We start from the raw sequence: 144,179 nt of genomic DNA, 5'->3' as shown, positions 1-144,179 counted from the left end.
TCTAAAGAAATCATCTTGCCTAGAGGCTACTGAAGCAGCTAATTTCAGTTCTTTTTAATATGATTTTTATTTTAATACAATAATTATGATGTATGGATCTTTTAATGTATTTTTTATATATAGCTAGGTCACCATGTAATAGACTGTTAGTTCACCATCAAAATCACAGACTGTAAAGTACAAATTAGCAAAAAAATTAGAGAAAATTATAATTATGTAAATATTGAGGTCTGCAGAAAACAAACCAGGAGGAATAAGAACAATGTCTTTCATATTTCCTCCTAAGGTAACAGTCAATTTAGGATTAAGTTCCACCATTTATCTGATTAACAGTTTAACTGGCTGGTGAGGCATTTCTTAGGAAATGTTTGTGCATATATGGGGTTTTTTATCAAAAAAACATTTCGTCTCTTGAATGCAGTTTATTTTAAAAAAAGGTTTTTTCTGATTTCTTATTGAGAAAGCCAGATTTTTTTCTTTCTGAGTAAATTCAACCAAATTCAAATATTTCCCTCTGTGAACTGCGTGATGATTGATTTTTTTATTTTATTTTTTTTTTTTTTTTTTCCAAGACAGCTCCTCAGCAAACTGCATCTGTCAAGCTGCATACTGGGATGAGCAGTTCAGGTGATTTATGGCCTCTCTGTGTGAGATCCTGCCTGGGATAGACTGTGACACTCTGGTGGAGTCATTTGATGGAGTAGATGACTCATGTTATTACCTCACTGAAGCCTCGGTCCATCTCTCAGGGACTTCTTGCACGTGGTTCTCAGAGATCCCCATCTGGAGTTGCTGATTCCTTGTAGACAGTCACAAGAGGGTATTTGGGGGCTAGAGAGAATCTATTCTCATATTCCCTGCCAACGAACTTTGTTGTTTTCCAAGTGGTCTCTTCCCTCCATGCCAGTTCTACCCAGCAGAGTTTCACTAAATCCTAAATTAAAGGGAAATCTGGTATCCCAGACAATCCTATGTAGAAGCTGCAGCAACATTCATCAAAGAGTTTGTGATCCATTGTCCAAGATTAACAAATTTAAGCCCAAAATTAATAAATCAATGAGTATCTCTGAGAAGGGAAAAGTAGTTAAAAAGTCTTTGAATTTGGGAGAGGTAATGGGGGAGTTAAAGGTGTCACAAGGTAAAGGGTACAGACTGGACATTCACAAACATGGGAAGTAACACAAAAAAAAGTTCAGTTTATGTGAGGCTGACTTCCTCAGACAGCACCTTTGGGGTTTTCCTTTCTGCTTTATTCTTTCCCCGATTGCCATATGAGGATCCTTATCTGCACTTTACTTTGTGAGAGAAGTGTGCCCTGAAACAGATGATGCCTCCATCCCTGATTTTTGCACATATCTTTGTATTGAATTCTGCATAATCCAGACCCCACATTTCAGTAATCCATGAAGTCTTGGATATGTTGGGAAGGGACTGATGAAGGTTTTTAGCCCAAATGAAGCAGAGCTGTCCCCAACACTAGCTCAGGCTGTAGCTGCTTACCCTGGGGGTGTCCAGAGCTCAGGAATAACCAGGGCCCAGAGGACTGAGCTGTACCTGCACTCTCACACAGGATCTGCCTGCTCACTTTCCTTCCCCTTTTAAACAGCTCGTGCTTTCCTGGTGCTGTCCCTTTAAAAGCAGTTTGAAGCCAAATATCAGTGAAAGGATGCTGGCAGCACCTTTTAATGAAAGGCAAATCCCACTTACCACTTTTGATTTCGTTTTAGTAACATTAATCATGATGAATTCGTTCAGCATGTCGCATGACTGCTGTGTGTAATTTCTTAGGAATTCCATTTTCATTTAACATTAATTAAAGAACACTTATTATAGTGTTACCAAAAATTAATTCCCGGTCTGAGGCCCTGCCTGCCAAGTTTCAACCTTCAGCAAATTATTATGGGTGAGTTATAGACCCTGGGAAAATGAGGTCTATGATGGAATATTAACCATGGTGATGCATTCCTCAGCACAGGGTGATGCTCAGGGACGTGCTGATCCTCCAAAATAATGCACTCCATGATCCTGCTCCTGCCTGGCCCTTTAAGAGAGTTGTTGGAGCACACAGAAATTACAGATCCTTACCAAGCTTGTTTAATCCAATATGGCTTGTGAGACACTCCATCCTTCTTGCTTAGGGTCTGTTTGATTATGATACACTGATCCGACTCAGGATATTACTTCTTTGGCAATTCAGCTTCCTGCTGCTGAAGCTGCACAGACACCGTGGCAATATTTTTGATACAGCCCAGCAGAGCTAAGTGTCGTTCATTAAAAGAAGATTTATCCACATGCATCTGTCTTGAGTCTGTCATATTCTCCCTAAAGAGGCTCAGGCATTTAATACATCTCTTTTTTTTTCCCCATCTGTGACATTCACCATGGAATATATAATCTTAGTTTTCCCATATTTTCAGCACCAAGATAGCAGTTTTGTATATCTTAAAGGATTTTGCTGTATCCTGTTTTCGCAAGAAACCCTAGAGAGACCATGAATTATATAACAGACCTTCCAGGAGGAGAGAAGTTTGGGTATTGTTTTTTCTTTTTCTTTTTCTTGTTGTTTTATGCAAGTTCACACACCATTATTTGGTCCCTTGTTCTGGCATCTTCCCTAAAAAATCCCAAAAATCCCAAAACCTTCCTGCTGAGAAAATTTTTAAAAATTCTGAGTGATTTTTGCCAAGAATGAGATCATGAGATGGCTTTTTTTCTTTTTTCTTTTTGTTTTGTTTTATTTTGTTTTTGTTTTTACACTGAAGAGGGAAATAAATGCACAGGAAAGCCATACAAGTGACCGGCATGAGAAGAATGTCTGTGCTTTTCTTTCTGGTCCATTATTTAATATTCATCTTTGTGAAAGTTTTTCCCCAAAAGTGGCGTCTACAGAACTTCATTTCCCTAAACAATGCTGAATTTCACAGGTATTTCAAAGCTAAGGTGTGTCTACAAAAAGTGGCAGAGGAGTCCAGTGCTGCCCACACAACTGGGCAAGCAAATACCATGGTGGCTGTTCCCAGACATGGGAGAAAAGAAAAAAACAAACAAACAAAAAAAAATAAAAATAAAAATAAAAAAAAATCAGAAAATCCTCCCAAACTAAACAAAATAAAAGGTACCCAACACAATCACAACCAACCTTCACTTCTGTCCCATGTATCAGATTCCTGGGATTTAAAATGGGATGGGGCCCTGCCTATTTCATCAATGAGGGATCCTCCCAGCTCATCACCCCATTTCCTAATAAATCAGAGGAACTCTGACCATTCAGCTACTGACCAACAGAATCAATGAGCAGCTGCTAAAAATGTCTCCTGTGCCTGAGAATATTTGGTCGTGTGTAGGAAATGAGAAGAAAGAATCTTCCACAGATACTGAAAGGTTTGATTTGCAGCCTTGGAAGAAGCTTGGATTAATGTAAAAATAAAAGTACATAGACATTAAGCAGAACAATTATGAACTTACATTTCTGTAGTTGTAAGTAAGAATAGGCTTTAAGTAAGAAACAGTATTGAGTAAGATAGTAAAAGGTTTTATAGTGTAGTAAGGTCAATGCATAAAGTAAGCTAAGAGTTTAGATGCTACAATAGAAGCATATGTGTGTATGTGCAGCAGTAGCCCATTGGATAAAAGTACACACAGTGCAGCAGAATTAAGTAAAGGTGACAGGCTAGGAAAAAAAAAGAAACTTCGTGGCAACTTTCCATTGGGTTAGAGTGTTATCTATTGCCTTGTAACAAAGAAATTTGTGATTACTTTGATCTAGGGGAGACTTCTTGCTCCTCTAAAATCTCATGGTTTTTGAGGCTGATGTTTATCAGAATAATAAATCATTTTTAGCCCAACAGTAGTCCCATCCCTTCATTAAGGCATCAGTAGTCCTGCACCTTCTCCAGGCCAGAAACTGGTGCCCTGTCCAGAGGGGAAGCCAAAGATTTAGGGAGCTCAGCCTTGACTTGGTGCTCATTTCAGGGAATTATCCTTGTAGCACTTCAACGTCTAACCTAAGCCATTCTTTTCACCCTAACCCTTAGGGACTCAACATCCAGGACCCTTTTCCATTATGTATTTATCTCTCACACAAACAGACTCAATTACACAACCTCAGTCTGTGTTTGCTGGGTGGAAAGGGTGGTCTCAAGGCTGTACTGGCAGTGTGCTATAGCACTGGGTATATAATAACAGCATTAAAAAAAAAAAAAAAGAAGAAAAAAAAGAACTTTTCCAAGCACTAGGGCTTGTTTCCAAACTCCAAAAATCGTTCACCACAGAGGGCTCTGCAAAACTTCTGATGGAAGCTTCCCAGGGGTCGTGGGCACTCTCTTGCTGCCCGAGGCCTCAAAGCCACCACCAGGAAACAGCATTGTTACATCAATAACTACTCAGAGTTTGAAATTTAAGAAATCTGTCCATGTCTGCAATGCTGCAGTGAGAGATGTCTGTGCCAGGAAAACATCTCCAGGAGCCTTTTGCTCCTCATCCAGGACCATCCTGAGCAGTGACCCAGCAAGGGCTGATCACTGCTTTGGGGCTGACACTGGGCTTGTCCTGAGGGAGTGACAGCAGCACACTTGATATGAAACGGGAATCTCCAGTAATGAGATTCTGGCACAGCTTCTTCCCTCAGGCACTTCTCCCAAGCATCCCTCAGAGTATCTGATTTTCCCTCTGCTTGGTGCCTGTAGATCACACACCAGCACATTTTGTACTCAGCCAGGGACTGGGCAGAAGCGTGACCTGCTCAAAGTAACATCATCCTAACAACAGCCCATTGTCCAAAAAATCACTCCTTGAAAACTTTCAGCTGCAGCTTACGAAAGAACAAAAGGTCTTAAACCACTGCAAGAGAAGCAGATCTCATGACATGAGCTGGAATACAAGGAATCATGAATACAATCAGTGAATCAGGAATAGAAGCTGCTTGCATGCAGTGATAAAGGCAGAAAAGGATAAGGGTAGAGACTGTGATTACCTGAAAATACCAAAAACTGGCATGACCCTAGTCAGGAATTAATTATTAACTACTAAACTATTTGGTCCTTTACACACATTTGCTTTTTCTACTTGAAAAAAAAAATGAAGAGAAAGTTTACCGAGACACAAGGAAATAGCTCCAAGGTACAAACCCAACTTCTCTCAAACCTTAATGCTGCTACCATTCAATCTTCTGCCAGAATACATGAGAAAAACATGCATTAAGGGACTTCTTTGTCTTTTCTTGCAGGGTGACATCCATCACATTCAAGCAGCAACTTGCAGCAGTTTTCTCTAAACCTCATTTTGTGAATAAGTGCTGCAGGTGGAGATCAAAGCACACCTCAGTGGGTGCTGGGTCATGCACAGACACAAATCTGAGAGGGGAGAGGTCTTCCCAACATTTACAGGCAAGAGTTTCTGATGTACTTTGCACAGACTTCCTCTAAACCTTGCCAAACTCTGCCAACACATGACTCTGGTATGAGTAAAAGACTCAAGCAAGAAAGGTTTCTATCACCAGTAGGAAATGTGTCCCCACCTGATGACTCACCCCAGTAACATTTTCAGCAAGGACATGAGTTTCATCTCATTGGTGACAATAATTCTGTGATTGTGTTTCACTCCACTATTTAATTTGAGCCCACTTTAGGTTTCTGAGCAAGCACCTGATAAATGTCCTTTTTAAAGGACCCCTATAAACAGATGCCTTATTGTTCACGGTATCTCCAAAAATAAGTATGCTCACAGCAAGGTTATCAATGTATGAAAAATAAAATGCTATGATATAGTCAGAGTCATTTTGGTTGGAAAAGACCTCCAAAATCATCAAGTTCAACAATTAACCCAGCACTGCCACACCCACATTCCCAAATACCACATCTGCAGGGCTTTTAATTCCCTCCAGGGATGGGGATTCCACCGCTGCCCTGGGCAGCCTGTGCCAATGCCTGATAACCCCTTTCAGGGGAAAAAAAAATAATATCCGATATAAACCTCCAAGACTGTTTCCTCTTTGTTGTACTGTATTTTTACCTGCTAAGTTGGAGTTCTCTGTGAGCCCATGGTGTCTTATGGTACCAAAATAAAGATATAACAAACAGCAGCTTTTGGGAAATAGACAATAGAGAAACCAAGATGTCCATTTAATCTCTGCTGCACGCAATATTTCATTATCTCATTGTGGACTTCTTTAATTTTATTAATTGCATGGTAAACAAAATTTTAAAACCCTCAAAGACCAGAGTGTGGTATGCAAAACATCAAACCTGATCCCAGCATCTGAGGTCAAACAGGCAAAGGGTGTGGATTCCACTTGGGATTGTGCCTGGATTTCCTTCCACCTCTGTAGCTTATAGTCAGTGAAAAAGCAGCACTAAATTCAAGAGGAATTGCTCTTACTAAACTCAAGATGAATCCTGCAGGCTGCTTGCACAAAGTGAAAAATATCTGATGAGACAACTTTTCCTTTGACTGAACTTTTTGTGTTTGTTGGTTTTGGTTTTTTTTCTTTTACTTTCTTGGGAAGGAGGCAAGTTATCACCTGCCAGGGCAGCAAAGGGCAGGCAAGTAGATGTGCCTGCACTGATACATTTTCCACACTTTAATTTTTGTCTGGTCATAAAACTGTATTTTAAAGGATTGTTTTGTGTTAGTTTCCCAGGCTTTGGAAAGATAAAGGAGACTTGGCTTAACAGGTCATTCCATCCACATCCAGCTAATTCTGCAGATGATATTGATCTCATTCAAGTATATCACTAAGGAAATACCACTGCAGCTCCTGATTTTGCCTCCATTTTCCTAGCTGTCCTGGGAAATGAGGATTAATCTCAGTTCTGACGGTGCCTTATGATCTGTGCTTCAGTAGGCTCTGCTCAAATCTCATCTTCTTCGCACCCAGGCTTTGCAGAGTCTCTCCAAAGCTTTTAGTGGCCATCCAGGCTTCATCCACTCTCAAAGCTGCTGCTTCAGGGAGTGTGACACTGAAGGATATGAGCAATTTGGATTTGTAATACATTAATCTCAGAGTCTGCATTCATTTCAAGGCATGGATCAGGTTTTCATTTTCAGAAATACCCTTCACTTGAAGAAAGGATGTAAGAACATGCTGATATTATGCCTCTCTGTTGCATACAGTTCTCCATGAAATCTCACTGTTGAGACACAATTCTGTTTCTAAGACAAGTGCCAGAAGAGTTGAAGCTAATTAGCTACTGAGATGTCATTTTACCTTGAGGTTCCAATGTAACGAAATCGATTGCCTCGTTGCTCAATTTTATGGGAAATACTGTGAAATCATTATCTATGTTTACCTGGAAGCACTGTCACTTTATAGGGTTTTATACACTTGAATATTCCAGTGAACTCAAAAGGTTTATCAGACAACAGCTGTTTTACAGGATAAAATCCTATTTTATTCACAAAAAAACCCCCAAACAAACAAAAAAAAACCCCCACAAATTAATAAATCACAGCAAACCAGATGTTACTGTGTGCTACTGTGTGCTATTGTGCTACTAAAAATAGTAAATTTGGCTCATTTTATTTTAAAATCTGAGAGCTTTTGCACAAAAGCTGAAGAAAATGTAGTGTCTAATGAACGCTGAATTTCCATTTCTCTGACATTTCGCTATAAGCATTAACTTGTTGTGGAGACATTTCCTAATTTCCTTCAAAAATCCTAGTTTCCGAGTCTACAGATTCACAAGTGCCCCCTTTGGCTGAAGATCAGAGAGCTGCCTATGTCCCCTGGGTCACCTAAAAGCCACTTTTTTTTTTTTTTCTGTAGTTCAGATTTGGTGCCAAACCCAGAGCTCCTGAGCTGGGGTCTCTGGTCAGTGGAAACTCTGAGTCCAGGCTCCCTCCTCCCCAGGGGGCTGGTGAGGACTGGTTGAACTGGTTAAACAATAGCTATGCATAATTAGTCAAAATTGAGGTGACAAAACAGAAGTGCTTAAGGTTGGGAGATGAAAAATAATTAATTTTTTTTTTTTTTCCCCTTCCCACACTTCAGAGCTGCTTTGGAAACTCTGCTTCAGCTTGCAGGTGGGATCCTTCAGTATTGCAAGCTCTGACTGGTGGCTGCTGCCCTGCCTACCCTGAAAATACACAGAAGCTGCCATAAAATCCAGAGATGTAGAAACACATTCTTTCTTCTCATTCCCTCAGATATAATGACTGCTGAATCCGTGAAGGAAGGACCTTGTAGGTAATGGGTTTTCCAAAACAGAGCTGAAAAAAAACTATGAGCTGAAGATTTGGTCAGATAGAACATTTTTATGAGGAAGATTGCTTTTCACAAAATTTCCATTATGAAGTTTCTTTGGCCTCAGATTGGTTTTCCAGTCCAAACCCAGGGGAAAGGATCCACTCTGAAAAATCTTGTTAGAATAACATTCCCTTCTGAATATACCTATAGATCAAAATTTCATTTCAATACATTTTGGAAAAAATGCCATGATCACAGAGGAATTATCTGCCTCCCATTTAGGATTTTGGCTTCTACTGCTCTCCACCTGGTGGAGGCAGTTCTGCCACAAGGTTACTCTACCCAACAAACATCCTCAGATATTGATATTCCAACCAATATCACGAGAAAAGCTGTGAATCCTCTGAGCCAGTGCTTTGAATTGGCTTGATTCACTATCACAGATATTGGGAAGCTCTGACTTACAACCTCTCCCTTCATATGTGAGCAGTGGGAATTATTTTCTTGCATGGAGCCAAGCCTAAGTGAATAAAAAGATGTAATACTTGGAATGTATGTACAACACTTGGTGTGTTTGGAAGCACAGTGGTTGTTTTCCAAAGGTAAACTTCAGTATCTGGTCACCAACTGCTAAGAAATTCATTGAAGTAAAAAATGTTTATCTTCAACAAAAGTTCTACAGCTGATTCAATTTCCCAGGATTCCCCAAAATAACTTCACCCTCCAGATTTCCTATTGCATATATACAAACATTTCTGTCTGCTTTGGCATTGACTTTAAGGTTTAATAGTTCCCACCTTTTCCCACGTGGCTCCCTTAATAAAACACTTTTTGTGTGTTTCTAAAATGAAGAGATGACTTGGGAATTAGGGTTATTTGAGAATTGTCAGTTTTCATACACCACACTGCACTGGGCAGTGACACATCACTGGTTTCACCCCTCCATCATTTGTTAGTTTGGCTTTCATTTCCATTTAAAATAGAGATATTTTGGTAGTAAAAGAAGAAAATGAGGAGCTTGCTTCCATAAGAGGTTTTTAAAAACCTAAGCATTGTGAAGCATCACTCAATTGAAATTCTGCTAAGATATCCGAAATTACAACGTTTCCATGCATTAATCTTTCAAGGGGGTGTTCAGCATCTATCAAAATTCCTTCTATAAACAGGATTAACATTTTTTGGTTTTAATTTGTTTACCATTTCAGGTAATGATACGTGACTTGCTCTGTAACGTGCAGGGAAGTCTGGTGAATGTTAAGGTTGTTTGGCAGAGGGGAAGTGACTGCACCATTAACACTGTGCAGGAGTGAGTGGTGATAAACCCTGGCACAGCAGCAGAGGGAAAGGCCAGGCAGAGTGACACGAGGACTCGTGAAGTGAATTCTGCAGTAGGAGGCAGAAGGAACTCAAAACATCGCCAGCTCAAATCAACCCTGTCCTCTGCAAGCTGCAAAGTTCAAGAGTGAATATACTGGGGACTGAAGTGAGACAAGAGGTTTTCTTCTGCTACATTTTTTAATAAAAATTTAAGCGTGTCAGCTCCACTTTAAGTATGCCTCACAATAGAATTAAAGCTGCAATCAGTTCAGAGAAGTCCAGTTGTAGCTACCATCTTGAATTTATCTTTCAAGAATTTCCTCTGTTATTATCTCACCACTCTGGCAGTTTAATTGGGGCTGAATGTCAGCTCACTGTTAACCTAGAGAAACAAGAATGCACCAGATATTTCCTCAGATTCTGATGGGCTGCTCATGTTTTTAACTTTAGGCTCCATAAGTTATGTAAAGTTCTACATGGTGTTCATGCTGCCATGTGCTGTTCATGCTGAATTGTGGCTGTCATTCCCCTTTTAGCATGAAATATGAGCCGGTTAATAGATTTACCTTATTTCCCTTCGAGATCAAAAGTCAGAAAGGACTGAAAGAAAAGAAGTTCTACCTATGAGTGATGAAATATCAAAGAAAATATTGGTATCTAAGAATGTATTCATAAATTAAGCCATTTTTGAGCTTTCATTAAGGAAATATTAAGTTCCAATAGATACTGAACTGCCATGCGCATGAATTCCATCCATCCTAATCTATCCATCTATTCCAAGTAATAGCTTGCATCCCATCACATATAAAATAAACTTTTGCTAATGAGTTCAAGGGAATAGAAATATTTGCTTTGGCAACCTGGATATTTATATTTCACAGACCTAGCCCATTCTGACATAATCAGCAGCAGGATAGCACATTAACCTTTCCTCGGTGTTCCTAACTCAGCAAGTTTGATGGCCAAGCACGAAGTCAAGTAGTCCAGATAATTATGTAGGAAAACAAGAATGAAAGTCCTGAGACAATAATGTGAGATTCTAACCCATGCAAAGACAGGTTAAATACAGATTATATTTGAACTAGAAATGCACTGGCCTAGGTTGAATTTTTTCTCCTATCTCAATGATTACTGTAGTTGTTTGTTCAAGCAATGGCTGATTAAGTTTTCATGCCAGTGCATTACAACAGAAAATTAGGATTAATGTAATCAATGGCAAATAAATGACCCACTGGTGGTACCAATGATGCAGAAGAGTTTGGTGGCATGTAGATAATGTTTATAGACATCAGCACAGCATCTCTCTACCTGAACTTGGTACTTCCTCATGAAGCATTTATTTTCTGTGGCACCTCCTCTCTCTTTTTGACTTGTTACCACTTTTTCAAGACTGCACCAAAGAAATACCTGTCATACATGGAAATACTGTAATTGTGTCTCTTTGAAACCTCTTCTTTGTACAGTCCTCATCCAGGGTCTGTCACAAATTGAAAAGGATTTCACACTCAAATCTCTGTGGTATCTTTAAAGAGAGATAAAATAGCAAGTATATAAAACATCAAGACAGTTCCCTTAGAGCATCAAAAGAAATTATTCCACAGAGAGGACAGCATTAACATAAGCTGAGATAGGGTCTTCAGCTACTCCTTCTTTACTTTGTGAATTAGTCTTGGGGATTTTTTTTTTTACTGCTGGTTTTCATTGGGGGTTTTCTGAAGTTATTTTCAGCAGCTGGTTGTCAAAACTTTTTCTGGAAAGCATTGCTGATATAAACAGACTACTGATCATCATGCAGTAGCCCTGCATTTAATTAAACTTACATTGTGTCTTCACATTAAGGAATTTTTTTAGCCGTTGAAATGTGCATATAAAGCCAAACTCTTGATTTGTTGGAAATGCCTCTTTGGGAAGAAGGTGATGATTCAAAATGCCATATTTCAAAGAGCTGCCACACAAGTAAATACAGAGCTTACCTCCCCTGGGAAAGACCATATAATGGATTTAAAAGATGAACAAAATCCCAGTGTTTATTCATTCTAGTGGATAAAAAGAGCAAACTCACTGGCTTATCACAATGGTCAATTGTACAAGAAGCTGAAACAGGCCATTTCTGACAGCCAGTGAAAAGTTACATTTGTGCCCATTAAAAAAAAAAAAAAAACAGAAACAAAAACCAAAAACCAACCAAACCACTCATGTTGTATTTCAGAATGAAAAGCCAATAGAAGTCCCCAGCCAAGCTTTTTTATCACTGAACTATCTTGATTTATACTTTGTTTGAAGTTCTCAAAATGAAACTTTCAGTCTCTAGCTCACTGAAAATAGCCTTGCTGTAGCTGGTTTGGGAGGCAGCTGAGGCAGGTAAGGTTGGAGCATTCAGCCCTTAGGAGAACAGCTGAGGCGTTTCTTTTTTGTTCTTTAGAAAGCAATCTTCTACACACTCAAGTCTGCAAACTCTTAGGAATAAATAATCCATCTGAAGCTGTTTTGTGAGATGCATTTGCAGAACCTGAGCTTTTTCTGAGAAAACTCAATGTTGCTAATGCAAAAATGTGCCCTCTCTGCACATATTTCAGTTTGAATACCTGTAGTTCCCTATTAGCAGTTGAACCACTGAGAGATGCTGTGAGACCCTTATAATAAAACAGTCTCTTTTCCCCTCCATTTTTTTTTCTTTTTAATAAGAAATTAGGTGAAACTCTGTCAGGACTGGTTTCCAGTAGCTGACTGCTCTGGGACCAATTGCCCTCTCCAGGTTTCCACTTACCTATTCAGATTCTGAGAGTTTTCACATCAGAAAATCTGTTACCTATATAGGTAGGTACAGCATTGCTAGTTCAAATATGATTTATGGACTGGGATCTGAACTCAGACAAGGCCAACAAACACTCTCAGACCTGGCTGTCAGTTTCTGAGCTACACATAAAGACATTTCTGACCCTCTGTGCAGAAAAGCAGTCAACATAATATTATAATGACCTGAGGTCAGCTTTGTTGGGGTTCACATATATATAATTTTGGAGTCAGATCTATTTTTCTGCAGCCACTAATGTGTTAAGGGAATATTTCCTTTTTATCTTACTAATAAACAGTTTAGTTTACCATTTTCTATGCTTTACCCAGTTAGCTTAGAACATTATTTCTTCACCCAACAGCAATGTGGAGTCAGAAGATAAAAGTGGAAAAGCTGCAGTCTGTTGGATCCCTCCACGCGCACAGGTCCTGAAATTCCTCATTGTCCTCAACCTTTCTTACACTCAGCTTTGGAAGCTTCAGAAGAGACCCACGGGACTATTACACTCAGAATTTCACACAGCAGAAAATGAGAAGGAAAGAAGATAGAGACATCAGAATTAAAGATTGAATGTTGAAGGGATTCTGTTCAGAAATTTGGCTTATTTTAAGCCTTAGTACTGACATTGTTAGACCAAAAAAAAAATAAAAAAAAAATCAGCTGCTGAAAGTCCTTTAAGCCTCAGAACTGGGATAAATGACATTTCTGCTATGCTGCAAACTGCACCAGAAAAGGAGAACATTGACTTGCTTTGAGTGTATTCTAAGTTAAAAGTCATAAGGAAACTATTGTGCTTGTGCTCTGCAGAACAAAGTACATGTTGTAGAGTATATTCCTCAATAATTCAACCTTTAAAAAGTATGGTGTTTCAAGCCTTAAAATAACAAAAGCTACACTCTTGCAGAGGTTATACCACATGGGGGTGTTCATTTCCCTTTGTCTTAGCTGCATAAACTCAAAATCAACCCTATACAGTAAATGATGTCTGCCCTATTGTCTTGTATAAACACTCTTTTGTTTTTCTTCAGTGCAAAGCTGTGTTTAAAGAAAGCTCTGTACGAATTCCAATAAAGAAACCAGTGTAAGAAAAGTGGGTCCGTGGAACGACTCAGAACAGCTCTACTGTTGCCTCGCCTGGTGCTGAAAAGCCTGCAAAGTCAGATAATATTTTATTTGGAGCTGAAATGAACTGTTGTGAACTCTGACAAAGCAGCACTTCAAAGCATTCTGAGCATACTGCCACCAGCATAAAGAAATTTATCGTGACTCAGAGCCTGACTCTGACCCTCCTTGCACCGTCTTTGCTCTGCTGCCTTCCACTGGATGGAAGAGCAGGAGAAAGTCATTCAGCCCTCTGTTGTCTCTGATTTAGAGAAACATGCCAAAAATAAAGATGGGAATCATACTCAACACACCTATTTTAATCCCAAGAAAAAGCGGCTCAGAAAAACCTCAGCCAAAACTCTGGGCATCATCATGGGTGGCCCACGTGGGACTCAAGAGAACTGATGAAAAGTAAGATGTCAGATTTGGTGATATTGCTGATTCTTTAGAAATTCAAACTTTCTGAGACTGGAATACAGCCCACATCATTATATTATTTTTACTGAGCCATAGAAATGCATCAACGTGGCTAAATTATAATATAAACCACAGTAAAATTATTTGAAGGCTTTAAGAAAAGATACATATTTTTATAACCTCAAGCCCATTCTGGATTGTATGGAGACTGGTGTGTAGCAATTTGACATTATTACGATGATAATTTATTAATGATCTGTATATTTCAGTGCCCCTCTGGCTCTCCTGAGACAACATCAAGACTTCTCTCTGCTCTGCATTTCACAGACATAAAGAATGGACTTTTTTGTCCTCATAAATCAGCAGAATAATGCAATTGCTGAATGCACATAAAGGCCAGAACACAAGAGGATTGTTATAAAGCAGGGTATAAATTGTATTGCCAGTTTTCCCTAAATGTTCCCTTTTTGGAGCTTTACAGGTTTTGGGTTTTTTTTAATCTATACTGTGCATAGATATGGTCAGACATGAAAAACGGTTGAAAACTTGTTAAATCCCTTGATCACACATGAGTGAGTGAATAGCAAATATAGTGTAGCCACCAAGAAAAATTCAAAGGACTTCGAATCTTTAGATCTGATGTGTAATTCAGCTGACACATGGCACGTGAAATTTAACGTAAAGTAATGCAAATTGGTTGCAGAAAAGCAGTTCAGAAGTAAAAAGCGAAAGGGAAAAAAGCACAGAGGGGCTTAATAACAACGGGCACCCAATAAAACAATCATAGGACCTGGCCTGCTGCCAGCACAGCACAAATATTCACATCCCTGGAGCTGATGGAGCAAAAACCCCACCAACACCCCACAGGGGAGCAGGGTTAATCTCAGCAATAGCTATGATGTCATCAAAAGCTATTATTTCGTTCCCATTTTTATAAAAAATTTAAAATTGAGCACAGTCAGGAGAGGTTACACAGTGAAACTGCTCTCTCTGTACTAACGTGTGCCAGTGGTGTGGTGGCTGGAATGCAGATCTAGGTGAAAACAGGGTGGATTTTTTTGGGATTTATCAGCACTGTGGACTTTTCAATATTATAGTTTTGGGGTGCTAAGAGGACTCTCTCCACAGTGGGGGATCACACATCAGCCCTGCCCAGAGCACCACCACACAGCCTGTGTTCTGTGTGTGCATTCTGAGGTACCTGCCCTGGCCAGTGTTACCTCCCTAGTCCAAAACCTGGCAGGATTAGAGAAATATGGGAAATGTGAAATTTTGGGGCTATAAATAGTGAATTGCTGAAGTCATTCTTTAAAGATCCTTTGAATTTTATTTTTTTTTTTGCTGTTTTTATCACTTCCAACTCCCTTCAAATTCATATTATGTGTCTCTAATGAGGTTGCATTAAACACTATAGTATCTTTGCTATTTTTTGAAGTTTCTTAGACAAAACACTTTTTCATTTCTCATTATCCCACTATCTCTGAGTGTGCAGAAACACAAATTGGGATGCCAAAACCAGCAAAATTCTCACATTTGTACATGCAAGACAAGAGAAGTGCTTAACCCTGCCTCTCTGCAATTGGAGCTTTGCAGAACCATGCTGCCTTGATAGTTTAAAACTTCCTTTCATTGACCACCATAATGTGCTTTTGCAAATCTCTTGATGAATCCCAGGTTAGTTGAACTGTTCAATTACAGCTTTATCCTAATCCTACTTGCTAAGCATTAATGCCAGCAACCTCCCACATCCTAATCCTGTCCCACTTGACACTGACCCACGCTCAGTCCCACATGGAGTGTGTGTTAGCACAAAGCCATGCAAACAACATATTAATCAGGAATGCAACAAGAAAAGGAAAGAAATAAAGCAGGGGAGAGTTTTTCAGCAAAAAGGCACCACTGGCTCCACACACAGACTTGGCAAATGCAGATTTAAACACATCTTAAAAACAACATAAATACATACACGAATGTGCTGAATGGTTACAAATCTTGTAGCTAAGCTCTTAGAAGGTCTCTTGATGATGATTTAAAAGAAGAGAAAAATCCAGTCTGAGGTCAGATTGAAACTATTAGAATTAGATACAGTCTTAGAAAATGGAAAGACTTTTATGTGTGATAGGCTCCCATCGTCTATAATTCACTGCAGACTGGGAAAGTGATTCCTTCAGATCTGCTGCTGACAGCTTAATATTCCCAATGATAATGTTGTCAGGTGATAACACAGAGCCAGCCTACACACTTTGATCTGGATGGAAAGTTTGCTTTAACTGCAACATTCAGAGACATTCTGCTTGGAAAAAAAAGAGCTGAGCTGAGCTGAAAGATTACCTGAAAAGCATCTAATTGTGGTCAAGTTAGAAATGCATCAGCCTTGAATAGGTCTAAGTTGCTTTCCCTGAACAAACCCTGAACAGCGACCAAAATTCTCTCTCCAAAAACATTACTGAGGCAGACAAAGGCACACAAGAGCAATCTTAAAGAACCTCATACCCAGTTTTTAAAGTGAGTGTGCTGTCAAATGTATTCTCTCAAATTTCAGGAACATGAATATATGGCTTGTAGAAACTCCTGCTTAAAATGTCTCTCCACATCTTTCCGTCGCTAACCACAAGACCAACGAAATTCCTGTAGGTTTCAACATCCATACAGCTAAATATGCTTTCAATTATTTTCCTGGCACAGTTAAAGAAGAATTTCAAGAGTGTAAGGCCTTTATGTCAGGATAGTAAAACTGTGTCTTTTAGAATGCTATTGATGCTGTCCTGCTCATGCCCAACTCTGTAACTGCACCAGTGGAAGGCTGGACTGTCCCTGTGGGTACCTGAGCAGGAGGGAAGAGCTGAGCTGCACTCCCCACCACACTTAGGGATTAAGGACAATTATTCCCTGCCTATGGGCAAAAAGGGCACAGAGGATAGAGAAGAGTAAAGTGCTGCAAGGACATGATTCTCCTCCTCACCTACTTACCAGCCTTTGGAAAAGGTAGAAGCACAACTGTAGCATGACTGGTAGGAAAGGTGCAATTTCTCCATCTTCCAAGAAGCTCTAAATTTTAGGAGGAAAGGCCAAATAGGGATGACCTCAAGAGCGGGCCGTTTGCATGTTCAAAAGTTCTCTTGTCATTCAGAAAATCCTTAAAGGCTTTCAGTGCAGATAAACTGATTCATGTTGCATTTGAATCCATGCCATAATTGATCTGTCCCTGTTTTCCATATCATGTTTCTGTTTCCAGTGTAAGGAGCATTCTGCTTGAGGGTTTGCTCCGAGAACAAGAACCTTATCACTGCGGCCTTCTAAAGTATCACATGCTGAAACTGAGAGATTTGAGGTGGCAAGCAATGTGGCACTAATGGCTAAAATCCACCAACACAAGCTGGAAATGAGATCTGAAAAATAACCCAACTGTTTTGGAGATTATTATGCGTCAGAAATCACGGAATAATTTGAAAATTGCTTTCAGGTATTATGTTTAGTAAAATTGCCTTCCTACCCTGGCTGAATTGCAGAGTTATTATCACCTACCACACGTACCAGATAAGCTGTAGCATTTGTAACCTGAGCATTATTCATATCATAAGGGTTTCATTAAGAGTTTCCATGTGATACTCCAGTATTTATGTGTACACACACGTGCCCCACTGCTCTGTGTGTGCATCATCAAATTACTTTCCTTCTAATTGCAAAATTCAGGCTGCCTTTGTGCTTAATACAGGCATTGTGGAGTGGGGGGAAAGAGCAGCACAGGAATACGAGAAACTGGATTTCACGAAATTCAAAGTACTACTGTCAGTGTGCATTAAATGCACATAACAGAGTGTTCAGTTAATTGGGAAAAAAAAAAAACCCAAAAACACAAGCAACAATGTCTTTAAAAAAAAATAAAATATCAGTACGTGACCTAAGCACAATGAACCACTTAATAGCATAGGAGCTTGAACTTCATCAGGGGGAAATGCAACAGCAGCCCATTCAGTTATCAGACCCTGGTTCTGGAATGAGAGACAGATATTGGAACAATTTTTCATTAAATTGTGAATTATTAATTTTAATCCTAATACATAAAGTGAATGTTTCATCTTGGAAATCTGGACTCGAACAAGAAATGTTGTCAAAGGATTGCATCTTCATTCCCCCAGGCAGAAAGAAGAAAGCCTTGCTGAGCTAAGCAGGGTGACACCAGGACTTTCTCCTCACTGACCCCATGGGATTCATTTCCAGGGCAGTTTCAGGAATAAGCCAGTTGAGTGCTGTCTTATCCTCCTCTATACAATGGTTTAAAGCCTCTGACTTGAACATACCTCCACAGGCAGCAGGATTCTCCCTGAAAGTGCAGAGTCCCCACAAGAAAAGCAGAGACGGTGCAAGCTGTCAGCAAGTCTGTGTGGAGACCCTCTTTGAATGAGACGTTCAATCCCCCTCAGATTCCCACTAAACCTGCTGGCCACCTCTAGGGTTTTCTCTGGACTTACACTTTCTTTTTTCTCTTGTCACCTATGCAGGGGTTTTAAGTTTTGGAAACTACTCTATTTTTTCCAATTTGACCCAACTGTGGCCTGAAGGTGGTTGAGTACATATTATTATCAGCCACTGGGGAGTACTGCAGCAAAGGCTACAAAGATAGAGCTATCAAGTCCACGTGAGCTCAGTAAAAACATGTTTCTTTCATGAAGAGATGACAAAAGACCTGTGGAATAAGGGTAGGTCATGCATCACCACAAAAGTACACATGAAAGTTGTCCCTTGCACAGTTCTCCCCTTTGTCAGTTCATTATTTACCACACATACACCTTTTGTCACTACCTATGTCACTACCACTAGCCTGTTTATGTTAATAAAAAGCAGACTGACAAAAAACTGCTCTCATATACATGGAGAAAATATTCTCTGATTTCGGAGTGGTCCTAAAGGCTACTAAATAAACACTGTGTTTGGTTTCAATATTTACATGTGGACATCTGCTGCTCCAGGTTTTCTACATCCTTTTAAAAGGATTTTTCCACATGCTCTTCTCTTAAATTTTCTCGTGTACAATGAACTTTTCCAAGGCCAGGTTAAATCCCACCTTAACTCACCAGATAAGATGGAATCTGTGCCTTCTGAGCACCAGCAGCTCTCACCCTCTGTTGCTGGGTGCTAAAAGTGCACTAAAACAAATTTAAACAATAAACCACTCTAGACAGTAAGGAATAAAAGTTTTCCTGCCTTCTCTCACACCTTTTACTACTCTTTCTATATATTATAGACGCTATACTGCTAAGAATCATGGAGAAGGCATTTCCATTTGTGCAGGTATATAATGTACAAAATATGTTAAGTGAGTGATGGAAATGGTGGAAGATTTGACACTTTACACAGTTCTCAATATATAAATTATATTTACTTGCCCGTATTTATTTAGCATTGCTTGTTAATTCATTAATTCCTCTTACTTCTTGTCTTTGCACCTTCTTCCACAATGTAAATCTGACATCTCTTCCTACCGCCCCTGCATTTTTTTTCTTTAAACTTCCAAGCTTACGCTCTGTCCTCTTTCCCTCAAAACTGAACCACATTTTTTGGGAGTGTTTCTGTTGCTGGCAGTGTCTGGTGGCAGCCTCTGCATGGGCAGAGGCTCCCTGCAGAGACATGGCAATGTTTTCCTTTTCCCAGAATGTTGTGTCCTCTTGCTGTTCCTCTCAGTGGGCAGTTCCTGGCCAGAGGAGCACTTTGTCCTGTGTGATATGCTTGAGCCCTCCCTCCTTCCTGCTTGGGATCATGAGATTACTGCTAACAATAATAACGTCAACATTCTGAATTTACAAAATAAAGGGCACAAAGATTAAGTCCTTTAATTAATCCTTGAGGGGAATAATCCAGACATTGCTACCAGAGACGCTGATTTTTTGGGGGGACGGGGGAAAAACCCTCAACATTGTTTAAAATAACTTTCAGAACATTACAAATTAGTAAAAGCCAAGTGGCAACAAACTCTCTCCATGTTTCTAGCAGGCATTCAGAAGCAGCAGCTGCTCAGGGCAATCCCAAATTCACTTTATGGGCCCAGGTGGGGCTGTTCTGTCCTGATGCAGGATGATGGGGTGTAATCAGCACAAAACACAAACAGGGGCTGTCACAGATATCACAGACACTCTCCCAAACTCAGATGGAGTTCACTGGAGTTGGTGCAAGCACTGAGGATTTTTCAGTCCAGTCCCACTTAGGAGCACCCTTAAATGATCTCTGGGCTGTGGACACAGGAGCACAGTGTGCTACCAGCTCGTGCTCCTGCCCAGGGGATGCTGCTCCCTGTTCCCTTGGAAGGAACAAACCAGATTTCACTGGAGTGGACAGAAATCTTTATCCTGACCTTTAATGAAGGCTAAATTGGTTATTTTTCTTCACACAGCTCTATTACTTGGTATGAGTAAGAACATTACATCTTCTTTTAAGGGTATTTAGTCACTGTTGACTTTTCCAGTATTGGTGCCAGCTTTTCTCATCTTGTTGGAAAAAAAAAAAAAAACACAGTGAAGACCCTGGCAGTGCTATAGTGGAGGTTTCATGGTTGTAGAAATTCTAAAACTATCATGTATTCTTCTAACACATGTTTGGGAGTGCTAAAACACTGACTTCACCCACAAGTAGTTCAGCATTTTACAAAGTTCCACTTCCCTGCCCTAGAGAGTTTTCTATCTTAAACAGCAAAAACAAAAGAAGTGAACTGAGCAGAACTGAAAAATATTTCTTTTTTAAAAAACACTCTGGTCCTTTGTTTCATCATTTTTGTCAGTAGTTGTAAACAACTTTTATTGCAACAGTAAATGAACTAGTATGTCTATGAGAGAGTACTGAAAACTATATATGAAACTATGTACAATTCCTTTTCAGTAATTAAATCTTTCTTCTGTCCTTCAACAAAGGCTGAAGGTTGAAAATACTTAGGAATTATTCCCTGGGCACTTACAGGAGTCAGTCCAAATTCCATTACCTCTGGTGGTGGAGAGGTGGTTCAGACCCATAGTTTTATTCTGCGAAATGAATGGAGTAATTTCCCAAGAAGATGGCATTGATTCAGGGAGACTAATTGTAGAATTAATTTGAATAAAGGCATCTTTAAAATTATACTCCAGTAAGGCTGGTGAACATTTCTTACCTGCAGCCATAATGCATTTCTATGCTGAAAAAGTTCTATAGTGTCAATAAATGTTTCCATCATCCCTGTTCCTAAAAGTATTAAGAAAAAGATTTTGCTGCGTGAAATGCAAGGAAACACTTGGAACAAGGATATATTTGATTTATTAATTAAGTGCATTTAAGAGTTGCAGCATTGAGGAATGTATTATTACTATTGCTGTGCTAGGAATAGCAGTTCTGCTCAGAGAGTGATGCTGATTACTCTGAAAAGAAAAGATCCAAGATCTATGCAGATGTTCCTGGGACAGCAACAGGAAGCACAGCACCTACAAATTCAGCTCCTGAGAGGAGGAGGAGGCAATTCAGACAGCTAAACTGGTATGGGGAGGACTAAGAGTGAACAAGGATAAAGGCTGCAGTGGACCAGGCAGGGGTCTCTGGGAGTATTTTGCTCCATGACTTGGAACAGTAGGATTTGAAAGCATTTTTCCATTAAAAAAAAAAAATATACAAAATGACAACAGTGAGGGCCAGCTTTCAAGTCTGTGTATAAACATCAGTGCTCAGTTTTGAGACTTGTGGTCCTTAAAACCTCCTATTTTATTTTCAAACAGTATGCCCCCTGCCAAGAAGTTACATTTTTTCCCTCTTTAAACAAGCAGCTAGGGTAATGGCGTGATGAACAAGTTTCATTTCTTTCTACTCAGCTTTTTCCATCTTTAATACAGCCTCCAGCAGGCCAGATGGCACCAATGCAATTGCTAGTAAGTCAATACATCTGGCTGCATTCCTGAAATGACAAATCTGATGGATAGAGCCCCAGCTCCTATACAAAGCCTCTTTTCAGAACGCTCTCCCTGGTACTTGTCTGCTTTAAGCAAAACCTAATGTGTGAAAACAAAATAAAATTGAGCTCTTTCAGCACCCCGCGCTAACGTTTCATTTGCAGTGTTTTTATTAACGCTGCCCTGCTCCTGTACCTCGGCCCTGCTCTGCCCAGAACTCACTTTTTGGCACAAGACAGGCTCTGTTCGAAGCCCTCCCTCCTCTGGAGCTGCCAGCAGTTCAAAGCAGGTTACAATAAACACTCTGGGCTTTGCTCATTAAGAACAGCAAGATTGTTTAGGAAATTGTCCTCAAAGAGAAAACAATCTGAGAAAAGCAGAAATTGAGCAAATGTTTCTTTCAGCCTCAATAATCTCTCGCTGGGCAAATTGGGAGCTAGAAATAGGTGTGAGCTGCTGGCATGAGCAGAGCAGAGTCTGTCAGGGAGGGGCTGTGCTGGTGCTGCTGCCATCCCAGCCCTGCAAGGTGCAAGGGCTTGCACAGGATCCCTGGATTATTCACAAATCTGCAGATAAACCCCTGGAGGATGTTGTTCAGACCAACAGGAGGGTCTGTAGCAGAAAATCTACAACAACAGCAAGTCAGGTGTTACCCATCTGCAGAAAACTACAGCCCACTGCACATCAGGTGTTCACCATCTCTTAGACAACATTAGACCTCGTCTTATTTTATAGGTAAGACTTGGGAAACAACCAGCACCAAATAAAATACAAAAACCCAAAAATGTGCAACTCCACCAAAGAACTGCTCTGTCCTCATAGCTGATTCACAAAAATAAAGCACTCTGTGAGGTGTGATGCTCATGATTTGTGTTTATTCATCACTGACAAACTTGTGGAAAGGGAGAATTTATTTCTGTGGTAACTGCAGTCCCTGCCATGATAAACATCAAACAACTGAGCATTTTAAGTCACAGCCCCCACATTACTTACACGAGATGTGGCTCAGTCCTTGAAACACTTACCCTTAAAAATATTATTTTGTCTCCTGACTGTACCTGCTGAAGGCGATGAGATGGCTCAGGGAGTAACAAAGCTGTAAAGAAATCCAAATACAGGAATCAAGAAACGCATATTATAAACACTTATTGAGGTAGTTAACAGCTAGTGAGTAAAATGCTGTGTCCAGTGGGTTAAATCACAGATCACAAATCACATCCATCACAAATACAAGCCATGATTTTGACTCTGAGGAGCCCCATGCTGAGCATTTCTGTCTGCAACCTGAGCTGAAGAGTCTCAGTCCCGAGCATTAAGAGTGCAACAGGCAAAATATTTCTGATTTATTGGGTACAGTCTTTGGGCATAGAAACAGAAATGACGACAGAGAAGCTTTCCCAACATTTGTACTCTGCAGCAGGGCTCGGATTCCCTCAGAACTTGGGGTTTTCTTCTTAAAGGGGTGAACCAGCTCAGGTGGAGCATTTCAAGCCCAACTCCTGCAGCTCAGAGCTCATCTCTGAGCAGAGAGCATCCAGTGCCCGGGGGCAGATCCCCTTCAAAAACCCCTGCCCCATTCTTCTTGAGGCTTTTGGGATTCATTCTGTCTCAGCCAGATCCCATATTAAGTTACTTGCAGAGGGGCCTTTTGCATAGTTCAGTGACATCAAAGTTGAACCTCTTTTTAAGCTGATTTCATTGTTTTAACCTTATTTTTTTATGAATCGTGGAAATAAAAATTATTTAAGACTCAGCAGGACTCAGGGTCTGGGATGTACACCAGAGAAGGACCCATCTGTCCATTTCTCTGTACCACAGCATCCTTGGCCTGTTTCTCATATGCATTTGGGGAAAAAGGAGAGGAGTTGTGGTTTTTTTAGTCTCTTGCTAGATATTGTGGGTAGCCCCAAAAATCAGATTCACATTTTTTACATTTTTCAGTGAGCAGTGAAAATAGAACCCTGGGCCTTATCAGTAATTTATGTGTAAATAATTTCAGCATTATTTTAAAAACAGCAGTGCAAAAAAATACTTCACATACCTCAAATATCAGCAATCAGAAATAAAAAATAAAATAACTTTTTCCTCACCATATAAATTAGAATGTAAATATCTTTACACAAACTTACACATGGAAACACCCAGCCAATGGATTATTAGAAATTATCACTAAATTCATTATATAAAATTGAGTCTTCATAGCATTGTTTCTAGTGGTGAAGACACTGAGATTTCAGTCCTGAAGTTTCAAATACTGAGCTGCTCTTATTTAAAATATCACCAAACACCAGAGACATCTGTAGAATTATTCTCTAAATATTTTACCCAAGAGTTAAAAAGACCTAAACCCTACAGCAATCATTATGAGGAGTGTTTAGAAGATGAAAATTGAGAATAAGAGAACTTCCCATCAAGTATAAGGGGCTCTAGGATTGGAAGAGAGTGAAGAAAACTTATTCTTCACAGCTTTCCATCATGGTTCTCTCACTTTCCTACTGTTTGTAGTTCTCACTTCTTAACCATTATTTCACCTTTCAATCTACTGCAGCCACTAATTATTTGACTTTTAGATTCCTTTAATCTCTTCAGGTTGCTTGTCTAGCTGTCCTTTGAGAAGATACTATATGTGGGTGAATATTTTCTATTTTCTCCATTCATTTTTATCAAATGACACATTTTAAATTGCCTCATTTTTCCATGCAATTTTTTGCCTACCAGTGTAATTGCTGCAAGGATTTAAATCATGTAATATTGGAACATTCTGAAATAGCAGTAATGAGCTAAAAATAGAGAACACTTTTGAAACAGCTTTCAGTTATGGAGAATCCAAATTATTCTAATTTGGAAATGTATTTAAGCAAATTTGGATATGTTGTGCAGCCAGTGATTTTTCACCACTTTCATTTTTGCTCAGCCACATTCCATGCTGATCATCTGAAATCAAAACTCCACTGGCCTTGTCACCCTCCTTAACTTGCTTAGTGAAACAGCACTGAGAAATTGCCCTGTTTTTGAATATTTATCCACTGAGTCATGCACTGAAGTCTAAAACACAGTGATTGAGGGAGAGTCTACACACATTAAGTCACCTTTCAGGATTTGGCCAGGGAGAAAAGGAGAGCACATAGACTGTGTTTGCAAAGACCCTGGGGGGAGAAGGGGAATCAAAGAACCCCCTTGGAATGTGCTGACAGTAAGATGAGAGTGAAAATCCATGTTTTTATAGTCACTTATGTCTCATTGGATCTTTTTCATTTTTTTAATATTTTAAATCTGCCCTTAGATATTCAGGTGATAGGAACTGTGGAAAACAGATGGTACCCAGCCCTGGGGATACTAATTACTAGAAAATTAGCATATCTGAAAATGACACAATCCAAGTGAGGAGGGATTGTATGTGAAAGCTTGTGCATTGTACAAAATAATAAACAATTTACTTATCTTCTGGTTGAGTGACTGGACAGAGGCCCTGGAATTGGTTACTGCTCTCTCCAGATTTGATACAGGCACCTTTTATCACTGGGTTTGATGAACTTTTCCTGCCTTTTCCCACTCCTGAGAGTGGTGCAGCCCCAGCCTCCACCAGAACTTCCAGCCATTACTGCAACATTTTTGTTAATAGAAGAGAAATAAGTCCCAGCCACATTAGCAATGCAAATATATCTGAACTTTGGCTGGTTGTATTAGATCTGATGCCATTATGGAGAAAACCAGTAATCCCACTGTAATCTATTCCTAGGAAATTTAATTAGGCAGTTCGATGTGAGCACTGTGGCTCCGTGATTAGCACATCACAGGGATTCACCATCATTAGCAAAGGTAATGACTGTTTATCTCATCCCTCAGGATCATCTACCAGCTCTGAGAGCTTCACCTCTCTCATTTCCTAGTCTGAGTGGAGTCAGGAAGGGCTGGGAAAGGCTGTGGGATTTGGAGATTGCTCCTTGGAAACATGTGCTCAGTAAGGAGAGGCTCAGGCATAACTGACATGGTTTTTATCTGAAGTCTGACCCACAGGGCTTTATTCAAGAAATGATGCTGAAATCACAGTTTGGGTCTTTGCCTGCTTGGGTTGATTTTCTTAAAGCACTGGGTACTTTTATCCCTGTTTTTCAGTAAATAACACAGGACAGACAATCAGTTTTGACTGACGTTCTGAGGGATTCTGAGGTTTTTTGTGCAGCAAAATGTAGTGGGTAAGAGAGTCCTATCTCTTGCTCTCACTGCACCTCCTCAGAGGTTTATTCCTGCAGAGTAAGCGTCCTGGATTCAGATGTCCTCCTCCATGGAAAGAGCCCCTTGGCACCTGATACACTGGTGTATCTGTGTAAGAGATATTATGTTATCAGCACTGCTCAGAACAAAGCAACCAATTGTTTTGGGGTTTACAAGAAGTTATGTGGATTAAATCATTCACCAAAAGACTGTGGGGAAAAAAAATGTAACATATATAAACATAATAACCAAGTATGTGTCCCACTATTTTGGGTTTCGTTTCAAGAGCAAACAGAAAATTGGAGATCATATCTAAGCAAGAGCAACCTGTGGCCATTATAAATAGAGGTGCTTTTCAAGGTCCATTAAGCACTAATCATACCTGAGATTAAGGGAAGACTGGGGAACCATGGGTCTAAGATTGTTTAAAGGGTACATTTCATACCAGTAAGAAATTTAAGACAGAGACAGGTCAGGCTGAGTTCTGTTTAATTTAAAAGATACTCATCTCAAGTGTTAGTCAGAGGTCTCGGGATACTGGATGTCTTTCTTCTTACAGTGCACAAGGAAAAAGTGAGGAGAAAGAATTTCCAGAGAAGAAAGAGGAATACAGTCCTGATTCAGGCCTACTTTCCTGCATTTCCCCCAGAAAAACACAGCTCAGGAGCCAGTTGTAGAATTGTTCTCTCCAGCGTTCAAGTTGTTTGTCTAAGACACAAATTTAAAATATCTGTACCCTTCCCTAACTTGCCAGTTGACTTGCTGCACCTACAGAATATCCTTCTGGGCAAGTTCTGCTGCTGTGCAGGAGTGATTTTCTGTCGGTGCTTCAGCATTTGCTCCACTCATCCAGGCAGTGACTGTCTGCCAGCTGCACCCCTGCCCGCACACTGCTGGGACACAGGTAGGCACCAGGCTCCTACAGATAAATCAGAAAAATCAGAAAAATCAGAAAAATCAGAAAAATCAGAAAAATCAGAAAAATCAGAAAAATCCCTGTGCTGTCAAACAGAAGCACTGCTTCCTACTGAAAATAGTCTTGCCAATTACTGTACACAGTTTGCTGTGACTAAAATTTGAAATACAAGTACAGTGGTGAAGTTCTTAAAGCTGGAGAGAGACTTTTGACAAGGGTGGGTGGTGACAGGACAAGCTAGGATGGATTTAAGCTGCCAGAGGGCAGGGATGGATGGGATATTGGGAAGGAATTGTTTCCTGGGAGGATGGGAAGGATCTGGCACAGGGTGCCCAGAGCAGCTGTGGATCCCCTGGATCCCTGGCAGTGCCCAAGGCCAGGTTGGACATTGGGGCTGGAGCAGCCTGGGACAGAGGGAGGTGTCCCTGCCATGGCAGAGGGTGGCAACAAAATGATTTTGAAGGTCCCTTCCAACCCAAAAAACTCCATGATGTTATGATTCTAAATGTTGTTGATAGAGATGGGCAATGAAGATTTTAGCCCAAGGCTCCTGGTGAGGATCTAATGATTTAGCACTCAGCTCTGTTCCAGCAGCAGGTGAATTATCCAAGAGCCACCCAAGCCAGCAGGAACTCATCTCCCTTCCAGCCTCAGCACATTCCAACCACTCAGTCCATCACCACTTTGGGTAAGGGACCAAGCACCCTGATCCAAACCCCAGCCAGACCCACAGGTCCTGCTCAGCTCCAGCCCAGCCTGATCTCCCCAAATCCCCCATTCCCTACAAAGGCACACCAGGGCCAAGGCAATTCCAGATTCCTGCTCCATTGGCTGGGGGGAGCAATCCAAAACAAGGTCAGGGAGGAAAACGTCACCTTTGAAATAGAAGGAGGTTTCTGTAGCACATTATCACGTAATGTAAACAATAGTGACACCAGAGACAGCAGAAGTTTGCAGCTGTATTATAAACTTTCTTCCACCCCCCCACTGCCTGGGACTAAGTCATGCAAACATGCCCTGGCAGTTTTGGCTGCTTAAGAAACTTTATGGCTGAAAGCTGCACACATGATTTACTGCCACATGCCCTTTTTCTCCTCAAGCTTGCACTAAACTAGAACTCCACAATTGTTTAATGGGGGACAGCACATCCACCTTTTCCTTTTTTTTTTTTTCTTTTTCCTTCTCATGAGGAAACTTGTTTTACAGTTCTTGTGAAAGAATCTGTGATGTCTGATTACAACGGGAGCTATAAATCCAAGTCTTAAAAGCAGCATCTCTTTTTTTTCCTTTTTGATTTTTTTTTCCTCATGCTCAGCAATAGCACACTTGTTTTAATGAGCCAACTGTCTAGGTATGAGAGCACACGACTGGGAGAGAGGGGAGATAAGACAAAGCTCCCTGCAGCATCCCTGACTTAGCTGTGATGGATGCTGCCCTAGCAAGGCACAGAGCTGCTACTTAAAGCTGTTTATAAACTTCAGGCCAGCTCGTTTGTGCTTGTGAAACAGCCTGAAAAATGAAGCCCCAGGCCAAGCCCTGATGCACTGCAGAGGAGATAACATTTTAACTACATTGCCTTCACCAGTCTGAGATTTAATTAGGGAAATACTACGAGAGTCTTCACTTAGTCCATGAAAATCAACCTATGGAAAGTAATTGGTTTTGTACTAGCTTAAGCAGAAGGCAAGATCAAAGGAAACACAAGCACCACTTTTATAGGAACAGGTGTTTCACTGAACAAAATTCTTCAAATTTAGTACAAAATATTTCATCTTGGATTCTGAAAACTGAGAAATCTCAATTCTCCTTTCTCCAGTTTCAGGTTTTTCCCTCTCCCTTCTGTCATTCCTTTCTCTCTGCAGAAAGGGTGAAGCAGTATGAGATACTAGAAATACAAGGAAGTCCAACTTTTTTATTCCACTAAGTTTTTTAGTTAGAAAAGATTACGAACATTAAGGTGGTATAAAATGGGATTGAAATGACATTATTTAATGCTTAAACACTAATTTGGAGCATTTTTAAAGGTTAAGTATTTTATGTGTAGGTCTTTCAATAAGATATAATCTCTCAAATAATCACAGAACAATCAAAAATATTCAAGCTGATTATTTTATTCAATTAAGTTTTCATTCCTCTCTAAATAGCACCAAGGTCTTGGGGGAATAACTTGTTTATTTTTTCATTCATTGTGACAAATGTTTGACTACACCATGAGTTTTTGCTGTTGATACTAATAATTTATGTTTCAGATTCATATACTGCTGTTTCAGAAACAATGGGGCTGACCTCTTCTGTTAAGAACCATCATTGAAATAGAAATGTTTATTTGTTTAAAATGAAAACAGCCTGGTCTCTAATTTGCTTTGCTCAAGATAGAGCAAGATATCAGCAGCAGTCTACAAACTGCATTTTATACTAAAACCCCAGAGCTACAATTAAATTCTAAATCAAGGTTTGAATTTTATTCAGAGAAAGAGAAAAACTCCTTAATATTTTTCTGTTAAATCAGAGCTTTTCCAAGATCAGCTTTTAAACTGAGTTTTCAGCACCTTGCAAAGAGAACTCTAATGGCATTTACCTGTGACTCTGAACCAAATCCCAAATGACTTTTTTTCTTCACCATTCAAGATTGAGTCCTGGTGAAATTTAAAGAAACTCTAAAATGAGGCTGATACCTGGTGTCTGTATATGATTTTGTCTTTGTTTAGAAAAAAAAGAAGCAGCAGGGAGATACATGATTTTATTTTGAAATCAATAATTTTTATAATCTTTTCTTTGATGCCTTGGAACTATAATCATGATTTTCAGCAGAAAATGAAAAGTCATTTGTCAAAACCCAATAGAGGCTGAGAGTGCAGGGGCAGAAAATCCCACAGAGCTTTGGAGAACAGGGAGGTGTTCAGATCAAAATTCACTATCTCAAATAAAGAACATCTCTAGTAAGCAATAGAGCTGTGGACTGGACACATATGTGAGATTAGATCCACACCCACATCAGGATTTTAGCTGTAATACCACTGTCCATAAACAGGAGTGGGTAGCAGATATGGATTATGGTGCCTTCTGCAAGTTCAGAATCCTTAAGCACTGTATTGTGCTCTGATGTCCTCCCTACTCCCCACAAAAATATAAATATAAATATAAATATAAATATAAATATAAATATAAATATAAATATAAATATAAATATAAATATAAATATAAATATAAATATAAATAATATAAATAAATACTATACACACACACTAGATCTGGACTATCCAGGTAACCTCCCAAGCCAGCCACATGTAAAGTTTAAACTTTCCACATTAATGGATTTATCATGAGCTAAAATAAAATCTAGGACTTTTCACATATTGTTTCAAAAAAACAAATAACTTGCAAAGAGATCAGAATTAGTTATGTAAGGATCCAGGGACGCTGTCACTTTTGGAAATGCTAAGGAGAGGAGAAACAGTTCAGGCTGGGAATACATTGCCATGGAAGGGAAACCCTTAAAGTAAACAAGATTCTCTCATTTCAGAAGTATTTGAACAATGGTTAGTTTCAGTTTAGCTGCTGAACTTTCCACAGGCTGGATGTGCTCACAGCACAAGGTGTACCAGCCCTGGAAAACCATCCATCAGGCTGGAATGGCTCTGCATCTTGGAAAAAAAAAAAAAAAAAACAAAAAAACCCAACAAAACTTCTTGAGCTTTTTGACTCGGGCTGCACAATTTTAAACCAGAAAGTGTCAGAACTCTGGATTTAGCCTGGATCTGCAGCCTTTAAAGCCCAGCACAATTTCCTGCATCCCACCACCACCCTCCCCCTCACCTTTCACAGAACACACTCCACTTTTACTCACCACTGCCCCAAAAAACGCTGTGCACACATTTCTGGCTCCCAAGGAAAACATCAGGGAGTGGGTGTACTTCCTTCAGATTGCATTGTGCTCAAAGATAAGCCAAGCACAAAACAAAGAGCACATTATGAGCAACTGGAATAGCAGCTTGTGAGGTTTCCAGCGCTTCAGTAAGTTTAAAGTGAAGTGGATATTAATGACAAACAGCCACTTTCTTGACTGCCAGCTCTGCCATGCTTCTTTTACTGGGTGAATGGGGAGAGGACAGAGCTTACTGATAATGCTGAGTTTAGGAAGGTCAGAAATGCTGTGGTGCACATCTACCGGAGCAAATACCACCTAGGATATGGACAGAGAGGTAAATTTACTCAGGTTTGTTACTTTTCAGTCCATACCAGAGCTCCACAAAGCCTCCCAAGAACCTGGCTCGCTGGGGTGGAACACCTTGGGTGAGATGTGTTAGGCAGGATGTGCTCCAAATGGAACTTACCTATGTTGTATAAAATCATTCATTATAGAGGAACTAGCAAGCTTTTCTGAAAAAAAAATCCTCTCCCACTCTTGATGTTTGCAAAAACCTTCTGGCACTTGGCAAGCTGAGCATCTTTGAGTTAGGAAAAGGAGCTTTTATTTGTCTCATCAAATTCTTTTTGGTTTGTGTTGATATGAAATTGTTAAAAATCTCCATTTCCTTTCTCCAGCCTGCCAAAATAGCAATTAACTGCAAAAGGTAGCAGATTAAAGTCTCAAAGCCACACGGAGTTTGGAATTATTTTAGCTCTAAGTGATAGTCTCTGCAAGTGAAACCATTTGTTTTAAATTCTGTTATCTGGAATGTACTACCTAAGAGCAGCTTGTAACACACAGAGATTAAGGGCAGTGCCTCAGTAAAGAACTCTGAAGGCTGCATTCAAATCTTGGGCTGTTTTTAAAAGGAAAACACCATAAAGAACTTTAGAATGGAACTTTACTATGAAGTTGTGGAGAAAAACTTGCCATCAGCTGAATAATTTCTTGCTAAAACAGCACAGAAAATCAGAATAGGTTTGCTTTAGGGGTATCTGTAAGTATTATGGTGAATATACCAGCCCTAACAGAAAGAGTGAGGGTTCACCACATTGTTTTTTTCCCAGTATAAAATTTGGACAGTGCTAGGATTGCCACTCTGAAGGATCTGGCTGGTTTAGGCAAGAATACCCCAGAATGAACCTCTGGAGGGATTCTGTCAAAGCTGTCCCCAAGTAAGTGTTGGCAGCGTTTTCCTAGTGACAACAGCAAATCCAGTAATGACAGATGTGACAGAGATTTTTTACATTACTACAGAAAAACTTCCCCTGAAGCATCATCAAGCCAGTGATAACTCTACAGTTTTAAGGTCTCTGGATCCATGAGTTAGATAAGGTACAAGAAATGACATAGAAGACATAAAAGTCATTCATTGGCCATTGTTTTTTCCGAAAATATCACATATATTAGCAGGCTCAAGATATGAAAAATTCACATTCGTGTGAACTGTGCTGCCCTGAGTTTAAATATGGTGTGGAAAAGGGTGGAAGTCCTCAACTGGGTTCCTATATTTACATTATGTGTTATCATAACCCAAACCAGCCTAGAAACATCAATCACATTCTTTGATTTTTTTTCTCATTTTTAAGTGGCAGTTCACAAATGCAAACCACGAAGAAGAAGAAGAAGAAGAAAGTAGAGGAGAATACAAAACTGGTCAAATAATTTGGTTACGTGCCTTATGATTGCACATATCACATTTTACATCTGTGTAATTCAGATAATTAAGCATCAGATAATCCACACAGTCTCTGCTTTGTCCATGTTACAGGGATAATATTGTCACAAGAATGATTGAGAACAACTGGCATGGTGTAATACGTGGCTCTTTAGAGCCTGCCAATACTCAAAGTGGGGAAAAGACCCAAAAATGCATATTTAAAATTAATGGCGCAGGAAATCTAAAATGGCATTCATTTAGCTGCATAAGAAGGAACAACATTTCTAATAACTTATGTTTCAAAGGTCTGCTAGGCTGAGACAAAACCTGACTTTGAGAAGCAAGGTACCACAGAGAATACAGGAAGGAAAGCGCTGGGAGAAGAAGGAAACCACTTTTTCCTACCTACAAAACCTGGTTTGATTCCAAACCTTCATCATGGGCAATCTAGGAAGACTTTCTTGCCACCACACTCCAGTTCTCCTAGAAAGCCAAAAATCACTGACATGATAAAAGATGTTGGATCTATAGTTCTTAGCAAAAATTCCTAAGGAAAATGCACCTCTGTAAAACTCAGCATTTAAATATGGCTGGCTTTTGAGGTTTCTTTGAATAAATAACTTAGTTCTTTCTAATTTCATCCTCTTGGTTGACCTCCCATATTCTAAAAATTATTCAAAAAATTTTTCTTGAAGTGCCATTGTTTAGAGTGATCATATGAGAACTTCAGGCTTCATTAGAAAAAAGGTCTTGTAAAGATAAACTCTAAAGACCCAAACCCCAGAATTTTAATAAAAAGTATCTCAAATTTTAGCTGTTCTAGCACCTAGCTAAATATTAGGGATCGGAAGGATAGACAAGAGGTTTTAGATATTCAGGTTTAGCAATAGTGGGCTGCAGACCTAAATTTTATTTTCAGAGCAGATAATGCTAGCTTTAAGTTCAACGCTTCATTTATGATCCTCATCATGCCATGATGTGGTGATTTTGCAAAATAAGTAAGTACTCCTACTGAAAATATATATCTGAATGAGAATTGAAGTTATTGCAAAGCACTTAAATATTTAAATCTAGTGTTCTGGGATTGTTATGGAGTTGGACATGCATTAATAAGAATTACTTTGATTTGCTGAAAAATCTGGATTAGAGAGAGGATGTGGAAGAAAATTCTGGTTAGCAAATACAAACCACACTTGAAAGCAGCTCAGAAAAATGTCCAAAATTTATCTTGAAAGACAATGGACGGCTGATTGTCATAGAACTAGGCTGGAAAATGTTGGTTAGCTTGCTAAATGCAGCTCATTCCAACTCTTTATATATTCATACACCACAAACGTCAGCCTTGACTCCTGAATCCCTGCTCTGAGCCTTCCCATTTCCCCCTGGAGGGACAGTCAGAACTCCATCTGCTGCAGGACACACGGACAAGTTCCAGCCCATTCCCTGAGCAGTTTGCCCAGAGCTGCCAGAGGTTTTTAGGTTTTTGAAAGCATGGCCCATGCACACATCTCCTGTGCAGAAGATTCTTTGTTCAAAACCTCTTCTTCCTCTCTCCAGCTATCTGCACACAGCTCTGACTTACGATGTGTGTGCTCTTTGCACATTTCCTCTGCTTAGAGGAAAAAAAAATAATCCCCCCCCCCCAAAAAAAAAGCAACCCCACAACCAACAAAACCACCACTTTTATGGCCATAAGCCAGGTCTTACACTAATAATGAGATCTGGATTCAAACCAGCAGTCAGGTACCTCAATTCCTATTTTCTAATGTCCTGTGATGTACAGGGCAGCCATAAGCTGTGCTGCATTTGGGGTACAATATTGTCTTATTTCACAGGACAAAGACTGACTGTACTCTCTGTGCCTTGGTACATGGAGTAATTTTGCTTATTTATTGCATATTTGTTTTAAGCCCCAGTGTAGCACAGAAATGGGGGAAAGCAGAGGCAAGGATTAAACTTTCAGTATGGACAGGGAAGTTTGAAGTAGGATCAGCCCAGGAGAGACTTGCAGAGAGCAAAAATGAATGATCAAAGTGTGGAACTTCCTCAGGACTTGGTTTGTTAGTGTTACCATGGGTTGGTGAACATGAAGTATGAAAAACAAACAGATCCTTTAACCATGTGAACAGATTCCAGGAAAAATCACCCAGACTGAGCCTCTGCTTCACACAGCAGAGGCTTCACAGCTCCACATTGCTGCTTCTCCCTGGTGGACAACTCCACTTTGCAAAGGAAATATCCATCTCTATAATCCCTTCCTTCATTGGCATTCCAAAAGTTTTATGGCTTTTTGTGAGTACGGTGGCATCCCATATTTTAACTTCCTCCCCAGCAAGAATCAGACATTTGGGCATAAAAACCAGCATGTTTTTAGTCTTTAGAACCTTAAAGGAAAGTGACTTTGGGGAAAAGCCTCTGGGGATGGGGTGTAGGTGGACAGTGGTGGTGGTTGCTGTACCTAAACCTCGGCAGGTTCTCCTGTCTCTTCTCAGGTGCCCTTCCTTGTAAACCTGCAGGAGTCCTCATCCCCAAAATTTTCAAGGAGTGATGAGAAGGACAGGAGAGGAGAGAAAAACACAACTCCTAATCTCCTTTGCTGAAGAATTTTAACAATTTAGGCAAATATTCATCAGAAACAAGTCAGAGAGCTTATTTCACCTCAACCATTTAGAGTGGGGAAAGAGAAAGGTTCCAAACACTTCTGAGGTCTCAACAGTTCCCAAAATATCCAGAAAAAAAAGAACAAAAAAGAAAAAAAAGGACCTGAAAGTGAAGGTTTCAAAAAATAGCTAACGTATTTTTTTCTTTGCCTACAGTAAGCGCAAACCACATGAGCAAGTTGAAACCCTGCCTTTTCTTTGCCCAATTATTCAAGTGAAGCAAAAAATTTTCTCTCTCCAAGGTGAATAAACTTCAGCCATAAGTAAAGTCCTGCTTAAATATTGACACAGACCAGTATATTCTCCACTACTCAGTGTTTTGTTAGCAATTAAAGTATTAGATAACAAGGCACATGTACACAGCTGGATGGAGAAACCTCAAATTTCTGAACAGCGTCCCAGTTTCAAGAGTCGGCATGGAGTCCAAATGACCTTTATCTTGCCAGTGTTAACAAATTTAGATTAAGTACACAGATACCAAATTCCTTTCATGATCTATCGAGTATGTAATGCTAATTTTTGCACCCATACCATTTGTACAGGCTCATTTTACTCGGTGCTGTATGAAGTACCACGTCAAGCATGTGGCAGTGTTGAAGATGAATAGAGATGTTGGGTTTTTTTCTTGGACTATTTCACCTCTAAAATAACCTGCGAACATCCTGATAACTGGAAAATTACAGAGCACACCTTGCAGGTCAGGTGGGCAGAGGAGTCATCAAGATGCTGCAGGACAAGGGAACTGCTCTGAGTGGGATGGAGCAAGGACCTGCTTGGATGCTGCCTAGAGGATGAGGCAAGGTCCTTCTGCATTCTCAGGAGAGAGAGAGAGATGACAGATGGAAACAGCGACTTTTATTCTGTAAATCAGAAAGGAATGAGAAGGTTGACAGCAGAAACACAGATCTGTCCTGCTTTCTTTAAAGCAATGCTAAGCACGAAACAACTGGCTTTGAGACGTAGGTAAAAGTGAAACTCAGAATATCGCTCTACCTTCCAAGGGCCAAAGCTCTTGTCAGAAGCCTTGTTATGCCATCAAATTCCAAAACAAATGCATCTATTTCCACTTGTCCACCAGTAGTATTTCAATTACATTTGTGTCTGTCTAAGTACATCAATGTCGTTCTGTTCTGAAATAATTACATTTTCATTTGTAGGTCAAGTCTGGCAATCAGGATGTAGCAACATCAGCCTTCCTCCAAAAATAAAACCAATTTTAAAGGTTTCTGCTCTCACACCCTCCATACATGATCATCCCAACATCACTGTACACTGCCCACCATTTGCACCACTACAGCATTTTGCAGTGGTCTGCTAGAAATCATACTGGTGAAGTCATAAAAGTTATAAAACTGAAAACAAAAATGTGGGTGCAACCATTGTCCAGACTTACATTGTCCAGCTGTAGGACAGGATTCTCAAAGAGCCCTTGCTGTGATGATGTGATTTCACAGCACTCATTGCAAAGGGACTCTCTGCCAGCTGATCTGACTCCTCACTAAGGCATGAAACAGCTCCTTGTATTTCAGAATAATTCATCTGACCCTCTCAGCCCTACAGCATTTGAGACTCAGTATCACTGTATAAAAACTCACTCCAGCTCTGTTTCATGGGGTATTACCCTTAAAGAACAGCAGAGCAGCACTGTAGTTAAAAGTGGAATATTTATCCATACTCACATTGATAAGAAGAGGCAGCCATAAATAACACTTATACCCTGGGTAAAAATAAGGTTGTTAAGCATGGTGCTTCAGTAGCTGTCTCTTGCATGCTGCGTCTCTGACTCTCCTTTCTATGAAAACTCAGAATAATTATTTTTAAAATTAACCAAACACAGGTTTGTATAAAAAGAAATCATTGAGGTATACAATTCCCTGAATACAGCTGTGAGGTCAGGAGGTCAGACACATGCTGTGTGCCAAGACCAAAAGGTTAGAGTGGATTTTAAAATCCATTATGCTCAAGAGCATGTTCAAATTTGTGAAGAAGAGGTTTGCTTCTTACTTGATATCCTCACAGCACATGAAAATCCTGCACACTAAACATAGATTTATATTAGAAGACAGCTTCTTTTTTTTATGACAGAATTATTTTGTAATCAAATGCCACAACCAGATACCACAGGAATAACTTAATGATGTAGGAACACAGAGTTGGCACAAAATAAAGTACAGCTCACAGCCTCGGGCTGTGTAAACTGATGCAACTTCCTTGGTTATCCATTTATACCCTTTTATTCGTTTACTTTGGTAATTCAGAAACCAAATTTAAAATTTAATATGATCTCAGGAAAGAATTCATAGCCCTCAAACATCTGCAGTGATAGTCAACTGATCAATACAATGATGGCATTCACATGAATTTCAGCAGAGCACAATTGAGGGCTTGTGCTGGGCTCTGGGATATGTGTGATAAAATATTTTTGGTTTAAATCACTCTTGTCTGAAAGGTAAACCTAATACAGCAATTCAGGACTCTGGCTTCTCCAGAAGGATAAAGGAAAACAGATTTACCAGGCTGCAGTTGGGAACCTCAGCTTTCTGCCTTATGACAGTCAGTTATTCTAGAAACTCAAGTTTATCTGACAGGTTTTGTGCTTATTTAGGAGTTGAATGAACAACCTGATTTCTCAATTGAATGTTAGAGATAATAAAGAGCTTGACAGGTTTCACTTCCTTGAATGCAGAGCCTCCATGAACAGATTACAACCTCTTTGGATGCTCTCCTTAGGAAAACCACAGCAGGAATACTTTTCTTGTATTTCTTTTTTGCCCTTCTTTCATCAGTTGTTCACAGAGCTGCTAAACTCTCCGTGCTGAAGCCATTTCCCCTGACACTGATCCTGTCTCCCCAGAAATGTTTTCCAGCCTCTGCTACCAGGTTGTTGTGTCCCATTCCCTTACACCAGAACCCACACTTACCCTGTGTGAGACAGCCTGGGGGCAAACCCTGAGCACAGCTTGCACACAAACATCACCTAAAACAACAGAAACTTTCCCCAGTGGCAGCAAAAACTCTGCTGTAGAGCCCCAAGTGCCCTTTTCCACTCCCACACCATCACCTGAGAGCTGCCTCTCCTTTGGCATCCCATACTGATTTCAGGATTAGTGTGACCACTCTGTGGGTGAAATGCAACCTCCAGCAAAAGGCAGGAACAAGTACATTTTCTATGCTTTTTCTTTTTTCCCCAAAAAATTATTCTGCTATGCTTACAAGGCAAAACTGGCAGCATTATTCCTTTCCTCATTGTCACTGCAGTGGCTGTTGTGATCAGACAGAAGTGCTGCTCTCACTTTTTTCTCCTCTCTTTTTGAAGTGTTGGGCAAATATCTGCAATACAAAAGCGGTGAATACAAAATTCAACTTCTGCTGATGCAAATTATTTTAAAGGCTGCTTTTATATGTGGTCAGGGATGGCAAGACTGCAATGCTCTAGGTGTGTGAGGCCCAAAGAAGGCAGAAAAAGGCCAGAGTGTATTCACTTCAAAACCCAAGCAAATACTCATGGAATATTTTGGCAACTATTCACCAGGTCTAGTCTGCATCACATTTTTAGTCTATTCTGCATCACATTTTTAATCTATGTCCATTTCTCATTGCCAAACCAGTGAGATGCTCCTGCTGTCTACAGTGTTGTCCAGAAAGGATAACATCTTTGTAATGCAGAATTTGGAATGGGGTTAAACAAACAAACCCCCCTCCAGAATTAGTTGCCAGTGGTTAGAAGTGGTCTGTTTATATTTGTTTTCTCCTCCTTGGAACAGTTTTGGCTTGAGCATTGTCTGCATGAGCATGGAGGTGGCCCCAGACAGGTAACCCAGACCCATCCTGCTGATGTAAAATTAGTTTTGTGTTAAATTCATGAAGCCTACAGCTACTGAAATGATACTGCTGAGAAAGAAGAAGCAAAATATGTAAATGGAGCACACTTTATACTGCAGCAAATAATTTATAGTATGATCAGGAGAGAATCATTCCCTTTCTGCATTAAAACATGCTCCCTCTCCTCAGCCCCATGGTTTTGATTACCTTAGGATAAACAGATTGTTCAGTAGGAGATAAACTAAGGACAACACCTTCAAGTTGGAAGTCTGGTTTATATCCTTAACCAGTGAGTTTGGCAACTACACTTTGTTATTTATGTCCCCTGATCCCAGTTTGCACGCCAGGTTATAAAACATCCCGACCAAAAAACCCCACATATCAAAAAGCTCGTCAATATTGTGATGATTGCAGTCATGGCTGAATAACTATAGATGCCTCTTTAAACTCCCAAAAATCCTCACTGGAGTTCCTTTATTGCTGCTGCCAGAGGAGGGTGCTTCATCCACTGGATCCTTTCAGAATTCTGAGGTTGCTGACATTCTCACTGCATTCTGTGCCAGGTTTGCATTACTATATCTCTAACTTAAGAAAAAAATTGGTTTTAAGCATCCAGATATCCTGCTGGTCGTATGTGCGATTTGGAAGTAAACATCCAATGAGAATAATTTCTCCAAAGGCAGCTCCAGTAAGTTTTCATTCATTTGGGGGTATTCTGCATGTACCTCTTGTCATGCACCTCTATGTCAAAACTACATTTTTATACAATCTTTTTCCTCTTTATCTAAAACAAAACACAAATTGAAGAGCCAGTCTTTTCTGATACAAACAAGAAGCTGCTGGGCTGTGAATGGAGATTACTTCTACCCCAAGAAGTCAACCACTGCAGGCACTTAATTCCACCCTTATCAATTAACTCTTGTGATGGAAGGAATTTTATCTAGTGGAAATTGGACAGAGATCTGGTCTGAAAACTTTCAGCATTTTGCCAATGAACTCATAGCAGGGACTGTGCATGTCCAAGGTCTCCAACTATTTAAACCTTAAAAACTCCTCCAGCCAAGTATAAATGAAGCACAGCAAAACTGTCCAGCAAGTTCCCAAATCACAGAGCCAGACTCAATACAATTGAAGGAGTAACCCCTCTTCCATTGGACAAGTCACCCAAAATCTTTCTTTAATACTTTAATATTCTTCTTTAAGTCTCATTAGGAGATCTAAGAAGAAATTCAATTTCTCTTCTAGGGTAAGCCATTGCTCAGACATGCCAGCAGTGCAAGGATGTTGTGGTAGTACATGGAGCTCATCAGAGCCCTTCATGAAGCATTGGGAAAAAAAGCCATGAAGTTTTTGTGCTCTCTCTGCAAAGCTAAGGGACAGATGTACCAGCAGCAGATGATACTGGTCAGAGAAAGCTGAACACAAGTGGGTCCTTTTCATTGCCTGCCAAAACAGAGCAGGAATGTTCTGGAATGCTCCTGTAGGAAGGGGAAGAATTAGAAGCGTCTCTCTGAATCCTGCTGTTCCAGCTGCTTCTCAGACTTTTGACTTCAAACTACAATCCAGCTGCTGGTATTTTCATTCCAATTAAGTTCTGAGTGTTTTTTAAACAAAATATTTTCACAGACCGACTATTAAACTATTTCATCAAGATCTGATTTCAAACAACAAATGCTTACTGAACTGCAGAGAGTCCGAGACACGAAGAGACGTGTGTTTGGAGATTATAAAAATGCTAAAAGGATTTAACTTGGCAAGCAAAGGCCTGGGAGCTCAATTTGACTCAAGGGATGCCAAAGTATTGAGGGCTGTGGTAAACAGTAACCCAGACCTCCTCCATAAGCTGTCCATTAATAAGGGACCTGAGGGACACATTATAAAATTAACAATTGGAAAATTTAAAACAAATCCAAAATCCAGCTGAGTGCGTGCAATGTCCAGGTTACACGGTCAATGCAGTAGCTGTCTTTAGAAGATCATCTTGCAGATAGCCTGCAAATAAGGTTTTTTGTTCTAAAATAAAAGTGAGCTGCATTTTTTAGGAGGCAAAGTGGGAACCAGTAACACCAGCATGAGAGCTGCTTGCTGCTTAATCAGTAGTGCTGATGTGGATATGGCATATGTGTTTTGGGGAGCTTTAACAGAGATGGGGTTCCCTTTTGGGGGGAAAAAAGCAAATGAGGGAGAACACCCTTCTCCCCCATCAGCGGCTTCTTCCCCTGGCGCTGCTGCTGTAGGCAGAGAAGTTCTGGTGGGTGGTTCTGCAACAAGAAGCAGAGAAGGTGTTCAGAGAGAGGATAGATCTCACAAGCAATGATCCTGTCAAGGAGTTAGGTTTGGAGTTGCAGGGTCTTTCTCCAAAGCCTCCCAGCCCTTCTGGAGACAGCAAAGTGCTCTGGGCATGGAGCACCAGCTGTTGGACTCTGTGGTCCAAGACTCTGGTCCAGAATTGGTTCTCAACCAGCAAACCACCTGTCACAATGAGAACACTCACCATCTCACAGGGTTCCTGCAGGATTCCAGAGAATCCAACACTTTTCTCTCAGTTATGGGGAAAACATCACAATCTAGAAGTCTGCGGCCATTCCATCACCAGGACAATGTTGCTGGATTTTTTCAAAGCTGTGTGCTTGAAGTCAAGCATTGCACCCCCTTCACCTCTTTAAGAACAGCATAAAGTGGGGATTTAGAGATGGAGACTTCCCTTCTCCACTACTTCACCCTGAAACCATGAGAAACTCAATCATATGGCTCCTAGCAAAAGGCCTGCTTTGAATGGCATCAAATGTCCATAGGCTTTGCTGAGAGAGATCCTTGCTCCTTTTTTATGGTGAGTCTGGAGTACAGGCTCCACAGCAAAATCAGAAGAGAAGCTGTTCAGATAAAGGTAAGTTTGTAAGGAAAAAATAAATATACAAAAATGAGAACTAGCCTTAGCTTTTTTCCCAAGAATGGGAACTGTGCCTTTCTGGCACTTTATAAAGTGAGCTAACATATAAATCAAGTAGAAGGACAAAAACTTATTTTTAAAAAAACTTTGTTTGCTTATTGCTGTGGAAGTTGATTCCCTTTTCTCTCCCCATTGTCAGAAAACTATCAGGATTTTTTCCACTGGGTAAAGAAGGTCTTGGGACACTGCAGCTTCCCAAGTGTGTGTAGGAATATATTATTTTATTTTTTGTAAGAAACAACCCAATATGTGAACTGCATAGGAACACAGGCACCGATACTTGAGTGCCTTTCTCTTTTCATATTATATAAAGAGCACATAGTAATTTAGATAGTTTGTAGTGGTAACAGATATAAACAAAAATACTGACATTTGTTAATGTGTGCAAGCTCAAGAATACTAAGCATTTCTCCTCAAAAAACATACAATGGATGGAAGAATCAAAATTTACCTTTTTTGTTTGATTACGTGCATATCACAGCTGCATTGAAGAAAAAGGATTACTACAAAGAGCAAATAAATAAATTAATAGGTGAAATTAAGCTGCTTCTGGTTGATGGTAGTTTCCTGGAAGTCAGCTGGTGGACTAAGGCTGTACACAGCAACTTAGGGGAAATCAAGAACTCCAGAGCTGTTTAAGAAAGGGTTTACGAATCCAGCAGGCAACTCTGTCATGTTTGCATCGTATCTTTGCTGCTAATTAATGAAGTGGGAATGTTCCCCCTGAAAAGGAACACGCTGTTCATGTCTGCTGTGCCTCTCAGAGCAAAAGCAGACACTGAGACTGCAGAAACCACACAGATTTAGTGACTTACCACTTTGTCATCCGATGCTCCTTTTACCCCCACTTCTACCCCAGGACTGAAATTAAGCCCCTACAAGCTTCTCTTCCCCTGGGCTCTTATTTTTTTTTTTTAATCCTTTTAGAACCTTTGGGAGTATATTTTGAGAAGCTGAAAACATCCTGAAAAAAGCCTGGAAAAACAACCACCTCTCCTTTGTTTTCACTCCAGGCCTCTCGAAGCCCCAGCTCTAACGATGTCTGAAAAGGATTTTGTGAGCAGAACCTGGAACTTTCAGCCCAGCTGATTGATTGTGTTTAATTGCCTTTGGGTTTCGTCAACCCCGAGCCATAAATCTGCTGTGTGTCAAACAGAGGGAGTCGATTAATGGGGCAGTGGCTGTCTAGTCAGGTTACAGAGAAATCTCAACAAAATATGGGTGTTTGAGGATGAGTGTTTTTAAACTCTTGATGTGGTGGGCACTGTGATGAGGGCAGGAGGGGCTGGAGGCTCCAGCAACACCAATGTGGCACCAGGGAAAGCGAGGGGCTGCTGCCTCTTCCCTCCTCATCTGCCTGCAATGAGTGAAACAAAGCTGAAGGAAAACCACAGCAGCTTTTTCCTCCTTTTTTATTGCAACACCAAGGATGGAGGGAGCTCAGCAGGCATGCTGAGGGAGTGAGGAGCCAGCTGACACAGGCAGACACAGGTTACAGGATCTGGGTCTGCATCCAAGGGACATCCTTCACGCTCAGGGATATGCAGGATGGGCCAGCCATGAAATTCTGGGGTGGTTTTAAGGTTTGAATGTAGCTGTTGTTTCCCAAATGTTAAGCCAGATGAGGATCCAGAGTAGTTGTCAACAATGAAGCGAAAAGTCAAATGAGGGGCAAGCAAAGCACAGCCAGACACTAAGGGGAAAAAAAATAGCAAAAAAACCAAAACACCCCACTACTTTTAACTCCTAATATTAACATTTTCCCTTTTTAACAATTTTCCCTTACCATTTTACCATTTTAATCTGCTTAGTAACATTTTTATTGACTATTTCAGTAACCTGTCACGGTTATGTCTATAATGTGATTACTGAATATTTTAGAGCATTAGCCTCCTGATTTAAAAACCTGCAAACAGGTTTTAAAATTTCTTTGCAAAATTTCTTGTACAGACCTAGTGTGCATAAATAATTAGAAATAAATACACTATTTTTAGTGGAAAATATGGCAAAAGGGCTACGTAACTCTGAAGAACAAATCAACAGATTATATTTCATTGAGCAGTTGATAAATAAATATTACAACTCCACTGACATGACTGAAGTCTTGGATTACATCAGCTGAAGAAGACTCACCATTTGTTATAACAGCTGTCAGGAAAAAGTCTTGGAAATTTTAAAGAAGAGAGAAAAATACCAATTTGAAAAAAGTATATAGGCAAATTTTTATTACTTACAATTCCCAGGAGAAACCAAAATGTTTGGGGTCTTTCCTGAATTCTCTGACCTGAAAAATGCAAATAGTCTTTAAAAAGAGACTTACTGAAAATAATTGCAATATACTCAAGAAAATTGGTAAGAATGGGGGGTATTTGTAAAAGAAAGAGCTTCAGCTTTCTCACTGCAGGCCAGGATTTCCCCAGGAGCTTTTGTGGCAGTGGCAAACTATTCTCCAGTGCTTTTGGCACTCAGGATTTGGCACCTGACCTTTGAAACTCTGAGCCCATGTAAGAAGATGCAATCCCAATTTCTCCAGCAGTGTTACACCCACTCTGGCCAGCCCTGGATGTGGCTGCTCTTCTGGACACCCAAAGCATCATTCCCGTGGCAGATCCCTCACTTGCTGAATTTAGTACAGCAGTATTCAGCAGGTAACTTGTGCATCTCTGTGCCATAAAACCTCTGGAATAGCAAGTCCTGCATGCTGCTGTGAAAAACCCTAAAATAAATTATAGCTGTGCCAGGGAAACATGTCTAGCCAAAATATTGCACCTTGGCTACCTTCTCTCAGATGTCTTTAGAATAGTCCTTGGGAGTATCGATTTTTTTCCCCCCATAAATTGTAATTTCCACTGGTTCCAGTATAATGGGCCATAGATTTCCCCAGACAGCAGTGACACCAGGGCTCCTGTTTGCCTCTCAGACAATTCAAAGGTGTGATGCCCCAGAAGAAGAGATGAGTTGCTCCCCTGCCACAGACAATTATTAGTCCTTCCTGGAAATGAGGACTTTGTAAAAGCTTTCCCAGTAATTCCCTATTTCAAGGAAAATAACCTGGTCCCAGCACCTAGTGCTGGGCAAGGGAAATGGGACCAGGTCCCTTACAAACCATCCCAAAATATCCTGGCCCCTGGCCCTGCTCACAGCCTCTGGTTCCAGGGGACAAATGCTGGAGCTTCAGGAAAAAACCTGTCAAAATATTGGTTGGCAGTCTGAGCAATATCTGACATCTTTGATCCTTCAAAGTCTGTTCTTCAAGGAAACCTCATCTGCAGCCTGAACTGGAAAGAAAACATTCGGAAACCAAAATTATTTGTGGTACCTGTATGTCACTTAGAGTTAGTCTGTTCTGGTTTGACAAAATCTAAATACTCCGTTTCTTACTTTGTTTTTTTATGCCATTGTCTACTATTAAACAACTGCAACATAAAATGACTTCATTTCCTTCTGACTCTGATAGGGTCACGTCATTGTGATAAAGTCAAAACAGTCCATCTTCTGCAGGGCACTCACACTCCAGAAAGCTTCTGACAAAACACTGCTTTGCACCCCACAGGAATCCAATTTCAAAAGTTTTGGCCAGCTGTGATAATCACAAACAAGCCAGAACCTGACATTTAACATCCTTAATAGAGGGGGACCTCTCTTGTTAAATGAATCACTAAATTGAATTTACTGAACAATGCATCCCACTGACAGCCTCCACATGTGCCAGCACAGTTTTCCAGGACTCTGCTGCAGATCTGGGTTACCTTTGGCCAACAACACAGATTTGCAAAATCACAGAGAAATTTCAGCTGGAAAGGTCCCTGGAGATCCTCTTGGCCAACCTTGTGTTGAAAGCAGGGCCTTAGATGAGGTTATCCATGGCCCTGGCAAGCCAAGTTCCTGCATATCTACAGCCAGGAAGATTCCTCTCCTTCTCCAGGCCGTTTATCCCAGTGTCCAAGTGGTCCCAAAGTGAAGAAATGGCTTCTAAAATTCAGACAGAAACACCCTGAAGCAACTGGTACCTCTTCCCTTGTTCTCTCAGCACTGTCTCCATCTTCTCTCTCCTCTAGGAGCCTTACAGAAAAGCTGGTTAACAGGTAAATCTGATAAAAGGGGATAAAAAAGAAGACTTGCTCCACAGAATCTGTTGCATTTAAGCTGCTTGTAACATTCAGGACTCAATGGCAACAGAAGCTCAGAAGTTCAGACATTTTCCCAGGCACGGGAGTGATGGTCTTTCCAAGAACCAGCTGTTGGAGGTACCTTAATAAGCCAACAAACTTATTACATTTACTATGGAAAAAATCAACGTTTTTTTTCTAATTATCAGATCAAATTATGCAACTACAGAACTTCCTGATTACAGAATGGACAGATGACCTTTCAAAAACAGGTGTTGGTTGGCTTTTCTCCCCTTCTATGGCTGGGTTGGCTTTTTTTTTATGAATAGCAACTATTTACTTTTAAATTTTTTCCCCTCAAGTATGCTTGGCCACATAAAAAAAAATGTAAATAAAACTAAAATATATTAAAGTTCCTAGTACTTGTCTTCTGACAATTCTTTGCTTTTCCTAAACAGACACACATTTTAAATTTCCTTGACTACAGAAAAATCTCAAAAACTCATCACTGATATTAACCTCTTGGTTTAATTTATCACTTTGAGATCACTGAACCTTTCACTAAAATGATGCTCTCTCAACCTCAGGGTTCTGTGGTGCTTTTCTTGAGGGCTATACATGAAAATTCCTACATTGTGCACACAGCTTTGCTCATCTTGCTTCCAGGAATAAAACAGTCAATTTATTTGTCTTCAGACAAATTTGAAACGCATAACACAGCTGAACTCTTACTTTTGTAAATGCAAAATGAACGAGATATTGGATAGTGTAACATCAACAGAAAAAAAGAACAAGCTATAATTCTTATCTGATGCATAGAGCCTGTGCTACTTGTTATATTATAGCAAAAAAATTGCAGTTTTGTCTGATATATATCACCCCCGCTTCTTGCAAAATTACAGTATAAAAGTGGAAACCCTCCAAAACAAGCAATGTGAACTTGTTTATGGATTTGAGCTGCAACAAACCTAATTTCTACATTATTTTCCCATATATTACATGGAGTTGATTCAAATTAACACCTAAGGGAGGGACAAGAAACAAGGAAGATCTGAAGGGAGATGATTGCACACAGAACACACCTCTCATTATCCACATCAATATAAATCCACTTCTTGAAGAAATGCTCTCCATTACTGCTCCTGTTAATGGCAACTTTTCAGATGAGACAGCAATCCCAAATCCTCAACCCTTCTACTCATGAACAATCCAAAGGCAGGATTTCTCCTTTGCACAAATTTCAGTGCCAGACTTTATTTTCTGCTGCCTGCTTTCCTCTTGCAGCTCCACACACAGAGGATACTCTGCTTCTCCCCCCCAGAACTGAGGCTTCTGTACCCTGCTCTAGAGCCAGGGTTTCCACAGAAGGAAATCAGTCAGCAGGCAGTGGAGAAGAAAGTCTTGAGTTAGCAGGAAAGAATAAAATCTTAATCCAGGGATTACAGTGTAAAATTAAGAAAATGGCATAACAGACTTCAGAACACATTTGTGGAACTGTGGAATACATCCAAGGTGCAAATCTAACTCTCTGAGAGCTAAAAAATGAACACATTAAAAACAAATCACCCGTTTGAAGCTAAATCAGGGCAACAAATAAGTTTACATTAACAGCCCCTTTCCACCACATTTCTGCATGTTTTCATCCTGTTATTTTTAAAAGGTATCAAAGTAGTAGAGATGCATTTAAATCCATTTCAATACCAGCAGAGCAAGATTCAAGATCTTCTGAGAGCCTTTAAAAAAATCTGAAAACCAGACATGTGTCGTTACAAACATTGTGGTTTCTGTCACAGTAGCCACTGTTGCTGCTAATAGTAATAGAGGTTGTGGGGAAAGGGAATTATGGTTTCCAGGGAAGTCAGCGGGAATTTTCCAATCAGATAAGTCTTAATTGAAAACCACCAGTTTTTAACGGGAGCGTTTTTAGAAAGTTTCTTAGGGTTGGCAGGGACTTTCAGTCAGAGTAGAAAGAGGCAAAAAGGAACCAAAGAACAGTTTAGTGTCTGGAGCACTCCCACAGCACATGGTGAAGATCACATCCAACCTCTCTCTCCAGGCTAACCTGCAGCAATGTCACCATAAAGTTCCCATTTCTGCCTCAAGCACAGGCTGTTTTGGGGTGTCTTCCTTCTGTTTCCAAGGTTAAATAAAAGAAAAAATAAATACAGCAGAAAACTTTTAAATTCTTGCCATGTTGCTTCTTTCCATCTGTTATGATTTTTTAAAAAATCTCCCATGCAAATAGTCCTCCAGCCTCCTCAGAATGAATCAGGAACTTCATTAATTAAAGGATACAGCCTAAATAAAAAGAGAACATACTTTGGGTCTGCATTATGAACACTTCAAGCCATTTTCCACCAAAGACTGTACATATGTTTACTCAAATAACCCATGCTATTCATGAGTAGACATTTTACAGGACAAAGGCAAAAGCATTATTTCTGAAAGGACTGCTTTGTAATATAGGATCTATGATAAGGTCTAAAGGAAGCTTTTCTGGCTGTTCCATCACTTGTTGTCCAGGAAACCATTTTGTATGACACAAAGCATTAGGAAAAATAAGCTGCATGACATTTATTTTGAAATTTTAACATTAATATCTGTAGAAACATTTTATTGTCAGTACAAAAGTTAACAGATTTTAATACTTATTTTACCCAATTTAAAAAAATTATTAAAAACAAAACAAAACAAAACAAACACACCACCACATAAAACAGTGAAATTTGCATTCATATTCCATGGCCATATCAGTGTGAATGTTCTGAAAGTAAAAATACAAGATTCTGTAAAAAAAAAAAAAAAAAAAAAAAATTGCAAACAACAGTGATATTCTAGCAGAGGCCAGTGCTACACCTACTGTTATGGAATGGTTCAGAAGGAAATACTGGAGTCAGCATGAATTAATCCCCTAAAAAGATGCTGATATTCCTATGGCAAGTTGTCATTACAAACAACTTCTCTCTTTTTAACTTAAGTTACAGTGGAGGGATAAAGGCAAAAGATCCAGGCCAAAAGGTCTGGAACCTATTATTCAGCTGAGGCAAGAGAATTGTAGATAATTTGATGCATGTGCAACTCAGGGTAGAAGCTCAGCTCCTTTTAGAGCAGTCTGTTCTGCTGTGGTTATAGACCAACTCATGTCTTTCCTTACTTTAAGAACCTTCTTCAAAATGTTCTTTATTTATTTATTTTGGAGTGGAACAACTCTGCTTTTTTGGACCTTGAAAGAAAAATACTTTCTTGTTAAAGGTTTTGGTTTTGAGAAGAATAATCATCTGACACTGCAGTTTTCAAACACAAATAAATCAAAAGTTTAATTCCCCCAAATTAGTTATATACTGTAAATATTTCTTTTCTTAAAGATTTGAAAACTAGTAAAGTCTGAGCAATATATCTACTAGTCCTCTGTGCTGCCTGCATAGAAATGCCATTTAAATTACAAAAACACAACAACCCTATAAACGATTAACTGTTTTGTACATTACCAATTAGTTAATAAATTAATGATATACCATTTTCCCTGAAAGCAAAGTATTTTCCACCTCTGGATGGTGAAAATTAAGAAATTCTGTGTAAGAACAGCATTTAGCAAATAGCTGTTAAAAAAGAGACTAATTTGCTAGGTGGATTGGGACATCCATTTTTTAAATCAATACAAAAAATAATTCATTGTAAATATATATAATATATATTTATACATATTTTTGAATATATTTACATACATCCAGCACCTATATACTGCATTTGTGCTCTGTAAGTGTGTGCCAACATATATTTTCTCCAAATATTACAAAATAAACAAGAAAGGCAGACCCAGAGTTTGCCTCAAGTCCAACTGGTCCATTGTACAAACAAAGTCTGTTGCAGCTCACAGGAAGCCAGAAAATTGACAGCAATGGGTATCTAGACACAGCTCATAAACATTCTTCTTTCTTGGGAACACTTGAAAGCTGCAAGTGATGAGAATCTTTATGTTCTGAACGCTTTCCTCCAAATCCGTTTTGTGGTTATTTTTTTTCCCCTTTTCCTGTTTGTTTTTTTTTTTTTGTTTGTTTGTTTGTTTTTCCATATTTCCTATGTACAAGCAGAAACATGAAGGTCCTGGAGAAAAGCTTTTGCTCGGTAGGTAGCTTGATGTTCTTGCCTCTTTGTTCCTCTTTTCATGTTTTCACACTCCCGTTCATGTGCTGGTACTTGGGAAGACAAGGTTCGTAAGGCATCGGGTCGGGAGAGAACACGGAGTCATCCCCCGAGGAACACGAGCTCCTCGTGTCGGGGTAGCTGGGTGAGTACTGTTCCAGAGGCCCACTGAGGTCCAGATACTCCTGTGGCAAGAGGAATAAACCCATTTTTAGTCGGTGAACAGAACAACACGTCACCACTGCTCGGCTTTTGGAAAAGAGCAGTTTGAAAATGGCGCCCACTCCTGTGAGTCAAAACTGCATTCAAAACTGCCTTGTTGCTTAAATACCTCATAAAACAAGGAGCTCGACTAGGGAAAGAAAAACCAAGCCAAGAACACGGTATTTTCTGAAGTCCAACATCACCAGCATTAGCTGTGTCAGTGGGAATAAACATGGCAACCACATCAAAAGAGGGCTTTTCACTCACAATGATAAAAATGAAATTTCATCCTAAATAGAACCATTTTTCTTTAGCACATGGTAGTGATTTGGAGAGGGAAAGACGCTTCCAACTTTGTATTCCTTTGGTCACTTTGAATCTCTGTTTTATATTCTGTGATATTAAATTTGTGTTTCAACATGCAGTGGCATACGTGCAAAAAAGATCTGAAAGAAAAACAAAATCAAATTCACACGATTTGGGTTTTTTACACTACATATTTGTGTGTTGTGCATCCCAGAGTAGCCATGACCAAAGCAGTCATTAAAAAAGGAAATATCATCTGCTGAATCCAAGTTTTGGGTTAAGGCTCTTTTGCTAGAAACAACAGTTTTGGCAAGAGAATAAAGTTATTTTTCCCCTTGAAATGTTCCTTCTCTTTCAACTTCTAAAGGCAGCTGCATTCATTTAAATGCAATCTCTTCATTTGCTGAACCACAAGTTATGATCGTACTGACGAGATGAGTCTTCCACCTCAGTCAGTATTTTATGCTGCTGTGCTTAGGTTTGGAGTGATTTAGTCCTTTGGCTAACATTCCTTTTTTAAGTCAGAGATTCAGTCATTACCATCTTATAGTTAAAAACTGTCACTGTTTTTTAAAAGGAGGGTGTAGTATGCAAGTTTTACAATGCTGGAAAACTCAATAGAGAGCAAAAGGAGGGAGTTTGGATCTATTGATTACTGACTATGTGGCTGCCCGGGCTCTTGAAAAATCCACAAGGGCAGCCCTGGTACATATTTATGGGTTAGCAAATCAGCCCTGCATGAGCAGAAATAATCAGACATTTTCTAAATAGACTGAAGAAGAAAGGATCCCAGTCTTTGAAGAAACAGCGGCTATAGGACACAGCTCATCATCTCAGAAAACTTGACGTAACTCAGATATGAATTCAGTATTGGCTAGGATCCTCATCCAGTGTCAATAGCTAGAGTCACACCAAGGGGCAGAGGAACCAACACCAGGTTGGTTTCTGGTGCTGACAAAGCAACACGGCCACGAGGCTGACTCCTGGTGACTTCAGCTCACGTGGGTCTCAGAAACATGGCAATGAGAGTCTTTTGGGGGAAAAAAAAAAACAGCAAGAAAACATGTTAAAAACCCAACAAGCAACAATTCAACGTGGGAAAGAGCAAGACGTTACTATTTAAGCAGAAATCATTACTTGCACAAAAGCAGAAGAAATTATTGGCTGCCCCAGCAAACTGAGTTGTTGGGTAAACCAGACTGAGCCTGGGCCAACAGCGTGATTCTGGGGGGAAAGGATAAGCAGAAGTGGGCCTAGAGGACCTGGACTTCAGGAAAACTGTGCAGATCACACAGAATCAGAGATCTCCAAAGCTGTGGAGGATAAAGGGACACGCTGGAGCTCTCAGGAGACACCGAGGTGACGACAAGCGTTCAGGAACATGAAACGTGCTGCAAAGACAAGTGGAATGATCTGCTTTCTATGTCCAGGGTAAATAGGACAAAAGCAATATCTGATGTTGAAAGATTAGAGATTAGGAAAACAAAGCAACGGGCTGTCAAGAGGCGATGCCGAAATACAGCAGTGGAGATCTGTAAGGACAAGTTACATAAACATCTGTCAGGAATGACAAACGTATAGTGGGCCCTGCCACAGGCCCATCAGATGGACTGGATGTGTTCCTATGCTTTTTCCAGAAGTTTTTCCTATGATTCTAGTCTAAAGTAATTTACATAACCCTAAAGGCCTTTTCAGGTTAACTCTGAGATCATTCCAGGTCTATGAGCATTACGGAGTTGGGAAGGCTCGATGGTTAAACACACGCAAAAAAAGAAAGCAGTATCATTTCCCAGGCTTGGAATTGCAGCCCAGAACCTCCCGCTTGAATTTGCAAACACATATGCAGTCCAAGCCACCCAGCACTCCGCAGTGGCAGCCAGCCCACCTCCAACGGGTCTTGTGAAATCATATATGAATTAGGCAGGAAAAGATGCAGGCAGCACTGGATGAGGTGAAAATGGCAACAGGACACAGAGCTACATCCACAATTGCATAGGGAGAGCATAGTCCTGCCACACCTCTCAGCCAGCCCTGAAGGTGCCACTTTTTTAGAGTAAGTCTTAAAAACAGAACCCAGATAAATTTTCAGCTGCTACTGAAGCCAAAGAATCTTTTTCAACCAGATCTACTGGGCAAATGATGATCATAAAAAATACCATCTCTTTACTCAGGTTCTCCTGTCATCTCCATTGTGAAAAGGCTTTCCCAAAGCTGCTCCATAATCCATTTTTTATTTCTCTGGCAGTTCTAAAAAATTAGAACATAATGTTGAGGAGCCACATAGAGTGATTCATTTTTTTTTTTTGTCCCTACAATGAAGCAATAACAAATACAAAAATCTTGTTACAAAAAGGTCAAGTTATTGCAACTTTCCTGTGCAGCTGCTTTGTTCTTTTTTTTTGCTCGCGTTAAACATTTCATTTCTCAAAAGTAATAGAAGTTTGTAGAATATTTCTGGGACACCAAGTATTTTCTCTCAAAAGAAATTTCCACCAAAAGAATCAACATTTCCATCACTTGTGATTTTCCTCAAAGGTGCACGTGGTTCAGTGATAAGAGGACTGATTCCTGTGTGAATACCCTAATCAGTGTGTTCCTTGCTAAAACTAATAATATCTCAGACCTCTGAAAGAACACTCTTCAAATAAAACCTTTCTGCATTCACATACCCCAACCTGAAGCAGTGCTAGGCAGGACCTTTGGATAATTGGATGGCTGTTTGCACATCCCCCGTGGGTCCTCAGTCCCTCCACAGAGAGCTTTTTCAGTGAACCTAATTCACTCTCAGACACATCATCTGAATCCTGCCATTGACGATTTCTCCTCTTCTGACCTACATAGCATGGCTGGGAATCAAACTGAGCCAGCAAATGAGAACCACCACGAGCTCCCCATCCCTCCCTCAGGTGCAATTCCTGCTGAAACACAAACACTGCCCCTCAACCTGCCACATGGAGTCCCTCGACACTAAAAACATCCAGAGACGCAGCGAGAAATGAACAAAAACTCCTCAAAGATGTGTTTCTTTTTAGTTACATAATTCCAGGCATAATAGCAAGAGACTGAGGATTTCATAGGATACATAGTTTAGCTGCGTGTAACCTCAGAGGACAATGACAAACAGAACAAGAAAGTGAACTTGAGCAGGATTTCATAATTGAATCAATTCCATCTGTCCCCTGAACCATTTTTCCTGATCAGCAGCTTATGGGGGGAGACAATTTACCTACCTCATTAGTTGTGAGAGTGAGAATCCGATCCAAGTCCTCCACCAACTGCTTGAAAGTGGGTCTGTGAGAAGGCACAGCATGCCAGCAATCTCTCATCATCATATAGCTGTAAGAAACACACATTTACTTGGCTTAATTAAAATCAGGCATTCTCCTCACAATCCCTTTCATGCACAGTCAGTGCTGCCCTTCACAAGGAAAGCAGTGAGCACACACAGCTCTGCTCATGGACCACAGAATCCCCAAACCTGGGCAACATCCCTGCCCTCAGACAGGCTTTCTGCTCCTGTCTCTCCTTTGCTCAGGGTCTAAATTACCTTTTAATGGGCCCAGTTCTGTGGCCTAGCAACTTCAAAGGTATTAAATTACAATAATTTTTCCATGTTGGGGATTGCAGTCTTTGTGAAGAAATTAAAATGCAAAAAAATTTAAATATCATTGAGGTCTGTATTGAAATACCCGATATCACGCTCCCCACACATCGCCAGGAGATAATGCTGTGTTAACACAGAAGTTCCCAGATGTATTTTGTTGTGCACAAAAGCAGCCTGATGTACCTCACATTTGATTAGTGGTATGTGCAACATGTATGAATATCCATGTTAGTAACATTGAAATCAAACGAATATAGGTGTAAAAACACTGACAGAGACTGGCTTGTAAATGATTTCTTCTTTCTGCAATAGGATCACAGCAGGGTGTGCAAAGAAGCATCTTCTGCCAAACACTTCCTGAAATCTTTCCCATACCTTCTCCTCACGCATCTACACCCTCACAAATACCCACAGTTTTAGAGGTGAGCACTTGTGAAAGTGTTTGATTCTGCTGGGGGTAGCATTAAACACGTGAATTCAGTGTACAGCTGTGCCCTTCACACAGCCCTGGGACAGCAAGTCAGGGTCCTTACAGCTCATTGGTGCAGTTGGCAGGTTTATCCATCCGGTGCCCTTCCTTAAGCAGCTTAAAAAGTTCCTCCACTGGGATTCCTGGGTAGGGTGACCCTCCTAAGGTGAAGATCTCCCACATTAGCACACCAAATGACCAGCTGCAAATCAAAGAGAAAACTGCTTTAGTGGATCTGCCTGGCTGCAGGGAACAGGGAATCCCATCCCACCCTGAGAGATGTTTAAACCAGCCTCTGCCCAGGTCTGCCTGCCCAGAACAGCACAGGGATCTGGGAAGTGCATCAGAGGCACAGACAACATTTAGGATGGGGACTGACCCCAGCACGTTCCCAAACACCCTCTTTTCCTCTGTCTGGTGTGCTCTGAGCAGCCAGGGGCTACTGCCCAGCACTGCATCTTCACAACTTAATGACTTACAGCACTCAGAGCTCAGCTGGGGTGCAATTATGTGGCAGGATATTTTGGAAAAAGCAGACTGTTCAAAACAAAAATATTTTGCGTCACCCTGCCTCTCTCTATTTTTTGTTTCCTTTTGTTGTTAACTTCTGCTAGGAAATGAAGTGGGATAGTTTTAAAGCCAGTTTTCCTGCCTCATCCTGCCTGGCTGGCAAGCTGGGGCTCTCTGGCAGGCAGCTCTGCCAGGTGAGCACCAGCACAGAGCCTGCACTGGCCCCCCAGCTCCTCTGCAGCTCCCCCAGCTCTGCAGCACAGCATTTTAGTAAACTGTTTGCACAAACTTATAATAATATTAACTTTAGCCATCTTCAAAGCCAGCGTGGGGCCAAGAGCCTCCAAGACCCAGCACTGAAATCCTCGTGCTCCCTGGCTGCTGAGGAGCTTGGGCTGACTCTGTCCTGAGCCAGTGAAGTGGTTTACTTCACGTTCACTTAAATATTTTGTCAAGATGTTATTTTAAATCACAAGTTTGATCCACCCTTAACCCGTGTATATAGTTTCCTTTGTAAATGATGTGGAGATTGCAGGAAACGCCTTAGTAAATGATTTTCTTGAGGAGAGAGCAGCTTGAAACTGCACCCAGGTTAAAGAAAGATGAAATACTTCTTATTTTCTCCATGCTGCCCTTTTCCTTTTCAACCCTGCACTGACTTGCATAACCTCTTGCACCTCTGCTGGGAAGCATGCAGCCCTTTACAGTTAACAGCTTTTCTTGGAGAAATAAAAAACAGGATCTTCATCTGTGTTGCATAAGAAATACAAGTCTACTTCAAGCACAATGCATACAGAACTGTAATAGGAAGCAGAATAAACCCTGAGCAGTTGCATCAGCCAGTGGCTCTGTGCACACATTAAAAGATTTTTGAAGTGTCAGAGTCCAATGATTCTCTATGACATGTGAAGTACTGCTGGGAAGCAACACCACTTCTGAAAATCAGAGAAAACTTTTCCAGCATATCCAGCCTCCGTTTTAATTGCACCAAATCTTAGCACAGATTTTTATGAGAAGTTTTCAGGATCTTTCCTTTTTTTTATCTCGTTCCTTTCTCTCTCCCCTTTTATTTTTTTAAACCTGAAGGAAGTCCAGAGTATGTCAAAAGGCAAGCAAATTAGATAGACTCTTTGTAGCTGCACATCCGTAAATAAGTTCAAGGGGGGAAACTTCCGCAGTGACAGGAGGAGGTTAGCATTTTCCACCTTTCATGTGCTTTGAAGCTGGGCAGATTAGTAACAGAGCACTGGTTAGCAGTCTACCATAAAATCCTCACTTTCTAAGGGCAAGTCCTGTTCCATCTATTAATATGTGAAACAGAATGAAAACTCTTAAAGGTAAAGGACAACAGCAAAACATATATGAAATACCCCAAACTTTAACAAACACACAGTAAAACAACCCCCTCTTCCCACCCCCAAAACCCCCACTGAAACCAAGCCACTTACACGTCACTTTGATGTGTGTAAACTCTGTCAAACAGAGCTTCTGGAGCCATCCACTTTACTGGAAGCCGTCCCTGTGAGATTGGAGAGGAAGAGAAATTAAAATGGCAGCAATTTCCAGGATTATTTCTCTAAGAGCAGTCTGCTAACACAAAGCAGCATATAATTTACCTTCAACATTTTCAGTGAAAAAATAGTAAGATGGGCTAAAGTACAGAGACTGTTACAAAATGGATATAAGCATTGAAGATAAAATTAAAAGCTTTGAGAGTTCCCAAAAATTTCCCAGAGTGCTTGCTAGGAGAATGATAGGATAAGCAGATCCAAATCAAAAGTATCATTCTGCTATGGCTCATCAAAGACAAAAAAGCCCACAATTAATAAACTTCTGAAAAACAGGACTGCCTGCAAGAATAAATTGATTACTAAACCAGGAATTTTGTTTTCCTGTCCCTTTTGCAGTGACCCAAATCTCAGAGTCAGAGCTGCCCGTTGCTTTGCACACACAGAGCCCGGGAATTGCACAGAGTCTGAAATGAAGAAGGTTCAATCCCTCCAGCACTGCTGTACAGGGTGGCTCTGGCTTTTGGAAGTAGGCAGACCTTGCTATTAAAATGCCACTAATCACTTTGTGATTTTCATAAATAAGCCACTTGACATGACTGTTAATAAGAAGCCATATTTACACAAATAAAATCTGTAGATCTCAATGAGTTCTTCAGAGTTCCCATCAAAACCCAAGTGCAGCTCAGCAGGACCTTAAGAGATCCCCTGAGGAGGTGTAAGGAGTTCAAACTAGGTATCAATGCTACATCCCAAATGTTTTTTCCTCTTGATTTGGAGCAGGCTAAACAGCAGAACAGTGACAGTGTGGGGAGTACAAGCAAGTTTTCTCTGTCTCTAGCCCCACTTTGAGACCAGCACCACAACCTGTCCCTAACAAGCTAAGTACAGGCACAGGCTGAATGTGACAACACCACAAGTAAATGGGATTTTTGTTGTGGTTGTTGCTGGCATTGTTTGTACAACCTATTTCAAGATCCTAGGCTGGGTGCTAAACCAGCTGAGATCAACAGAAATATTTCCACTTACTACAATTGACTGGAGTCAGGGACACAATAAAAAAAAAAAAATCTTGTATTTTAGCATTTCTAATCCTCCAATATGCAGCCTCTTTGCTTATCTTCTTAACGAACTATCACTGTAAGAGGAGACAGAAATGCTCATGTCCTTGATCCCTGCTTTTTTGTCTGGGATGAAAAGTGAGGCTGCTGTACAAGAAGCCTATTAAGTTTACAACCGTAGCTCTGAAATGAATCACTGAAAGAAATGCTTGTTTCCAGAGATTAGAAAACCATCCACTTACATTAGTAGTCTTTTTATAATAATCTATATTGTTGATGTCTCTGGCTAAACCAAAGTCTGCTATTTTCATGACATTGTTTTCGGTTACCAAAACATTTCTTGCGGCCAAGTCTCGATGGATGCACTGAAAACAAAAATAAGAAGAAAAAAAACAGCCCACTGAAATAAATTGCTGCAAAAGTGGAAGTGCTTCAACACCGTAACTAAATCTCCTTTATAGATTTTAACCTAAATGACTAGGTGGGAAAGCCACACATTCACTACAAGCCTGTGAAATGTGATTTTCCTAATTATTGCAATCCATCCCCTCAGCTGGTGTTTCTAAGCTGAACAATGGCCCTAAGAAGTGCCTTAGAAAGTCCTGGTCTGCTTAAATCTTTTATTTTTGCTAAGGCTGAAAGCTGGGTGGTGACCCAAGCTGTGCCAAGCATTTTGTGATCCACTCTCCTTTACATGTGTCCAGGTACAGGTATTGCAGTTTCATCAGAAATACTGTTAATGAACATTTTTATTGTGTTGCTTCTCTTAAATCATACTGTCTCACCAGAGATAAAACCTGACAGCCAGTCTGAATCAGTGCAACTGTTTTTAATATTAAAGATATATTAATATAATTGTCAGCAGGATGTCTAGAGTGTGTACAATTACTTCAACCACAAGACTATAAAAACGCAATTATGGAAAGGGAAAGAAAAAAAAAAAACCCGAAAAAATCAGGGCTTGACTGTTTGTTTTTAACACAGCTTTGATACTGAAACTAAATCTATTACCTCCTGAGAGATGTTTCTTTCATGTCAGCATTATCCTGGCACTGAGGGGACTCTCTGGCTGCTCTGGGTATTGTTCCTGTGTTCAGGTAGCTTTATTAGAATCGATACAAGGTGGCAATGGGAGCATGGTAAGAAACATTGCATTTTGGAATAAAGCAGGATGCTTTATTCATTTTCAGCTTAAATATATTATCTTTAATTCTGGATAACTCTTGACTTTGTATGTTTTATTTTACTATGTGCATAGACACATTACAAAAAGCTATACAACAATCAGGGGTTTTTTTCTTGGTTTTTAACTTGCCCCAGCAAACTGCTGAGATCTCTTATCCCACATGGGTAAAATGAAGTTTCTGCTCCTCACTGGGTTAGCCATGGGGAACTGCCAGGAAAAACCTGCTCCAGCAATGCCCTCGTGAGCACAGGACCAGACAGCAGTGCATGATTTCAGCATCCCATCAGTCTTCTACCTCAGCATCAGCAAGGTTATGGTGGCAGAAACAACAGGGGCCAAGCTCTCCACTTTTAAAAAGCATCCATCCCAGTTTGGAAATGGGATACTGTTTCTAAGTACAACTTCTTGTAAGGCAAAAACTCCCTGTGAGGCAAAGGGTGGGTGAACAAACATCACCTCTACCATTTTCTTAATTGAAGTCTCAGTGAGCCCCTTACTGGATTGGAATAACAAGAACACTGCCCTGCTCACAGCCCAGGCATGATGGGAATACCATGAGAAGAGCAACTCTCTTCTTATTCCAGCTCAGTAAATGGATCCCTAAGGGGAGAAGAACGGTGGAACACAAACAAGAGTGGTGGGATACCTGGAGCACAGGAATATACAGCTCTACTGTGCTGCCCCTGTTCTCCCTCTGCCTTGGGCCATGCCTCTCAATCCACCCAGCTCAGCACAGCACCAAACAAGTGCTTTCTGCAAACAAGAAAGGCTGCAGTGGTTCTTTGGAGTGTCCTACAGCAGCACTTCAGAGCTCCTCAGGAGGACACTTGCTCTTGAGATGGCCGATGAAAAGATTTATGTTTTCCTTTCACACCAACTCTATTTTCTTGGGACGTGGCTCACTGCCAGGCAGGAGTTGCATTAATCTCAGAAAGAGGTATCCTGAGGTGTGGCACCTAATCAATACCCCTGCTTTACCCCATTAGAAGAGTTTTGCCTTGCTGTGACGCACGTCACCCTGCCCACCCTGCTGCGCTAAGATTTACTGTTTCAAAACCAAAGAATAAAAGCAAAATTAAACCTGGATTCCCTCTCTTCCCCAACCTCTACAAGTGCAGAAAAAATAATAACAAAATCATGACTCCACACAACAGGAATGGAGGACTGCACTCAGCCCTGGTCTTTGGTAAAAACAGCTCCATACTTGGGAGTGGACGTGACTGGAAATCAGTATAAATCCCACTCCACACCCTGCAGGAAGTACTTATCATTGGTATCTGCTGCTCTGGTTTAGTCTTTGGGTCCAAACATCACCCAGGGTATCCAGGATTGCTCATTCACTAAGCCACAGTATGTTTACAGGGTTAGTTATACAGGGCTATTTAAGGTTTTTTAACTATAATTTAATCAAAATGCTGGTTAAAAAGAAATGTTTGAAGACAGGTTTTAGAAATAAGTGTCTGGGGACATAACAGGATAAATAAAATCTTTCAACAAGCTCACTCTCCTGAAAACAGCAGTTTTAAGCAAAGTTCATAATTTAAGTGACTAATACACTCCACCTATTTTTGCCTCTTCTGCCCACTCTTTTTGCTCTGGTGTCTTGGGTCTTCTCAACCCTGCCTGTTTTTATTCTGCAAGTCCTTTGAGCCACCAAATTCATTTGTTTTACACCACAACGTGAAAGGATTGGGTTGGTTTTACTGGAGACAGAAGGCAAACAGAGCCTGCTGCCACATGTGTGGAGTGATGGCAATCAAGTGACCAACTGTGCTTATGGATTCAAACTGCAGACACGTGCACAGAATTTACTTTAAATGATCCACCCTGCTCCTCATTTCAGCAATACTGCTAAACACAAATGAAAAACCTTTAAGTGCATGAATTTTCCCACTGATCTGCAGGGGCGTGGGTTACACAACCTGCTTGAGGCAGCTCATTCTCCCAGCGAATTCCTGAACACAAACGAGACGAGGACAAAACCAAACTGAAAAAAGCGCCGTACTTGCTGAGTTCCACCTACTTTTTGGGAAGCCAGGTACTCCATGCCTCGTGCCAGCTGGTAGGTGCAGGACACCAGGTCCTTGAATGTCATCTGCTCCTCGGGCACCCTGTTGATGTCGAAGGAATACTCCATGCCGGGCGGGCGGCGCGCTCGCAGGTACTCCCGCAGGTTCCCCTTGGAAGCATATTCCACTATCACGTACAAGGGGCCTTGGGATGAAAAGAACCATGGGAAAGCAAGGTCAGGTGCCAGGGTGATTTTTTTTTTTATGTAAAAAAAGCTTTTAGTGGGCTATAATAAATGAAGTGAATCGATGAAATGGGAAAGCGGTAAGCAGCGCTTTAAAAGAAAATAAAAGGTTTGCGTATGGGGAAGTGACTGCCCAAAGCTCCACAGCAGAAGTGGCAGTGGATTAATCAGTGCTTTAAAATACCTAAACCCTGCCCCAGTGCCTGCTCCTTTCAAACCACGCCATGTACTAAAAAACAAATATTTTCGATCAAAAAATACCTGAGATCTCCAACAAAGGGAAAGTGCATCTTATTTTTTTAAATTTTAATTTCCAGAGTTGTATGCCATTCTGCATCACTTGATGTGGTGTAATTAGCTTTTCCAGGAGTGAAAGTGCTCATTTCAAATTTGTGGGGTGCAAGTCCTCCTACAGCAGGGCTGACAATTCAGAACAGCAGACATGGGTAAAGGCCCTGCAAAAGGTCATTTGTTCCTTGCAGCAAGGGATTAGAGAGTTTTCCTATGGTATAGGACCCTTTCTCATATTAAGGCTGCAACTATAATGAGAAACAGAAGTTAAAATATTGCTGTTAAGCTAAAGAAATACCTAAAAATCCTATCACGGCATGACTGCTTCCTTAAAACCTCTTGAAAAATTATGATTAATGAGACTTTCACCGACCTGCTGGAAAGTCCTGGTTTACTTTCTTTTCTCTACTCACCGTCTTGGGTACAGGCTCCAAGAAGATTGATGATATTTTTATGCTTCCCTATCATCTTCATCATCTCCATCTCTGACACCAGGTCAGACAGATCTTTTTCTGTGGCATCATCTGTAGAAAACACAGGTTCAGTTCATATATTTTATTGTGCCAGTCTGAGCTTCACTAGTAAGGCTCACCAGTTGGTGTAAAATATGTGTGGCTCAAAATGCAGAATTTAGGATTTGCTTTCCAGTTTGCTTACACTGCACATCATATAGTATGTCTTATAAAAAATAGTCTCTTTGGTGGACTGACCAACTCTTCAGTGTTAATTTGTTAAGAGACACCTCAGCAAGATCAGACATAAAAAAGCTGTTTTTAGCTATCAAACCTCCAATAACACCACCTTTCCCACAAACTAACCTTACAATTAAATTCCAAAGCACCTGGACTGAATGGGCTGGGATCTACACAAGGACAGCCTCTGACACGAAATAAACTGAAAGCAGAGAGACCCACACGATGCTAATACATCTCCTGGCTCCCAAATACTCACTGCTCAAGATAAACAGGCTGTCAGGGGTGCAGATTTACACCCCGAACTGCTGAAGGCTGAGGTCAGCTATGCGCTCTTTGACCCACCCCACAACGATGACAGACTTCAGATGCCACAAAAGAAAATTCTGTGGCTGAGAGCTGCCATATCACCCCTTCTGATCCCCAATCACCCAATTTTCTTACCTTTCAACATCTTCACTGCCACGGTCACTGCTTCTTTTGGCCTGTCCTTGTCAATCCCCACCGCTTCAGCCATGACCACTTGCCCAAAGCATCCTTCTCCCAGGGGTTTGCCCAGCGTCAGCCTGGAGGAGCAAACAGCAGATTAACACACAGCATCTGGTGGAGGGGTGCAGCCAGTGAAATTCCAGGGCTAAATACAAAAAACCTTTCAGCAACTTGCTGCAGCACGAGGCGTTTATCATATGGAACCAATAAGGGTCGGGGTTTGTTGCCTTAGGGATGGTGGAGTGAGCATCTCAGGAAGGCACATCAGTCACTAAACCCAGCTTCTTCAGCTCTCCTCAAGGCTGCACTTGATGGCTTGTGGGGAGATGCAGTATGGGGGGGGGGGGGGAGGGGGTAAAGCTTCCAAAGAGCATCAGAGCGTGGCTGGAACTGGGGAGCAGCCAGCAACAATCCAGCTTCCCCTGTCACTGGAACACCGCTGGTCATCTTTGTTTCCACACTGACCCCAAGGAGATGAGAGTGAAGTTTCAGCCACAGAGGGTCCAACACAGTGGCTGTTTCTTGGCTGCAGGAGTCTTGGCTGAGGGGACCAGAAGGTGCCTCCTGCCTGCAGAGCCCAGGCTCTGCTCAGAGAGGGGAAACAGAGACTGGGAAAAACAAACTCGGCTGTAATCACAGCACCAACATCAAACCCTCCTAAAAGGAGCAGTCACTAAGTGACTAAGTGACTGCAGAATGCATTTTGAGGAGCATATTCCTGGTTCCAAAACCTGCTCAGGTCTAACAGACAGGCACAGAGATGTAGATCCCAGCTTCATGAGGAGAAAGAGATGAAATTAAAAAAGAAACTTGAAAGCCTCTGGGCAAAATCTTTTTGATTTCAGCCTAAGTGCTTAAGGGCAGAGCCAGGCTCCTTTACTTGCAGAGAGTGGTGATGTGACATCCAGCAGCAGTGGCAGGAATCAGGGAGGATGCTCAGTGAGCGTGATGCTGATAACGTTATCCAACATAGGGGCCAGAAAAGCATTTTTATAAACAAATTCTTAAGGACTTGACTTTCCATGGTCAACAGGAGGATTTCACAGATATCACAGATGTAGGAACTCATTCTTAAAAGCAGGGACACCTGCCTTCCACCATGAAGTGCTGGGAGAGGCTGTCATACCATCAGCAGAAATGTAAGACAAGGACTAAGTGATTTGAAAGCCTGCTTATCTGCCTGGCCACGGGGCAGAAATGAGGTGGCTCCTCCCGAGGGCAGCCAGCTCACCCTGTCACATGTGGGCTCTGGCTAGGTGAGAATTCCTCGAGCTGTTATGGATTGGTTTCTAAAGCAAACGCAAGTTTTAAAAAGGTGCAAAGACTGAAGGGCAGCATATGCTCTGCTGAGGTCACCCTGCCAGTTTTCTCCAGAACTAAAACTGAATTTAGGGTTTTGGCAGAGAACAAACATTTGCATTGGAAACTGGTTAATTTATGTGCTATTGCCCTGCTAGGACCAAAGTAACAAAACCCCTCATTGTGTGCCTGCTGCCCCCCAGCCTAATAAACTACCTCTAAATAGCCTCCTTTCATTGCAAATCTGCTCCACCTACATTTGTGTTGAACACTGGGTTTAAATGTTTAGCAACTCTAAAATTTTCCCCATTTAGTGTATCCCCCCAGGGCATGGGCTGACAGGAGCACATATACAGGCCCCCACTGTTGGCCAGAATGCTGCAGGTGGCAATTACAGCCTCTTACTTGAGTTTTGGGCTAAACCAATCAAATAATTTCCAGAACAACTACCAGAGGGCTCAAAAATTACAGTTCATCTATTCAAACTTCCAAAGAGAACTGTCCATGATAAAAGGTGCCATTTTCTCAAAGCCACCTAAAGACTTCTTAAAGGTAGCATTAATTCTGATCAATAATCATGGTTCTACCTGTGTTAACATTATTTCTCTTTTGCATGTCCTTTTCTATATCAAGCAATATGGTAACAGTTTTAATTAGATTATCCACAAGCTCATTTTGCATGTTAGTAAACAGACTTTGAAGAATATATTATGTAGCCCCATGAATTTGAATATATCAAAATTCAGTATGCTCTGCTTGAAACCCAACATTTTAAGCCATAGAAATTGCACATACATGCACCCAACATGCAAAATGTTCCCCTAAATTAAAAACAGTCATCTCCATCAATACATGTCCATGCAAACAACACTAAATCCTACCCAGAGATGTGACAGAAATAAAAGATTGTCCATTAGCATAATTTAGATTTTCTCTATCTCCTACATACTGTTTTTTTAAATACATGGTTTAATGTTCAGAGGTATTGCTTTGGGAAATCACCACTGCCCTTCAACAGTGCTTGCATGTGGATATCTTTCCCAGTCTAGATCACACTGAATTTTCCTAACTCACTTCCTAACAGAGGAGCTACATTTCAGCAGAGCATCTAAAAAACCTGCAAGAAATCTGAAAATTTAAGTGGGACTGCAGGCGGAAGAAATTTAGTTTCTGTTTAACCAAATGGATTTCAGACAATTGAAATGAGTCTTGATCTTCAGAGCAGCTGCAGGTAACTGAGATTTTTCTTTAGTTTAAAGAACCCCTGGGAGACATGAGGAGAGATGCTCCCTCCTCCCAAGCTGTTGAAGGTTATTCAGATGCGCACAAGTGGTGTCAGAGGAAGCAAGCCACCTACTTATCTCTTGGGAACTCCCACTTTGGGTCTTCTGGCAGTTCATACTCCGAGACTCCTGCCAGCATGGGGGCATCAGCAGTGGAGGAGAGGCGGGTGGTGATCCTCACCAGAGGAGTGTTGGAATTCATGGAGGAGCTCGAGTCGGCCGACACCTGTGGTTGCAATGCAAGATGCAACAAGAAAGAAAAAAAAAAAAAGCAAAAAAGACAGAGATGTAATCTTGGCCCAGTATCTGAAAACCACCAGCACCTGATACCAAGCCAGCTCAGAACCATGGGATTAGGAAGTGGCTGAATCTACAGTCTTGATTCTAGTGCTCTGTTCTCACATTTAGTGTCCCCTGTAAGCGCAATACTGATTCTAATGGCTGCCAAGGCTGTCAGTCTGTCCCATAAATCAAAAACCACATAAGTTTTAAACTCATTCCCTTGGAAGGTATTTTTCAATCATGTTAAGATTTATTTTTTTTAATAAACTAGCAGTATTTGCATCACTACCCTCAGATATCCAAGTGGGAAGCTTATACCACGAGCAGGTGATCAGTAAGTTCTGTTCTTCCACTCCTCATTGTCCATGTCACCACATGTTTTCCCAAATCAGCACACCCAGGTGGAACTCCATCTCTTCTCCCAAGTAAAAGCAACGGCACAAGAGTAAATGGCCTCCAGGGGAGGTTTGAGTTGGATAATTAGAACAGCTCCTTCAATGGACAGACTGTCAGGCTGCCCAGGGCAGTGGTGGAGTCACCAACCTTGGAGGGATTTAAAATATGTGTAGATATGGCACATGGGACACGGTTTAGTGGTGGCCTTGGCAGGGCTTACATTTGGACTCAATGATATTAAACGTCTTTTCCAGCCTATATGATTCTATTACTTTCTATTTTCCAAGTAGTCAGTACTGAAAGCATCAAAAAGCTATCACAACACTTCAGTTTTCAATTAGCTACATTCTTAGCTATAGAGACTCTAGAGGAAATGTGGAGAAGAGGTCCTAAAAATAACTCAGTTTTGAAACTTTTTAGTGTGATTTCTCATCAGCCCCCATATATTCCTTAGAGCACCAAAGGTACTTAATGATAAATGTTTTGAAAGAGGAGGCAGCTGCTCCATCCATGTAACAAAGTTTGTTTTGCTGTGAATCTTCTATCAGGCTCTTTCCTCAAGCCTGCAAGCAGCAGCCTGACATCTCTGACCCCAGAGTTTCACACGGATACTAACACAAAACAGAACTGCTTGTATTGCCAGTCTTCCCCTCCTGAGGGTGAATCCTCCTCCTCTCTTCGTGCCTCCATCGCGTCTTGGCCAAGCCCAAATCCGGCAGCCAGGCTGGGATGAAGGATGTGGCAAAGCCATCGCTGGCACCCATCCTCACACCAGGCAGCAGGAGCTTCTTCTGGACCCAGCTGGAAGCCTGGAGCACCAGAGTACCCACACCCTCATCACCTGGATGAAGATCAACTTTGCTACCAGGTTTTGCTTATGTAAAACGTCACCAGGCTACAGTTATGTTCTGCAGGTCTCAGATTTAAAAAGGCATCTTTCTAAAACCAGAGGTTGAGTGGAAAGAGGTTTCATAAGGAAGAAAATGTTAAGGATTGCTACCAAAAAAATATTCTCGGTAAGCAGATTTGCAGCTGACAGATCTTTCCTGACATCAGGAACAGCTCCTGAATGCAAGATGTGATGCCCAAGGAAAGAGAGAGTGAAACTGCACAAACACAAGGCCACCATTCAAAAAAGAAAGGTGGACAGCTTCCACCTCATTCATCCCACCATCATGAATGTTAATGTTTACTTTCAGCAAATATAAGTACCTGGCACATACCTCTAGGAAAACAAATCCAGTGTCCTTTTGGGATACAAACAGAAAAGTACTATTAAGGCAGACTGTGGAGCTGTAAATAAATCAGTGAGTGAATACTGAATCCTGGAGTTCTGAAAGAGAGATGCTGCCATGCCCAGCCTGCAGAGGGGAACTCACCTGCTGGACCAGACAGCAGGAGAACCAGGAGGGCTAGAAACTGATCTGCTTTCCCTCCCCCCCCCCTTTTTTTTTATTTCCCATTTTCATTATTTTAATATAGTTTGAAAATGATGCTTCATGAAACGAACCAGCTCAGCAACAAGAAATATGCAAATCTCCAATGTGGCAGCTCCTCTGCCCCCAACCCTATTTTCATGAATTCCACTTCTCTGTTATTTCTGGCTTCCACTTTTTCAACTCTCACCACAAATTTATCAATACTCTATGACCACTTCTGTATTTCCAAAACCTGCTTACTATTCTCCAGTCATTCTACCAAGACCTTTATTCAAGTCCTGATTCTTACGTTCTTTGTTAATTAACATTCCCTCTACTTCCATGCCTTTGCCATTACAGCCACTGATTTCAAGGGACAGAAAGGCATGGAAGTGAAGCTACAAGATTTAGATACCTTAGATATCAGAAATAATCCAGAATTCTGGGTTCTGGGGTCTTGTTTTTGTGTTTGGTTTTTTTTTCATGAATACAATAATTGTACTAGACATTGTCTGGATCTCTTCCAGGGTTTCATCTTTTCACTAGTTTTTACACTCGCCATTCAGCAGTCTTAGCCTGGGTAAAGCCTATAAATATAAAATTGCAATAAACTGAAATACTCTGGTGATGCATTTTAAACACAGGGCTTAAATAGCAATAATGTATAGAAAAAAAAAAGCAGATTAAAGGCTCTGCCAGTTTCCCTTTTAACACTACTCCACGTGTTTACTTCACAGCAGAGCTGTGTGATGGGCCAGAGATACTGGAGGTAACCAAAGTGCATTAACGTGAATAGGAATGATGAGAAATCCAGAGGAACTACTCCGTGTCTGGGAGAAGACAAATAGACTACACTCCCAGGGAATATTCTCCTGATTGATTAACTGGAGCAGTACAAGGAGTTACAGGAGCTCAAGGGCTATAAAAATCTGCTCCAGAAAAGATGAAGCCAGCCCAGCCTGGCCTGTGGTTGGGGGAGATTTTCTGTTTTGAAATGGCCTCTCACCTTTCCTGCAATAAGAAAGAATTAACCTTTGATCTCCTCCCTCAAGCATCTCTTTTTCACTGCCTTAGAGCACACTATAAAAGACTGGGGAAAATCCTACCTATTCCAAGGTCAGTAGACATGGTCAGCTTTAATCTACATTTAAGTGGCAGCTTTCCATATGTTTTTTTTTTTTTCATTTTTTTCCAGCTTACCATGTGCAGCTCTGTTCTCCAGCCCCTCACCATGCAGGTTCACCTGATACAGGTGAATTAAACAAGGTGGGGGCCCACTCAGTGTGCTGACACCCTGTTTTAAGTGATGACACTGCAATAGGGAGCTATTTTGAGTGCTTAATTAAAGAAAGAAAGGTGAAAGTCAGCTTGAGTTGAGCAGAGCATGGAAAGAACCATGGTGGTACAAGTTAACCTCAACAAGAAGACAGAAAATATTCAGAAAATATTCCTTGTGTGTATCCTTTGTGCTTCTAGCAGGCCAGAGGTGAGAACAGCACCAGCCTCAGACAGACCCTTAGCTCTGTGTCTGCACTTGAGAAAAAAGAGAAAAAGAGAGAAAAAGTGGGAGAAAAGCCCATTGCACCCAAACCTCACACATCAATGCATGGTTATATCTCCATTTTAACTCCATTTTCTTCCTCTGGCCAACACACTGTGTTTAATCAGCTCTCAGTTAATGCTCTACAAGCATTTCTAAGCAGCGGAGCATTTAAAACAAACAAATCCTTGCTGGAATCTTTAAATGCCATGTGGCAAAATCAGCTGCAGAGCAGTGTGTAATTGTCTGTAATTGATTATGAAGGGTGTTTTCCTCCACTGATAATTCATACCATGTCCTGGAGCCTAAATCTGTCAGTTCTGGCACTCATGCTGGGACATTTTAGCAGGCATGCAGTGATTTCCTATAACTGTCAGCCTTTTTGAAGGCTCTGCTGTAAAAGTTAATTTGAAATCATATGCATATTTGTATATTATAATTAGTAAATAATGCTGTTAGCTGCTGGTAGAAATAGCCCATCTGAGTGACCAGATGCAGGAAAATACAAAGTTAAATGCCCTACACAAAACTGAGTAATCCTAATGTTAAGTACTGACATTTAAAACACATGCACCACCCCTCCATGAGAAGCACTCATTTGGAAACACTTATACACAAAATAACATCCAATAAGTACCATTAGACAAGACAGTAGTTTCCATATAGAAAAATCCAAGCATAAAGAAAAAAATAAAATAAAAACTTAAAGAAAAATTCCATTCAACAATATCTTACTGACAGTTGTGTATTAATCTTTGTATTTCATAGTCTATTCCCCTAAAAAAGGATCATATGGCTGCTCAATATTACATGAAATACTACATTACTTTCCTTTTTTCTAATCACTTTTCTTCTTTTTCTGCCATCATCATTTTGAATTATTGAACTACCATTTTGAACTGTTCTGCTGGGAGAGCTCAAGCCTTGCTTTAAACCCATCAGTTCATCACAAACCCAACCATGATATCTTTATGAAGGATTAGACTCTACAACAACAACAATAGACATAAATTAATGGGAGTGTATGTTAAATACTGAGCATAAAAAAGTCACTGCTTCCTATTTAAGACATGTTGAGGGAGTCCAAATTTGACAGATTGACTGTGACAGCCCTAACAAAAACCTTTAGTGATCACAAATATTTGTACTTGACTTTGAGCAAGTCACAAGAGATGGGACTCTCTTTTTGTCTGCTTCAATTACAATTTAGCTGTTAAAATAAAGGGTCTACAAAACAGATGTACATCCTATTGAAGGTTACTCTTTATTCTCAATCCCACAAATTTTTCATCCCCTCCCTCTCGAGCTGGTACCCCCACGCAGACCATGGGTAACACTTAAACTGCTTTGATGAGAAGAGGAGCTGCCTGCTGGATTTCCCTGGAAAAACCTGAAAACTGAGAACCAGCTCCTGGTGGGGACTGAGGACTGTAGGCAGTAGGAACTGATAATTCCTGACTTCATCCTGACCCTTCCTATAAATGTGAAAAGAGCCGCATTTTGGCAGGGAAAAAAAAAACGCCTGCATGTGGGGAATGATAAAATCCTGCGGTAGCTCAGGCTAAACAGTGCAGGAAGATCCAAACCAAACCATATGTTACTCAGCAAGACTCTTCTCCTGCTTAGACAAGATGGCATCAGAGCTGTGCAAACGTCTCCCTGTGAACCAGGATTATTTTCCAGCCCAGATCCTCAGGGACCCTGACCCAGCAGCAGAAGAGCTTTGAAAACAATATCAAGAATTTCCCAATCTGTGGCCTCATTTCTCTGGAATTCCAACAAATCTCATCACCCAGCCCTGGATCCCTGCCTCATTCTCCCAGCCTACCTGCCACGAGCGTCTCGCTCTCTCTCACCCCTCCCACACACAGCACAAAGGGAGAACATCTGTGATCCACAGAAAAAGAAAGGTTTAGTGACAAAACCCCACCAAGTTCAAATACAACCCTCTGAAATACAAATAAATTGGAACAAAGTGAGCTTGGTGGCACAATAAAACAGGGTTGAATGATCCAGAAACGCCCTTTAAATAAAACATCTGGATTATTTTTCAATTATTCACTTCTGACAACAGCCCTGAAATCCAAAACCAACTTTAAAAGATGCAGAAACTAAAGAGCTGATGCAGCCTCAGCACCAAGGAGATGACCACTGAAAAACTAAGGAATATTCACAAGCAAATCTTCAGGGACTGAAGGACTCATCCTGCCTTTGCAAGCTGACCAGTGAAATCATCAAACCAGAAATACAGATTTCAGACAATGCTTACAACAGTCACATTTTCTTCCATGCAGACACAAAAGCAGAGAGACCTTCAGTGAGCAACTGCCAACAAAACAGTACCAGGAACAATTGGGAGTAGTGGGTTTTTTGCCTAGGGGTTGAAATAACATTTGCACTTTCAAATACAAATATTTTTCAAAAAAAATATTCCCAGTTTTAAAAGCAAAATGCCATTTCAGCTAAAAAAATGTAAAAATACTGAAATGAATTGATAAAACCCAACATGACAAACATGTTGTAAGACAGTTTCTTTCCTCTGTGAAAACAATAGCTTTTGAGAAGGTCCATATTGCATCATTTAAGGATAAATAGCTAAGCTGAGGGCAGTGGTTGGCACTGCTGTCACATGCAATGAAATAACACTCTTCTCCCCGAGGAATCATTTCCAGCTGACACAACTGAGCTCACACCAAACTCTAGGTATTTTTATACCACCAGCTTATCTCTGTGTCATTAGGCTTTTATATTTAGGCAAAAATCTAATAAACATCTCCTATCTAAGCAGTTTATATGTATCTTTCTGGCTACACATACAACATATGAAAGGTCTCCTTTGTCCAGAAAGCTGCACAGCATTCTAGCCAGAGAGATGTGGGAATTGAGCTGAGAGCTTCTCATCACACTTTCTGACACACTCAGAGTGAAAAGTCCCTCTTTGTCCAAATGATACTTGAATAAATGAGTAATATCATAAAATATTAAAAAAATTTAAAAATACAAAAAAAAAGCCTCCACAGATTAACTAAAGTGGCAAAGAAAGTCAGAAAAAATAAGAATTAAGAGTTTTTGCTCATAAGACAAATCAAATATCTTTCAGATTGAAAAAAGCCCGGGTGATCCACCTCAAGATTCTGTAAAATACTGAAATCAGAGGAAGGTAGCTGAAGCATTCCACTCCCTGGCATTTTTAATGAAGGAAATTCAAAAAACTTGACACAAGGGTCCCGAAATACGTAATGCTGTTCAGAACCTCCCACTATCTGTGCCCAGGCATGTCATTTCAAACACTTACCCACACTGAAGAACCCTTTCCAAGGGACATGTGTTACTCTGACAGTGACAATATTCTGGACAGGCTGTAAAAACAAATCTGCAGTAATCCTGCACCACTTACTCATGGTGGAGATGGACACAAAGTGAACCCTCATATCCCAATTCCCTGGCCAGAGCCTGGATCCAACCTCCCTGGACAGCATTTCTTTGGCTGCTGAGTTGAACCACAGCCACAGATTCCAACACCCCCCATCCTGCAGGGCTGAAACCTGGGGGTGCAGAGATCTGGCCTCAAGACCTATTGCAAGCAAATCAAAACCTATTAAACTCCAGCTTCTAAAACCACCACAGATCCTTCAGGAGAGGACAGTGTGTGGGAATAGAGGCTGTTCTGGCAAGTGGTGGCCCATGATAAAGCCAAAGTCCTGTTACTTGTTCAACTGGTTTGCTGCTCATGGCATTGCCCTCTCCAGAAATGCTCATTGTCAGCCACAAACAATTGTAAAATATATTTCATGTGATGCTGTTGTGTGCATTATAAATCTGGCACTTGCTTTTGTTTCTTGCTCAAAAGCATCATTACCCTAATCAAGCCGTCCAAGATCTGATATAGTATCTCCCCTGTTTTCACTTTATTACACTCTTTTTTCTATTTTGGGGTGTTTTCTGGATGCCTCGCTATGAAACTCCCTCCCATCAGTCTTCAAAAGTCATCCTGAAAAATACCTCTCTGTATCTGGTACCTAGTTACCACAATAATAACCACCTTAGAAACAACATAAATATACAATTAAATAGGATTCTGCTCCAAAGCCCATTAAGGCAGTAACATTTTTTCCATTCACTCCAACAAGCCATAGGATCAGGCCCCAAAATACTTGAAATACATATTTCCCCCCCCGCCCCCCATCTACAGACTGCTAATACAGAACAGATTTCAGTTTTTACATGTCTCCCCTCCCTAACAGCCTTACCCTGATTTCCTGGAGACACACATCACTGTGCTAAGACATCCTCTCTATCCCAACACCCCTACCGCAATCTGCTAGAATCCATTCATCTCCCTACTCATTTCCCTTTCCAAAGCACTCAGCAGAAGGATGTGCTGGCGTAGTTGGGTGGGTTAAAAAAAAAGGTTTTTGAGACTCTTTATCTACTTTCTGTTACCTGTCTGCGCAGGGGGATTCTCTTGGTGAGCTTGTGGACAGCGGGCTGGCTGCTGAAATCTGGCTTCTTGGTGGTGTTCTTCATGTGGCACAGGACCACTGTCAGCACCATGCAGGCAATCAGGAACACCCCTATGCAGTAAATTGCTATTTCCAGGTAGTCTGGAGAGGCTGGGTATTCCTTCTCTTTCTCAGGAGCTGGATGGGAAGGTTTTAGGAGGGAACAATCATGCCACAGGGTTAGCACACAGAATGGGCAAAGCACTTGGAGCAAGTAATGGTAATATAGAACCAAGTCTGGTGTTGTATTCAGAACTTTGAATGTTTAGGCCATCTTGCAATCTGAGAGTAATTATTTTTTCCAGATTTGATTTCTCAGTTTGCACTGAGTGTGAGTTTGTGCATCTATGTATACATACACAAACATATACACATACCACCTGCCTAGGTAGGTACATACACATACATTGAAATATTCCATCAGGGATAATTTTAGAGGGAAGAAAAAACTGTTCAAACTAGGCTCAGGCTCATTTTGTTACTTGAGTCAAACTTTAAAAGCACTGCAATTCTTGTGAACCACACAAAAGCACATCTAAAGACAAAACTGTGCATTAGCTAGCCTGAATGAAAAGTGTCTGAATTTGCAAATAAATGTTTGGGCTTAAGTCTGCCTGTTTATTCAAAATTTTCATTAGGATCTTTAAGTACAGAGGAAAGAGAGGATGAATCTGTCCCCCATCATGTGTATAAACTCAGCTTAGGGGTTTCAAAAGGTTTTCAAGGACCTGGCTCTCCAGCTGCTTAACCAGCTGTGCTTCATGCTGGGTGCCCAGCTCCTCCGAGGTCCTTTGAGGAGCCCAGAGCTGGATTAAAAAGCGTAATTGAAGTGAAAAACAAATTGCTAGCAACACATTAATTGACAAGCCCTCTTCAGTGAGGACTGCATGCTTCAAGTAACCTCATCAGTGGTTATTGGCCTAGAGATTAGATTTTGGAGGGAGTGGTTCTACAGAGCTGTTACTCTGATTGAAACCATTTCGAAGCTATCTTCAAGACAGTTACATGAGCAAACAGGGTCCCTAATCCCTTATCTGGGATTCAACCCCCGGGTAAACAGCATTCCACAGCCATCAGCGGTCACTCCGCAAGCAATGCACGTTTCAAGCTGAAATTTTCTTGTGCCTTTCCAGGCTTATAAAAATACTTTGTTCAGGAAAATTGGTTTAAAAAAAATGCTGTTCAAGCACTTGCAAAATGCAAACATTGCCAGCAGAAGCGAGCTCTACACAAGCACTGCTCTGCCTGTTTGGTGACACCTCACAGGCTCGGGGTTCAGCTCAGAGTGAGATGGAATAAAGCTGCCTTGTTCAATACATTTCAATAAAAGGTAAGGAATTATCTGCAGACAGTGGGAACGTTTAACTCCCACACTGTGAACCTCAGCAATATGCACATGCAGGTTTTGTACCTCTTACTTAGGATTAACAATTAATAAAGCACAAGATGACCCAGCAAATCTCAGGTGGTTCATGGTTTTTTTTCCAAAGGAACTCCTGAGGCAGCTGCCAACAGTTATAAATGAGAAAATTTGACTAATGTCAAAACCAACTACAGTTACGTCTTCTAACAGCTGATAATAATTTTCAGGCAATAAAGCACGTTGATGTTTGTTTCTTTTAGGGACAGAAACATCATCAACCCCAGAACAGCAAGACATGCTTTGCAGCAAAAGCAAATGACTACTTGTTTCCTTAGAGCATGCAATGTTTAAAGATGCACGGAGCCGATTCCCAAGATATGGAAGGCACTGCTTCTGTACATGATCCTCTGGCATTGAAACTGGAATTTCCATGAGAGATTTGCGTGATAGGTGAAAATGAATTGAATCACACTGAATAGCTCAGGTATTTTAATGAGCCAGTACATAACTATGACCAAATCAATTCCAAATCTTGTAATGAACTGAATTTCAACCTCTTGAAAAAGTTTACAATGATTTACGGGCTGATTTTCAGTTGTCTCATTGAAGTGCTAAGAAAATGCAGCTCCTTAGCATTTCTGATGATGTAAAAACATTTCAGTTAAGTGCCGTAGCCACACGCTCCACTCCCTTTTTCTGTTGTTGCTGTTTGGTTTTTGGAGTCGCAAATACATGACAGAACAACTCACTGGCTTGAGACAACTGTGCTTGGAAAACCAAAATCATTGTAAAAGTCCTTTTTTTTTTTTTTTGAGACAGAAGCTGTGCTAATTCTGCAGCAATCAACAAGGGGAGTGGGGGAAAAAAAAGAGGAAAAACCACAGAAAGAGAGCAGTGTATACCTGGCAGAACTGTCAACCATGCAGTGTGAAAGGATATCCCAATAGAATTACCCGCCAAGCATGTATACTCCCCAGCATCCTCAAAAGTTACATTCCGTATATAGAGAACCTCAATTTCTTTGTCCGTGGTGTTAACACCGGCAGCCTAAAAAAAAAACAAGAGGGAAGCAAGAGAAAAAGCTAGACACTGAAAGAATTTTTGTGGATAGGGAGATGGAGCCACAGGGCTTTGCACTTGGTAGAGGCAGAGGTGGAGAGATGCAAAGCTCCTTCCCCATCCACAGTCCCTCATCCAAAAGGCGTTTACCAACAGGTCCCAGCTCACCTCAGAAAGTAATCAACACCCTTCACCAGACCTAAACTCACCACCTAAACATGCATGCAATCAAAAAGACATGGAAAAATTCACCCACAAATCTTTTTTTTTTTTTTTTTCCTTCTTCTTTTATAGCAAGAGAAAGTTGAAAGAAAAACAAAGAGAAAATTGAGCAGGACAGAATGTGGGATCCTTCACTTGTAGATACCTGTTTCAGAGGAAAGAATTTACCACAGAAACATACTCTAAAATGATTTTTTAAAGGGTAAATTCTGCTCCAAAGACAACTTAGTAGCTGTCTCAGATTGTCTATGATCCTTTCCTCACCCAGTGCACTACACTCTTGAGCAGTGACTACTACTGTACATTGTGAAGAGTTACCAAATCTCTTTCAAATCGCAAATCTGGAAATATTTGGTGTTTTGCTTAGAAGCACAGTGGAAAGTATTCCAACTCTTGCTCAGAAATCAGAGATCTTGTTCAGCTGTGGCTCTCACAGGTGGGAGAGAAGAGACTTCAAAGGTTGGAGAACCAGGAGATGAAATAAAACATATTTTTCTACATCTTAGGGATTGAGGGTTAAAAAAAAAAACTCTGCAAGTTTTGAGTTTTTTACTGGTCATCTTCCAGACTTCTTATCTTGACACTGTGTACCAATCCAAGTACCAGTGGTTATCCAAACTCATGCAAATGGAGTAAATCTTAGGCCTGGAACTTCCTAGCTGCCCCAGATGGGCACATCAGGGCATCAGCATCAACGTTTCAGTGACAGAGGTTTAGAGAAATTAGTGTTTGCTACTTTTGATCTCTGTTCCATTCAAAAATGTTACTTTGAAACACACCATCAGGGAATGAATACCTTTTTATTGGACCATTTTGAGGCAAATTTAGTTGTGGGCTCTAGTCACACAGTTGCTTGTCTTCATTGTTACTCCTTAGTAAAAGCCAGTTAGTAATGGGTGAGTAAGACCTGTAAAAAACCTCCCACCTGCACAGTCACAGGTGAGGTGGGAAGTTATAAGTGACAAAACTGACCTGACTTACGCTCCAGTGGGTATTTAAGTGGACAGGTCATACATATACACCCCCATGTGTATATATAAACACACATTACTAGGTTGCAATTACGTTATTCACCAAGTACCCTCTGTGTGAACTACAGAGTACGCAGCATGAACGACAAAACTGGAGACACACACACACAAAGACACCAAAGAGAGAGTAAAGATCAGCATCAGAGACCAAAGCAGTGCTTCTGGCACACAGAGAATATTGTGGGAATTTTTCCATGGCTGCTGATGTGACACCAGCTGCATCACCAAAGGAGGATTACACATATACCACCAAGGCCAGAGAGGATCCTACAAGCTGCCTGCAGTCTCCCAAAGCACCATTTTTTTCCAGCTTGCTTTAAAAAACATTGTTACCTTGTGCGCTTGGCAGAACAGAGAGCCAGGCAGACTGGTTGGCCTCCCCTATATAATTGGAGACCTTACAAATATATTCTCCAGCGTCCGCCTCTGTCACATTGTACAGTGTCAGCACTTCAGCATTGGAACTATTTATCCCCGAGTGCTAGAATAGACCAATAACACAGGAGAACAACGTCACTGCTGCCCAGAATGGACACCAATCTGTCTATGGTCCCACCACCAACACGTCACCAGAATATTCCACATCAGCCTCTAAACATTGAAGGGTTTGGGGTTGGAATTTGTTGTTTTGTTTTTTGTTTTTTTTTTCCTTTTGGTTGTTGTCGTTTGATTTTCTTACATCTGAAGCATCACACGAGGAGTTCGAAAACAGCAGCGTGGGGAGAAAAAAGAATCCACCTAGGCAGGTACTGCATGGGACAAGCAGATACAGAGCTGCCTCTCCTGCCTGTCAGAGTTTTGGCAATGCCACCCAGCTTGGAAAACTCCAGTTTCCCTGGTCAGGCTTGCTCCAAACTGGCAGGAATGACAGTACCAATACACTGCTCCAAACCAGACATCTCTGCAGGCTCAGCATCCAGACAGCTCAGTCCTCCAGCAAGCTTTTGGCAGCAGCTGCCATGTTACTTTGAAAACAAGAGGCTGAAGAAACACGAAAGAAATGGAGCAGATTGTCCCAGGTACATTTTGGATGCATTCTACCCATACAAAAACGGCAACGACGTTCTTTAGAAGGGTTTTCAATTTTTTCTGAACAAGTCATACCCGAAACATTCAGATATAAAGGTCTTTTTATGGAAGTAAAAAGGAGCAAAACAGTGTCTATAAGCTGCCCAGTTAGCATTCAGACAAGCAAATGTTTATCTAACTCATCATTTCATTTGTAACATAAACATCTCCACTGTCAAAAGAAGTTCAGAACTCTAAATCCTTGGATTTACCCCAAATAAACTTAAGAGCGACGCTCCAAAGAAGGCACCACCCCTGATGGCATCTGCGAAGCCTCACCTTTAAAACCTGGAGATAGGGCAGCCCATCCGGCCCGTATTTACTGCCGTTCTTCTCCACGTGCTTGATCCACTGGATGTGGGGCTGGGCATCGCTGTAGACCTTGCAGACAAACTCGGCATCGCCCCCGACCACGGCCGAGGCGTTGGCGGGGAGCCCCGCCTGGAGGATGGGCCGGTGCGGGGAGCGCTCTGCAGCAGGGGAGAGGAGCACGAGAGACACACTGAGACAAATGAAGATGCATAAATAAGCAGGGCTGCCAAGAGAACTGTAAGTGAACGCCAGCCAAAAAGCCCTGTAAGCCTGTTGGCTGACTCCTCCGAAATAACACCGCAGCCAAAGCGTGTAACAAAACCTGCAGTTCAAAGGAGATGGCTTGAGTGCTACGCTTGCAATTTAAAGAATAGCCATTTGTGGGGAGGGGGGACGCCCTGCTTAAACACTTCACTCATTTTCCATGGTTTAACTCAGCCCTAATTAGGTAAAATATCTCCTTTTTTTTTTTAAGCTACCGTAATAGTTACTTCCGAGTTCTAAAACATCTTGATTCGACTAGACCTCCACACATTAAGAAGAAATACTACTGATTAATTTTTAAAGCGTGTTAAAATAAACCAAAGGGAACAGTAGCAGCAGAAGCCTCAGTGTGCAGGATGCACAAACCAGGCAGCTCAACTTCCTAAAATGCTCTAATCAGTGCCACCACCACCAGTGCTCTCTGCTTCACCCAGACACAGCAGCAGAAACACTGCTCCATTCTCATTCCCACCAAGACACAGGAAAATACAGAGTTCTCTGGAAAGCTGAAGTGTGTTTAATGTGAGCCAATTCAGCTTCTAATCAATGCCCATGCAAAAGCATTTCTCACACGTTTTCAGTCAACCTCTCATGGGGAGCAGCTGAGGGAATTGGGGCTGTTTAGCCTGGAGAAAAGGGAGGTTCAGGAGAGACCTTCTCACTCTCTGTAGCTCCCTGACAGGAGGTTTTAGCCAGGTGGGAGTCAGGCTCTTCTCACAGGCGACATGTGACAGCACGAGAGGAAATGGCCTCAGGTTGTGCCAGGGGAGGTTTAGTTGGATATCAGGGAAAATTCCCTCACTGAAAGGGTTGCCCAGCTTTGGAACAGGCTGCCCAGGGAGGGCATCTAAAAGTCATGTGTGTAGATGTGACAGTTGGGGACATGGTTTAGTGGTGGCCTTGGCAGCTCTGGGTTAATGGCTGGACTCAATAATTTTAATGGACTTTTCCAAAATAAACAATTCTATGAATCAGAAGTGAAATGCTCACTGGCCATCCCCAACCTCAGCTCCCCGTTCTCTCCTGCTCCAGGAATTCTTTCAAAGATAAGTAAAAAATAGCGGACCTAAATATTTATTTTTAGAGGCTATATACTGTAAAAGCTCTGACATTACAAGCCAAATCAGCTGAATTTCAAACCAAGCATTCCTTCTTAAACATACTTGTCTCCAATAAATTGTTTCACAAGCAAACATTGTGAGCATAATAGCAAATAATGATGCCATTGAACAATGGGATCTTTTATACAGTCCAATATATTTGGCATGCAGCAAACATCTACTGGGAATTTATTCACTGAGGCTATGCTGGCAGCACACTACAAAGCAGCAGTCTTATTTCACTTGTGGCAAAAGTGCATTTGCACTGCAGTTACTAAATTTTCCATTGCTATGTGTGTCATTTTCGAAGATCTAGGAACAGTTTCATGTTTTTTAATTTTTAAATTGCAGAAGAACATATAAATTACTATTTTACAGTTCTGGAGAGAACTTTTAGTTTCTCACCTTATACTAAATAAGCTCTAATTCCATCTCCCTCATTCCTTCATTTGGGTACAAAAACAGCAAGCAAAAATCTCTCTTTAATAGAAACCTTACACCATCTTCCAAAACTTATTACAGCTGCCTTCAGTATAAAATGAAACCTTAGAGAATGTTATTTAAAATGTTTTTTAGAAGTCAGTAGGCCTCATGTTTCATTTCTCCACATCAGGGTTTGATTTCCTTTGTGACCTTATTCTCTGCCCTTTAACAAACCAGAGAATAAGGCTTGAAACATCTTGGAAAAGTTCCTACTATGCCAGCATCCACACACAAGATGTGTTTAGTTTACCATGATAGCTATCAATGATTTAATCTTTTTATTGATAACTGGCAAGCATTTCCTCTACCAAAAAAGAGAAGGCAAAGCAAAGGAGCAAAAGCAGAGTTCTCACACTCTTGGTCCCCAATTTAATTTTAAATAATTAAAGTGTGTGCATACAGATGGGTATATATGTATGGCTGGCTGTGAAATTTCTTCTCTAAAGGCAAATGTGTTAAAAATAAACTTTGATTGCCCTCCCACACATAGATCAGTGTTCACCAACTCCTCCATGTCAGCAGAGGGGAACCTGTCCTGTGCCCACAGGGGCAAACAGCACAGGAGAACAAAACCATCACCATGCAAATCCAGCAGGGCTTCATGGCAAACCTGGGGTCCAAAGGGCACACAAAATACACTCAGAATTGGGGGAAATAACTACAAAGAAACTTCCACTAATTACCAATGACCAAACTTAATTTTGTACAGCACATTTCCTTGGAAATACTCATTTCAGGATGTTGTCCAAAAAAATCCTGAGGTTATGCTAGTTCTCTGCAAACACACATACATCTAAGGACTCTATTAAGCACAGGTACTGTCAAAGCTGTTTTCATAAATCTCACGTCACTATTCAGCATTTAAAATACAAGCTGTACATTTGTAAGCAGATATCATCACTCAAACCACTAGCTGCACTAATATTAGATGGAAACAGTGTGTTCCTTTTTATTGAACACCAGCAAAGGACTCAAAGTTGCCTTTAAAAAAAAATCCTAAAGGCTGGTGAAAGTGATATTATCATTACCTAATAATTAGAAACAGGATCATCACTAAAACATAGTGACCATATACATCTCTAGTTATTTAAACAATATTTTCATACAAAACAAGCTGGCAACAAATTTCATAGCTCTGGAGCCTGATTTCACTATTCCTCCTGTTCATTCATATTGAAGAACCACCTTGAGGAAATAAATCTTTGCTGCCTGAACACTGAAATTTCAGTGTTACAACCTCACTGCTGACACAATGCGTTATAAAATCAAGGCAAAAACATATGCTCTAATATAAAAAAAATCACCCTCAACATTTTTCATGCTGCATCCCACCCTAAGAGACAGACATCAGCTTGCAGTTTAGATACAAAACCAACATCATCCCCTTCTGAGGAATCAGTTATCTACAAAAGCCAGAGTCAAAATGATTGCTCACAGGAGGAATATCAGATTCAAGGCCACAAGCACCTAAATTTTACACCACCATAAAAGTGCCCAGGGCTTGAGCATTTCTTCTCCCTTATCTGTGGACAAACAGAGTCTCTATCTGAAGGGATGACTGACAAAGAGACCTTGCCCAAAAGGCTTTGAGGAAACTGTCATTTAGCCTGTTAATGTTAAATCTTCAAAATACCTCCCTCCAAGAGATAAAACGACAAAGAATCCAGGAAAGCTGGACAATTCCAAGTTCCAAAAAAACTGGCACAATGGAAGGAGCTCCCAGGAAGTTCCAAGCACTGCAGGACCCCTAGAGATGGTGGGAGACTGTCCTGCTACTGGAAATGACTACACACCTCACAGGGAATCCTGAGGACTGGCTCTTTGAGGAACTGAAGCCCCTGAACAGAGGATTCCTACAAAAGGGAGTCATCATCTCCTTCCCATCCTTGGCTTTATTTCCAAATTTGTTTTTTGTTTGCTGGTCAGGGGAAAGGAGAGAGGAGAGAAAGAGGAAAGTGATGCTTCAATGAGGTGAAGATGCCCCAGTTCTCGCAGCCAAGGAGAGCAGAAGACTCAAGCCCATCACTCCAGCCCTGGAGCAGGATGGAGCAGCCAAGGGGAGAGAAGCTGCTCGCCAAGCACCCGGCAGAGGGGAGAGGTAGGGCAGGAATTGCTGCTGTCAGAGGCCAGTGGAGAGGGATTGTGGCTGAGAGAGTGGCACTGCTGCCACCAGAGAGCCTTGGCAGGGGCAGCAGACAATAACCCCGGAAGGGGGGAGCTCCAGGACCCTGGCCAGGCCAAGTCTCCTTAGCAACCTGGCTGAGAAGAGCTCTGGGAATTGTCTCTTCAAGCCTCCCTGTCACCCCAGCACAGATAGTCCAGGACCTTTCACAGGAGCTAAAAGCCAGAACCAAAGCCCATTGAAGTCAGGGGGAAAACTCACATGGAATTCAATGGGCTTTGCAAAAGGCATCCGATTCATTGAGAAAAAAGAAAATGAAAACTACTCTTATTTTCTGCTTTTGAATGTGCTTGTTTCCTCTCCTTGCAAATGTGTGATTCAAGTGTGGGCTAGAAAAATAAAAGCTCAGTAGCAAATGCAAGACCAAGCATGAGTTTTGGGGACAATGGAGAGATCCTCAATTAAGGCGGGGAGAGAGGGAGAAAAAAATTACCTAATTTTTAGCTAGACACATTTCTCAGAGCCTTTAATTGCAGTTTTGAAGTGTTACTGAATTCTAAGGACTCATCTTGACAGCTGCCACTGAGCAACTACAGAGGGATCCCTCAAATGATGTCTCTGAGCACCAGCTCTGCATCAACAGCCCCTGGTAGAGGTTCTGTGCTTCAGTCATCACTAAATGAGAAATGAAGAAGCTTCAGCTGTCACTGTATTGTCTGCAAACACAGACCTGCCACACCCTCCTCTTCCCTTGTCCTGGTCAGTACAGCACCCTCAGCTCTAGTTGCTTATTTTGCTTGACTCCAAGCTTGGGAAATATTCAGCAGCAACCTGGACCCTGTCTGAAGAAAACACTATCCACTCCCAACCACCTTCCTTCAGATGCTGCAACATCTGTTACTTTGGAAGATGCTAATTATGCTGGAAATTATGGGTCTCAAAAGCATTCTACAGCATTTTAGGCCTGACTGTAATCACAGCCTCTTGCACTGGCTTTGGCTTCACATTGTAAACTTGCTAGATTGACTTGCAAGCCTTAAAAAATTAACCACAGCCTTTTCATTGAAGGCTTGGACTGAGACATTCCTCCCCTGTGTTTCATCTTCACCAACTAGCAGCACTTCCCCACCATTTCCACAGGGCCATCTACCCAACCCAGGAGATCTCAGAAGGCTGCTGGGGTCTGGGAGCAGCACAGCTCTGTCCCTGAATGAACAACACATCACATCGGGGCATTCCCTTGGGAGACACTTTACAGATGGATGTAAAGCCACCTGACACATGCCTTGTGCCACCAAGTGACCCACAGACCTCACAGAGCACGAAGCCAGCAGTGTCACCCCTCTCTGGGACACTCAGAGCCCTCTCCAGCAGTGTCACCCCTCTCTGGGACACTCAGAGCCCTCTCCAGCAGGGTCACCCCTCTCTGGGACACTCAGAGCCCTCTCTAGCAGGGTCACCCCTCTCCGGGACACTCAGAGCCCTCTCCAGCAGGGTCACCCCTCTCTGGGACACTCAGAGCCCTCTCCAGCAGTGTCACCCATCCCCGGGACACTCAGAGCCCCTCTCCTCATGCCCTCATCCAAACCATACCCACAGGATTACCAAAACTGCTCCATCAGGAAGGGCAGTTCTATGGTAACTGCCTGGAGCTGGCAGGAAGGTGAAACCTCACAGGTGTAGCTCCAGCTTTCCACAGTGCACCCTGCAACATCTCAAAGCTGAAACATGATTTCTTCTCAGAAGTTGCACCACTGACCATTTCAATCACAGTCTGAGGGAGCAACTCCCTCCATCTGTGCAAGCTCCATTGTGTCTCTGTGCTCCTTTTTTGACATCCCTGTTGAGTCTGCACATGTAGGTACTATTATTGCTGGCTCTGATGCTGGTATCTGCTACCAGACTGAAGCATTTACTAAAGCCAAGGGACCAGTCACAGGATATCAGTGCCTGATCAGCATCTATTTGGGCCAAACATCAACCATTAAAAGAAAGATTATAAGATTATTAAACCCTTACTGTTCAGTGAGCAATGAGTTTCAGGTTTCTGTCCTTAGCTGACTGCAAAGGAACTAGTTTGCAAGGAGAAACACAAGGATCACCCATCCATCATGAAAGACCCCACCTATACTCACTGCATATCTGCTCATAAGCACTCAGAGGCTGGATTTATTATTGTTCTCTGAATTAGAGACCTTTTCTGAGGTGACTTCCAGGAACAACTTCAGCATGAGGAATTGCAACTTGGCTTTCTCTAGAAAACCAGCATTATCCCAGGTCCTACAAAGGACCCTGTTTGGAACTACACTTGCACTCCTCCACACACCGAGGTGTAGGAGGGGTCCAACCAAAGAGATGCCAGCCCCCAGTTGCCAGGAGGAATTTCCTCCTTCAAGGGAGCTCTCTACACATGGGCCAAACCAAACCTTCGCTTCCTCTCCCCAGCCAAAGCTTAGGGGAACCTGTGCTCTCTGAAATCCTGGGAGCAGAACACTCCTAACCCCACCATTTGCTCTGTGGCATGGAGGAAGAAGGCTGAGCGCTGTCTGCTCTTTCAGAAGATCAGAACGAACCAAGCAGGTGTAGGCAGAACACCTCTATAATGAATGTCACGTGCCAGACGTCTGTGAGCCAGGAGCTGAGCAGCCTCCACCAGCTGCACGTCAGTTTGGGTTTCTCTCTGCACAAGATGAAGCACTGCATGTTGTTTATGGCCAATTCAGAAGTGCTGCTGAACTGTCATGTTCTATTTAAACAGACATACATACATACACAGCCCTCCAATCATCACTTCCTGGGTAATTTACACATGCCAAGGTAGAGCCCACAGCAGGTTAGGGATGATGCTCTCTTCCCAAACTCTGCAAAATCCACAAGATGCTTGAAGCCTGGAAGGATTAACATTGCTGTCATAAGCCAGTAAGAGATAAAGACCATCCCTGGCAAGAACCCTTGATAAAGAACAGGAGCCTCAAGCAGACTTGCAGAACAGTTTATGGATCAGACCAGCATTACCAGTGCTGATGATATCATACCTTACAAATTTTGGCGCCTTTCAACCAGTAGGCATTAGCCAACAAATGGTTCGTGCTACTCCATGTTCCTGTACAGCACTTCTCCATGTGCAGCATTTCCTACTGGCCCAACACTACTGGAAGAAATCATTTTGGTGGTCAAAGTTCCAAAGGGGAATCGTTGCAGCTGAAGCTCCAGTGAACCTGGCACAGGGACCTGGGGCCAACCTCCATCACCATCATCCAAGCTCCCTTTGTCCTTCAATTTAGAAGCCTTTTACATAAATCTGAGGCACTTCTTGCTTCTGTTGTGTCTCTCACTCCATCTTTGCCAACAACTGGGCCTCACCACCCAGCTCTGCTCTGTTTTTTGGGCAGTCCCAGCAGTCAGTACAGAGAGGGACAGCAGGGAACCAGACTCCACATATCCCTGCCGTCACTGAATACTTCCATGAGGAGTTAAACATCTGAACAGTATTAAAGAATTTTAATGCTAAGATTAAGGTTCTGTCACATATATCAAAGCAGACCCCTTTGTTACCCATAAAAGCCTCTGCCACTCCATCCAACCTCCTTGACACACTCAAGCCCTTCTACTCACCCAAGGCCAGCCAAGTAAGAGGCAGTGCCTTTTAAAAATCTTTACAGAAGTTAAGCAGGTGCATTCGAACTCTTTGTCCTTGGCTTCACCACCTTCACCTCTAATTTTAAGTACTGGCACTATTTCCCAAGCAGGTGAAGCTCACACTGATGTTATCCCATCTGTCACCTTGGATAGCTCTACAGCAGAGCTTCAGCTCTCTGTCCTATCTGCATTTTAGCTAAAAATCCATCTCTGCACACCTTTACAGCAGAAGTGCATTTGCACACCTCTTCCTCACAGGGCAGTGAAACAGGGAGAAGACAGCAAGCAAGACTGACCTATTTGTCTTGATACAAAGCCAACTGATGTCAATGAAAACAGTAAAAAAAATGATCAGAATCGGAACTGGTTAAAAGGAATCCTTTCAAATCACACATATATCTGAGAGCTAAAGGAGACAGGAACATCCAGCAAGCCTGAGGCTAAGGCAGGAAACATGAATGTTCTTGTTTTAAAACATGAAATTATCAACAGGGTTTTAAGACCAGTTTGTCCTTAAAAGCAAAGCCCTATTTTCAGGCTGACAGTGTGGGTTTCACCAGCCCCAAGGAGCAGAAAAAGTCATAGCTGCAAGGGTTGTACAACACAGATCTTGGAGCTCCTTTGCAGTGTCCCTCACACACTGCATGCATAAGCAAATGCTTCATACATGTCTGAACAAAGGGTGGAGAGGCCTTATTTTAGTATGAAAAAATTATGGGAAACAGAACAATGAGAGGCTACAATTTTCATTGATATTCTTTTCAGTGTACCCTAAAAGAAAAAGGCTACAAGAGAATATGAAAAACAGCTTGCAACTTCTCACAGACAAGTGGTAAAATTTTATTGTTCTGGCTGTTCCCAGAAACTGCATTAATTTTTACACCCAGAGATACCATCCTTTGTACTGTGCACAGCTCCCAGCACTCAGCTGCTGTATAATAACCAGAGACAATGCTGGGTCCAGCATCACTGGAATGGGCTCTCCAGCAGGCTCTGCCAAAGGTTTACTGCATGCCTGGCAAACAGCATCCCTCCCACAGGGATGATGTCCTCTCCCAGCTGCAGTGGCTTTAGCTCACCAGTGCACCCAGTGATGCCATAAAGCATACAGGGGGAGTTATTATTTCTGCTGGTATTGTGACCCAACTACATTTTTCTCATCTGCCAAATTTCCTTTCCTGAAAACAGCTCTGCCTTTAAAGCAAAATGGAAAAGATTATGTAAACCTTTAAAAGCACTCCTTACATTTCTACACTTCTCCCCGCTTTTTCTTACACAGCACACTTGCTCTGTTGAGCAATGCAGGTGTGAAATTATTGGAAGCACTGTGGAATTCACCCTTCCCCAGCTCCCTGCCAGACACAGCCAACCAGCAGCTGACTGACCACACTGACTGTGCAAGTCTCAGGGCAGAAAAGAAGCTCCAGGACCCAGAATTTCAGTGCTGGACAGTCCTGGCTCAGCCTCATGACATGTCTGTGTCAGCCCTTTGGGCTTCTCTTCCATGGTGATCAAGTTTGGGGACAATTTCAGCCATCAGTTTTCCTCCATTAACACCACATTCCCTTCTGCAACCCACAATCCACTCTTCTGAAAGCTGGATCAGATGTTGAAGAAGACTGCTCATGGGAAGACCCTGATTATACAGATTTGTCATTGCATTTCCAGTAATTTGGGTAAATCCAAGTAAATTTCACAAGATGCAGCAGCATTCACAGCCTGGCCACACTTGGACACAAACTTGGTGCTCCAGAACTACAAAGATGACTTGTGAACTTTCTACAGCTCTTGTCCTGGTTCTGACTGGGGTAGGTCATTTTGTTCCCAGCACTGCCACAGTGCCCTGTGTGGATTAGGGATGAGGACAATGTTGAGAGCACACTGATGGCTGGGTGCTGCTGTGCAGCTCTCAAACTCAGTCCAGGACCTGTCAGCTCCAGGGGGGACACTCGGGGGCACAAGGACCTGTGGGGGGACACAGCCAGGACAGCTGACCCCAGCTGACCAAAGAGATATTGCAGACCAAATACTCAGTGTGTAAATTGTGGGGAAAGCTGGCCAGCAGGCACTCAGGAACTGGCTGAACACCAGTCAGTCAGTGGTGAGCAACTGATTTTCATTTGCATCACTTGACTTTCTTGAGTTTTATTTCTCTTTTCCTTATTTTCTTTTTCATTATTACCGTGATATTTCAATTATTAAACTGTTCTTATCTCAGCCCACAAGTCCTCAGTTCTGCCCTTCTGATTCTCTCCCCCATCCCACGGTGAAGAGTAAGCAAGAGTTGTGTGGGGTGGGGTTGTCTGTTGGGGATAATCCACACCATTCCTATACTCCCATTTTCCTGCCTTTGAGCATAAATGGAGAGCTTCCTAGCAAGCAGAGACAGGAGCACCACCAACAGCCTCTGGCTGAGCAGCAGGTGCCAGAGCTGCTTTCTGAGGAAATGTCACTGAAAAGCAGTTGGGGCAATAAAACCCATTTGCTGGAATAGTCACTCAAATACAGACACATAGGCATGCTCACAAACACCCTAGGTGCACAAATATCAAAGGAAAACAACTGCTGCAATGAAATTATTGCTGCTTGGTAATCCAATTGCATAGCAGAAACAGTGCTGCAGGTATAAGCACTAATGAATGCATGGAGATCATATAAATGCAGAATACACAAAACAACTGATGCTTTGGTCACCTTATTTGTGATGGTGAATACAAACCCCCTAAAAGTATATGCAATCTTAGACTTTTATAAGCATCTTGTAAAAATTATAAATTACTTTGTTCCAACTAATGCACTGTCATGCTGGTTTCTTCCCTTTGCTAAATTTCTGACAATATCAGCATTTTACTTTCATGAACTGTCCAAAATGTCAACATATTCATGCTACCTTTCAAAGAGCAATCTGAAAAAGAAAATGAGCTCAGCATCTTAAATTGACAGAGCAGTTCAATATTCCAAAGTGTTTACAAAAACTCTGATTTTTAATGTGCCTTTTTATGTTTTATGGAACAACAGCTGTGGAAGCTGCACCACGGGAACGGTAGCAATCCAAAGATGATATAATGCCTTAAAACCCTCAAAAGCTGTAAATCACAGCCACCTCTGGATGTCAGGTCACACTGTGGTCTGCAGAGCAGAGAGAGGACAGGAGACCAACACCAAGGTTCTAAGTGTGACCTCCTTCCTTATTACACACAGAATTTTACATTTTCCTCATTTGTCCATGCTTTTCTGCTGCCAGATTCCTCACCCTCTTACCTTTCTCACCCTGGTAACATCCCTTATTTTTCATTTTTCTCCTGGATTGTAAACCTTGTGTTTGTCTTTAATACGTCATCATCTAACCTGTATCACAGTTCCTTTACAACTTTTCTATATTTATAATCAATTTTTGTTTTTTTTTTTATTTTTTAATTTTTAAGACATAGTTTTACCAATTTGCTGCCAATTAATCTGCCACTTTTTCACTCACAAAGCTGTGAGAAAAGCTTGGATCAGGTCAGAAAGTCCTTCTTATTAGGCACAGATATGGCTTTTGACACATGCCAATTACACATTAACAAGGCAACAGTCTTGTGTTTGCATCTTCAGACAACTCCTGCAAATTCCTACTTGCACTTCCACAAGTAGGATACAGCACAAATTATAAGGCATGATTAAAAATTATAATAACAGAGCTGAAACAATATCCTGTTCATCACTCATCAAAAGAAAGAGAAATAACTGCCTTGGGGCTGTAATAAGACAGAAAGTGGGACAGGGAGACCAGTCCTCCCCAGCAGACTCTGCAGGAAGCATTCCAAACATGACAAATTCACTGTTCACCCAGCAGATGAAGTAATGACACCAGTATTTGTCCATAAAATGTAATTTAGCCAGCCTAGTCCAATGAAACCAGAAGTTTTAATGCTATAAAACTACAGGGTTGGAATATTTTTACCTTATTAAGGAAGGGGGTGGTAGGGGGGAACCCATAAGCTTTCATTTTGCCTGAGCTGAACCATCACAGTGTGGGCTTTGTTTTCAGGAGCAAACCACACAGCCCCCAGCACTAAACAATTTGCGTAATTCCTCCTGCGATGCACACACCTTGCCAAAAGCCTGGTGCCAGGTGTAAAGTCCACACTCTGGGCTTATCAGCACATTAAATAAAAGCATCTTCCCTCTCAGCCTAACCAGACACCTGAGGGCAGGCATCAGCCTGGATTCCTTCGTGCTTTCTGGCCCTGCCTCATCTTGTCCCACGCCGCCAGCGAGCGCCGGGGTGAAGACATCAAGCCAAAGCTTGTCCTTGTAAAGAGCCAGTCAACAACTACAAGAACAGCTGCCAGAAATGCAAGTTTAGGCTTGGTTGTAATACCTGCCCTTAACTCCTGCCAGACATTAATGATGCAACACTCAAGGCATGCTTTTGAGTTGGTGTCAGTTCCTTTTTCGTATGTTACCCAAATCCTAAAAACAATCCTTTGGAAATTAAGGGAAGAACTATACTCGAGTCAAACTAATCCTGAACTTTATTTCTACAAGCTTCAGCAAAAAGCAAACAACAATCCATGTGTTTTTATGAATTCGGAATGACAAAATGGAAACATGTCTTTAAAAAAAAAAATACGTGCTCATGCCATGTTCACAGCTAGAGACTGTGAGAGCACATGAAAGCCCAAAAATAAAACTTGACTAGAAACAAAAGCAGAAGTTTGTCCTTCTGTCTAAACGAAGGGAAACATAAATAATGAAGCTCCAATAGCAAAATATCAATTCTCTTTTAATAAGATTTTTAACAGTGTGCCGTAAAAAAAAAAAAAGAGAATAAGATTTATCCTACAGCACTCTAAAACCATCAAGAGCTCAGAATAAAAGTGTTTTTCTTCACAGCCATCAGTAAAATCACTCATACATGAGATTTCTGAGGCACCAGCTTTAAACTGAGAGTCATTTAAAATGCTTTTTGGATGAGAAGTTACTCTTACACTGCTTTTATATGAAAATATGAATTACTGTTAAGGGACAGCTGCGTGGTGCTCTGCCACCCCTGGAGCTCACTCCTCAGCAAAGAGAGCCAAAGGCATGGCTATAAGGCAAATTAGGAACTGCTTAAAGTACTGCTAACCTGGGTGCAAAAGGGTTTCTTTGGAAAAGAAAATATATTTGTGACATACTCATTTTTATAGCAAACAGCGGGGTCATCGTATATTCTTTGTAGAGGTGTTGTGCTATGACAGCTGTTTATAAATCCCAGTAAATGAGGTAATATGGCAAACTTCACCTGAAACCAAACCACCTTTTGTCTCCCTGGATGGCAACATTAAATAGGGCAGAAATGGCTACCTGGACCAGGACTGCTCAAAGAGTAACCCTTTTTTCATTTGCCATTAAAACCCAAATTCAATTAGTTCCTCCATGCTCAAACAGAACTGCCACTGCTGAAATTGTACTCCAGCAATAATTGCCATCCAAGAGTGATCTAATTATATACAAGTCTCAGTGGCTGCATTCCCACGTTGCTCCCTACAACCCGGATTCACTACAATACAACTCATAAGTGAAAACCACATCGTTTTCATTCCTTCTCCCTTAAGATTGCACGACTTTATACACGTGTAATGAGAATGGAGTTAGTCTATTAGCAAGCTTGCCATAAAAACTTTAGTTTCTTCCTACTGTTAAATACTAAGGAGGAGAAAAGGCACTTCAGCTGCATGTAAAAAAACAACTGATGGGCTAAACTATACAAGGGAAAGAACATTCTTTTAATTAAGGTACTGGATTAGGATTCAAAGACCAGCTTTGCTTCTTGGCTCTGTCACCAGCTTCCTGTGTGACCCAGGGCAAGAAATTTCATCACTCCACAGCTCGAGTTTTCATCTCTAAAATGGACAGTGACATTTCCCTCTCCTGGCCTTGCTGTATTTCTGTTGTTAAGCAATTACTGTGTGCTGGCATGTTGCCCTGGACAATAAGTATCAAATATTAATTGAAGCCTCTGGGTACTACTCTAATAAAAAGCTAAAATCGACTCATCTCCCTTTCACAGCATCCTGGTAGAGTTCTGTATCATCACCATTTGCCATTACTGTAACCTAACACATCTGAGTCCCTGAGCAAAGCCCTGCTTCAAACCCCTCTTGGAAATGGAGAAGAGAGGAAAAGGCCATTGGCTGGGGTATCCCAAACATTCAAAGAATAACTTTGTCCAGCACAGAACATCCTGGCCAACTTGAATGGGCCATTCCCTGCTAACACAGTCACTGTGCACAAGTATTCTATGCAATAGAGAGGCTGCCAATGACTTGCTGCTTTCTTTTTCTTCTGTATTTTTTTACTCCCACTGTAAAAAAAAAAAAAAAAAATCAGTGCAAGGGTTTTGCCAGGTCTGTAAATTTGAACAAGACCATCTGAGCTGACTCTTAAGAGTTCTTGCAAGTAATTACAAGGTAAAAATGAGAATACTTCACACCTACATTCTGACTGAAAACTTCTCAGCCCTGCTGGCTCCAGGCTTTTAATTGTCAAAAGAGTTCAAGGTTTGGAAAGTTATTGGCATATTCGTAACTAGCATTGTGTCACTATTTGGCATGATTTTTGCTGGGATACCTCCCAACTCTGTGACATAATCAGAGGGTTCTCTACATTACACCATATAGTCAGATGCTCGTGTTAGTGTAATATGTTACCATGTTTAATACCATTTGCTATTACTTACACTTAATCAGCTCTGGAACCAGTTAAACCATATAGGAAAAGTAATTTCAGAGGCTTTCAACTGACAGTTTTCTACACAGAACTTGACCTAAAATTACGACCTGAAGTTTGTAAGATGCGGTTTACGTATGCAATTGCCTCTAAACAAACATTCATAACTCTCCATAACCCTGTGGGAACGGAAAATTCATATGAAAACAGAAAAAAGGGCATAAAGTTAACTCTGTAGAACTATCTCAATGAGAAAAACTGTCAGAGTTTCCCCTTCTGGCCAGCCTTAATTTACTGCTTCAGCAATTTTACGCTCCACAATTACTGCAAGCCTCCAGCCACACAGGAATGGCTGAGCACTCCAGCATCGACCTCCCTTTAGGTTAAAATCCCAATCTCTTGAGAGATTCACACTAAACTCAACCCAAGGTGCACATTCCCATGCACAGGTTTTCAAACAGACTCACAATTATACCCTTGAACTCATCAAAAGAAATGTAAAAAAACCAAAAAAGAGTGGCAAAATTACTAAGTATACAGGACTCCAAAATGCAGGTTGCGACTTGCAAAAGTAATTTTTGGGCTTCTGGTTTCATTTCTTACAAGGCACAAGCAGGGTCCTCTGGGTGCCATCAGCTGGGTACCCAGCACCCCAAACCTCTCATCACCTTTGAAAACCTCAGTATTTACTTTCCTGCCTCTCTATAGGAAAGGACTAGACATTTAAATAAACGACGTAATCCTTACTACCATTCCATTCATTCATACAGGTCACTATAATTTACTGCCAGGAAAAATAAACTTCTGCAAAATATTCCTCAATGCAAGACATTCAAAAGGCTCAAAGCAGGAGAGGAGGTGAGAGGGCTTCTGACAAATATTTGCTCAAGTGACCGCATCATCCATGAACACATTTGCTAGGAAAAAAAAAAAAAAAATGGTGAAGAAATTTATGGTCAACACAAAACACGCCAGGCTGGGACAGGAAAACGAAGAGGGGGTAGAGAAGGGGAATTTTTAACGAGTTTCATTTCAGCAAAGTAAAGGTTCTGAGTCAGGCATAGAGCCTGGCAAGCCCCTGCAGGCAGCCCAAGCCCTGGGTGAGGTGGCCAGCAGAGCTACACCATGCAGAACACAGCTTTCTACAACCCCTGACAAACCATTGCTGCTGCACCCTCCATAAATTTTGTTTAAACAAGTCTTCAAACAAAAATGGCTTTGCCAGCCACCCAGCTCACCTCAACCATACCCAGAGCTCACTCTGTGACAAAATATTGCCAAGGCCATGAAAACCCTCAGTGCTTTCAGTGTTGACTGCCCAAACTCAAGTACAGGTGAGCTGGGTGGTTCATGGGCTCTGAAGGCTTAAAAGTATGAGGGCTGGTGGTGGGGCTTTAGCCTGATGACATCCTCATCACAAAATGATCTTTGTCCTCTGCTCCACAAAGGCTCTCCCTGGCACTTTCACAGGGAAGGTTTTCTTTCCATGCTGCCCAAGAAGCTGGCACTTGCTATCTCTTGGATTTGGGCATTTCCGCAGATTTAAGTGGTCTCAGCCAAAACAAGGCAATACGTTTAAAGTCAACCCAAAACAATGCAAGAGATATAGTTTTACTCATGTAAAACCAATCAAGAACTAGGGAAATTAACATTTTGTCTCCATTTAAGCCATATAAACCCACACTCCCAATAAGGTATTCTGCAAAGGATCTATGGATTTGGGCTGTCTGTTACCAGCCAAAAATAGTATACAATAATCAAATTAATTTTTGCTTTCAATAGTGATTGACTGAAAGTTCTATTCACAGAACTCATAAGGCTCAGATCACCTCAGAAAGCTGCAGAGAGCTAAACCCATTCAAGACATACTTCAGAAACCATGGCTCAGAACCCTAAAGGTCCTGTAAGAAAAACCACACTGGTTATTTTGGACAGCAATGCCTTAGAGTCAATAAAATTGCTCACACCCATCCAGGCTAATCAGCAAGATTAGAGGTGAACAGAAATTGTTCCTGAAATTTCAAGCTCTAATTTAGCTAACCACTTAAATAAATATCTGTAAGCCTTATTAAAGTCAACAGGATTTAGGTATTAATAAGGTAGCATTATTAAGCCTGTGTTTAATAGTCCTATGCAATCACAGCTTTGCTACTACTTAAAAATTCACACAGCTGTTTAGAATTTGTCCTCAGGTAAAACATTTCAGAATTTTTATCATCTGTGTTTTGGGGGCTGCTCAGAGCCCACCCAACAGACTCCAGTCAGATTTCTGTTAGACTGCTGTGAATGCAAACTGCCTTTCCTGAAGCTCCAGCTCTGCTCTAGCTGCAAAGTCAATATCTAGCTTTTCATTAAAAAGAAAAAAAAATCATTTCAGCTATAATAACAGGACTCTAAAGGATTGCTTGACAGTTTTCATAACTGGAGTTATTAAAGTCTGTGTTAGTACAATTGTACAAGTAATAATTAAATTGTAATACTAATGATTAAAATTGCATCAGCATTTATTATTTGGTCGTCATGGCAAACTTGTGGGTGGATATTGCACATGGATATCACACTTTTTGCCAAGGCAGGGATAGATTAATCCTACAGGCACGAGTGAGACAGATGAATATATAAAGTTATGAAGCAATTGGCTGTGCAGTGAAATCTTATCTTTAGAGCACAGTGAAATCATCTCCAAAATCACCACGGAATGCATCAGCGCAGTTCTAAATGCTGTAACAGAGAAAGTCATTAGTGACAAACACTGTCCTGCCCATGACAGCTTCACTTACCAACCACGTCGAGGTGGTAGGTGTGGTTGATGGACCCGTACTGGTTCTCCACTATGCACGTGTAGTTCCCTTTGTCTGATGGCACCACGCTCTCCATGATGAGGCTCCAGTGCTGGTTACGGACCTGGGGATGCAACCAGAAGGGTTGGGATCTTCTCAAGCAGAGTTTTACCTTCTCCCCTTCCAAAAGAAGTGTTCCCTGAATAATTAACTTTGTGTAATCCACAGTCGAAAGCCTCTTCTGTTCTCATTTGACAGTTCTGGACACTGAAATGATTTAAGCTTGATCCAGGACAGCACGGCTGCAGCAGTGAAAGCTTTCACACCTTCTGCTATAAATTTACCTGACCCCTGCTCCAAGCACTGCAGATGTCAGTGCACACTCAGTCCTCCCAGGCTGACCAGGATGGCACCAATTAGCAGCAGTTGTCTTACTGGACTTCACCTTTCAGTGCACTCTAAAGTGAACGCACACCCTCAGGATATTCCCCATCTGTCTCCAAACAGCCACCTGGTAATAACTACCCATCAGCAATACAGGATGGATATGATCCCCTAACATCCAAGTCTCCATCCTTTCTAAAAGCTCAATTACACAGCTCACATTTTAGAGAAACTGAGGGGTGATGTTTGGGATTACTCCCCCACACCTCCTGCTGCTCTGGGGTACCACAAGAAAGAAATGAATCCTAGAATCATGCTGCCTCATGAAAAATTCCTGAAAAAAATCCTAATGGAAACAGAGCGTAAGGACATACATTTATCTCACAGAATCCCTCTCAGACAGAATTTATTAAGGGTACTGATTCTGTTCCCATTTGAACTCCGAAGGAGCGCTGGCATTGGTCTCACAGAAAATAGGATCCAGTCCAGTACTGGAAGGATACAGAGCCATCCAGTACATACATATATTTCCTGCATCAGAAGTTGGCTCCCAAAATGACCTTTTGCTGGCTACGGACTAATTCCTTGTTTTAGCATTACATTTTTGACAAAGTGCTCAGAAAGCTTAACATTCTCTGTAGCTGCAACGTACAATTCTTCAATTGCAAAGTACATATTTCAGCAACTGGAATAAAACACAATCTGGTACACTCATTTTAATCAGCCAAATGGAAAGCAGCAATTCAGTGCTGTACACCAGAAAAATTTATGGAATATTCAGTGACACTTCCAGTAACCATACATTTTTAAAACATCATTACAACTATAGCTATGAAATTCTGCATCGTGCCTGACTATTTTGTAGGTCCTTATCCAGCAGGAAAAGCTGCACAGGGCCACATCCCCGTGCCAAGAGCACTTGCTGGAGGTAAAAATGCCTTCAGTTCAAAACTTGGAAGAGAAGTTCTCTCTGTAGGCAGCTCCTGGCTGTCTTAGTTCCCCCAGCTAGTAATTATCTCAATAGCTGTATATGTCTATTATGGCTCAGTTGTGGACTAATAATATTAACTAATGACTGGCCATGTGGGTTTTGAAAAGCAAAGAAGGTGTGGGCAAGACTCCAGCAGCAGGAGAAGAGAAAAGAGAAGATGCAAAGCTAACACCAGAGAAATGTTAAAGTCTGATGGCATCCTCATCACAAAGTGATCTTTTGTGCTCCCTCTGCTTTGGCATGGACTCAAAATCTCCAGCCCTGACTTAAGGCTTCTCTCCTCAGCCCCTCATGTTGATGGTCAAACAATTACATCGATTTCATCAAAATGGTATCTTGGTTTTTCCTCACACTGTGAAGAGCTAAGGAGTAAGTTTATAGAGCTAGAAAGAATTTATCAGTGTTATTTTAACGTCTCATTGCTCTGCTAAGCAACTCCGAAAGTCAAAGTCTGGGTCAGGAAGAACTGCTGTCATAAACTGTTGGCAAATAAAAAATACAGCAGCTACATATTTTGAGTATTTTACTTCTTTGTGATTTATTTTGAAGGCCACTTGGTCAAAGTGACCTGAACTTTCTGCCATTACAAGTTAAAACATACTTCTTGGAATCAGAGCAAGAGTTTTTAACCAATCTGACTGTAAAACAGGAAGAACAGATCATAGTTCCACTAAAGTTAAAATAAACTAAAATTGTAAACAAGCTGCAGGTAATTAATTTGACAGGAAAACACAAGAAATTGTTTATGTTCAAAAAAAAAATATAACTAACTTACAGCCACAAGTGGACATACTGGATGGCAATATTAAAAAGTATTTGTGCGATTTCCCTTCTTGTAACTTCTTGTAACAGAGATAATATCTTTATAACAAAACAACAGCTTAAGCCACTTTGGTTTAAGCTAAACAACTGTTGTAGAGGTCCAAAGCAGTGATGACACATTGTCAGACAAGTGGATTTACATCAGGGATCTGGATCCAATGAGATTGTTGGCTTAGTGCTTTGTGGCTACAAGCGCAGCATTGCAAAGTCCAGGAAAAACCCCCTTTGCTGGGCATGAGCAGCCTCTTCTCTCACTGAAGAATTCAACATTTCATTCTCAGACACGCAGAAGTCCAGCCACATCCCTGCACCCACACAACTTGAAACATATTTGGTAATGTGGCCTTTTTAAGTGAAATGCCACATCCCTTAGTCCAGGCTTTTCCCCTGACTAGTTATGGACACTTCTATCAAATTACTGACAGATTTTGGGGAGGAAATCTTCTCCATCAAGTTTTTAACCGTTCTTCCAAACAATCTCTCTGAAAGATTCAAATTTTAAACTGAATTATCAATATCAAATGCATACAAACTGCACCCTTAAGTTCTAGCTTGGAGGTGAGAAACAAACTGGAATCAAAATGCCAAGAAATACTGGTCAGAGAACTAGGAAAGGGCAAGGAATTTTTCCTAGAAACTTTTTGACTTTGGAGTATCCCCTAAAGTGGACAGTTCTGTTCAGTATTAAAACATGTGTCTTCACTGAAGAGATAATGTCATGAAAAATTGTCACATAGCTAAAAATGGATCAATTTTAAACTAATCTTAAAGGAAGGATTAGAAACCAAAATACAACTCTTCACAAAATCAGCACAATGCAGAGAGCAGTACAGTGCTACTGCTCAGACAAAGAGAACAAGTACAGAACACCCCTGGCAAAGGCCATAGGCTTGTGCAGTTGCTCCTATAATCAGATATCTTTGTGTTTAAGACAACTCCACTGATGAAGCTTATCCAAATGCATAGGTGAAAACACACACGTGTTAATGCTTAAACAGCAACAGCTGATAGAAGTGCATTTGCTTTCTGGGTGGTGTGCAGGAAAGAAAAGGATCCTGTGGTCTCAGAGGATTTAGATTATCAGCTCTAAGAAAACACAGAATGCCTCTAAAGGCACACACAAGAGCTATCATGACTTCAGAAAATCAGAGTACAAAGGATTTAGATATTCAATAACTGATCTTGTTCTCTCGATTTTAAGGAGGTTGGGTATATCTTGAAAGATCATAAAAGGATCAATTTTGAAATTCACCACCCAGAATTAGTCACAGTGCAGGAATTCCATCCTGGAAGCTATCTTGGCCAGCACATACACCCTCCTGCTAGTCTGCCTAAGTGCAAATTGACTCAAGACATTCCCCAGTCTGAGGGACAAAGTGCTATAGGCCACTATCTGATTTTGATAAAAACAACACACCAAGGGATTTCCCAGCTCTTAGGAGGAAAGAGGTGGCTGAAGGACTTCTGGGAAGCTTCACATTCTCCTTCCCTTCCCTTTGTCCCTTAAGGCTTCAAGGGACGATTGTCTCTTTTGTCAGCTACGGCCAGGTTTGGTTCCAGATATTCTATCCCGAACTATTGTGAATATCTTCAGCAATAGTATCTCTGCCTTGAAGAGAGCAACACCCAGATTCAAGACAATTCTGCAAGATTTATCATGAGCTGCTGTGATACCTGGTTGAACACAGACCAACACTGATAGACTCAGTCCTTCCTGAGGACTCCATTACAAGTGCATTGCAATAGTGGCATCAAGAAAATACAATTCTCTCTCTATTCTAGTATAATTTTGCCTACGCCCACAGTGACTCCATCCTGCCCCTCTAAGATGATGAGGACACAGGTTCCAAAAGCTCTGGAGTCCTCACTCTTTAGCACCCATTCACTGGGAACAAACTTCCATCTTCAAAGACAATTATTCAAAATGACAGAATACAGAATATACATAATTTGGTTGATTTGACAATGGTAAGTAAATCCTACAAGAAAATTCAAAATGTAATGCCTTTCAGAGCAACAAGAAAATCTGAAATCCTCAGCTGTGTGCCTATTTTTTTCTTTTGGACTAAGGAGATACAAGAATTTAGAATTAGTGGTATAGACTTCATGTATCCAGCTGGCTTTAGGAACAGGTATCTGTGGTTCCTTCCCAGAGTACATACTTAGGAAATTGCATACATTTACTACACATGACCAAAAGTTTCATTTGTGCCACTTAATAGGCGCAACTCTAAATGATCTCACCCAGCTCCCTAACACAGACTAGCAGTGCCAGCACAGAGCTGATTTACCCCACCAAAGATCCCCCTCCCAAAGCAGACACCAGGTATCTCCATCCTGCCTCTCTAGACACACATTTTCCTTCATGGTCTTCAAGAGTGATATCTTCATTTCCCCTTCATCAGATGCAAAGTGTTCAAAATAACAGCCTGGTTACTACCAGAACAGTTACTATTATTTTCCAAGACAGGATTAGTTTGGTTGGTTTTTGGTTGGTTTTTTTTTTTTTCCCCTTTACTGGCACTTTTTTCCTTTTTAAAAAAGCACTGAGAAGGGCAAAAATCACTGAATTGGAGCCAGTTCGTTAACACTCCACAACGTTATGAAAGGCAGAAGGTGTTGCCAGGTGTACACTCATAAGCAACAGAAATTTATGGTGTAAGCAAACATAGATGGAAAAGTCTACTTAGATAATTAGTGCTCATGCCGGGAGACTTTCTGGGCTCTGCTCTCTGCTAACACAAATGTTGGAAAAATTGACACTTTCTACAGTAAATCCAGCTAGAGAAGAAAGGAGACTGAGGTTTGTCCTCCTCTACACTGGAAAACAGATTTTTTGCATCGAGCAGGACCTGAATCGACAGCTCACAAAGCAATGGCTCAACCAAGGCAGCCCCCCAAAAACACTGCAGCCACGGGGGCAGGCAGTGGTACAGGACTGGAGGGGCAGCCTCAGGACTCAGAACTGAGCTCTGTCTAACAAAGACAGCTAACTCGTGTCTAACAACCATTGCAAACTGCTCAGAGCAGCTCAGCACAAGCTCCAGGCTGGGAATTCCACCCCTGACACAAGGGGACTGCCTTGGAAACTTCTCCTCTTTGGGGAGGAGCTGCTGAGGTGTCAGGGACATGAGGAAACATTGAGAGAAAACCCATACAAGAGGCAAAGGGAAGTCAGAAATGGCAATGCTCGAACAGCAATTTGCCATCAAAGTCACGCATTCCCAGTTCTTTGGAGGAGAGGGATCAGATGACCGAATCCTGACTCCTGACCTGACCCAGGCAGATACCACGAGGTTAAAGGTCCGTGCACTAACACACAGAGCGAGCTGGCCTCCCTAGAACTCTCTCTTAATCAGTAACCACCAACTCAGAATAAGACATCTAATCTGAAGCTATTTAAAATTCAAACAAACCCTTCCAACTAATTGCTGTAACTTTCCCTCAAATTCTTCTTCCCATTTCAGTTTCACAGGCCATAAACTCTATAGAAAATAATAACTTTTGACTTCCAAGGCTTCCTTTACTAAACTGCCTTACACTCACCAAAGCGGATGGTCGTGTTTTTAACAATGCAGCCAAAAATGAATAGAGCAAAACAGTCTTAATCTGCTTAGCTAAGTCAGTCTTTAGTTTTTCAAATACATCTCTATAAATAATCCTTAGCTGCACTGCTAGGCTAGAAGCTTGAATTTCAGAAAAAAGAAATAAAATATAGAATTAGTGCTCAGTAACTGCCAAAGAAACCACCCACCCTTCCCCACAAGAAAACAACCTCCTCTTTTTGCTTCCACATTTGATCCAAGGCCATTAAAAGACTTTCTGTTGACTTCAGCAAGTTTTTGGTGGGTTTTTGTTTGTTTTTTTTTTCTTTTCTTTTTTAAGGGGGAGGAAGGCTGGCTTTGAGTTGTTTTTTTTCCTACAGCTTTGGTGAAGGGAAATTACAAAACACCACCGTGAGCCCTTACCTTGTACCCGCCAATGCGATGCTCCTGCTTGAACTCCTTCCCGTTTTTGAGCCAGCGCATGGTCGGCGTTGGGTTCCCCATGGCCGGGCAGCGGAACTTGACGGTGTTGGCGGCCGGCACGGCGTGGAGCCTCTTCTCCATTTTGTCCGTGTGTGTCCAGTAAGGCGCCCCTGTTCCAAAGGGACACATCCAGAAATATCAGCACTTGGAAACTGAGCTCCCTGTCCAGCCCCTTCCGCCGGTGTAAAGAGCCGCACGAACCCGTTTCAAGCGCAGCTTAAGGAGTGCGCGACTGGAGATCGTACGCTGGAAGTGTCAGCCAGGGTTTTGCAAGCAGCTCAGTCTGCTGCTCTGGGTATTTAATTTGCAACAAAATTCTTACAATTAACCACAGACAACCTTTGTTTTGCATCCCTTTGTCAATAAGACACAGGGATCTAGTTTTCATCAGACACTTTTGACCTCGTTTAGTTACTGTGATGGTTCAAACTCAGAATTTTTGGCCCTCAGCTGTGAAGCCAGACAGACCAAGACTGAAGACACTTGGAAGCATCAGCCTTACCCTTTCCCCTTCTGGGGAGATACAAGCACCCACCTGTCTGACAGCACATTAAAGTCTGCAGTGTGTGATGCCAAGGTGAACTGTGCTGCTACTGCCACAGAAACCACTGAAATGTATTTAAAAATGGAACAAATTTCTGAAATCTTAACCCAAGCAGAGGAAATGCGGATCAGCAAAGAACATTTATCATTTTGGAGGGGTTTCCCACACTAATGAGCCTCTTGAAGTCCAAAGGGTCAGTGACATCCAAAAACATGGCAAGAAATGAGTGACTTTCTCTCAACCCACATTTTCTGAGGCAATCGCTTTTCCCAGACCCTGACATGGCTCTCACACTCCTTACCATGTCCTGGTCCAGCCTGTGCCCACATGAACATCATGAGAAGCACATTTGTACTGTACCAGTAGTACAGCATTGATTTCCCTGGACTCCTAAAAAGTCTTCCACAAGGCAACCACTGCTGGACCCTACTCACAGCTCCCACAAAGTCAAAGCAAACTGGAGCAGGTCAAAGACAATCAACCACCCAAACCACTTTTATCAGCACCCCTGCCAGAGCAGAGTGTTTCCTTTAGCCTCCAAATGGGTACTGCCAGCCCAGCAATTCTGCAGCCAGCACGGTCACTTCTCACCACATACATCACACGAGCCTTTCTCACATGCACACAGCACAAAGAGCAGAGGAAACACAGCAAAACAAAATTTACAACTACCCATATCTTTTTATCCTCGCAGAACTGAACTTGGATACATAGACCCAAAGACAAGGTTATCCCATGCTCTGGATCCTTGCACCACTTCATCTCCATTTCTCAGTGTCCTCATGGCATTGCTTCAGTCATCTCACCATAACTTTTGTTGAAAAAGTTAAAGATTCAAGATCTGTTTAATAGTAGGAAACATTAATTTCTTTTACAATGGAGTTTTCCTGAAGCAAATCAGATTAGCATGGAATTTTTAGGACTAGAGGGGTCCAGAAAAATAACTCCATTTCTCTCAGCCCTGTTTCATTTCCTTCATTAGCAGGCCAACACTCCACTATAAATAAACTCTTCCGTTCCTCAAATATTTATAGCAGTTCTTACAATCAGTGCAAACTCAGAAATCCTGCTACCCCCCTCTCTAAATAAAAATACAGCTGGACAGAAAATACTGGAATAAATCCTTTAACAAAGTCTCAGTCAGTATAAAGAAAACATTCAAAAAGCAAGTCCTATAATGATGCTATGAATGATAAGTGTTTGGGTTTTTTTTTTCTTGCCCGAAGTGGCAATTAGTGTTAAAATTAATGAAGTAGAAAAGCAAAGCAAATTTGTGCATGTAATCAAAATAGAAAATCAAGTAAGTATCGAAAATTTAACTGCAACACTAAGAAATTGTTACGCAGACTAAAGTGAATTAGGGATGCAAGGAAAATCACTGTTAACATTGTTTGCTAGAAGCAGGATCACATTAAAACAACAGAAGATTTTAAACAAAGCCAACCAGAGGAATTAACTGCTACACGCAAAGGCCAAATTACATTACAAGTACACCAGGCAAAGGCAGAATTACATGCTGGTACCGAGGGATTACAAAGCTGTTTTCTCTGGACTCCTAAAAGGTCTTCCACAAGGCAACCACTGCTGGACCCTACTCACAGCTCCCACAAAGTCAAAGCAAACTGGAGCAGGTCAAAGACAATCAACCACCCAAACCACTTTTATCAGCACCCCTGCCAGAGCAGAGTGTTTCCTTTAGCCTCCAAATGGGTACTGCCAGCCCAGCAATTCTGCAGCCAGCACGGTCACTTCTCACCACATACATCACACAAGCCTTTCTCACATGCACACAGCACAAAGAGCTCATGTGCATCCACTGGCAAGCACAGCCTCTGAGCCACGGGCTCCACAGCTCACCCATGGCAAAGCTGCCCTGCAGCCCACGGGCTGGAAGGACCAAGCTCTGGGAAGCTCCCACCAGGCTGCAGACTGGGACCAGGGCACTGGAGTCGGTCAGGATGCAGCCACCAGCAGCTCCCTAAACAAAGCTGCTTCATACAGCCAGGTTTGTACTGTGTTATAGTGCAGCCCATCCTCTGGTTTTCTTGAAAATAATTATCATTTACTTCCATCAGCAATCTGCTCCTGGAAAAGTTCCAATGCAACAAATGCACAGAGGGAAATCTCTGACAGAGATGGGTGTAGAAAAGAGGCCAGGCAGATGCGGGAAGGAATGAAGCAGCTCAGTTTTGTCCCACAGAAGATGAAAGGAAACCCCCCCCCCCCCCCCCCCAAAATGGGAGAAAGGTCTGTTTGGAAAGCTTCCCCTCAGCATAACCTGCAATGCTCCTAAATTACAGGTCAGCTTGGAGAAAAACATGCAGACATCACATATGGAAAACACCATTTGAAAAAGCTCCAAGACATCCTACATTTTCATTATTGGCAGCTCCTCAGCGTGTTCAAGGAAAAGAAGGCAGCAACATCCACAAGCCATCACACTCGCCCTCAAATTGTGCTTTCATCCAGTGATTGATCTGATTAACACACAACACTCTTCTTTATAGATTTAATCATCATAACCTGAAACACCTTTTAGCACTTTTTAGCACTATTTGTCTTGAGAGGAAAAACACTGAGTTTCACTAAAACCAGTAATGAACGCAGTTAATGAGCAGATACCACCAGGTGCTGACTGCTCTCACCAGCCATGTCCATCACATCCCATCACTGCTACCAGGACAGGTGGAAATAGGTGGCACCACTGCTAAAAGTTCACAGGAACCACAGGGCAGACTCCAGCATGAAGCAGTAACGAGCAGCAGGGGAACGGGTGGGAATTCCTGATTGCTTTTAGAGTTCTCATTAGTGAAGAAAATATCCTGCTGACCCACACTGCACAGACATTACATCTAATCAGCCAAATCTCCTGCATGTGAAATTGAAATTAGGAAGCCCAGGGGACCACTTCACTTCAGGACTCTTCAGCTTTTATTTGGACTTATCTAATACAAAGAAATACAAAAGTAGTCAACTCCAAGCCTGCCTGACAAGCACCTCAAGCAGGCAATAGAGCTCCAAAAGTGACCACATCAAACTCCTCCAAGGTTTTCAGTACTATTGTATTTGACCTTTAATTAAAAAACACTTCTAGGCAACATCCAATTTTTGCTTCTCCCCTGAGTGGGTTTCCACTCTACAGGATTTGATGAATTTGAACCTTGTTTCATCCTTTCTGAAACTCTTCAAGGCATGAAAGGAACAGCATGTGGATTACATTTAGATACTTTTTGTTCTCGGTGCCAATTTACCATTGCTTGGACCAGAAGAAATTGTTTAAAGGGCGATAAGAAAAAAATAAGTTATAAAGCTTTCAGTTGCCTGACCAGAATTCAAGGCAGAGAAGCAGCATCTTCAGGGCTACCCAGAGGTCTACAGAATAAATTAGTTGCTGGACTTGATTGCAACCACCACAACAGCTGCTGCCTTGCCAGCCTCAGGTCAGGATTACAGAAATCTCTCAGATTTGGGCTACCTCTCAAAATCACAACAAGGACAAGGGAGTAAGTGCCAGCAATGTCTTTTCTACTGCTGCCAGAATGATGATCAGCACCTAAATTTGTAAAAGCAAGTCCTTGGAGATGACCCTCCAAGAACCAAGCTAAGGCCCATCTTTAGGGCAACAAAGGAGGAAAGTCGAGTTGCCAACAAAGCCATTTTGTGAAGAAAGGGGACTGTTTTGCAGTGGAACCAATCCTACACCTTCCCCACGAACACTAATCCCTTCAACAAAAGCTGGAAGTAATAAAAAGCTATTCAGGATGCAGTCTGGAACAAATCTACCACAGTGGTTTTTCAGACGGTTAAAGTATCTGTCAAGCTAAAGGGACAGTAAAGGCAGAGTGAAATCTCTTACTGAAAAATACACACAGGGCCTGTGGTCAAATGCACACGGGTACACACCAGTGCCCTCCTCTCCCAAGGAGGAGCTGCTCCTCACATCTACAGAGTCACCTACAGCCTCCACTGACTTCAAAAGCAATTGTATTTTCTGGGTAGCCTTGAAAATTATACTAGATTGACTCAACAGTCTCTCCACCTGCATTTGGTAACCTTGGTCTCTGAAATATGTATTTGCAACAGAGGCAAAGAAAACAAAACAGCTTAAAAGAATACTTAGTGGTGTAAATAAAACAGCTCTAAAAGGTTTGTTTTAGTTTTAAGTATGCAGGAATGAGAATGCCAAGGTTCAGCTTCCTGTTGAAGGCACTACAGCCATTTCCTGCCTCATCTCATCATAATTAACATGCCAAGACAGCTGGACTTTATCAGAATTGTTTCATCAAAAAGCAACAACCTTTGAAGACTATGGCCTTTTGTTTCCATCAGTAAAGGCATAACCAGGCCAATTTCCATTGCTTATCCTTAATGATCACAGCTGCAATTTGTATGTAAATTATCAGTTAAATCATTTGAGATCTGCAAAGCTCAAACCATGACCCAGGAAACATTTAAAAGACTTCTGCAAAAGAGCAGCAGCCAGGGACTCTTGTGAGGTCGTGGACTTTCCCAGGCTCAACACTCCACAGGCAGAGAAGGTAAAGGGCATTTGGCCATTGTGTACTGCCTGCCCCACAGCACACAGGGAAGACACAGCTCCTGGTTCACTCTTCTATCTGCCCTGTAACACGCTATCTTCAATTACATGTGGCCTCTTGGTCACCATAGAAAAACTGGAAGAGGAAAAGAAGGCTTACAAGGCACTAGGCACACCACACCGAGTCCCACCCCTGACTTTCACACATTTCATCTTGCCAAATCACAACCCTCTTTCAGCAGCATTGTATTAATCCAAGGGAGTTAATATCATGCAACTTTTCACTGAACTCAGAATATTTGGAGGGACACTGTGCCACGACCCTTCAGTCATCATCCCGCTTCCAAGGCTGTGCTGCTCCCTCAGCAGACAGTGGGCACCTTTGAAAGAACAATCCAACAAGGAGCTGCTTGTGGAATGCTCTGCTCAAGCCCAAATCTGTCTTGCAGTTTCCTCCCTTCCATCTCCACGGCCACGCTTTCCATCCGCGATGTTTAAACGTCGGCGCTTGAGAGGCATCTTTCACTCAGGGCAGGGAAAGTGTGCCTGGCCCCTGCTGCAGCACACACCCCTGTCCCAGCAGATGGACATTGTCAAGGGCCTTTCACCAGCTCCCCAATCAAGATTGATTAACAATAGCTTAAAATGATAGCTCGTTTTACAAGAACGTCATTAGCGCAACCACTGGGCACTGCTCCCTGTGGCTGGAAGGGCAGGAATCCTTCTGAGGCCATTACAGAGCACAGCTGCCTTGAGAGCAGGTCCTTCACTTATTCCAAAAGTCCTTTATGTTCACAACAGATCACCAAAGCCACCACTGCAGATCAGAAGCACAATTTTCACCAAAAAATACCGCACACCCTTTTCTGACCAACACCAGTAAAGCTTTAAGGAATAGCAAACATCAGAAATGTTTCCTAAAAGCAATTTCTAAGCATGGTTCCATTTCAGTGCAGTGCTAACACTGCCTGGATTGGTGGGTTTTGCCTAGACAACCTCTTTTAAAAGCAGTGTCTCTCTTCCAAGCTCTCCAAATTCTCTTTGCCACTGCATTCCTCTGTCAGGGCAGCCTCCAGCTGCCTGGTCTCAGAGGGACCTGTGCATCAGCCCAGGGTTAATCACACTAACAGATGGCAGAGGCCAAACAGGCACAGGCACAGGCCAGGAACTTATATCACTTTAAATAGCATCTAATGTTTCACAGCCCCAGACCAGGGGCAGCCGCACACAAAAGGCAGAGCACACAAAACCAGGGGAGCTGAAATCAGGCTCGTGCTTCATCACCTGCACAAGAGCTCCAAGCTGCACTGCAGCTGCCAGCTCCTGCTCAGGCTGAGCAGCAAACACACTCCCTGCCCACCATGGGTGCTGCTCACTGACATCTACCCCAAAGGATTTCTGTGCTCTCTGTATTGTTGACTTTACCAGGCACTAGCAATAGCAAATCACCAGTCACCGAGGGGTTTTTTTTCCCTTTTTTGCAACACTGCACAGTGGCATAAAGAGCCAATATGAATTTTAGACTTCTTTTTTTTTTTCCTCCTAGAGAGTGTTCTATTTAGAGCTTATTAATAGCTTTACTAATTCTCTAAAGGGGACGAAGTTTAATGCATTCAGATAGATTTAAGACACTTTTAGCCCATTTTCATCAAGCATAAGTAACATAAAATGTGGGTTTAGCACTGAATTGACTTCTTTGCAACAAACTTTAAGGTCCTCTGCAGACCAAAGAACCTCATTTTCTCCAAATTCATTCTCCCTGGAGAGATTTCTGCTGAGATTAGGGATTGAAGGATTTTCCTCATTACAACTTAATTTGTTTGTTTTTAAAGTTTTCATATCACCTTTTCACAAAATTAGCTGGATCTTTGTTTCTCCTGTTGAATTTGTGCTCAGGTGCAGGAAAAGTTAGTTCATCTGTGAGTCTAAACCAGACAAAGACCAAACTGCGATTCAGGAAGAAAGGAAACTGCAGAAATGGTATGGAAGAAGGGGGGGGAAAAAGTACAGACCAGAAAAGCATGTTCAAAAGAATATTAGTTTATTTGCATTTTTCCTTTCAGAGTTACGAGCTACATGAAAGAGAAAACAGAGGAGGAGAAAGACACCACTATTTGACAGTACATGCAGTTAACAATCAAGAAGCTCTGAAGACAGGAGTGCAAAAGATGGGACATAATTTTCCACGTGGATCTTGCTAGTGACTTCTGGCAGTTCACTGTTACTTACTCATCTGGTTGCTGTCATTCACAAAGTCCTCGGACCCATCATTGTCATCTTCATCATCCCCAGAGGAAAGAGCATCTGCACATTAAAAACAACCAAGTCTTTAAACCAGCCTATCTTTTTTCTACAGACAAATAAGTTGATAAGCTACATCTTAGATTGTTCAAGAAGAACAAGTGTTTATGTTAGTTGTGCAGAAGCTAGAGAAAAAGAAAATCCAGCCACAAAATGTGCTATTTCCATGTAAAATTGTAACAAAACTAGCTAATAGTCCTGAGAGTGCTACAAAGTTTCCCAAAAGAGTCTGCTAATTGCAAAAATCTCTTTCTACTTAATATTTTAACTTCAGTTAAGGAAATGAAGTAGAACAAAACTGAGCATCTCCAGAACAATTTATCTCTAAACTTGAAGGATGTAGAACACACATTTTCCTCTTCTGATGCAGGGGGCAAAAACCTGTATTCGTTCTACTGGTTTTATGATCATCACAGCAGCTCTGTCTCATTTAATCCTGTCAAGGTGGCATAAAACAGAGAGCTCTACAGCAGCTGTTAGTCACTGTAAAGCCCATGGAGCAAAAAGGGGTAGATATAAACTGAGCCCATTTCAGGGTCAGGACAAGGAGAAAAATCCCCAAAACAGCTACAGAACTCATCCTAACTCTCTGTGCCCAAACGGACTGTTTCATGTTAGGTCATAATGTGTTTTAACATCACATTTTACATCTTCTGCATGCAAAAACCTGTGTTTGACTCACTCACCTGTAACATTTACAATGAAGTACAGAGTATCACTGTCTAGGGTCCTAACAGCAGTGCAAGCATAGAGGCCCGAATCTCTGGCTGTGGCATCCTTAATTTGTAAGTACTCCCCAATAATCACTGTCCTATTGTCAGGCCCCAAAGGGAGCCCATCCTTAGTCCAACTGATCATGACGGCGTCTCTCAATTGACAGCGCAACTCAAGCGGCTCTCCTGGAAGTGCTGAGTAAACATCTGGCTGAGAGATTTGGTATTTGGTTGGCGGCTCTGCAAAGGTGGAAGGAAAGGAGGAAAAAATAGAAGAAAGAGAAGGGAAAGGAGAGAATTTCCAACACAGGTCAGTGAAGGCCCTTTTCATCCACGGAAATCAAGTTATGTTAAATTAAAAAAAAATTTTCGTCCAGATTAGCCCAGCGTTCTGTGTTGTAAAACTGAGCCACATGCAGGTTATTTTCGGGAATTTCACCACAAGTAAAGCTCAGGCACTTTTGATCAGTGTCTTGGCATGTCTCTTGTCCCCAGTGCCACACAAACACATGACTCTTCCCCTCAGTCACAGACAGCAGGGGACAATGAAGATTACAGAACCTGGAGGCTTCAAAGCACTTGTAGGAGCAGAAGGGGTTCAAAAGGCAAATTCTGTTTTCTGTCTTAGCATTTGGGTCCACAATTCAAATGAATAATTATCTTTCCCCACCAGATTTTATTATAAGTTGCTTTTCAATTTTTTAAACCTGGGAAGTGCTGTTTTGAAAGACAAGGATGCCCAAAAACCCCTTCACTCACTAAGCTTATAAACACAAGTTCCTATACACAGCATATATGGTGTCTTTTATTTTTCTCCCTGTGCCCATCAAAGCCACTACATCTGCCTTCTACACTACCAGAACTTCTCTCCATGGCAGTAACTTTTTCCTTTAAATTCTTTTTTGTTTCATTGCTTATTTCACAACCTCTCCCAAGTGGAATACAGCAGAAACCCAGGAGCACAAGCAAAGCTTTCAAAGTCAAAGTATTCACAGAAGTTCCGAACTAAATGGCTCATCCGTCAGCTCCCTTTTGTAACCCAGTAACAAGAAGAATGTCAAACCACAGTCTTTTTCCAAAAAAACATCCTTGGAAAACTACATCTGCCTATAGTTAGTAGAGCTTCATGCCCCCCTAGCAGTGCCAGCTCTCAGCAGGAGGAAGGGACTGCAGCCCCGGGCACTCCAGACTGTCTCCACAGTGCAGTGGGAAGGCTCAGCACACCTACCATGAACCGGGGCTGTCCCACATACAGGCACTGCTTCTGGAATTGCTTTCTCCCTGCCACCACAGTATCCCTCTCCCAAGGGCTTCGCCAAGGGCGGCAGGAATGGTAAATAAAGAGAAGAAGCATGGAGGCATCTTCTGTTTGCTCATGGGGAGGGTCAGAGTGTACAGACAGCTGCTCCCCGTGTACCCCGGACACGTCCTGCCCTGCACAGGCACCAACTGTGCACCTAGGAATAAATAAAACACCTCTCTGTCTGCTTGGGACTCTGAGGGAGTACTAAAGGATGACTCCTTGATGTCCACACTTCATTCTAAAAATGCCAAAACCCTGAAACCAGTGTTCCTCATCCTTGGGTTGTCATTTTTAGTATCATATTTTTGACAGGGAAGCCTGAAACAAGCACCACATCTGAGCTGACCTGTAGATGGGAGTCTGGAAATGCTGAAGTTCTGCCAGTAGCTGAGTTTTGTGCAGTCCTGCAAGGGGCAAGGAGTTGGACTTGATGGTCCCCATGGGTCCTTCCAACTTGAAATCTGATTCTACAAGCACCAGAAGGGTCCAGCATGGTGGGGAACTTGCACCTTTAGATATCAGGTTCTAACTCTCCTACTCATCCTGCAATTCCTTACAGCAATGTGCCCTATCAAAGCTTCTGCTGCCTTTTTCATGAGGTCAAGCATGTTTTCTCAAAGAACAGATTTGACACACACATCACACCAAGGTGGCACATAAAACCCATCCCAACATGACCAGCTACGGAGCCTGTAAAGCTTCTTGGATTTAAATTTTATAACAAGGTCTCTAAACTTTCTAGCGTGCGGAGTTCCATCTCAGGAGTCTAGGACAGGCTCCAATACAGATTTATATCCCTTATAAACTAATTCAGTCTTGCTGATACAGTCACGAAGCCACAGATCTGCAATGCAGGTGTTTCACTGAGTACTATATTATGCTCTTAGAAATCGAATTTCCAGAAGGAGCATGGGCTCCTTTCTACGCATATTTCATTACAGTAATGAGTGTTTAAGTCTGCTTCAGAATTTTTTTTAATTAGATTTCACTGTCAAATAAAAAAGGTATGAGAAGCCAGTTACCTAATTTACTTTGAAGTTAGTAAGGCATTTTTGTAACACTCTACTGCAAAGAAAATTTCTTTTATAAAGTTTACACTCTGCCAACAATGTACTGGAGTCGAAAAATGTCTTTGTTCAAACTTTTTTAAAAGCTACCTTAGGTGATGATATGTCAATCCTCCTTTAGGTGCATTAGAGCCTTCTGCTGAACAGTGCCAGGAAACTCACAGGATGAGCCCACACACAATTAAAAGGAAATTAAAATGAAAATAATTAACATCACATCCCCGATTTCATTTTTACTACTAACCCCAAATTTGCACTGAGTCTTCCAACACAAATTCAAATCCAAAGCTGAGAACAGTAATTTATTTTGAAATCGCAATTTAAAAAAAAATTCCATTTACAAAGAAAATCACTAGTACACTAAACAAAAACAAGTTTCAAACAGGTATTAGCATTTGGTATATGTTATCCTCCTCCATTTCTTTCTCTCTAGAGTATCAGGGAAGATGTAGCAAAGTGTTGTCATGATATAATGAAGTCATGTTTGGAAATTGTGAGTTATTTCAGGTAAGCCTTTGTGTTGCCAAACTAGAATGTAGCAGCACTTAAGACTGTCACTTTTTATAATGTTTGCCTATAAACTTTTTTCCAGTGTGGGTTTGAAATGGTGCCCAAAAGCAAACAGAGAACAGGTGGGATTCTGAGGCATGAATCCACCCAACAGCTTCAATGCGAAAATCAACCAGTTCAAACTGTTCAGAAATTCCCAGCAGCACATAAACAGCCTGTGCTGCAAAGTTAACTCTCCCTGGGACACTACACATGGATCTTTGCACTGCTCTGAAATTTAGGGAGAAGTTTTGAACTCATGTCCATGCTGTACCATCAAACCAATGGCTCCCCTGTCCCCAGGGTTCCTTCCCTGCTCCCAGGCAAGGCTCGATGACCTGCTCACATCCAGCTCCTCCAGCCCTCTTGGAAGCTCTTCCTTGGGACTGGATCCTCAGCCATCACCAGAGACCTGCGGGACCAGCCCTTTGCTGGGCTTGTCAGATAAGATATAAAGAAGTTTTTACAATGAGGGTGGCGCTGGCACAGCTTGCCTGGAGAGGCAGTGGATGCCACATCCCTGGAAACATTTAAGGGCAGGCTGGACAAGGCTCTGAGCAGTCTGGTCTGGCTGAAATGTCCCAGCTCATTGCAGGGAGGTTGGACAAGACAGCCTTTAAAGGTCTCTTCCAATCCAAACCATTCACTGATTCTAAGGAGGCACAAGATTCCTTTTAAAGCAAATCCTGTGACTGTGGCATTGGTTCCTCCTGCAAAGGTGCACTACCTGACATGAATTGCACCTGTCACCCCTCAGAACACCTAACAAGCAACAAAGGCATGTGCAGAATGGCTGGGTGCTCTTAAACACTGCAGGACAGGGGACACTGCTGCTATTTTCTGCTCTCAGTTACATCCTTATTTGTAATAGCGGTGCACACAATGTATTTAAACTTTATAGGTGGAGCTGTTGAACAATACTGCATGGAAAACCAAGCTGCTGTTAAATAAACAGCTGTGAACTTTTTCTCTGCCTGCTCATACAGCCTCACAGCATGGTTTATGCCATCCAGCCATCAAGTGGAGTGAAGACTGTATAAAAGCCATGACCACAACAGAGGACTGGGGACACTCTGACTGCTCTATTTCAGATTATTAAGATATGCAGTTGTACTCAAAATCATGTTTCTGTTCCAGATTTGGTCACAGAGATTTATACTTCTTTAGGTTTTAAATTATTATTATTATTAGTCTCCATTTAATAAAACGTTAACAAAGGGCTGCTTATCTTAAGTCTCAAGTCATTTAGTTACTTAGTTACAGAGCCAAATAATGAAACGATCAGCTAATAGCTAACCCCAGCAAAGATTCTCACACAACTCTCCAGCACACAAAAGCCTCAGACCCCATCAAGCCACTTTCACTTCAAAAGGCTTTAGTAAATAACTAAACACTCACCACAGTGTGCCCAGAAGGGTCAACAGACCTGACCTGTCAAGAATCCAAGAGGTTCATTGCAAAATTGAATGTCCCCACAGGGAACGCCAGGCTGCCAACCACCACCACTGCTGCTGCTTCTCCTACCCCTCCTCATGGTTTTCCTGGCATTGAGGGAAGTCCAGCAAGACCACACTGGATGAACAACATGGAATGGGGATGTCAAATAGGTCTCGTGACTTTGCAAGTCAAGCCCAAGGCTTTAGATTCTCTCCAGGAGGCAGCCCAGGTATCACCAGTCAGGTGTGCAACCTTCCCTCCCACCTCCCAGGGACAAGATGATGGGATGCACCCTTAATTTAAGCTGTCAGATCAATATTAAGAGCATCTCCATGTCATCTTGTGACCAGGAACAATAAAATCAGCCTGCAAAAGATAGGACCACCAGATTAAGAACGCACAGAGTCATTTCTGAGCATGGTGACCATCTCCCCTTAGCAAACAGCAAAACAAAGGCTCCTTAGACAAAGGGGCACAAAACAGTGCTTGCAATTCATCCATCAGCTGCTCCAAAGCCACTGGATTCCTGCTGTCCCATTTGTACTGTTACTGTCAGCCAGCTGCCAGCTCTGCCTCTGCCAGGCACCATCAGGAAGTCTCTGTTCTGATAAAACACTTTCCTTTCCAAATTGCTACAGTTCCTCCCATAATTTTAAAACACTAACAGTTTATTTCTTTTTTTAAAATCCCTTGTCCCTGAACAAGACTCCAAAGAGCACTAATAATTTTCCTCCATCTAATGTATAGAAACATTAGTTGCTCAAATCTGATGAAAAAGATCTGGGCCTTGTAGAAAAGCTTCAAACACAAAACTTGAAAGAGCTATCCATGATAGTTACAAACATAAATATATGGCAGATTCTAAGTCTTTACTTGTGCCTTTAACACAAACTCCTGGGCTTCTCTATTTGATAGACTTTCACAAACCAAAGTGCCAGATTCTCCAAAATAAGTTTTTCCTGGCACGTTTGTTAGTACTGTTATCCTTATAGAACAAGGACATAATCAGTTGACAGGTAAAGAGATGAAACCAGACCAAAAAAAAATTACATAAGGAACAGGAATAATCCTCTTGCCCTGGAAATGGAAATCTGCAAAATAAAGTTGCCACATCATACATGGCTGGTGCTCCAGCAAGTTTGGAGCTTCCAGCCACACTGACCTGCCGGAGCTTGGACCTCCACAGCATGTCAACTCCTATTGAGTGCTACATACCCTAAAACCATCTAAAAAAAATTGAATCTCCTCCAATTGCAATAACTTGCCAATGTCATCATGGGTAAGGGAAAATATTAACACTGCACTATATCTTGCTTTCCTAACCTTTGAAGACAGAAAAATAAAAAATCCTGGTGAGCAACAAAACCTTTTGCCACTTGTTGGACTCCTTGGACAAGAGAAAAACCTCTGCATAGGCACCCAAAAGTTGTCCCCGTGTGATTATATCCCATCTGTCTTGGGTCATACCCTTGGCAGCAGGTAACAGTCCCCAAGCAGCATTTGGCCCTGGCTACAGCCATCCAGGCCCCACCACACCCAGCAGAGGAGAGGAGCGTGACCAAACCTCGTGAGGATGGTCCCCTGCTACGTAGGTTGACACAGGGTGAGGGACATGAAAAATTTCATCAGGGCTTTTATGGCTGCCGAGCAGTTGGGTTGATGTGTCTCACTCACACCACAGCTAAGGAAAGACTCACTCCCGAAGAGAAAGAAATTATACTTGTCTAGGCTTCATGCAGAGATTAAAAATTCCTACAGCTCACAGCCTGCTTGCTCCTACCTGTCCTTACAGACGTGACTGTTGAGTTACAGCTGCACAGCCACGCAACCTGTGTCAAAAACTCCAAGTATCACGTGCTCGTGGGCTTGGCTGTGTGCTTTGTGCCGCTGGAAGCCAAGCCAGGGAAGACTCAGAGCACGCCAAGTTCAAAGTAAACAGCAGAGAGACCAGCAAGGCCACCTCCTGCTGCTGGGAACTGCCCTGCCACTTCTTCCTGTTTGTCCCATTCCTCATGGTCTGCTCCTCGCAGGGTGAAGAGTTCTTTATAGAGCAGCACCATAGGACTGATCTCCAGATAGGGCAACAAACAGGAAAGCACCAGGATGGCTTCTGCACAAAGACTTGGCAACCATGGAGGGGAAGAGCACCCCCAACCTTGAGAAGCCACACCAAACCCCCTAAAATTACTGTGCTGCCTTTTGTAATTTCATCTGTTTGATGAGAAACTGAAGGCCATCTTCAGGATGTGAACGTTTGGGTCCAGGCACCAAATCTTGACCATTTCTGTTCAAGCCATAAACTCCACCACCTGCCTAAAGTAACAAGGTGAGAGTCTCTCTGCTAAGTGAGCTGAGGAGTACAACAAACCTAACACACGTGTAACACAATCTCAAAAATAATTAACTGCTCTTCAAACTCATTACAGAAGAGTCTTCCCATGTAATCTATTATACAATACAAAGGGGAAATGAATCACGTTTTGCCAGAACCTCAACTGAAAAGCTTAAAAAAAAAAAATTAATCTTCTCTTTCTAAAAAAGCAGAATTTGAAACTAGAAACATTGTCTTATTGTTTCTTCTTTCAGCAAGAGCAGAACTTCAAATCTCCCTGACTGAATTCTGCACGTAACCAAGTGGCAGAGCAATTAAACCAGCTCCTGTTGTTCAACCCAGCCTTAAATTCTGCTTGGGAAAGGCTCCACAAGAAGATATACAGCCTTGGGAAAGCTTACGAGCACATATATTTGGTTGCAAAAGATTTTTCTTGGATTTAGTATTTTCTTCCATCTATTCCAATCTGTAGCTCTTTTTCAGGTTCTTTATTTTCATTTCAAGAGCAACATAAAGCCTGAACAGAACATAGCATAGATCCACACGTTAAAACAGAACCTTTTTCTTCCAGGTTTGCCAAAGGCCATGCTCAAGACTATTACTGCTCAACGTGCAAAAGAAATAAATTACAACCAGGAGGTTAAAAATTGCACAATTCAATGTTGCAGTGTTAGTTCTGGATGCAGAGAACAACTATTCAGATTTCCTACAAGAAGTCAGCAGTTGTTTCTTTTGTACACGGTCCCATTTTTACTTGACTACACAAATCCTCTTAATTTTAGCAGCTCATCTGGAAGTCTCATCTTGCCTGCTCCCCTGAAACTCATCTCCCCCCACTTCCTAAAGCAGGATTTGAAAATAGTCACTGGAAACAATATCCCCAAAACATCCTCTCAGCACTTTGGAGAATCCCATCCACAACACACACTGATATAAAGCACGGGATATTCTCCAAACACTTCGAAGCCTCAAGGCATACCAGGCTCCCTTTCAACCAAGGGCAATATTGAGGCAAGAGGCATCATAGCTTGTTTAATTGCAGCTCCACACAGAGCACAGTCTCCAGTGGGGACAAAGAAAGAGCAGCACAAGCCCTGAAGTGAAGAGCCAGGCTGGCTACCTGTCCTTCCAGGTGGCACACAACACTTCACCTGAACTTCCAGACATCTCTGTCACTCCCGACAGTACCAGTGGCTCCTGGGCACTTTGTCATACTAATGGAAGAGGGCTCAAATGCTAGAAGAGCTATTACTGAGCTGTGGTTCACTGCAGATTTATTAGAGAGTCTCCCTGTTAATCCTGCATGGCTGAAATACCTGTGCTACCCTGCTGAGTAAACAGTATCAGGGAAACCTGGGTACTTCAATACTGTAGTATTCAACAGCACTATTTTCCATGAATAAACAATTTTTAACAGAACCGTGCTCAAGAAGTACTCAAAACTTGAACTGGGTGTTTAAAATTGTTTTCAAGAACTATTGGGTAGCATTCAGAATTACTAGTCAAATTACTTTCCTTGATACAAATTAAATCCTGCAACACTGAGACAGGGAGCAGGGCGCTTTCCAAACTTGCAAAGCCAGTCTCCCAAGAGCAGGTTCTGCTCCTGCCCAGCAGCAGGTCCTGCCAGCAGCTCACCTCTCCACACAGCCCACCCTAAAGGAAGCTCATCGGGTTTTCTACCCCACAACTTTTTAGTACAGTTTAAAAACTAAGTTGTTGCGTGGTGTTCTGTTCAGTTTCTGTCCTCCAACCACAACTGAACCTCCTAAAGCCCTTCCCTGGTAGGTGCAGCCCACCAAGGCATCCCCAGCCACAGCATCCCACTCCAACCCCACTCAGAAACAGCCACAAGTCCCCTGGGAGAAAGCCTGAGATGTCACTCAACTCTTTTCCTACGTTTCCTTCTATGTAACAAAACTTTATTCAAAATAGAAAAGCTAAGAGGGAAAAAAAAAATCAAATACAACCAAACTATGATTTTCTCATCCTCAACCGGCCTCTCATGCTCATTTTTCTCTCTTCCCATCCTTCAACACATTTCCCTTTCCAGTAAGCCCTCACAAATACAAGCCATTTCCTTGGTACAAAGGAATTTTCCCCTCTTCCCAGTTCTTGTGGCTTTGCTGGACACAGTGAATGTCCCACACTGATGAGCCAGTTCTTTTGTGGGGGAGGAAAAGCAATAATTACACACAACCTGCAACGTGTAAGGATGGGAATGAAAGTAGGTCAGGTCTCCACTCCTCAGCTTCACTGGGGTTCACCAAAAGCTTTCACTTACAGTCACTTTAAAAATACAATTAAAATAATAATAGCACAGCAAGTGAACAAAGCAGCATTGTGGAATTCAGCTTTCTGTTCCTTTCTTTGATATGGATAATGGCATTTGTGTGGTGACAAGAGGCACAAAAACCTGAACCAGCAGAAAAATGAAGCCCACAAGACACATCCCAGTACCAGGTGCTCTGATACTCACAAGTCCAGGAAAAACAAACCCATAAAAAAAAAGGGTTCTTCGGAAAAGAAAAAACAAACCAAACAAGCCAGTGATAATTAAGAGATGGGAAAGGATAATCTGGAGGCATACATAATCGGTTTATGAATTACAAGCTGGTTTTGAAAGTTAAAAAAAAAAAAATCCACACTAAAAAAAAAAAAAAAAATCCACTCCTCTTACAGAATCTCTTGTTTTGCAACTGTCTTGTTGGGAAGCACAGTCCCCAAGGAGCAAATGCCAAGGCAGTTCTGCTGACGCTCCCAGCTCCGATTGAAACCCGAAGGGCCAAACTTCCAGAACAGCCCCGGCACTCCCAGTGCACGTTTCGTAATTATAACAGGAGCTGTTGGCTGCTGCACTCCTGCAAATCTGGTCCTTATTTAAGATCTGACTCTTACAAAGTCACTCCAAAGTTGCTCGGTTGCTCCAGCTTCTCTTTCAATCAGCTTAAAAGTCAGTTTAGTCCCTGGTACTGCAAGACTGGCGTCTGTGATTTGAGGAGCATGCTGTGCCAAATCTCTCCCTTGAAAAAAAAAAAAAAAAAAAAAAAAAAACCTACTGCAAACACACACTGCAACGTGCTGAACCTATACTCAAAGGTTTGAGTTTCAAATCAGTCCCCAAATTGCTCAGAGGATGATTTTACACTGGCTCCATGCCAAATCAAATATCTCCCTGTTTCCCACCACCACTAACACAAATCAGTGTCCTCTGCAGAAGATGCTCCCAGCTGGAATTCATGGTCCCTCTTCAGCCTGAATTTTGCACTTCTTCAACTACACTGAAATAAATTTTCTCCTCTAGTCAAACCAGGTGCGCTATTACACACAGACAAGACAAAACTTGCCAAAGTGGTTGATGGTTCTTTTAAAAATACAAGACTCAAACTGTTTAGGAGTGCTGCTTTGAAGAAAGTCTCTTTCACTCTAAAGCTTCAACCTTGAAGAGTCTCAAAACGTTTAAGACTTAAAAATCAGACACTTCCAGTAAGGATTTTTTCTCTATAAATGACATAAAAAGACATAGTTATGTATTTTTCTAGCATTCCCATCTGATCCTAAACTAAATACTAATTTTAAGAAAACTCTGATCTCTGAACGCTTTTGTTTAAAGCCATTTAAAGACCATTACTAGTGAAGCTGGGAAGCTGGATATAGAAATAAGCTCATTAAGAGCTATGCTATGGGCATTATTGAAACATCACAATAGTCCATCGTCTCATGCATACACAGCCTTGCATAACTGGAGATGTCAGCATTTTCATTGTAAATTCTGCTTTCAGAGGTTTCAAACTTGCCTGTAAAAAAGTTGCTATGGCCTGAAATTTGTTGCCATTTCCCTGCCAAGGAGGAACTATTTTAACATTAGGAAACTGTGGGTTCACTGGAGTCAGCCACTGGTTTGGGGTTTTATCTACACAGTGGTTTAAAAAAAAATTAAAAAACCCTCACAACTCAGCATCTTTGAAAATCTTCTGGCTCAAAAAAAAAAGAAAAAAAAAACAAACCAAAAAAAACCCCTCACTAAAGGAATCAAATTCCTAAAAGTTAATAATTATTATACCCTTTTAAAAAGCTTCAACTGTATGGCAGATAAGCTTAACCATGCAATTATTTCTGCTACTTTGCAAAATCATAGCCACACTGAGAGACTCTCAATTCCCAGTGTCTCATCAACACAGACTGTAAATAACAACCCTACCCATGTCCAATTAGTTTGAAGCTCAAGACCATGCCCCTGCTAAAGGGCTGCAGATTTTAAACACAGAATGCACACATTAAGACTGATTTAATCTGGCTGCTTGTACAATTCCCCAGAATCTCAGCTAGCAAATCCTGTACTGGGCCAAATACCTTACTGAACCAGATCCCTGAAAGGGCATCCAGCCCTCACCCGAAGCTGTGGGGATGTCACATTCCTCCATAATGGGCTTTAATAATTGCCCTTCCTTGAAATAAAATTAAAAGGAGAATAAATTAAAAAGATAAAGCTGACTCTGATTTAACTAATCGGTTTGAATTCTTAATTTAATTTGCAGATATCAAAGCTGCTGTTCTTGTTTAAAAAAGAAAAAGCCAAAACAAAACAGTCAAAAAGGAACCCTGGGTGAAGCATTTGCTCTATTTTTTCCTACCAAACCAGAAGCAGCATTCTGGTGCTTCTACACCACCTGTGTCCCAGGAAGATGATGGATGTGCAGGGTTCCCCCAGCCCTGTGACCCCTCAGCAGGGTGGCACTGGCTGGAGAGGACCCATGGGGACATCCCACCACCACAGCATCCCTCCTCCACACACTGGAGCACCTCACAGAATCCCACATCCTGACCCAGGCAGGTCACAGCAGCTAAAGAAGGATCTGCAAGTGGACAGTGCTGACCACTGTGACCACAGGTGACATTCATCTTTAAACACTGCCAACATTTAGACAAAAACGAAGGTACGTTGCTCGTAAGACTCAACATTTTTGTAGAAAGGAAGGTACTGTGCTGAACATACTTATTTTTGGATGTTGTTTAGTGTCAGCAAGTGGCTGTGACTGATTAAATCCCAAAGGAAAACTTGTTACTCACTTCCACCATAAGCACACACCACCCACTAAAGGGGGTCTCTCCCCTTCCCTGCTGCTCCTGGGAACCTCCCAAATGTAGGACCATTCTGAACGATTGTGTTTTCCACAGGACACAGAAATAGGCTGTCCCTTGTGGAAAGCTCAAATTAATCCTTTGAAATTTGACCTAAATTAAAAGAACTGAAACGTGTTGTCGCCACACCGGGCGGCGGCTCCGAGTGGGTGCTCCAAGGATGCTCCAAGGACGGTGTCAAGGCACTGCATGGGGGTAAGAGACCAAATTAGCTACCCAGCAGGATGATAACACACAGCCTGGGCAAGGGGAGGTCAAGGGAGAGCTCACTATTTATCAAATATACGTCCAAACTAATTATTCAGTTCACAAAGTAACCCTTCAACCCATGTGTGCGGTCAGAGCCTTTGTGAAACACTGGCTATCATCAAAGCCCTGGGCACACACAGGCTGAGAATGGTGCCTTTGTACACGCCAGGGGAGGCTTATTTCTAAATATTTAAAAGCAGAAAAAGTCCTTCTGCTCCCTAGGACAAAAGCCATGCACGTAAACACTTGATGTGAGAGATAATTTGGGAGCTGACAGTCCCCACAGAAGTCCTGCAGGTGCTGTGTCTGCTCACACAGACCAACAGCCTTGGGGTTTGCCATCACTGCGTGGGAATGAAGCACTACAGCTAAGATCCCCACATCAGCATCCTCAGTGAGCACCCACAATTAGCAGCACCAACATCACCACTCACAATGGATCAAGATGCCACTTTCAGTATAAACACTTTCGTATGGGCCAGAGTAATACCCAACGGTCACAGAGGGATATTTATTGACTCAAGACTGACTAAGAATAGCCAAAAAAGCACAGCACCTTAATGCATGACATCATGTGCATATCCATGCAGCTGATTACCCTGTTAGATCAATACTGCTTGAACTAAAGCACACACTTTAGTATTTTTTATACGTAGCCAGATACTCTGAAGAAAATGATTGCAAATGTCCCTAAAGTTAGGTATAGCTGAGATGGTATTTTCTCTGTTACAACCAATGGAGCAAATCTGAATTCCTGTTAACGTTGTGTACAGCTTTTCCAATAGTCTGAGTCACTAAGACAATAAACAATAACAATCCAAGCACCTTGTATTAAAAATAAATAAATAAATAAAGGCAATTGAGGGCAAGTCCATGAAGGAAGACTCAGGAACAGATCAGCAAGTGTCACCAAAGGTCATGGCCCTGCTGACCTTCTCAGCTGGCATGAAATGTCATCGCTCTAATGACTGCAGCCCCATTGAAAATTTACATTATTAGAGCACCTGACCTCCCAAATTAGCTGTGCCCAAAATGTTTTGGCATTAACTAAATTCATAAAAGAAGTCTGCTTTGTCTTTGAAGAGATCTTTTGAAGGGTTTTTTGTTGTTGTTGTTTTGTTTTGGTTTTTTGTTTGCGCTTGGAGAGAGTGTGGGTGGCAGTGATAGAACCCAGAGAAGGTGATTGTGTAAAAACTTGGTTTTGTTTTGGTTTGTTTTTTCTTGTCAAAGGGTTTAAGGAAATATATAAAGGAGGTTTTATTTCCCAAATCTCAGATATACATCCCACACAATTCCCTGTATTCTGCACCATAAAGGCTCTTATTATGCCATTAACTTAGTAGTGTTTTCTGATTTTTTTTGTTGTTTCTGGTAATAATTTGGGTTCTCGCATCTAAAATTGTTTCACATCAGTAACATTCCTGCCCAGGAAAGAAGTTTTAAATCTTTTTTAACAATTTACTCTCTGATAAAACCCAGATTCCACCCCCTACACATTCAGTATTCTTTCACATATTCTCAAACTGTGCTTACCAAAATAATAAAAGCTATTCTTTCCCTGAAAAGCTGAAAAATTATCAGACACCATTCAAAAAAATATTACTCTTTTTCCTGTAAAACACTTCACCAATCTTCAATCACATTCTTTCTGACTTAACCCTAAAACTAAGGGACCTCACTACAAAGCTAGTCTGAAACCAGAATTATTCATGATTCTGTCGTTCCCCTGAAAAGCCAAAAAGGCACCAGATGTTCAATTAACAAATCATACAGTAAGTGGCAACAAGAGTTGGGCTTTTTTTTTTTTCTAAATCTCAGGTTACCTTCAAAAGAAAAAAAAAAAAAAAAAAAACGTTTTTGCTATCAACAATCTCTGTGGCTGACAGATGACAATATTGCTATTCTTTGAGAATTTTTTTCAGGAATGCCTACTAGGAAAGAGGGCTCATCTCTAAATAGTTCATCCCCTGCCATCAATAAAAATGTACTTGGAGCAGATTCCAAAAATGTGTTAGCTGCTGACATCTATTTTTAGAGGCAGTGGATAGAAACAAATAAGTTTTGCATGGAGAAGATTAAATAAAACAAAGCTGCATCCATGGACATGAGCAGTAGAACATGCAAAGGCCAAACTCTCGGCAGCAAGCTTGCCAGGTCAGAAATGCTCTGTGGACTATTAGATCAGCTTGACAGCTGAGTTATTAGAACTGTGATCACCCCTCCAAAAGACAGATACAACCTTATGAAAGAAGCCTCACTTCCTCCCCCAGATGCTCAGAGAGCAGGAATGGCCCAGCACAACACAGTAAAAAATCATTCTCCAAAACAACCAGCTCACAAAAATATCAAAGCAGCCCCTCCTGAGCTCTTCGGAGAAGAAAGCAACTTTGCAAAGCTTGAGGAACAGATATACCTAGAAGAACATGCCAACAGGAGCAGGCTCAAAAGAGGAGATTTTATCAAAACATCTTTCAGCATGAAGGTCTAGACTGGCCTTTGCTCTCACAGCAATAAACTACAGCCCTTCTACAGAGCCCTCAACATTTACACCACAGGCACTGCACCACCAATTGTGCTTGGATATTAACAGCAACTGGGAAGTTTGTCCCGACTACAAACACCAACAAAACTGCAACAGCACTTTTGCGGAGTGCCTGGCAAAAGTAAACATTCACAAATAAAAACTACTGAGCTTCATTTTTCTCTGGACTCCTCAGGTTAAAACAATCCCAAAGAGCAGCAGCCTCTCACCCCGCTTCACTCCTTGAGGCAGCAACTCAAAACAGCACAGAAGGGCCACGGACGGGTTTCCTTAAAGACCCATTCCTGAAAACTTTCATCTGTACACTTTGATTATACAACGTGATGACAGTCCCAAGTGAAATCACTGACACCGCCGGCTTGCACAAGAATAAACAAACGCACGCTTGTACAAACACAGCCCAGGCGAGAGCAGGGCAAGTCAGACACCCTAACTCTCCAGGGCTGGTCTGTTACTTGCCTTAGATTTACCAGAGCACATAGGAAGATGTTGACTTCTATTTCAGATGTCCAAGCATTTAAAACTAACTTCTTTTAAGGAATTAAGTATTCTAGAGTGATTTACCTTCGGGTTCCACCGTGGTGTCTTCAACAACTAAATTAAACGAAGGTCGAGCCAGGGAAAGTCCAGCCATGGTGACCACCACCAGGCAGATAAGGCAACCCAAATCCCAGCTGACCATCTTTTTAGAGTAAATTCCTGGTCCATTTCCATATCTCCATGTGGACTTTAATCCCATCTGAACACCTCTAGAGAAGCATGGAGAGAAAGCTGTGCCTTCGGCCAGGGTAATGCCTCCTCCCTTGGAACGACGGCTGCTGCTGCGGGGAGGAGAGATTTAACACTGTCAGCAAAAACATCTCCAAACACAAACCCAAAACCTTCATAAAGCCTTGAACAGAGCTGAGGTGAGAGGGAGGGGAGGAGGAGGATGGGGAAAATAGTTTTCCAGCTTCAAGAATATGTGAAAAGTGAGTGACTTTTCATCTTCTGTTAGCAGTTTCCATCATCACCTGAGGCATAACCAAGTCCTCCTTGTTTTCACAAAATCACTTCTCAGCACATATTGAGAGATATTTTACTGACAGAAAAACATACAGGTTTTCAAAAATGAGAGGCACACACATGTGCAGGCACATAACCTGTAATGCTACAAAATTACCACAATTATACAAATTATATTCTTGTTATTGTTTGAAGGTTTATTTAAGTTTGCCTTGTTTTTCATTCCTTCACCTAGGCAGCTCTGCAGCCAGATGAATTTGCAGGAATTCAGTAATTTTCCACAAGAAAAACAGTTGAAAAATATACTCCTTAGACTTGGAAAAATCCGTAAGACTACTTCAACTCAGGACTTCCAGCTCCCCTATGGATGTATCCTCCTCTTATTTAGTTTAGTGTCCTTTGGAAGCCCCCAAGTCCTGGACAGGTGAAAGGCTCAAGTGTTCGCAGTGATATTGGTTTGCTACACTGCATTACAGGCAATTAAAATCTGTATAAAATATGACATAGATTGCAGTTTCACAGGAGACCTGCCCAGCAACACTTTCCATCCATACGTGCCAAGCTGTGCACAAACCTTTCTTTTCTGTCTCTCAATGATGTTTATTGATACATATTTTTCAGAGGTGGAGGGAAAAAAGTCTACTTTATTCACAATAAAACAAATTGATATGGCTGGAGTTAAGTGGCAATCCAGGCATGGTCTGAGCCTGGCACCAAAGGAACTGGCACTCCCTTCAAGGGACCCTGTCGCCTCCACACAGATGCCAGGTGAGGGTCAGAAGAGCATCCTCCTCACAGGGTGATTTAACAGCTCAAGCAGAAAATTAGACCTGATTTTCCGCTTCAGAAATAAAAGACGGTAAAACCTCAGTAAATGGATAAAACAAGTAACTGCAGCAATTGTTCTAATCTGGTCAATGATTCATCTTAGATGTGATGAAACCCAACTGAAATTTGGAGAGCACTTGTCTGGAAGGGGAAAAAATAACACAAACCTCTCTTTTTCCCTCCTGTCCTCGACACTTGAAAATTAAAAGAAAAAAAATTAAAAGGAAGGGAGTGTGGAGATAAAAGTCAAACTTCTCCAAACTCCTTGTCATTGGGATTTGGTGTGGTACCTCAGCATGCAGGAACAGGGACACAGATCATCTTTTTATAAAATCAACCATTTTAAAAGTTGATTCTGATTTTTATTAGCCTTGTGCTAGCTGCTACAAAGTTCACAAATGCTGCTGAGGCATCTTGTCTCGGGTACTGTACACAGTAACATCTGGAGTCAGTAGAAACAGGTTTTGGATGATATAAATAAGTCACTTGAGGAAAACAATTCATACATGGTACCCCAGTTGAATCCCTGCTACATCAGGGCAAGTTTTTATCAACTCTGTTGGTATCACCTCTAAGCCCTGCGCCTCCTGTAGAGATTTCAGCCTGGCTCGAGCATCCCAGACCACAAGCTAGCAACTGCCATTAAATTTCCAGCAAAAACACCAGCAGACCACTGCACAAACATTTGCAAAGAGCTTGCCCAGCTTGCTTATTCTCTAAATAAGCACAGAGCAGGTGTAGAGCTGAAGAGAGCTCTGTCTTTGGGACCAGTTTGTGTCTGGAGCAAATCCCACTGGATGCTGCCACCCAGGTCCACTGCCCACCTCGCTGTCTGGCAGCCACAGCCCTGCAGCTCAGTTTATCCAGCTGTAAAGTGGGTAGAAACCCCTAATTAACAGCCTGGATGTAATGCTGATTTAATTTCCATAAATCATCCTGTAAACTCCGATTAAAGCCTACGTTGATAAACGCAAAATCCTATCACGGTTTTGCAGAAAGAAAACATACCAGAGCACCAGCATGTATTTCAGACTCCAAGAGCTTTAATTCCACTGACATTCCTGCAGTTTCAGATTTTCAGACTATGTTAAACGCCACTGAAAGCACATCTGTTGGTCCTATCCTCACCCTAAATCCTCAAGTGCAGCACAAGGCTACCTGGCCACGCGTCTCCTCACCATCTCCTCACCACAACATTTCTGTTGGCTCCTGCACCTCAACATCTGCCGGCAGAAAGAAGGGATTCTTCATCCACAAGGCAGCAGCAAACCCAAAATCCTGGCTTGTGAAGGTGCAACAACACAAAAATCAAAGCTCTGCACCCATCCATGGAACCAAACCACTCTTTACCACCGGGACAGCAAACAGGTTTCAAGGGCTGCCCTCTCCCAAACGAAGTGGAGTCCAGCGAAGATGAAACGAAACCAAATTCTTTTCATAGTTTAATCGCCACAGTTGCTGGGGGACAAGTCCCTGGAAAGACCTCCTGTGCTGGATAATTATGTACCTCTATCTCAATGTTTGGAACACAGCCCCAGCATGCTTTTTGGCTTCCACAATTCTGGCTTCCTGACTACAATACCATAATCCCTCCTGGAGTCTCAGACTCAGTGAAAGCCACACGTAGTGTTTATTTTTCCCCTTGAAAGGGAACTCTGTCTCTCTTCTCAGCCTACACTTTGGGGAGGAGTTGTCAGCCCCCAGTGATTGATGGCTCTCCTTGCCACTCGCTCATCAAGTCAATTTTCACCTCGTCACATACCTGCCCAAATTTTCTTTGCCAAACTGACAAGCATGGGAAAGCAGACTGGTTTGGGAGCCCAACCAAATTCCTCCAAGCTGTACTTTAGCTTAAACACACTCGCACACACAAACAAGTAGTACTTGTTCAGCAGTGGCATTAATTAAATTCAAAGCTCAGTGTTCTTTTTAATCTACTTGCATTGTTGTTTATAAGATGTTTATCACTCCCCAGGGACAGTACGATTTGCAGAGTATGTTAACTAAATCAATACACTGCTCACTGCATAACTTTTCAGCATCTTTCTCAATTAGGCGGGGAATAGCAAAATCTGAGTGAAATATGGATCTTCCCTCCACAAAGAAACCTCAAGCGCTCTAAAAGCCCAGTAGCTTCGTCGGAAAAATCCAGGTAAATGAAGCTTTAAAGCTAACAGCTTTATATCCACAATTCTACTGACAGAGGAATTCTGTATGGACAGAAAATGCAGAAATATACATCTGTCTATAAATATATATATATATACACACACATTATATCTAACAAAACTCTTCAGCAGAGTTCAATCTCCAAGCAAATCTGAGCATCACAGCTATTAAACATTAATTCTGGAGGACTAATGGGAACCGGCTGGCAGCTTCAGTACTTTTTTATTGTTTGAACTTCTTTCATTTGCTTTCCAGGACTATCCTGGTTTTCTCAAGTCTTTTGCCACCAAGAGATGGGGGGGAAATCTGCATTTTAATTGACATTCCAGAGAGCAGGAGAAGTCCAGAGGCTGCTGATTGCTGTCTATTCAGCCCAAACAGGCTTTTCAGATGAAAATGAGAAAAGGCTAGTGGAAGATTTACAGGGATTCGGTACAAAGGAGACAATGAAGTTTTAAATGTTGATAGCGTTTCACACCAAACGCATAATGGGTCCCAGTTTGAAGGGGCCGTTTTGCATTTAAATACATATTTCATTGACGATTTCTCTCCCCCCTCCCTTATCTCAGACGGGGCGGTTGTGCCCCGCGGCCCCGTAGCACGGCGGGGCAGGACCGGGCTCCGACCCCTCTCCTTCCTCACCCCGGCTGCCCGTCCTGCTGTCACCGCCGGAACCATCCCCAAAAACACCCGTGCACGCACCACGGGGATGCGGGCAAGGCAGCGGTGCTGCCCGGGCTTCCCCCAGCGCCGCAGCGGCGACCGAGTGACCGCGGACCGACCCGCAGCTCCACGGGGGAGCAGAGACGGGAGTCCCGCACGGGCACGGCACGGCCCGAGCCCCGCACCGGGGGGGGATCCCCGGGCCCCGCCGAGCGCTGGAGCGCGCACACGGCGCCGAGAGCGCGGCGGGACCCCCGGCCCTGCCCGGGGCCGCCCCTTCCCCCGGCCCGCCCGCTGCCTTTACCTGCGGCGAGAGCGCCGGGCGGGCTCCGCTCCGCGGCGGCTCCCGGGCTGGGGCGCGGTGCCGAGCGGCGGCTCCCGGGACGGGGCCGAGCTCCCGTCACAGCGGCCGCGGTCACTGCGCTGGCGGCCCCGGCTGGCGAGCCCGCAGCGGCGCAGCGCCGCGCATCCCCCGCGGGACGCGCCCGGGGCAGGCAGGAGGGCGGCGAGGGGAGGCAGGAGCCGGCCCGGCGCCCCGTCCCGTGCCGTCCCGTGCCGTGCCGTGCCGTGTCCTGGCTCGGCCGCAGCGGCTACCGCCTCAGAGGGGCGAGCCCGCCGTGCCCGGCGCCAGCTGCCTCCTCCCCCGCGCGGGCATCGCCGAGCAGCGCGCCGCGGGTCCCGCTCCGCTCCATCCAGCCGCCCGCCCCGAGCCGCCGCAGCTTTGTCACGCCGACAGCCCCCTCGGGTGGGAGGTGGGCTTTCTCTCCCCCCTTTCCCCCTCTCGGCGCACTCCTCCGGCTCCTTCCTCCTCCCCCGGTCACTCCCCCCGCTGCAACCCGAGCCGTTTCCTGGACGGCGCTGCCGGGCTCTGCCAATCGCCGCCGAGCCCCTTCCCCCGCCCGGCCCTCCGAGGTGCGGAGCCGGGAGCCCCCGGCCCGGCCGAGGGTCGCGGATGCCCCCGCGGCGCTCAGCAGCGCCGGAGAGGGGCGGGAGGGGAGCGTGGAGCCCCCGCTCCGGCCGCTGCCTACCCGGGGGAGCGGGACTGCTCATCCCAGTGAGACCGCGGGGCTGCAGGGGAAGAACCCCGCGCAGCTCCCGCACGGCTGCTCCGCTGAAAGTTTTCCAGCGGGCTGGAAAGGAAAGATGGGGAGCGCGGCGAGCGCCACCGCAGTGGGTGAGCCTGGGCTGCGGCACCGCCACCCCGGCGCTGGGCAGCGTCTGCATCCTCTCACAAAAATGGTACCAGTTCAGCAGCGGTCCCCGCAACCTCTCCTGAAGTGTTTCAGGCTCAGAAGTCGTGGCTGGCCTGTGGCCGGTTCCATCTAGAGAGGATGGTTGGGTAACAGCCGCTCCAAAAATCACCCTCAGGAGCCTCTCAGTTCAAAGCCTGGTTCCAACTGCCCCGTGAATTGGTCTCACAGTGCATGTTTAATACCTGCCTGTGTGATGCCCAAATGGGAAAAGTTGTCGGAAAGTTATGCAAACATCATTTGTTTGGACACACAGATGCAAAACTGCATAATATGAGTATTCGGGATTCAATGTAGCTTAGCCAGATCCTTGCTTAATAACACATTTGCTTTAGATACCATCAGCTGAAAGGTTTTTAACATAGAGTCTGTGTAAAGCCTCCTTGTGTAGAGTCAGCTGGACAACAAAATCAGTAAGTGGTGGTTGCCTCAAATTTAATCAGTGTTGATCAATTTAATGTTACTTTATTTAAGCTCTACTGTACATTTTATATGTTGTGTGCAGTATTGAGCAAGGGGATTTTCAAGGACTGAGGCCACACATCATAGTGTAACTATTTGCACACACCTAGACACCAAAAACTTGAAAACAAGTTTTCTGTGGAGTATGTACTTACCTCCCAGCATGTATTTTCCCTCCACTACTGCAGTCTTCATGAGGGATGGCAGACAAATTTGTAATTGATTGGAAACACAGGTTTAGGGTTTCCTTTGTTTTTTGGGAAGATTTAAAGGTGTTTTTTTGGGGGTGGGGGTTTTTTGGGGGGGGGTTGTTTGTTTGGGGTCTTTTGGGGTGTGTGTGGGGGTTTTGTTTGTTTGGAGGTTTTTTTGTTTGTTTGTTTTTTGTTGTTGTTCCTGAGGTAATAGACATCTGAATGTTCTAATTGAGAAGCTGAGATGTCAGACTCAAGATCCAATTTTCCCAGCGCTGGGCATGTCCATCGCCCATTGAAAACATTGTTAACACATTCTCACATAAATTATTGTCCAGCACAGGAAGCTGCAATACCTTTCCCTATTCATAGATATCTTTGCATACTCTGAAAGAAAAGGAAGCATTCCACTAAAAATGACAAATCAGAACACCTATTTCCAAGGTCTGGAAGCACTTGTCAGAATTTATTCTTTTGGAGGATGAAAAGATAGCAGTCTATCAATAGCAGCCTTTTCTCTTAAACGAGCCACATTCTCCTAAAGTGGCCCACAACAGCCCAGCTCCTCAATCTGGGAAAAGCAGAAGCATGTTTGGAATTAAAGGGGTGGGGGGGGGGGGAGATCAATTCTGTCATCATATTTAGGCTTCAAGAGATCTCAGTGGGCCCAGGGAGCCTTTCATAGCAGTTAGGCTGCTGAATGAGAGCATAATCTCTTTACAGTTTTTTCCTCCTCCTCTCAAAGTGGCTGGGATCTTTTCTGTGAGCCCTCCTGCACGTGAATGGTGTGGCTAATAAGCCTATTAATGAGGTTCCACAGCAGAGTGTGAATAGGTAAATAAGCCCCAATCTGTTGAGGTTCAGGAGCAAGGGCAGTAAAGCCATCACGAACTAAAGGTGACAGTTTGAACTGAAATAGGAACAACAGCTCCAGGTTTCAAGCGAAAGAATAGATAGACAAGGCACACATTCAGGCTCCTTCTACCCCCTACCGAGTCCTATTTTCTCTCTCATTCTTCCTCCTTTATAAAATGTCTTGAGTAGTCACCCATTTTTTCAAAAGCTCTTGAGACGTCCTTTTTCATCCTGGCAATGATACATCAATAGGGAGGAAGGAAAATGAGGACACCAATGCTCCTTTGCCCCCTAAGTTTCAAAAGCAGCAACAGCGCTGTGCGCCCTCGCATATGGAAGCGGGGGAGGAGAAAGAAAGTTAAATTGAATCTTTCAGCCCTGCCAGCTCTTTGTCGCTGCTGTCAGCCGAGCTCCGGCCGTCCCTCTGCACGCAGGCAGGGATACAGTTAATGTTCAACAGGGGCAGGGTCCAAGCCCTGCTCCAGCTGCGGCGGGGGCACCGCTGGGCTCGGCCAAATCCCCAGCGAGGGACACGCAGAGGTGAGGAGATGGATTAATTCCCGCCCAGCATCTCTTTTACCTGGCGGGGTAAGGTGAAGATGCGCCTGACTTCAGGCTGCTCCTGGGCTGGACCCAGCAGAGCCCAGCTCATCCAGGGGCTGGACCCAGCAGAGCCCAGCTCATCCAGGGGCTGGACCCAGCAGAGCCCAGCTCATCCATGGCAGCCCGGGATGAAGGCAGAAGGTTCAGCAGGTGACAAACTGCTCGTGTGCGCGGAGTCATGGGGTGAGATGGGCAACCAGTGCCTCCGAGTAATGTGGGAAAAGTCACCTCGGAAAAAAGCGCAGCACAGAGCTTCTGAGCACTCGCAGTTCTACTCCTTGCAGACTCTCTGACATTTCTTTTAAGTGCTGGAGATATCAGGGCAGCCAGGGCTCCACGGGAGCCGGCTCCTCCATGGAATTCCGGCAAGGAAGCAGCCCCAGCTCCTGGCACGGTGCAGACAGATGGCAAGGGAGGCCACGGGTACCCCGGGGAAGCAAGTTCTGCAGCACTGATCTATTCTCCAGGTGCAGGACCTGCTAACATGCCACAGTTCCATATGAAAATAGAAATAAAATATAGGAAGTTAAATCAGGGGGAAAAAAAGTGAAAGAAAATCAAAGCCCACACTTTCAAGTCTTAGAGGTCTATGGGGAGAAACCCTCCAGATCCAAATTCAACCACACGTATCACTGAGGGTTTTCTCCATGAAAGACAATGGGAATCGACAATTCTTGCCTGTCAGCTGTCCCATCCAAAATTTTTTCCTGCCCATGCTAGATATGATTAAATGCTTGTCTAAAATTTATTTTATTTTATTTTTCTTTAAAGTTCTTCCAAAATTAAGTTCTAAACCCAAACTTTGGCAGCTAAAATATTTACCTGGTTTCCAAAGTGTTTATGGTTCTCTTTCTGGGCAGCTTCAAAGCTTTTTATAGGGTACCAAAGAGCAAATCATAGGAATCCACTTCTGAAAATATTTTTTTTCCAGAGAAAATAAGTTTTCAAAAACAACAAAAAAAGTTTTTCAAAGACAAAACTTTCAGGCAAAGTTGCTCCATAGATTTTTCAGTGTCTTAAGGAAAAGTCATTTCATATTAAAAAAACCCAAACTTTCTAAATTAAAAGGAACTACAGAGAGGCTTCCATCACTAGCTCTCACCAGGTATTTCTTCAAGATGCTGCTAAACCAAAAAATTTTTATAACAATTAATTATTTTAATGCCGGTAGATCCAATAATTATCCATGAAAGTGTGAAGCAGTTGGGCTACCAGGTTCTTTGACAGCAAAATATAATATGGCAAGGGGGGACTACAGTTCCTGGGCCATGAAGGGATATTTTTACTGGGTGTTTATCCAACAAGAAAACCTCATTTTGGTTAAGATAGAGGAGGGGGAAAATTATTGCTTTCGTCTATCAATTTTTGATCTTCCTCTGCATTATGAACAGCTAAATATTCTAGGAAATACTTCTTCAGGCACTAAGGCCAAGCAGTTGAGAAAAAAAAAAATCTTATTTTCACTGCCGCTGTGTCAATGACTTGTAATGGCATTTGAGTATCAACGCTCCCCTCAGATTGCTATGCCTTGTAGCCATGTAACCTTTCTGCTGCTCCTCTCATTTTGTGTGTCTTAAGGAAAATATTCCAAACAAATATTTGTTGTTTTCATTACAGTGTTGCAAGATATGTTCAAACAGGAGCTGTGGGGTGTTTTTGGGGTATTACACTGGGATTCTGGACATTCAAAGATTTTTGCCCTTCTCCATTGGCTTTCCTGGGAAAGGCACTTAATTTGTCTGTGTCCAAGATCTCCAGCTATGAAATCAGAATAATAGATGCTTCCTGTCTCCCACCCTTTATCCAGTTCATCTATTTAGATGGTAAGCTCCTTGTCTCTGACTATGTTTTTATGCATGGCTTAGAACAATAGGACACTGATCTCAGCTGGAACCTCCAGGCACTTCCATAATGCAAATATTGAATACTAAATAATCAAAATAAAAGAAAATCCTCAATTTATTATGTATTCCCTCATAAAGAATTTGTCACACACTGTCCTGGTAGAGCACCCCTGGCTCTCGGGGGAACAGTATCATTTCTAAAAGAGTGGAAAGCAGCATCCATTGGAGAAGATCTTTTAGCAGTGAGCTCCTTTAAAGCAGACTGCAGCGAAACCCCGTGAACCTTCTGAGTGCTGAGCAGGGCAGAGCAAGACAGAGCCAGACTTGTAAAAACGAGAAGACAAAGGCTGCAAAGAAAATTTCTCCCTCTGTCACAGAACTTGGGTATATTTTGCTTGCTGGCCCAAGCACTTCTCATTTCTGTTTCCAGCTGATCAATACCTGCTGGTTTGTTTTACGGGAGCCCCGTGTCTCGCTGGACCAGCTGGTGGCTGTGGCAGCTTCCCCTGCAGTGTTTCATCACATCAGATTCCTCTCCTGTGACACCGCAGGGTTCAGCAGAGGTTCTCCATCTTCCAGGCACAGCCTCAGAGCAGAAGGTGTCAAGTCAGCCTTCCACCAGGGCTCTTGTTGCAGTTTAAAGCCTGCAAGGAGCAGGGAACTGGAAGGCAGGGACCCGCAGTGTGGGCACTCTGTACTGTCTGGGCAGGGTCCTGTGACCCTGCTGTCCCACAGCACCAAATCCCAGCAGATCCCTCCTGCTTCCCAAATCCTCTGCTGCAGTGCCAAGCTCTGCATTTCCAGCTTGCTCTCCCACAGGCCCAGGTGCAGACACAAGCAGGCACGGTCACTCTGTAGCAGTTAAAAATATAAAATAAAAGTAATTCTTCTACTTCCCACCTTGGGTAATAAAGCACTAAATGCCTACAACTATTTCCCTGCCTCATTCTTCTTAGCCCTCAAAGATCATTCAAGTCAGGATTCTCCAGGTAGTTAATACTCTTCCTCCTCTCCCCATCCTTTGCACGTGATTTCCCTTCCCTATCTCCTACCATAGTTTTCACAGAAATTTGCTCCTTCCTTTATGTGTCTCTCTCAGTGAAAGCCATGCCTTTTACCAGCTCCAGTCCCTACTGTAAGATGATGTCCTCCCCCACTTTGCCAGGTGGCTGTGGTACCCAGAATTTCTCTTGAGACAGTGGATTGCCTTGGAGAGCAGGCAGTGACCTGCCCAAGAAAGTCTCCACATAAACAGAGATGCATGGAGGTTTAACAGCCCTCATTTGTCAACTCTGTAACCACGTCCACAAGCTGCAGTCCCCAAAAATGGGATGGAAAGGTAATGAATGGTCAGGCAGATAAAGTCCAAAGACAATTTGATACGGTTCCTTTAACTGAAGTTGCAGAAAGGTTTCCCACACACAGACTTAAACTGTCCTTTTTCCCTGCTCCCACAGATCCAGAAACTCCCTTTTCTCCTTCATTCTTTTCTGTTTTAAATAAAAGGTTGCAGGGAAGCTTGCTTTGCATGAAATCCAGACTTGCATTACTGAATATTCATATGCATATGAATGAATATTCATATATGTATAAATACACAGCCATATTTCAGGGCTTGAAGAGAAGGCCTGCTTTTGATTTGGAGAGCCAAGCTGAGGTCAGATTCCATTTCTTAAAGGATAGCAAAGGTTGTTTTATTGGTGATTGCTGGATGAGAAAAACCCAACAACCCTCATGCTGCTCTCCTGATGCCAGCTGAGCAGGGATCCTGCTGGAGACTCCCAGGGCTGCTCAACTCCATGGGTCAGGAAAAGTTTTGCACTGTGGGTGCAAGTAAAGAGGCCAGAAACTTGATTACAGGGGAGACTTAGTTAAATATTCACTGGGATTCATTATGTGAAAACCACTAGAAAGGAACAAGTTTCTACAGGAAGGGTAGGGCTGTTTTATTCTTGCTTCTGCTGTGAAAGGCTCCTGGTGGCTGTGTAACCCAGCTGCTGTCCTCTAGTGGGAGGAATACAGCAGGTCCGTGAGGATGTGCAGCAATGATTTTTGCTGTTTTTTAATCCTGGTGCTCCTTTAGTTTGCCAAAAATACCCTTGGAGAGCCAACCCTGTCCCACGGGAGTTTCATGACAAATGACCTCTCCCTGCCTTCCTGAGCTGGATGGGTTCCAAAATTGTGCAGGTCCTTTGAAAAAAGTCATAATGTTGGTTGGTGACAAATGATAAATCTCAAAAATCTCTTTAAAAATTGAGATTTTAAACAGGGCTCCAATTTTTTGCCTTGTTACTTGTGAATCAGAGCAATTCAGCAACACATCTGAAAGCAACAAGTTCAATTTTGGCCACAGAGGACAAGAAAAGAGTAGTAAGGAGTGAGGAACTGGAGAAACACTGACACCAGATTTACAGAAAGCATTAGCTCTAAAAAGAGTTTTTCATGGCATACAAAGGGTGAAATCCTGAGCTGGCCAGCGAGGTAACTCTGCCTTGAAAACATACAATGCAATTTCTCTCCTGTAAATTTTATTCCCTGAAGCCTTACATTCAGCAATCTACATTCTGAAGGGGGAAAAAAAATAATACAAAAAAGGCATCAGCAGTCCCGCCCTGCTCCACATGTAGCAACAAGCTCCTGGTTAATTCTAGAAAACAGAGAAACTGAAATATTTTAAACAGAAACTGCTGTGATCGCCAGAGTATAACCAAGGGTGGGGAGGAACAAGTGAAAAACTGAGCTAAGAGCAAAGGAGCTGCATTTGTAATTGTCTTCAACAGGAAAAAACATCATTTGCAGATAAGAAATAATGCAGGTATAACCCTGCCTTTGCAAACAAACAGACAGGAGCAGCTACAAGGAATGGGTCTCTATCCATTCCACAGGGGTGCCCAAGGGTCAAGAGAAGGGACAAAAGGGAAAAGAAGGTGAAGGAGAAGGTGCTCATATGGTGCTCTCACTAAAACTGTCATGGAGCCAGGACATGGTGGGGAAACACAAGGTTTTCTTTAGGCAATACCAGATTTCTTTTCTTTCTTCATTCCTGCCTCGAATCCCCAGGCTTCTGATGGTTTAAGGGGTAATCAGTAGACCAGGAGCATTTTGCAGAGGCATGTGAAAAATGGGGTTAACCCCCACTTTCCTCAGGGAGCAACTTGCAAAAAATCCCAGAGGAAAATCGTGCTGTGATCCCATGTGTTTAAAGACATTCAGTTGATTTGTACTCCAGGAAAATCTGTCTGGTCACTGGATGTGTTAAATGCTGGGTTTAGTAGTGGGTGCTGAGATCATCAAACTGGCCCAGCAGAAAATACCTCCTAAATGCCCTTGCATCCAAAACTCTGACAGATTTGTCACCCATTTGGAGCTCTTCCGTTAACAGAGAGAATTGTGGGGAAAGGCAATTAACTTCACCAGAGGGAAAAGTCTTCCAAAATCCTTGTATCCATGTTAGAATCATGGAATGGTTGGAAGAACTTTTAAAGACCAGCTAGTCCAACTTCCCCTGCCACGGGCACCTCCCAGTGTCCCAGGTTGCTCCAAACCCTGTCCAACCTGGCCTTGAACACTCCAGTGATGGGGCAGCCTCAGTTTCTCTGGGTACCCTGTGAGTGCTGGGTCATGCCCAGTTTTCCTCCCCCTTTCCAGACTGCAGCTCCAGGAGCCTCCAGGCAGTGCAGATCCCACTCCTGGGGGACTGTGCTGCCTCTCCCTGTGGGATCTGTGGGCTGGGAGCTGAATCTCATCGCCAGAGCAGTAAGGAGAAGCAGTGCACAGCTGTTTGCATGATACATATCTTGTGAATAAATAAACTTAATCTTCAGTGCTGCTGCTCTCTAAACATCTGTAGAGACGTGCATTCACTCAAAACATTCAGAAAATAAACAGAAAGGGAGCTGCTCAGTGAACTCTCCTCCAGCCAAAACCCAGCCCTGCGAAAGTGTCGCTTCCCAAAAGCTCATCAGACCCCAAAATTTGCCTTTTTAAGAAAAACTGTCTCCATTTTCTGATGCAGCAACCGGGGAGGCTACAGGTTTAAGTTTCCTAGGCCTGATGAATGCTGTTCCACAAATGCTGGGAGGCAGAAGGAGGTAAAGAATAGTTAAATGCAGCACAATTGAAAATTAGCTCAAAATGCCGCAAGCTGCAATTCAGATGGATTACAAGATAACCTCAGTAGTTTCAAGAATGTAAAAAGAACAGCCCTAAATCAACATAAATACTTGCTGAACCATTTTCATCTCAGGATTAATGTCAGAATTTTTTGTTGTTGTTTTTCTTTTCTCCTGTGGCATTAAAACCATTTTCCAGCTTTTTTTTTTTTTTTTAGGGAAAGTATTTGTGTTTACTAGGAAAGAAGGATGAGAATGGTGATGAGGCAGGGGGAGTGGGGTACAGGGGTTTGGAGAGGAGACAGGCAGATGCCTCCTGCCAGCCCCACTTTGGTTTTTCCTGCTCAGTTTTGTCACGAGGCAGATGTGACCATTTTCAGTGCTTTCTTGAAGGTTTTTAAGTCCTGGTGGGCCATGCCCACACTACATTCCCACTCACACTCAGCAGCACTGAAAGCCCCAGAAGCCCTTTATTCTGGGGTAACTTCTGGAGATTTCTTTATACTCAGAGAAAACAAATCCCCAGAGAGCCACCTGTGGCCTCCGGGATTAATTTCTGCTTTATGGTCGCCTGCAAGCTGGCCGGGAGACACACCCTTGCTTGCTGGAGTACAGATAAGCTTCCAAGGACTTCAAAGGGATTGCTGAAGCAGACTGCAGTGGATTTCTGCAGAAATGTAATGCACAGCATGTGTCTGAGGGGATGGAGAAGAGCTGGGGTGGTTTAGATTAGATAGCACTATTTGGCTTTAGAGGGACTTGAGGAAGTGAAAGACACGTAATTGTCTTTTAAAGTGCAATATTTGACTTCAGCTCACCCAACATTGCAGAAGAGCCTGTAGATAAGCAGCAGAAATTATTTCCTTGTGAGGGTCTGTGTACCACTTCAATATGAGGACCCCCCCCTTAGAGCAGTTTTCCATCCAGGGTGTCAATGAGCTGGGGTAAGGCTCAGTTATACACCTGTCCAGTCCTAGAAATTTATTATTGAACTTATTATTGCTACACAGCACCCCAGAGCCACATCTTCCTTTATTCTTTATAGAATTACAGAGTCCTAGAAATTAAGGATAATCTCATTCCAACTCTCAGCCATAGACAACTTCCACTAGACCAGGTTGTTCCAACCCCAACCAACCTGGCATTGAACACTTTCAGGGATGGGGCAGCTTCTCTGGGCTACCTCTGCCAGAGTTTCACACACTCATTGTAAAAAAAAATCTTCCTTATATCAGCCTTCTTTTAGTTTAAAACCTCCCGCCCTTGTCTGATCACAACCAGCCCTGCTAAAAAGCTCATCCCCATCCATTCTGGGCCACTGCACATTGCCTCATCTGCTGGAAGTTTCCTGATGGTTCTTTATTCCTTGTTTGGTTCCAGCCCTGCTCTGTGACTACAGGATTTTACATATTTGTCAGGAGATTGCGGTGTGTTCTCAATGTTTTTTCTTTCTGTTTAAAGTCAATAACATCTTTCAAGAGTTAAAAAGAAGAATGAGTTTCTTCCCCTGAAGGAAGGTACACCCAAATAACCAATAGGCAACCTTTAACTCAGTTCCTCCTTAGGTGCATATTCCCTGTTTGATATCAAGATTTATTTCCCTTGAAGAAATGTGTCAGACCATACCAAAAGGATGAAAAATCACTGTGAATTTGTCAGCAGAAGCATTTGCTCTGGAGTGAGTACAAGCTTGAAAAGCAGAGCCAGAGTCAAAGCTGAGACTGAAGATTAACTGTTTGTTCCATTAAATAATTTACTGGCCAAACATGAAGCATTGTAAAGTGTGTGTCTCAAGCCAATGAAGAAAAATCTGCCCAGCAAAATTTACCTACATGTACTCCTCAATTGCAGGCTTTGAAATTCCTTGTATAGATCTCACCTTCTTGCCTACCCAGAGGATATTATTCCCACTCTCCTGGTGAGCTACAATTTTAAAATGCCACTTTTAAAAGTGCATCTCTGCTGATAAAAGCCACAAAGGCAGAAGAACATAAGAAGTTTTACAGCTGCCAGCTCACAACCCACCAGAGCTTTTCAGGTCTGTGCCTCACCACCAGTAAAGAGAACCTCTGTAAGGAAGATTTTTCTGTCTATTTTAAGTAAACACAGGGAGATAAAGGGATATGCACAGGGACATTAAGTTTTCCCCAAAATACTCTTCAGCAAAGTACTGGTTTTACTTCAAAAAGTAAAATTCTTGCTGGTAAATAAATTTGTTTCTCAAAGTGAGCAACTTTCTAAATGAAAGCATGAATTTTTCTGTTCATTTCAGTAGCTACTAGGCAGTAAGGTTGAAAAAGCAGTAATTTGTGGAGCTGTGTTGTACAGAATGAAGAATAATTTAGCATCGGCGAAAGGATGGATCCTGACATTAGCATGCTGACAAATGAAAGAATAATTTTCCAGTATTTTATCCCTTGGACATTCCTTGGTTTTGCACATGTAGTAAATTGGTATTTCAGTTCTTCTCTAACCGTGCTTTGCTCACAGGTTAAGAAAACTAACAACATTTATTAGAATGAGCTCCCAAAGCACAAGAGAGAGAGTCTGACTGATGTCATTGTGGGGACGTGGTCTGAGGGCTCATCAAACCCACTGACTGAACAAATCTAAGTGCAAAATCATGGGTAATACTGGAATCACTACATCTATGTCCCCAAGAAACACTTTCTTGTTTACCTACTAATTTCAGAGTATTAAGAATCACTATTCACAATAGAGTTTGGCATTCCCTGAAGACATTCATTCGCTGCTATGATAGAGACAGAGAAAAATCAAGTAGACCTCACATACAGGCCTTTATCTTCATTTTCCTTCGAGGTGCTTGTACAGAAACAGCTGAAACAAGTACAAGGGTTCATCTAGATCACAAACACTGCATTAATTTAGTAGATTTATACAATGCTGGAAGAGTTTGCTGGCTTTTAGGGGTGGTTTTATGGGATTGTATGAAAGGTTCACTTCTTACTTGCCTTTTTATTTCCCTCTCATCACAAGTCTGTTGCTGACTCCATTGTGGTGACAGCCCTGACAGCTCCTGCCAGCCCAGGTATTCCCAGGGATGTAGAACCTTTTCCATGGCCATACCAACTCCAGCTCACCTGCAGGGGCTCATGGGTTCAGGAGCCACTTGGGCAGGTAGCAGCAGTTTGGATGTCACTGCAGTTCAGCCACAGATCCTCTACAAGAGGCCAGGAGGAGAAGGAGGAATCCTGCTCCAGCCAGGGAGGTCTGTGCCCTGCCCACCATAGGGGCTTTTGAAAAATTTCCCTCTATGCTAAGGGAAGAGAAGAAAAATATACTTAGGAACTCCAAAAGTCACTACCACCACTGTATTTTGCATTCCTTAAATATCTAAGCACACAAGGATTGTTTTTGCAGGAAAATGAGTAGAAAGAGGGCTGCTGTGCAGTTCATTGCTTGGCCTGGGGTATTTCCTGGTGAATTATCCCTTAGCACTGGTGTTCCATCAGCCAAGCACTAACCCATTCCCCAGGACAAGAAGAGGGATCAGGAGGCTCTCTAAGGCTGAGACAATTCCCTTTAAGCCAAGTTATATTTAATATCAGTGAGAAGCTATTGGAGGAATAGATAAAAAATTAAAAGTACATCACAGAAAAATTCAGAAAATGCCATTTGTTCTCACTTTTACCCCACTTCTTCATGCAGGAAAGATTGAGTAAAGACTTAAAACTTGAAGGTAAGAAATGCTTTAGTACAGCATTTAAAACATTTTGTCCAAGTGGAGACTTGCAGCATCTCGTCTGAACCCCTCCATCACCTGGGTCAGGTACTTGCTACCAGAACCTCCAGCATTAAGACCATAACTTCTGGTTGAACCAGATTGTTTAGAAAAAAATAACCCCATCTTAATTTAAGTTTTCAAAGAGAGAATTTGTCATATCCCTAGGCAAATTGTTTCAGATATTAAATTCTCCAGCGGCCAAGAATGCACACCTTATTACTGGTCTGAATTCTTCAGCTTCAGCTTTCAGCCACAAAACCTCATTATAATTTTGCTTCATTAAAGAACACTTTCCCCACACCAGAAGCCTTTTGCACTAATGGTTTGTCACACAGAGAAGCATGGGGTGATGCACATACTGTCAGGGAAAGGCTGCACGCAATAGCCAGTAAACTGTGTAAATTTGCTACATTTACAGGAATTTCCTATGTAATCTAAACCAATGCCTGTTATCCAATCTTTTATTTAGGCCAATTAAACATTTGAAAAAAAAAATAAAGCATGGTCAGTTGTGCTTTCAGCTGCACTCACAGCAAGGCCAGCACTGCATCAAACGTCATTGAAGTTCGATATTGATGGAAAGGTTTAGGTTGGGTACCAATAAAAGGTTTTTCACCCAGAGGGTGAGCCACTGGAACAGGAGCAGCAGTCAGAGCACCAAGCCTGACAGAGCTCAGGAAGCATTTGGAAAATACTCTTGAGCATCGGGTGGGATGGTTGGGTTGTCCTGCACAAGGCCAGGAGTTGCATTTGACGGTCTCGACGGATCCCTTCCAACTCAGCACATTCTATGACTCCATGAAATGGAAATATCAACACAAACCTGAAGCACCCCAGCACGGCTGCTGCTGTCCCCAGAACCCCAAAAATGCAAAGAGCCCCGGGCTGCAGAGCCACAAACCAGCAGGAGCACGCACCACGAGTGAGCTGCTGCTGCGCCTGCCTGCACCTCGCAGCGCGGGGAATTTCTATTGTGTTTGGCACGGGAGGTTTCAAGGCAAACAATGCAGCACCTGATGGTTATTTTCCACCGGCCTTTGGGAGGCTGCAGGAGGAGCAGCACAGGTGAGGCCGAGCCGTGCCGGGAGCGCAGCGGTGGCCGCGGCGTGTTGGAGCACGACAGCTCTGGCACCTGGGCCGCGCTCCTCCTCAGAGGATGGCTTGGGACTATGAGCAATGGCAGAGCGCAAAGTCAGCTCCCTGCCTGCCGCCTGGAGCCCCACACGGGCTGGCAGAAGGACCTGCACAGCCACGGCGCTGCTCCTTCTCTGCTGAGGCCCAAACACCCCTCAGAAGGCTGCGCTTCACTGGTGGCCATTCGCTGGGTGAAGGGGGACAGAGGTGAGAGAGCAAACCCCCCCCGGGAACATCGAGGGCTCTGTTTTTCCACGTGGTGAACGTGATTTTCCGCATGGTGAACATGTTTGGAGGTGATGATTTCTGCTGTGGTCAGGGGTGGTGGCGTCGCAGCTGCAATTTGTGTTCCCAAAGAAAACTCTGCTCCAAAGCACTCCCTGGTGCAGAGGACACATTTTCAGTGAATTAAACTGCGCTGGTAAAAAGCAGCTGTGTGACAACACACCAAATCTGTACCCTCATGGACAGCCTGTAGGGTTCAGTCAAAGCAATGAGGTAGTAGGGGGCTCTTGGTGATAAACATCCCATTACCTATGATCTGTATAAACCCAGCAATTTTGCAGAAGGCACAATTCATTTTCTCATTCAACTTTTTTATTATTAAGATGTGTTTTGGCTCAGAGACAGCCCCAGTTTCAAGAGTTCTGCTGGTTTTGTTTTGTGTTGTTTTTTTTTCTTCTTGTAAGAGCATGTAGTAACAAGACGAGGGCATGGCTTCAAATTGTCAGAGGGAATGTTTAGATGAGATATTAGGAAGAAATTACGTACTGTGAAGTCGGTGAGACCCTGGCACAGGGTGCCCAGAGAAGCTGTGGCTCCCCTGGATCCCTGGAAGTGTCCA

The 144,179-nt window shown here is 42.2% G+C and overlaps 1 protein-coding gene across 3 annotated transcripts; it reads right to left on the bottom strand.

Annotated features, from left to right (window-relative positions):
- Positions 1-49,963: 49,963 nt before the first annotated feature.
- On the bottom strand, positions 49,964-125,156 carry FGFR2 (fibroblast growth factor receptor 2). 3 transcript variants are annotated; one of them, XM_062496764.1, is made up of 17 exons: positions 125,039-125,156; positions 109,827-110,093; positions 109,069-109,143; positions 101,699-101,868; positions 95,534-95,657; positions 78,417-78,607; positions 75,660-75,804; positions 73,336-73,532; positions 65,331-65,482; positions 62,630-62,751; positions 61,907-62,017; positions 60,972-61,162; positions 58,005-58,127; positions 56,642-56,712; positions 54,748-54,885; positions 53,841-53,946; positions 49,964-50,285 (listed from the first exon to the last, which is right to left on the bottom strand). In XM_062496764.1, exons 1-17 carry the CDS (start codon positions 125,154-125,156, stop codon positions 50,121-50,123), a joined length of 2,466 nt encoding a protein of 821 aa, XP_062352748.1. In that variant the 3' UTR covers positions 49,964-50,120. The 3 variants fall into 3 exon arrangements, with proteins under 3 accessions (XP_062352748.1, XP_062352750.1, XP_062352749.1); XM_062496766.1 differs by lacking the exons at positions 73,336-73,532; positions 75,660-75,804; XM_062496765.1 differs by lacking the exons at positions 109,069-109,143; positions 109,827-110,093.
- Between the last annotated feature and the right edge of the window lie 19,023 nt (positions 125,157-144,179).

Source organism: Cinclus cinclus, chromosome 7 (genome assembly GCF_963662255.1).
Source record: "Cinclus cinclus chromosome 7, bCinCin1.1, whole genome shotgun sequence".
Lineage (NCBI taxonomy): Eukaryota > Metazoa > Chordata > Aves > Passeriformes > Cinclidae > Cinclus > Cinclus cinclus.
The sequence above is the reverse complement of the archived record's forward strand: the minus strand, read 5'-3'. Positions and strand labels throughout refer to the sequence as shown.

Bases quoted from the DNA above. Each gene is read 5' to 3' on its own strand.
- FGFR2 (XM_062496764.1), bottom strand. From the start codon at position 125,156: ATGGTCAGCTGGGATTTGGGTTGCCTTATCTGCCTGGTGGTGGTCACC. The intron at 62,018-62,629 runs GTAAGAAAATTG...TGTTTTCTACAG, and splicing joins GGCAGTGAAGATGTTGAAAG to ATGATGCCACAGAAAAAGAT. The intron at 50,286-53,840 runs GTAGGTAAATTG...CTCTTGCCACAG, and splicing joins TCACTCTCACAACTAATGAG to GAGTATCTGGACCTCAGTGG.